At 42.7% G+C, this 122,756-nt stretch overlaps 2 protein-coding genes across 2 annotated transcripts; both read right to left on the bottom strand.

Moving 5' to 3' along the window:
• Positions 1–6,705: 6,705 nt before the first annotated feature.
• LOC104689614 lies at positions 6,706–20,401 on the bottom strand. Its single transcript, XM_019286103.2, has 5 exons — positions 19,767–20,401; positions 18,159–18,300; positions 8,968–9,027; positions 8,450–8,682; positions 6,706–8,215 (listed from the first exon to the last, which is right to left on the bottom strand). The coding sequence occupies exons 1-5, from the start codon at positions 19,910–19,912 to the stop codon at positions 8,128–8,130; spliced, it is 669 nt and encodes a 222-aa protein (XP_019141648.2). The 5' UTR covers positions 19,913–20,401; the 3' UTR covers positions 6,706–8,127.
• Positions 20,402–40,775: 20,374 nt separating this feature from the next.
• Positions 40,776–116,893, bottom strand: TRPC7 (transient receptor potential cation channel subfamily C member 7). The gene is given in 13 exon segments (XM_010399836.3): positions 40,776–41,800; positions 41,803–41,934; positions 42,672–42,747; positions 45,812–45,892; positions 48,874–49,095; positions 52,081–52,276; positions 59,178–59,442; positions 61,230–61,463; positions 66,623–66,839; positions 72,655–72,819; positions 87,516–87,698; positions 108,578–109,355; positions 116,825–116,893. Coding segments are annotated over 13 exon segments (2,691 nt in total). The 5' UTR covers positions 116,827–116,893; the 3' UTR covers positions 40,776–41,660.
• Positions 116,894–122,756: the final 5,863 nt, after the last annotated feature.

Genomic DNA, 122,756 nt, shown 5'->3' with positions numbered 1-122,756 from the left:
TCTGTGTGCATAACTGTAATCTTCTCTACACCTACTCTATGTATGCTCAAGTGTCAAAATCCAGCCTCAATCATTCCTGTCATCAGTCTCTTGTTCCTGGTGGGATAGTGGGTAAGACATTACTGCTCCTCAGGCTTCTTTGGGAGATTTCTGGGCTCACTTGGCAGAGTTTACATGAGCTATCAGAAATATGGTGTGACAGAGCTTTGCTTTGCTTTTTGTCACTTGAAATTTTCCACTTATGGAACAACAGGGTATTTTCATTGCTGTGTGTGTCTTGTTTCCATCATGACTGATGCTGCAGCGAAGAATAACTTCAGGAGATATCCACATTACCCAAATCCGGTGAAAGTTGACTTGCTGTTTCTTATTGAGTAATTCTAAGTGACTCATCCTTTGTTCTCTGATACAATTTTTTTCACTCGTTTGCAGAATATTGTTCAGACAATTGAGCTTACTTACCCAAATCACCATCTTTTCTGGTGAGGCAGCGCAATCACTTTCCTCTTTCACAAAGCCCTTGTGAGGGAATGAGGTGACCCATAAGTTACCACCATCTTGTTTGCCTTAAAATACAGATTATACTCGGCTAAACGAAACAACTGCAGGAAAAAAGAAACCCTTTGGAAGCTGTGCATCGTCGTAGTTTGACGTGACAACGTGCCTCTCCCGCTGAGCCATGACCTACTTTGCTCACAAAATGCTCTCATTACCTTCCCCCAAACACGAGGCTGCGGGAGCCTCAGGAATTCTGCACCTCGGGATCCGAAGTGTCAGTCACCAACAGTCCTGCAATGGTGAATTTCCTTGTGAATCAGTGTGTCAGGGGCCGTGCTGCTTATCTCATGTAAATAAAATAACCCCTCTTCTCCTGCTGTTTGTATCATTTCCTGTCTCTGCTCCAGATTCCAGGCTGCCCTCAGCATCCACTCTTCAAACTCACAGCTGGATAAATTTTGCCATCTCATGAAAGATTTTGATACTTTTTGGACTGATTTATTTATCAGCCTGATTAAAATGTTTTGCTCTAGTAGTTCAAAGTTTTCCTTTTTTTTTTTTTTTTCCCTCCTCCTTTTCCTCTTTCATTATTGGAAAGGAATCCTTTCTCTTTACCCAGTCTATTGTGTGCATCAAAACTTGGTAGGATCCCTGCTCATGGAGAAACAAGAGGCAAGAGTTTAAGCATCAACAGCTGTAGGAATGACCTACAACACATGGGACATTTGGTAATTATCCAGTCTGTATTATGTAAGACATAAAATCATGTAGTTCTGCTAAAACTTGAAAGTGGAGAGAAGGAAAATGATGGCAAATGACTGATTGCAAAGATAAAGATTCTTAACTGTACATTCATATTGTTTGGATCTAAAAAAAAATGCCTAAAGTTTGCTTGTTGAATTCAAGTTTGTCACAGAGCAAAGGCTCGGCTTTGAAGGATGTTTATTGGTAAAAGAAGAGATGTTTGAATCATAAATATCCACAGCTGAGAATGATTTACAAATGTATGACTGCAGGGACTGGCTGTAAAAGAAAGTTTGTGCTGGGATTTTTCTGCTCCAGTTGGAGTAGGGAAAATCTCTGATGCATGTCAGAAGACAGAAGGGTAAGCTGTGGACTTTCGAAACCCTCCCACCCCCAGTGCGTGGTATTTGATGTCCAAATGAGGCAGGCATTTATACTTCCAGAGGGTGAAGTCATCAGAGCAGAACCAACTTACAGCAGGGGGAACTGTGAAGTTATGTGCTGAATAGATCTCAGTAACGAAAAATTAAGTCAGTCTGTCCTGCCAATTATGGATGTTGAGTTGGACACTACAGGGAAAGACTGTGTTGGAAAGGCTATCCACTCCTGTGATTTCTACAGGGAATTTTCCCCCCCACACACACATTATTCAATGTTATTGAGCCTAGTAACATACTGGAAAACCAGCTCACACGCAGAGTGTTTAAGGACCCAAAATGAATTTACAAACTCTCTCCAGGAACTGGTCCAGTATGTGATTTCCTCCCTGACACTGGAACTTCAAGTAACATTAAGGAGTCTCACTGCATATTTATCAGCTTGAAATTTGGATACCACCATAATGTTGGGAAGTAGAACTGGTTTATAATAATATATACCATTATTTTTGAAAATATGTTTCTTTGTAATTAAGATGTGTGCAGAAGTGGCAGAGTGAAGGCCATGGTATTTAGAGGTCCTGTGTTTGACACTACAGCCCAAATGATGAGTCCTGGAAATTCTGTTCCAGTAAGAAACACCTTCCATGTTTTTAATGCTCAGAAGTTGCCATTTGCAGTAGTTCTCAAACTCTTCACTTATTACTTACAAATTCATTTTGTATTGTGTTTTGCCTGCTTATGGTATTGCTTTACTTGGATTTACAGAGCCCACCCGTGCATATAGAAAGAAGCTGTTTGTGCTGTATCTTGCAGGAATAAATGCTGTAATCTGTGTATTTGGGTTAATACATCTATTATTCACAATTCCAGACATTCTCCTGGTGAAGCTCAGCAGCTGTGCTTTCTGAAAGCAATGCCTGAATCAAGGATGAAAATTGTCCTCTGAGTTATGAGAAACACACACAGCCCAGCACTGCCCCTCCTCAAGAAACTCCCAAAGAGCTGTTGAACCGTGGCTGTGCTGTCCCCCTACCCTGTGCCACACACTGTGTTGAGAGAACTTTATAGGAAATAAGTGGCATAGAAAATAACTCCTCTCTGAGCTTGTAGGGGCCTCAGCAACTTCCATGGCAGCAGAGTCAAGGTGATGTCCTGTGCTGTTCTTACCAGCTGGCTGAGGTAAAAAATCTGCTGTGATACGCAAAAATAAAAGAAGGGGAGGACTCTGGTTTATAGCTGAAACCACAGTCTGCCACTGGAGGACATTTATCAGAAGTGGCTCAGACTCTGCTTGCCCTCCTTATTTTGAGTTGTCCCTTACTCTGGAGTGCATTGATTTCATCAGGGCTACTTGCACTCTTAAGTACAAACAGTTCGAAGTGAGGGTGAGAGAACTGTACCCTAATCCCCACACTGTATTTCAGACCTCTTTGTCTACCCACTAAAATTTTTATGCCACCAGAGTGTAAAAAAATGATTTGCATCAAAAATCTTCATCTTAGATAAAAGATCTGAGTAGCTGTTTAAAAAAAATAAGTGACACTACCTCTCAAAATGCTGCAGATTCACCTTTCAGATATGCAATTTTCATTCTATTGAATTTTTTGACATATGGTTATGTAAAACATCTAATAGCAAACTCCATCCGTTTACACCTTCCAGAAGGCAGCGACTTCAGGAGTTAATGTGGGATTATTTTTAGCATGTATTCAAGTTTATTCATGCTGAAAGGTAGTACTTATCTTTTGTAATTTTAGAGTAGTTATTTGAATAAAAACATGAGTATAGTTCTATTTTAACTGTCATGTGACATCTGGGAACTGGTTCAAACCTCCCTCTCTTGGAGAGGTGGAAATCTCAGCAGTTTTTCTTTCCAGCATCTCAGTGGTACACACAATACCTGTGTATGTGTTGAGACCTATGTCTGTAAATAATATGAGTAACAAAATATGAGTAATCTTCTATACACTGAGAGAACATTATACCAGAAACAATGAAAGCACCCATCGACCAGAGAAAGTGCAATTTTCAGTGTTCTTTGTAGGAAAAGCTTGTTGAAGTTAAATTACCCCCTTGAATACAAATTCCATGTTAAACTGTCACTAGAGACACTGTTAGATAAAAATCTGTGGCTGAGTATTTTCCCTCGAGCTGGGTAAATATTTCTGTTAGCCAGCTAAGTGAGCCCTTTTTCAAGTTCAGAGATGGTCTGTGCAGAGGTTGCAAGTTTCTCAGGTTTTGGGGTCACTCTTTATATAAATCTTATACTGTTTCTACTCTCCAATGGAATAGTGAAAAACAAGGGGTCTGCAAATTCAGTGTGTAATTTTGGTGGAAGGAGTTGAACTGTTTGTCTGAGAGGACACACAGGGATTTGGCTGGGGCAGGCTGATGCAAAGGCAACAGCAGGAGGTCAGCAAAATTTTGCAAAGTTTTATTTGTTCCAAGTTTGATTTACAGGAAGGGGAATATAAACCTCTTACTTAGAGACGACTGTGGGTCCAACAGTGGGAAAAGCTTTGCAATAAAAATAATAATTAAGTCACAATGATAATGAGGCTGTAGTTACTCAATGCCAAGTGATCTCTTTGCCTTTGCAGGCAATTCGTGATTGTACATTTTGATATTCGAGATAATCTGGGTTGCTCCTGCCTTGGGGCCTGCATTGGTAGGTCTGTGCTTTATCATCCTGCAGAAGAAAATATACCAATATTCACAGAATAATGCCTTTCACAGTCTCTTTCACAAGGAAACAGGCCATAAAAGTATTAGTGACACTGGGTCTGTTGACAGTGATGTTTGAAGAGGCATTTTACAATGTAGTTCTTCTCCTGATCTGTATTTCTATTCAGTGCATTTTGAAAGCATTTTCCAGCTCTGAGTCTCAGTGAACCAGCCCTGAATATGCCACTTCCCTTGATGACAAACTCTGAACCCTCAGGCAGTGTTTGGGAGTTGATGTCACGTAGAGCAGGTTCATGGCAGTGCTTCATGATGTGACCAAGTCACAGGAACAAGAGAGTGTGCTCGACTTTCCCCTAACAGCAGCAGAGAAGTACAACAGACCCATTACTGTGGGACCCCACTGTTTTCTTAGACCATGAGCTGTGTGTGGGGTTGGGGCAGGCCCAGCAGAACTGTGCTCTGACAGGGGAGGTTGGACCCCAGCTCTGCCCAGCTCTTTCCCAAGGGCTGTACCCACCTCCCGCTGGGATCCCAGCCCCCACATGTGCCTTGAGATCTTCTCAGCATCTGGTCTGACCCCCCACAGATGGGCAGAGTGTGTGCCTCCTTCAGCTCCCATAAAACTTGAAACAGCCCTTAATTTCAGCTGGTTGAACCCCCTGCTGGCTGCAGCTTTGGTGGTAGGGTGGAGAAGAGATCATAATTTCGTTCCTGTGTGCTGCTAATTTTCACACCAAGTGTGTGTATCTTCTCCTAATCCTTTGCCTGAATGGAACATTTCTATCACTTGTTATTGCAACTGATTCCAGAAGACTGTAAAGAGGTCCCGAGCTGAGTGATCTATTGTAATTCACTGAGAAAAGACTCAGCAACCTACATGGATACAAAAAGAACTGAAGTAAATCCCCTTTGTCTCAGTTACAGGCCTCTTCTCTTGAGTTTGGAATTCCTTAGTGAGAAGAAGCTCCAGGAGATGTTCCCTCTCTCTTAGCACTGCTGCTGCATAAGAAATAAACTTCAGTAAAAGAGTTATTTAAATGAAGGAACCGTTTTGCATGGATCCCGTCAGCTTTGTTACCATTTTGATCAAACTGGTCTAGTGGAAGGTGTCCCTGCCCATGACAGGGGGTTGGAACAGGATGATCTTTAAGATCCCTTCCAACCCCAACCATTCTATGATTCTGTGTTCTTTAACACTCCTCTGACCTGCATCTCATTTGGAGAGTGGCCACTTGGGCAGGTTGTTCATGGGAGTGTCAGTATTCAGCCCTCCAAGTTTGGCAGGGATGTGATTTGCCAAGGAGCCTTGGGCAAACAGAAGAAACACCTCTGTGCCCCGCTGTCTCATCCCTGCTGCCAAGTCAGGACAAGTACTCCCCTGGCTATGGAGAGAAATCAGACCGTATTTCTTCACCTGCTTTGGAAACACTAGTACAAAAAGATTGTGGAGTCTAGAAATTCCTTGATGTGAGAAACAGTTGTTTTGTGTTGTGTCTGTCTTCCTTGGGAAGGTGTCAGTGCCATTACTCCTGCCCCTTCAGTGTCCAAAAATGCCCTTTCATCCTCAGACTGAAAGCATAAACAAGAGGGTCTGTCACTGGTCCACCCTCACCCCAGTGGCTTGGATAAACCAAGAGCCAGAGAAACATCCCAGTTTTTTGAAGAGCTGCACTTTTGATTCCTCCTTGATGGCACCTCTTCTCCTCTTCAGCCACCCCTCCCCAGCACCCACCTGTGCCTTGCTGAGAGCCCAGCAGCCCTGCTGGACCCGCCAGGGCTGCCACTTGATCCCAGCAGGAACAGCAGAGCTCACCAACAGCCAGAGCATTATTTCTTTACCCCTGAGCCTTCCTCATCTTGTTAATCCATTCACTGCATTAGTAATTGATTAATTGAGGCAATCTCCTTTCTTCTCTTTCCACCTGCATCCTTCTTTTCCCTCAAGGGCTGCATCACTGCTCTTGCATCACTACTCACAGAAGCTGCTCTGCTCCTACTGCTGGTCTCTCTGTTCAGTTTTTCTGCATTTCTGAAGCAGAGTTTTGAGTGGAATTGCCTAAATCTGGAGAAACACCCCCACGAATCAGACCCATTCGTTCCCTGATGTTTCATTCTTTTGTTTGACTTCTCTTTAAATATATTTGGTGGGAAGTGACATTGACAGATCCAAAAAGCCAGTATTGACATGTCCCCAGGTGAAGCCCTGCTGCAGCATGTGGCTTACACACACACTGGGCTCTGTCAACCCCTCCACTCCTTCCTGCTGACACTTTTAAGACTGTCAGTAGTGAAAGCAAGGCAGGAGCTTGCTCCTGACCCTGCTACAAAAGTCTTAATACAAAAATTCCTCCTGGGTGGGCTCCAAGCACACGGCGATTGGCAGGAGCTGCTGGCAGCAGATGGATGGCAGTCTCTTCTGGGGACCTGTGTTACACATTGCTTTGGGTTTTAGCTGCAAGCAAGCAAGAGAACAGCCCAACATCTGCTTTGGCAGGGAAAACGGTAGGAAGCTCCCGGCAGTGCCAGGATGTTTCTAAATTGATTCTTACTCCCTCTGCCTTCTTGTGTGAAATAAATTGGTATATTTTGTTTGTGAATTAACATAAGGTGGCTTTAGAGATACAAAAGGTCTTTGCCAGGCTTAATCCGTTTACAGCTTGTGAGAAAATTATTTAATTAGTGGGAAATATTTATACTAAGGCTTTAGCCAGGATCTTATTCCAAGCTATGTGGCAGCCCTGGAGAGCCCAGAGTGAGCTGGTACAGGATGAAGGGCCATGATGGGTGATGGCTCAGATCCTTCCTTGGACATTTTCACTCCAAATGAGACCTGGTGTCTGGTATGCCTGACATAGCTCCATATTTCAAAGGTCAAGGTGAAAAGTGATTTTTATCCATCTTTATGGCAGTGTCTGTCCTGCCCTGCAGGAATGACCCGTGAGGCCAGGCTGAGGGCCAGACTGCCTGTGTTGGCTTGTCCAAGGATGGGCAGAGCTGCTCAAGGGATGGCCCTGGCTGGAAGGAACAGGGGCTCTGTGGTTTGGACTGGCCTCAGTGGATCCCAGTCCAGTTTCCCAGGGGCCCTCGGAGCCTGGGCCATACTGGGACATGGAGTGGGCTGGTCCCAGTGCCCTGGGACACCCCAGCTCCATCCCCTCCAGCCTCTTGGCAAGACGGAACACAGCAGGATGTGGTAGGAGAGACCCAAAAGCAGCAAAGCAGATCTGCAGTGATCTTGCAGGTAGTGTCCTTTCTTATGTCTACAAAAGACTCAAAAACCTGAGAAGTTTTAGGGAAAATAGAGCTGTTTTCTTTATTCACTTGCTTCTTTGGTAAACTAAAAAAAAGGAGGAAAAAAACTAGCTCTTGTTTTTTTTAATCTCTGTATCTGGCTTTATTTATACAATCCATCAAGAGGCATCTCATGAACAACATTATTTAAGCTGAAATAGAAGACTCACTATTAGTCTTAAAAATTCATAAAATAAACAGGTTTTGACATTTAATTTGTTGTAGCCAGTGAAAGAATAAATCACCGAGCAAACATTATGCAGAAAATATTTAAGCAAAGAAGAAATCAGTATTCTTTATATGGGAACTTAAACCAGAACCATATATTTTGCGTGTTCTGTTTATTTTTGTGTTGGGTAAGATGAAGTGTGCAGTTTGCATTGTTTGCTTAGGGAATAATTTAAGCATGGCTAAGAATGGAGCATCTGTCGAACAACTCTTGGTCAGTAAACAGTATAAGATATTTTTTATTAAACATAGCCCAGCCCTCCCCCTTTCCAGGGATGGATGAGAACAGCAGGCACATGAATTATCTCCAGCAGAAGGACCAGGCTGAGCAGTGGAGGTAGAAATGGCTGCTTTGTTTCAGAGCTATGCAGGCATCGAAATGATTTGCACTGTGAAGAAAAGAAATGAGGGGTAGAGCCAACACAGCTGGGCTCCAGAAAAAGTAATGAATGTCAAATAAGTGAATGCCTGAGGTATCATCCTCCAAAAGAAAGCAAAAGTGAGATTATGCTGCTGGATGATAGGTTTTCCATTCGTTTACCCAGGCTCATCATTTCACTGAGTTGATTTTGTTATAAAAAGGACAATCATGTCTCGTTTAGAGATCTGCTGTGCACCACTACCTGCTGAAATCCATGAATGGCCAATGCAGACAGAGACCCTGCAGAACAAGATATTCCTCAGGGGGAAACACATGGACAAAACCCAGGCGTGGTATCAAAGGGCAGTTTGGGGCTGTTGGGACTTCACCCTCTTCATCAGACAGGGCTTGGAACGGCCTGACTCCAGTGCTGCCTCCTCCTGCCCTGGCCTCCTGCACTGGCTCTTGTGCCAGAAAACACCCTGGCCTCAGTATCTGTGATAAAACAAACATCGTGGTTATGATTTTAAAGGCATCTTCTTTAAAATTTACAAACTGTTAAGAAATTCTGTTATAAAAAACAGGTGAGGATGGAGGTAAACACACTGCTCTGATTATTTACTTCTGTTTAAATTTCAATAGCTTTTAAAAATGTTAATAATGAAAACCACACTCATATAAGTGTTATTCAAAGGAGCACATGGCATAAAACATGGAATTTTGCCTATCTTTCCCTGTTTTGCTTTCCCATCCCTCCATTTATTCAGCTGCATCTCTCACCTTCTCCTGACCTGCAGAGATGAGCTCCCAGGGTGAGCTGGGGCTCCTGGCTTTGCTGCCCTGCAAATAATGAGAAGATAGAGTTAAAAGGTGTTTCCACACAGAGCAGAGCTATTTTGATTATTTCTAACAAAGCATGTGAGACTTCCAAGTTCGGTACAAATTAATTAATACGTTCTGCGTTTGATCTAATGGGAGCTGTGGTACAAACAAGAGAGATGAGGATGGGACTGAGCAGCCTGTGCTGGGACCCCAGTATGGAACAGCAGATGCTGGAGCTTGTGCTGAGAGATTGGATTCAATTTGCTCTTCTGCATCAAGTGCTATAAAATTGGGAGTGGGGTGAGCCAGATCAAAGCAAAGAGGTGGCAGATGGGATGAGGCCAAGATGATTAATAGAAATATACCAAGCAGCCTTGTATTAGCTCCTGCTGCGTGTTTATGTGATATGTGTGAAATATTGTCTCCTGAAATGTGTGATTGTGAGGATCATCTCTGCTTTAGGGGTAAATCTGCTTCTCTGTGGTAGCAGTCCCATTTTGGCCTTCAGAAGCACTTGACTGTCCACACTGCTTACCAAGCTGGGAAGTGAAACAGGAAGAGAGAGGAAAAGAAAGGAAAAGAAGAAAAGGTTACACAGGAACAGAGTCTCCAATTCCCTGAAGCAGGCTGAAAAAGAGGGACAAGAAATGAGGAGCTGCAGCAGGAAAGCATTAAATAGAGAATCAGACAGGCATAATGATAGAGACAAACTTTTAGATCAGTAGGAAACTGTGAAGACAAGTCAGTTCAATAAAAAATCTGCCAACAGGGAACCACAGGGAGAGTATCCACTAAATGACATCATTTACCACTCTGCTTGTTATCACTCATTATGCTGTAGATCCTATTATGTGCTGCTTAATGGGAATCTGGCCCCTGCTGTGTCAGGCACAACACACAAAAAGAGGGGAAAAAATAATTTCTTGCCCCAAGGAGTTCATGGTGGAGAGTAAGGAGTATTTCTATGAAAGGTTGCATTATCAGTTCAGTGCTGGAGGTTCTGGAAGACAGTGACTGGTGGACAGTGTTTTTCTCAGAGTTCAGAGTTTTATAACAAAAGCAAATTATATAAATGTAAAGTAGAAATTACAGTTGGCTGAGTGCACTACAAGAAAACCTTGGAGGTATGGCGTTTCATTTTGTTGAAGGGAAATGATTCATTTTAGTGGCATAAGGATGCTGGAGATTTCATTAAATCTTAGAAGGCTACAATTTTCACTGTTCTAACTCCTGTGGGATTTGGGCTTTCATCTGGGACTCGACAATCCTTGGTAACAGCTCTTGCTTTGATGTTGGTTGCTGCTTCTAATAAAGAACCCAAAAGTTCAGCAAGTGATAAGTGCCAGCAAAGAGAAGAATTCAGGCAAAGTCTTGTAATCCAAAGTGATCTCTTTTTAAACAGCTCCAGGAAGTCTTTATAGCACCATGGCAGCCTGAGTATAAGGGAGGAGCAGGAGTGAGCAAGAAGGATTGGCCAGGAGGAGGCTGTAGTCAGCCCAGCCCAGCAGTACCCACAGGTTGGCTGAACTTAGGATAAATAAGAAACTTGACTTGCCCTTGGTAGGGGGGAGCTTGAAGGTATGCTGTTGGTTTTAAGCAAAAATTGTTTGGCTTTCTTTTGGCAGGGAGCATAATTTTCAGTTATTAGAGGTGTATTTGGTGATAGCTGGGAATTTGGTGTGAATTTGTGAAGGAATGATTGCTGGCAGATGGCTTGTAGCTACAGAAGGACACATCCCAAGCCTGAGGTGTCCTTAACTACCCCAAATGAAAAAATTATCCTGAGACCCAAGAGAAATGAGCTTTTTTTCTAAATTCATCTACTGTGGTAAGTGGGGTTGGGTGTTCTTTGCAAGAATGGCAGGGTAAGAGATAATGTTCAACAAATTTCAGGGTATAAATTAAACTCCACAAAGCCTCACCAGGCTTCTTCATATGTAAATGTATGTTTAATTCATACATTTAATTGAACAAATTCAGGAATGTCTAACAGCACAGGACTAGGCCACCCTGGACTCTGCTACAAACTCCTGAAAGAAAATCCAAGCCTTAGGCTTTGCCATTTGCATGTTAAAATGCATGCTGGAGTCAACCACTGAATGCGTGTGAAAAGGGTGTAAATATTTCAGAGCAAAGGACTTCCATGGGAAATTCATGTCAGCACCCTCGGGCCTAGCCAGAAGAAAACACCTGCTCAGGAGACAGAGGCTGAGGCCAGACTAAGCCCCAGTGCTTAGCTTAGTCACAGGGACGTAGCTCTGACTCAGTTTCTTCAATTTAGGGTTAATTGGATTTATTTTGAAGAACACGCCTTATTCCACAGAACTTACCATATTTCATTTATTTCCACAAGTCCCCATCAGCTGCAGAAATTTCCTCCTTTGTTTCACTGCATTTGACAATAGAAGAGAATTTTCCTCTCAACTGGCAGATTAACCATTATAGTTAGTGAAAAACACTGTCCAACAGGGTTAAGTCATCCCACTTAGATGGCTTTGACTTTGCCATGCCAATTACTAATTTCCATTAAATTCAAAATATGTTTTATGCTGATAAAGCTTCTTAAAGCATTTTCTCTAAAGCTGTATTAAAGAAAGTGATGCTTACATAAGTCCTTTGGAATACTTAATGTGCTGTGACTTTTGCTATAAATATGTGCCAGTTCATTATTTTCACTAAAGTTCACAAGTGAGTAGGTATTGATTACTTTACAATTAAAAGGGAAAAATCTTGGATAATTGCACATGGTCTGGATAAGCTTGCAAAGCAATCTGCTGCCTTCAGTCTGGCCATGTGGGTGATTATTTTCCTAGATTTCCTACCTTCTGTTTCCTCCTGGGTTTTCATATTTTTATGCTGGACAGTAATTTGCTGCCTGTTAAAGGCACTTTACCGATAGGATTCAACTAGAAAACTCTCTCCCCCAAGTCCAAATAGGTTTTTCACACCAGGGAAGAACCTTAAAAAAAACGAGGATGGGAAGAGCTTTAGAAAAAATGTGAAGATAGGGTGGTGAGGGAATGTGAATCCTGGCAGCTGGCTGTGGGTAGAGCCGCCTAATCAAAGAGAGGGTAGAGCAAATCCCTCCTCTATGGGATAGACAGGATTTAATGGATCTATCTGCACAATGGAGCAGCATCTCACACAATTTGCCCAAATTGGTCCTTGTTTGTCTCTGACTTCTACCTTAAAGCTCCTGTGGCCTCAGGGTGATGGGTTCCTGGTCCAGCACCCACAGCGGGCTGAGAGTCACTTTGGGATGTTTGTCCACACTGTTACACACAATTTAATTAGCCTGTCTGCCAGTTGATTGCCTGCTCCTCTCACTAACAGGCCCAATAAAGCAAGTGAAGGGCTGTCAGTCTGGTGTGTTTTAGGCACCTTGGAGCAAAAGCAGCGTGCCTGGCTGCTGATGAAACTGCTGTCAGCTGAAGGACATTGTGCACAGTGCTCTGGGGACGAGCCATCAGCTCTGGGGCACTTTGGTTTGCTGCTTTGCTTTTCCCTGTCATTTTCTCACACAGAAATAATTTCCAAGGTCTTGTGTTCTATTATAAAAGTCTATAAAATCATCTTTCTCTGACAAAAATAATTCAACACTGTCCACGGTCTTCTCACCTCTTCCGTGGTTCAGGAGATTCACAGCCATGCTGGATGTGACCTCCAGTTAATCCTGAAATTTCAGAGTGTAACATGTCCTTTATTTCTGAATATCAGAAAGGAATTTGCTAATTAGGGGGAAACCAAGGTCTCTCACATGGGGAACATTCTGAGAAATCAGAAGTGTCATTCTTCTGTGACAAATGACACTTAACAATGATAAAATAACACTTCATAGCAGCAGAGGTTATTTGCTGCTGATATTGCAGAAGTCAGAAACTTTGAAGGACTTGAAAAACTTGATCTGTGCTTCCAGCTTCATAAGACAGAAATAGAGAAAAGTAAAACATGATTCCTTACTTAAAATAAGAGAGGGGGTAGGAACAGAAGGAAGATGACTCTCCTACCTCCAAAGGGAAAGATGTCCAAAGACCCATCTGGAACGTCTGAAGGAGCAGGCAGAGCTCATACTGCCACGTTGCAGCTTTTTACACTAACTTCTATCATCACACCTTCCCTCCACTCTGAAATTACCTTCAGGTCACTGAGCCCAGTTTGCTGTGGGAACTGGGTTAGGCTGAACTGGGGGTTATTAATTTTAGGGGGCAGAAGGAGGACTTAAGGCAAATGCTTGTGGCACTGATAACTCCCATCCTGGTAATTCCCATCCTGGCTGTTTCACATTGGTTTCTCAGTGGAGGCAAGCCCTGAGGATGTGACTTTGATTATCTGAATCAGGCAGCTCCAGATTACCGTGATGTGGTGCTGACCTCATCTCACCTGGAGCGCTCGTGCTGAAAGGGTGATTAACCACGCAGCCATTAACCGAGCACAGCCGAGGGCAGCCGCGACCGGATCAGCTCCAGGGGCTTGGTGAAATCCTGTGAAATTGCCTGGTCTGGTTTGACACTGCACCAGAGCAGACTGGAACAGCAGCATCTGCTCTTGATGGATGAGCCCTAATTTATTTCCACTGCACGAGGTTTTGGTGACAAAGTTACCCTATAAATAATGTTTAAATTGTAATTTTGTTAAATACCCTTCTGCTGTAGGAAAAAAAGAAAAATTGTTGCCTTCTTTGATTATTCCAGATATTCAGTAACCCATCCTCATGTCCAATGCTGTCAGTTATTTTATACAATATGTCTGTATTTTTGTATAATGTGTGAATCTATGTGTACGTGTATTTATATATATATATATACACATATATGTATATGTATATAGATGTGTTATCAGGAGAAAGATAATTCATGGAGTGATGCTTGATCCACCTAAGATCTGCACAGGTCCATCAGAGCCATGGGCAGCCATCACAGCTGTACCTGCTGCAAGGTGACACATGGCACCATCCCCGTGGGACAGCATGTGCCATCTTCAGGAATGTGTCATCACAGCATTTGCTTCTAAGAGGATTTCCTCTGGCTCACAAGAAATGAGGAGATGCTTTCTTCCTGACAAGCCATGGACAGCAAGTGACTGAAATCAGACATCAGAGACACCAGTGTGGGGAAGGGGAGGCACAGCCCCGGGTGTGTGTCCCAGTTTCCAGGGCAGGGTGGAAGCTCAGTGGCACTGTGATCCCTGTCTGAACCCTTTCCTAGAAAGCCTCAAATATGGTTCTGGTTTGCTGTGGAACAGAAGAAACATGGACAGATGACTTCCCATCCTGACTCCCTGATTTATTCTGATTCTCTTCACTGGGGCATGGGGCAAATTAAAAACTGGAGCTGCTGCTGACAGGTCCAGAGCATGTGCAGCACAGCGGCCGCTGTTTCCCAGCACTGTCTGTCATTTGTGTTCTCTCGGTGCTGGTGCTGGCTATGGCTTCATTAATAAGGAACTCACCTTTTCCGAGCAGCTTGTTAGCAGGAGAGGTTTCAGCTTGACAGCTTCTGGCTCCCAAACGTTACCTGGTGCCTGGCTGGGAGAAAGGCAAGCTGCAAACACAGCCTTGGAAAACCTCCTTCCCTGAGGGCATGTGGCAGAGCGGCTGCAAACTTTTCTCGGTTGATGCTTGATCGTGATAGTTTCCCCTGCAAGCAGCTGGGACCTGACTGGTGTTTGGTTTAAAGGTTTAATTTTTAATAGAAATTTGGCACTTGATTTTGAGAACAGCTCACTCTAAAAAAACTGCATATATTTTAAAATAATTTTTCTACTATAGACCTTTGTTCTTTTTCTGTAGCCTTATTAGGGATGTGTCAGCCAGCAAAAGGCCGGCTGATGTCTCAGGTCCAGGCGTTTTGTCTTTAAAAAATGAGAAATATTAACATAAAACCGGGATGTAACAGGTGTGTAATTTAAACAAACTTTGGGGGAAACAAACGGGTATTTGTTTAAGTCTGTCTTCAACGCTTTAGCGGACAGCTTAGAAACTTTTCTGCCTGTGAGCAGGTTTGCTGGAGCATGATGTGAGCTTGCAGCAATCCTGCCAAAAGCAGCATTGCCTGTTTTACGAGTGGGTGTATTGCAAACACTGTCTGGAAAAACTGTTTCGAGGGGTGTCATTGAAGGTGTTTCAGCCAGGATGACACCTGGGGCAGCACGAGCAGGTTTAGTGACACAACCCGGCTCATCCTGGACGCATCCCAGCCATGGCCGCAAGGAACAGCCCAGCCCCCGCTGCCCAGGGGGGTTGGCCCCATTACCAGCGCTCACACAGCACCTCCCCACGTTCGGGCTCCGGCAGGATGGAAGATAAATCTCCGGGGGTCATCTCCCCTCAGGGATTTTGGCAGCTGCAGCACATGGTGCCTTGCAGTGAAGCAAGTCTGTCTGCTTTTCCCAGCTCAGGGCTGTGTCTCCTCTTGGGTCAGATTCAGTCAATGAATCCTGTTTCCCCATCCCCTCAGAGACAAACACGAAGGGCTGGATGGAGATTGCCTGAGGAACACCAGGAACTGGCAGCAGCAATTGCTCAGCATCTCCTCTAGAAGCCTTACCCACTGCTTGGAGGATGTGGAGATGCATGTGGCATGACAAAGGTCACCAGTGGGTATGTGACATGGGGATGGTAAAAGTGAGGCACTCCAGATACCTACCCACCACTGGGAACTTACAATGGTGTGTTTATCCAGGCAGAGGGGGAAGGAGTGTGCTGATATTCACAGCCAATAACTCAATTCTCAATGCAAAATATTATTTACGTATTTACCTCAAAAAATCCCCTTCCAAACAATCTAAAAACCTTCATAGGGGAACCAAGGAATTTATAAGGGCATGTAGTGATAGGACAATGGGGAGTGGCTTCAAACAGAAAGGGAATAGGTCTAGATTAGGTATTAAGAAGAAATTCTTGCTTGTGAAGATGATGAGGCCCTGGCACAGGTTGCCCAGAGAAGCTGTGACTGCCCCGTCCCTGGAAGTGTTCAAGGCCAGTTTGGATGGGGCTCTGAGCAACCTGGGATAGTGGAAGGTGTCCCTGCCCATGGAATGAGCATGGAATGAGATGATCTTTCAGGTTCTTTCCAACCCAAACCCCTCTGTGATTCCACAATCCTGTGAAATAATCAAACTAAGAGAAGATGTTTGCAAAGGTCAAACAAGTGAGTTGTTCTGCCCTAGAGTCAGAGAAATTTCACTTGAGTCATAATTGATTTTTGTCCATGGAAGAAGTCTGAGACAGACCCTGACACAGACATTCTGTCTACCCAGACATCAGGGAAGGACTTCTTTCCGTCCCAGGGATGTGACTGCACAGGACTCAGGACTGAGGGCTTGAGCTCCCTGATTCGCTGCAGTTATCTAATGGGAAGACTAATGTGAAAGGTGAGAAGGGTTCTCAATTATCAATTTATGTAGCTTTAAACTGCATTCCTGCCTCTCTGGAGCACTGCTGCAATGAGACACTCACCGAGGAGCAAAGTGCAGAAGTCTTGGTTCAGCAGGTCCCATCACTGCCAGGTTAGAAGCCTGAAAAATCACAGGTTGCAGAAGCAGACTGCCTTAACCTTAACTACAGATGTGCTCCATAATTACAGTGCTGTTTATGTGCAGAGCCAAGTCTGCTGTGGGACACTGTTCTCAGCTGGAATTAATGAAAGAATCCAGCAGCCCCATTGACTGAGCAAATCAGGAGTCAGTTAAGTGCATTCTGTCAGCAGAAGGTGATTTTAATACTAGGCTGTGGTCTATCATTAATTAAAATAAACATCTATTATTTGGTTTTGAGATTTTTCCAAGAAGGAAAATACAGTTTGGAAAGGTTTTCAAAGCTGATTACTTTGCACAGCTAGGGCTGTGCTTGAGACAGGCACGAAGAGGATCTGGGAAAGGAAGACAAGGATCAGGAGGAACAAAAGGTGTTGAAATCAATGTCAGAAATTAGAGAAAGAACAGGCAGGGAGGGAACAGAAAAAGCAGCAGAATAAAACCAAAGAAGACAGATAAATGTGATTGATTGGGAGGGAGGGTGGCAAAAGACGGCTGAGTGACTGGTGGGGGTGACAGCATAGATATGAAGCTGGAGAGGTGGGTCTGGAGACATTGTCCCTGGGGTCTCTAAGGACAGGCTGGGGAAGCATTTGCCAGGCATGATGTTGGCATGGTCATTGCTCTCTGAGGTGGAGGTGGATGAGAGGACCCCAGAGGTCTCCTCCAGCTCTGGTTGTCCTCAGGCATCCCATGGAACCCTGTGCCCATCCCCTCACCCAGAGGGACTGCAGGTGGAGGCTTTACCTGTCAGATCTTCTCCCAGGTCTCTTGCCAGCCCACACAGCAGGTAGCCAGATGCAGGAAAGGCTTGGAGACTCCTGCCTGTCCAACATCATCTCCATCCTGAGCACACACACAGAGCCCAGGGCCAGCTGCAGCACGTGCTGCTCTTGTCCTGCTGTGATTAACCGGCAGCAGACACCAGGTAAGCACAGCTTTCCTCTGGGAGTGGGGTAGAAATTCCTGGTACCTCCATAAAACATGTCCACAAAACATCTGTGTGTGCAGGGGGTGTCAGGGGAGTGCTCCAACCCCAAACCCACATTCCTCAGAGGCTTCCTTCACTGAGCAGACGAGCTTTTGTGGTGGCTGCTTGTCCTGCAGGGACCTTGAGTCCTCTGTCATGTGGCTACAGGAGAGGCAAGCCTGCACTTAGCCATCGTTTATGCTCTCTGTTTAGTTCCCAGCAGAACAGGGCGCTGTTATTTTATGGGAGGCGTGAGGCAGATCTAAGGGCAGAAGGAGGAAAATGTAATAGAGCTTCACACCGTCTCTGTAGACAAAAAAAAAAAAAATAACAGCAACTCCCTAAAATCAGAGGTTTTTTTATTGCTTGATGCTACACCTATAGAAATCAGAGGAGAATCTACCATTGAAACCAGATTAAATGCTGATATTGTCATTTTGGGTTTTATATTGACCAATAATGTTGACTGTCATTGAGAGTAGACAATATGCAGAGACTGCAAGGTCTGTAGGCAGAGAGAAATTTTTTTTAATTGATCTAGTGTTACTGGAAAGTTAGGAGGGCTTTTCACAATCCAACTGCTTGTAAGTAGGAATAGCAGCCTTCGAAATGAAATAGGAATTGAGAACAGCTGTTAAGAGCTTACCTGGATGTCTGTCCCTCCCATGATAGGAGGGAAAGAAGCAGGTGCAGTACGGATCAGCAGTGAGAGCAGCATCTCCTCATCAAGGGCTCCATGTCTTGTGTGCTTTTCTGAAGGTGTCTCAGGCTCCTCTGCCTGCTGCTGCCTGGGAGAGACAGGCAAGGAGAGAAATGGGAAATTCAGGCTCAACCTCAGCCGCCTCTGGACAGTTGAGATAACGCAGAGGGGGATATTCCAGTTAATGGGATGGGCATGGGATGGTGCATTGCATGACTCAGTGGGCACAGGCTGCAGCCTGGACAGTTGCCTCCCCCCTGGAGCTGGGTACAAGGTGTCCTGAGAGAGTGCAGGGCTTGGGATGCTCAGATGCTTGGGAGTCTGGAGATCCTGTAGCCAGCTGCAGATTTCAAGGACCCACAACCCCAAAACATCAGGATATTTCATGCCTTTCAATTTCCACCTGCTCGTTCTCATTCCTGAACCCCCATGGACCTTCATGTCCGGGGAATCCCATGTTGTGCACGCATCCATGTCACAACTGAGCACGTTTCCATCATTTTCCACTGCTGCAGAAAAGCCCTCAGGGATGCCTTGGGATTCCCGGGTGAGTATAGACACAGACGCAGCCTGAGCTGTGTGGCCCACATGCCATTTGATAAATTCTTAGATGAACTCCTTAATAGTATTTAACTCCCATGGGGTTTTTAGTCTTTAATGTTAAAGCTAATGGTCAACAGTAGCAAAGAGTTGCCACAATATCAAATGTGAGATCAGAGATGTGGCATTGCTTATGTGCTCTACACTAGTGACTACTTTCAGAGCATTTGCTCAGACATCCTGTTGATGGGGGAATGTTTTCCTTCTTCCTGTAACTATTTCACACTTTAGAGAAATCAAAACCTGCTTTCCAAACAGCTACAGACACTGCCTGTTTTCAAGAAGGTATTTATGGAAAGATGCTCAGCACCTCCTACGTGGTTCTCTGCTCCCCTTGAGCAACAGCACCGTGCAGGATGAGGCCCCGTGTTGGTATCAATTCCTGAGTAAACTGCCTCTACAGAAATGGAGCATCTGTTTCTATTAGCAACAGCTGCTTCTGCATGTAAGAGTGTGCTAGTGCATTTAAACACCTCATTATTAAATTGTGTTTGTTTGTGGGTTTGGGAAGTTTGGGGGCTAGATGGTGAGGAAGGGGCTGCTACAGGAGAGCAGGTTACTGTCAGTGGGGGAGATGGGAGAGCACAATTCCTACATTCACCTGCGCAAGAGCCAGGCATCCCTCCAAACCCCCTATAAAACCTCCTGTAAAACAGGGTGTTTTGTCAGCCAGGGATGTGCCTGATGGCCAGAGAGGAGCAGAGGTGAGTGTGGCTGAGCCCCGTGCCCAGGGCCTTGCTGTGTGTCCTGCTCCTCCCAGCCAGCCAGGACAGACGGACACGGCAGATAGCAAAGGGGTGAGGTAACATGGGAAAGAACTTGCGGGGCAGTTCTCGTTCAGAATAACAGGATGCTGCCAGCATGTTCCTGTAGCTATTCCCGGTAGGTACAGGGAGACGGAAATGCCTTCTGCTGTGATGACTAAAGCAGCACGAGAAGAGCCGTCGGCCTTACCTTTCCCTGTCACAAGTGCCGGGTTCAGCATCGGCGGGCGGGGTGGGATGGGACCGAAGCCAAGCTGCTCGTTCGCTCAGTGGGCTGGGGGATGAAGCCCAGCATCTGCTGCACCTTCCCGGTATCCGCACGTCTGCAGCCTGCATCCACAGCAGGAAAAGAAATAAACACTACGGAGAGGCTGGATGTGGGAGGGTGGGACGCTGCAAAGCAGGAGCAGCTTCAGCTAAGAGCAACTCTTGTTCACAGTGCGACCAGCCCAGCTAAAGGAAAGGCTGGAGAGCAGCCACAAAGCAGCCGTGAAAGTTTTTTCCTATTTAGCTGCAGGGATTTTGTTGCACGTCTGAAGGAGACTTTTTCATTTCCTTTGGAAAATAGGCTGCAATCACCCAGAGAAATGGCGTGTGACAAGATTAGGGCAGGAATCACCAGTGAGATGAGCATCCAAAATGAGCCACAGGCTACATGAGCATGTTTCACTAAAGGTGTGAATATTTTGTTCTGCTGCGCTAAAGCTTCTATCTATTGAAGTATCGGCATTTCCGCATCGAAGAAAACAAACCCATGAAACTCGGGGTGCACAAGGTGAAAATTACATTGAAGTTCCTCTCAGGCTCTGACTTCCTTTCATACAAGCTTTGTCCAAGTGGAACTTACCGTTTTCTGCCATGGAAACGCTAAATTCTTCTGACTCAAAAAGTTGTGCTGGAATGACTAAACAAATCAGACAGGCTTGTTTGGAAGGTTAATGCAAACCTTAAAAGCTGGGCCAAGCTTATAGCAAATTCAGCTAAGCAGATTAACATGTATGAATCTTGCAAGCTGCCAATCCCTTGCACAGGATTTGTATTGGGCACTTTGGACACTCTTGGCGAGTCCCTCCCGGCTGACACCGCTTGCTCACTCCAGATTCACTGAGCAGGCAAACTTTTCTGTTCTTCTTGGGCTTTTGTCCTTCAGCTAGTTTCCCTGAGAAGGGGGAAGGGAAACACATTTACGTATTGCCATGGTTGCAAAACCTGGCATTCCAATGGCAAATCAGCTCCCTTTGTGTGTTATTGGGTCAGCTGTGATGAAATGAGGGGCAAAGAATGTGTCTAAGCCCTTCAGCTTTTGAATGTTCAATGAGAGAAGCATTTTAAAGGGCACCAGCAGGTCGGCTGTGATCTTGCTGCAGCAGCTGCAGAAAACATCTCCACTTGATGCTCACAACTCCTCAGCTGATAATAACCACTGTCACAGCCAAAGTTGACAAAAATTGCATAAAGGCTACTGTTTCTGCACGAAATCAGCTGGTTTATCTTAACAACCTTCATTGGTACAATTAGTGACCAACCCCTGTGAGCTGAGCTAGGATGCTAGGATGGGGGAGTGGGAGGGGGAAGGTGTGCAGGCAGCGTCTGCATCTCCAGGTAACAGCAAACAGCCCGAGGGTTGGGGTGGAAGGAGGGCATGCATACAACTTCTTAAATGCCTCCAGGCAAGTTTCCTGGCACAACACGGATGCTTTTAATGTGTTTTAGTCATCTTTTAAAAACAGCACAATGGTGAATACCTGAAAAGAGCAGCACCTCTGCTGTTTGGGAAGCAGGTGGCAGCTGACTCCTGTGGGTTTCCTGGATCTCCGAGGTTTGCTCAGCAGACAGCTTAGGGAATACTTTCTAGTAGGGCTGCTGAAAGACCTTGCTTTTGCATGATATTAAAAAAAAAAAAAAAAAAAAGAAAAATAGGAAATGGTGCTGAGACTGCTCATTGCACCTCTCACTTACTCTGGCCTCATTGCTGTTTAAAACTGAGTATTTGCTGGTTTTCTCCTCCAGTGCTAATCCTGTGCCTTATTGCTGCCAGTACGTGATTTTTATCAACCCTCTGATGGATACCGTTGATGCTCTGCCCAGTACAGCAGACGGTAGCCAGGAAAACACATTCCTGTGAGACCCTGCTCCAGAAAAATACATGCCGGGGCTGTACGAGCTCCCTGGGTCAGCAGTGGAGGTGCTGCCGTCTCTGCTGGCTGTCCACAACCTCCACTGAGGTTGGAAGACAGGGGTTCAGGCTGGGATCATTCCTCCCAGGTATCCATCTCTAATCACCCTCACCTTCCGCAGTAGGAAGGAACTAATGTTGAAACCTATTTGCCTGGAAATGAGCTTTTCCTGAGCAGGCTCATGATTGGCTTCCTAGGTGAATTCCTATAAATGTGTTTATAATTATTTACCTAATTGCAAGTACTTTCACCAGTGCTGTTGTTAGCGCTTACTGGGACTAAAGTAACCTCTGAAGTTATAGTAATGAAACATAATGCTACATGAGAGCATGATAACACCACCAAAAGGACTGGTCTGAGTGGGAGTAACATCTCAAGATCCCAGCTGTGGGTGGGTAGTTAGGAGCTCTCAGTGCAAGGAGCTGCTCTAAAGTGTGGACAGGCAAGGGGCATGGGGAGAAGGGAGATGGTAGGGATGTAGAAAAGAGGAGAATGTAGGACACCAGGAGACAAGGACCCTTTTTTAGAAGCATTGTCAGGCTATAGGGGTCATGGGCACCAACAGAAAGAAATAATTTTTTTTTTCAATTGAAAAGTTTGGTTGGTTTGGTTTGGTTTGGATTTTTTGTTTGTTTTTTTAAAAGTGACTGAGGCTCTGAATATGGCATCCTGGTTTTCATTGTCTTTTTCTTCTACAGTGATGTGAGAATTGCAGGGTGGTCTTTATTGCTGAAAAAAGACAGTCTAGAATACAGAGCCCACAGAGGGGAGTTCTGTGGAGAAGGTACAAGGAACCTGTACTGAGTGTGTGCTGAGTATTCAGCACCACTGGTGCAGGGCACAGCCCTTTGCCGACGCCCCTCCCCCGCAGGTAAGACTGGAGGTTTATCCTCTGTGGGATGGATCCAGAGGGACCCCGCAAGGTGCAGAGGTGACATTACCCAGGCCATGAGGACACTTGGCCTCTGCCCGGGAGTACTTTTGTTTATAAATCAGTATCCACTTCCCAGGAAAATATTTTTGATGTTGACTTCAGACATCCTCTCTGGGAGACTGCCCAGCCTCCTGGCTTGCCCAAGAGACAATAGAAGGAAAACAAGCACAATAGGTGCATGTGCTAAACACTTTAATGAGCACTTCCACACCATTCTCCTGCATTTCCCCACATCCCCATGAGTCAATAAGCACCTCATGCAGCTTTCTAGATAGTGTGCAATAAACCGATGCAGCCACAGACCAGCCCGAACATCAGCTCTCATTCACTGAATAATTGATGGAGATGTGAACTGATTTTATGCCGTGTGTATTGTCTCAGTGACTATTCCCAGTAATCTCTGTGCCTGTGTAGGCCTCCTACAATGAGATTATGCTTAAAATATTTCAGATACAATTATACTCATTTGTGCAAGAGGGACTGAGACAATTTTTGCACATGCACAAATGCCCAGTTGATTGATCTGCACCTGCAAACAGAAAAGGGCCCTTGAATTTGTTGCCCTGTGGCTCTGGAGGATGTGTGTCTCTTGTTTTCTCTGGTTCATTTTGAATGGTAAGTTAATGATAGAGCACAAATCCCCAGTGATTATGCTCTGGTCTCCATTGTTACCCAACATAATGTCCTCCTCCTGTGGCTCTTTGTGATGATGCTCTGTGATGCACAGAACAGTCAATAAGTGCTGTAAGTTCAGTATTAGAAACTCAGCATTTATAGTAGTTAGCTGGGGCAATTTTATCTCCTGGAGACAGGGCTTTTAAATTATGACTAATACATGGTATCTGGGAGTCTTTCATCTCCAGCTCTCTCTCAGATATTTAGCCCAGATATACTTACATTACTCCCAAACCACTCAGCCTTTCTCTTCCAATGCACACAAGAGAAATTTTTATGATTTATGTAAATGGGAAATTATCAGGCTTCAGAAAATTTATTTATTTTTTAATATTGTTTACATACAACCAGTAAGAGGATCTGGACTGAGGGATGTGGATAACCGAGCTTTGCAAAGAGAAAAGAGATGTGAGCAGAGAGGACTTAATTCTCATTCATTTAGACATAAATTAATAATAAATATGCTGGTTTGGGATGAAATTCTGCCTTCATGTCCACCAAGACCAGCTATTTTAATAAAGTTGGTTTGGCTCTGAGCTCTATGTTGGTTGCACCAGCTCAGGACCTGTTCTGATCATTCCTGCCTCTCTGCTGACTCTCTTTGAAAGTTTACCAACAGCTTTTCAATTATCTGAGCCTGTGAAAGCTCATATAAGTATCTGATTTCATTTAGTGTTTTTCCATCATGCTCTCGGCTACACTCAGTGCTCATTATCTTTGCACATTTAGTAGGTGTGTGACTACAAATATAACTTAGTGTGAGTATTCAGAATTGGGGACTGTTGGGAACTTTTCAATGAAATATCTTTGCAGAAGAAAAAGAGTTCTCAAACTGGCAGTGCAGCACTAAACCCAACTACTGTACTAGGAAAGGTGATTGCTCAGGGTATTGGAGAACGGGATCCATTTTTCATGCTGCCTTCAGTAAATGCTGTAACTCGACCTTCGCACATCTGGGTTGGTATCTGAATCAGCTGAACTTATTGGAACAATTTTATTATCGAAACAGGGATTTTAGCCTTAATCTCTCAGACTATACCCACACTAATATAATCAGCACCCCACTCCAGCAATATACTTTCTCCTCTCCTCTGAGTGTTTGTCTTCTTGCAAAGGCAACCCAAGACTGAGGCAAGAGTTCTTCTGCCCTCAGTGAGTGCATATCACTGAGGGAGTGATGTATGTGCACTCTCAGCCATGTCCCACAGCCTGCTGGCCCGGCCTTGTTCCTCCTGACACAGAGACCTTCCATTAATTTTGGTTGGGGAAAAAGAAAAAAACCCCACATTTTTAGGAAGTTCTTCATTTCATCCCTCTGCCAAATCAGACCTTTCTGAGTTCTTTTGATGGCCAGAAGACTTTGGCAGAATGAGGCTGTTCCTCACTGCCCTTTATAGCTTTAATCACTGTTTTCCCTTGTTGGGGTCCCTCCCCCGCCGTGTAGCCCTGGGAGAGGGGCCCTGAGGGCACAGACACGGGGTTTCCCTGCCCCTGCTCAGCCTCGTTCCCATTGGTTGGTTTGTGTTCCCTGCGCGGGCAGAAGGACCCTTGGTCCCGTGACTGAACAGTTCCTCAGCAGAGCTCCGGCCATGCGGCTGGAGAAATAAACATCTCTGAAACAGCTATCAAGAATCTGTCTGTCCATATATATTTCCTTTCCACGGGACTCCTGGTTTGATATATGCGTGTTGCAGTATCCCCACTGCAACATAATGGTGGAGAATTGTGAGCAGAACGATCCCCGATCCCTAAGCGACTGATTTGTGTGAGTAAACCCTGGAAACTTTGGATTCCTCTTCTTGGTTTTGCTTTGCTATTCCGTATCTAAACTATGGAGGAACCATGGGAAGACTCTTGGCTCTCAGAGCCGCATATGGACATTTATCTTAAAATGATTCTTGAACAACGATTTGTAAATTTTAGCTTGATTCAAGCTCAAAAAGAACTGAAACACTTCCTGGCATGGTTGTTTAAGTACTTTTTCTATGTTTCTTGGGATTTAATTCTTACGAAGGGCTTTTGGAAAACCGTTTGGACACAGTTAATACTGGAGTCAAAATATATGCCGATGGAAGAATATTTTCGTGAATATTATTTAGTTACCGAGACTGTTGAGCAATGTCAGCTGTGTCTTGGCGAAGGGAAGCCTGGCACAGGGACCGTGCGGCCCAGGCCACGTGCACCGAGCGCTCTCCGAGCAGCAGCGAGGCAGTTCCCACGCGCGGGCGGAGCCACGCGAGCCGCAGTGTCGGTGGCGGAGCGAGGAGCGGCGGGAGCGGCGGGACCTGGCGGTGCCCACCCGGCCCCGCGCAGCGCGTGGTGGAGCGAGCCCCGTGAACGCCCGACCGAGAGGGGCGGCGCGCGGGTGGTGGCTGGCGGCGGTGGAACGGAGCCGCGCTGAACCGAAACACGCGCTGGAGCAGGGCGCGGGGGAGTCATCGCTCGGGGGCCCGGCCGAGATGCAGCGCCCGGCATCGGCAGCGAAGCTGCGACCAGAGGAGGCGACGCACGGAGAACTGAGCGGCCCGGCCCGGCCCACGCAGCCTCGAACGCGACCCCGGGAAGAGCGCGCAGGCACCAGCAGCCCCGACAATTCCAACACGGGAGTGACCGAAAGAGACAGCAAAGACGCAGCGAGACAGAAAACAGCAGCCACTCGGAAAAAGGAAAAGATCATAGTAACTAAGACCTTAGGGATAGTAAAATGGTATAATGTTAAGCAAAATTATGGTTTTATAACAAGGTGTGACAACCAGCAAGACATATTCGTGCATAGAACTGCTATTAAAAAGAATAACCCTGAAAAACGCATCCCAAGCTTGGGAGATGGAGAGGTAGTGGAATTCAAAATTATACGAGGTAGAAAAGGGTTACAAGCATCGCAGGTCACTGGGCCTGATGGTGTTTCTGTGAAAGGCAGTATATATGCAAAAAATCGTAGTCATGTTAGACAATATCTCCATTGTAAACCCCCCTACAGTCTCCCTTTCCTAATCCTACCTTTCCCTTTTACCCTATGTCCTATTACCCCCAGTGTATTCCCAATCCGTTTTTTCACCCATGGTTTCCCTCACAAAACCATGCTTTTGCCAATTGTTTCCCCAAAAATCCCTTTCCAATGCCGAGTGGGGGATGAAAAGGGGGAGGGAAGAAGTTAAACCCTCTCCTGCCTCAGTTTCCCCACAAAGCATGCTCAGAGAGTCCTGTCTCCCTTCTGTCAGCCCTAAGATGTTCCACAGAATCTGTTTGGACATTTAAAGACTCAGGAGGGTGGCTTGTTTTGTTTTGAAACTGTTCTTGTTATGTTTATCCAGTTGTTTTCATTCTCCTTTTATTAAAATAAAACGGGTGAGGTGTTGGGGTCCCTCCCCCGCCGTGTAGCCCTGGGAGAGGGGCCCTGAGGGCACAGACACGGGGTTTCCCTGCCCCTGCTCAGCCTCGTTCCCATGGGTTGGTTTGTGTTCCCTGCGCGGGCAGAAGGACCCTTGGTCCCGTGACTGGAACAGTTCCTCGGCAGAGCCCCGGCCATGTGGCTGGAGAAATAAACATCTCTGAAACAGCTAGCAAGAATCTGTCTGTCCATATATATTTCCTTTCCACGGGACTCCTGGTTTGATATATGCATGTTGCAGTATCCCCACTGCAACATTCCCTGTTGTTCATATGATGAACTCCAAACCATAGCTTGGTTGGCAGCTCAGTATCTCTTTAAATCACTACTGGTTTCTCCTATGTCATTAATATTTTATTTATGTTGTATTAAATTTCGCATCAGTCTCCATGCCAACAGTTCATGCCAGCAGCAATGTCTGACAGAATAATTTAAATCCTCAGAGATACGAGCAATTTCTTTTTGAAAAGCATCACAAAGTTGGATTCATTTTGTCCTTGTTTTGCAGTGTCAAGAGTTAGGCCTGGACACAGAGGGGTTTGGGTTGGAAGGGACCTTAAAGCTCATCTCGTTCCAACCCCCTGCCATGGGCAGGGACACCTTCCACTACCCCAGGTTGCTCCAAGCCCCATCGAACCTGGCCTTGAACACTTCCAGGGACACTTCCAGGGACAGGGCAGCCACAGCTTCTCTGGGCAACCTGTGCCAGGGCCTCCCCACCCTCACAGGGAAGAATTTATTCGTAATATCCGATCTAAACCTGCTCTTTTTCAGTTTGAAGCCGTTCCCCCTAGTCCTAGCACTACAAGCCCTTGTAAACAGCCTCTCTCCAGATTTCCTATAGCCCCTTCAGATGCTCAAAGGCCACAGAAAGGCCACCCCAGAGCCTTCTCTCTCCACACTGAACAATCCCAATTCCCTCAGCCCTACGTGTTCCTCCTCTGGCCTGTGTCTGTGGGGACACCAACAGGGGCACCTCTTCACACAGAGAGAGCTGATGACTAACACTCAACCTGGCATCAAATGTCATCTATGACTGACACCAAATCCTTAGGGAAAGGCAGAGCCTTTTGCTAGACCAGATGATAATTCTGGGAAAACAGAAGGTTTTGAATAGAAAGTCCCTTCCTCAGGACACTTACAAACTCTTGCTTGTGGAGTTGCATCATTCTGGCTACACCCCTGTTACTGCTCTCATTCCCATGGTAAGTGCAATCCATGTAATTATTTTATTGTTTCCCTGTTTATATCGTTTATCTGAACTGTAGGTTCCTATCTGCTTGGCTGCTGTCAAGCAAATCTCTTTGACACTGGTCTGGAGATAAAGACACTGAGAGGGAAAACCAGCAGCCAGCTTAACTCCCCCTTAACCACATACGGTATGGTCTTAATTTGAATTTATTCATTTATTTATTGTTATTTCAGCCCTTAGTAGATTTCCAGTAAAGAACAAGGAATGGTACTTTGTCCCAGAGGTTCAGCAAGAAGGGACAGCTCTATTGGGACTGCATGGCATCCATCCTGTCATCTCTGGGATGTCACACCAGCACCAGAGAAATGCAAAAACCAATAATAAAACAGTGAAAAGTTGAGTAGAAGTAAAAAAGGAGAGTAAACTCTTCAGATTTAAATAAGAGAAGAATACGCAAGAGAGTACGGCCAAAAATGGATGGAGTCTCAGGGGAAAGAGCAGCAAAAAAAGCTTGAGTGTGTTTCTTCATATTTAACAAAAAATGCGTTCAAGGGACCCCTAAAGAATCGCTATTTGAATGTGAAGTCTGGATAAAATAATGTGTAAATGGGGATAATCTAATGCCACACAGGGAAGATTCGACACTCAAAACACTTTAGTCTCCTGGGGCCCAACAAATTCAAATTTTCTCCCACCATATTCTCAAAATCCCAAATCTGCAAGACTTGGGGAATGCCATTAATCACAGGTGTAGCCAGAGGCAGAGATCCAGGAATCACAACTGCCTTCATAAGCCTCTGCAGCAGAGGGGATTAGGGAGAAATGAGTTTACTCGAGGAACTGTGCAGTTAGCACATATCATCCCGAGGAGCAATTTGTCAATATACAGCAACTCTGAGTGGAGGGGAAGGAAAGAAAGATCCAGGCAACAACTGCAGCTTATCCACATGGCTGTATTGATTTTCCATGCCAATTAATGCCAGCAAAGAATACATCCCTGGAGACCACACAGCACGAACTGTAGGTAAAATTGCCTCTCTTGAGACTGCAACTGCCTTTGCAGCCTCATGGTATCAACCCTCCTTGTTTGCTTCTGCTTCTTTTATTAAAAATCCACAGTGGGAAAGAGGCTGGCGCACCTTCCTGCCCTTGAAATGTAGTTGAGGGAATATCCATCTGTTTCAACGAGCCAAATCTATCCTCTATCTTGTTATTGTTGTGTTTTGCTTTGTTCTTTGTGAAATATAATGAATGGTCTTGCTTCTTTCTCCCAACTAGCAATTACTTTAGAGATCAAATCACAAGCAGCCCTACAGCCTTCTGACCAGGCAGGATTGTGAAAGACCGGCAGAAGTGTCATGCAGACTCTGCTGTGAAATCTGACAGTTTAAGAGGTTCCATCTTGGTCTAGGCAGTGATGATTTTTGATACCCTTTTAAAACATCCTGCCTTTTTTTTCTGCTCTGACAGGTATTGGAGAAATAAATGAAATCTGCAATCCTTTCTGCAGATGGGAGGGTATTTGACGATTCACTGGCCTGGAGGGTGCTAACAGCCATCCCTTACATATCTTGTCTTGGTTTAATAGGTAGTTTGCAGCTGTGGGATCATTGCTATATTTCACACTTTTGTTCTATTATTAGGTATTGGGGGAATATGAGACCATGGACAGTGTTGTGTTAAACTACTGGTTCCTGTATTTATTGGCACCACCTGGGGATTAAAACAGCTGCTGTCACTCTGCAGAGTTATCTTCAAAGCAGGGGAGATATCATGAATACATGATCAAAGCACCCTCACTTTGTCCCATTGTGCAGTAATTACAGATGGAAATGTTCTCTAAAAAGGCAGCGTTGGCTCAGGGGAAACAGCAGACAGAAGCTTTGCCCTGACATGGGAAAGCAAAGCCAATCATGGAATCATGGAATATCCTGAGCTGGGAAGGACCCACATCGAGTCCATCTCCTGGCCGTGCACAGGACAGCCCCAAAGATCTGTGCCTGGCAGGGTTGTCCAAGCACCCACTGAGCTCTGTCAGGCTTGGTGCTGTGACCACTGCCCTGAGGAGCCTGTTCCAGTGCCCAGCCACCCTCTGGGTGAAGATACCCAACCAAAACCTTCCCTGACACAGCTTCATGCCAGTCCATGAGAGCTTCAGTGGTTCAAACACAGGAAATGCTCAATGGTTGTTTTGGGTCCCTTCGAAGAGGAAGCCACAGCAGGAGAGTCCAGCGGTGCCCTCCAGGGCATGTGAATACCCGGAGGTAGCAAGATGGCTCCTTATTCACAGTGACCAGAACCACATTTATAACAAAAACTCTTTCCATGGCCTTTTGTGATAATTTCAGCTCATTCTGCCATGGTTCCTGGGCAAGATCCTGCCTCTCCAGAGGCTGGTTGGAATCTTTTCACCCAAGGAGAACTCTGCACCCATGGGAAAACATATTTAACTTGAAAATAGCCTGGTAATCTGCCCTTTAGAGGAGAATAGGAAAGAAATCTTGGAGCTGGGATGGTGTATGAAACCTGTGGCAGAGCCACTGGCATGTTCCTTGCATGGGCAAAAGGAACTCAATAAATAATGCAGCAAATGCACAATAAATAATTTAGGTACCATGAGGCTTGGATGAGATACACAAGAACCCCTCTTAAATTTAAAGTGGCTCTCCCTTTCTGCATGGCCAGGATGGCATCAGCCTCTGGGACCCGTGTTGGTGGCATCCTGAGTGTGCCACTGCCCATCACGGCTCCAGTTCAGCAAGTGACACACACTGAAAGGCAGCAGTTCCAGCAAAGGCCTGAGTGAGTAATTTGAACATTAATTTGCATTTATGTAAAGTGCAGCTCTGTCACATGACTGCAGCCCTGTGCCAGGTGATGTGCTGGAGGTGTGTGGTGGCTCTGGGTCAGTGAGTTTGTGGTGAGTCCTTTCTGGGACCTGCACGGTGTTGCAGTTCAAAGTTTGGTGATAAGGGGGTGTTGTGGTTAATGATAAATGTGATCTTCCTCCTTCAAAAACTGTGGGAACTACTGAGGGGAATGTGAAGCTGGAGGCCAGTGAGAGAAAGGCAGGAGCTGGATCCCGACAGCCCTGTGTTCTAATGGAGCCCTCGGAATAATTATGAATAAAGCACTGTTCTTCCAAATCACTTTCTAAAATAAACCATCCAGATGGCTGTAGGGGAAGACCTAGTCATCAGTCTGAGTAATGCTTATTTTGAGTACATTAACCATGAAATGTGTACAGTTGTGCTGGATTGTGCATAATGAGGCTCAAACGGATGCAGAAGCCGGAATATCCCAAGTGCCAAACAGTGGTGGCCCACGCTGTCATTCTGGGCTTGGTCTGTGGGACAATCCTGAGAGCTGTTTCAGAGTGTCTCACATGCAATGTGTAGAGAGGAATGTCTTTTCTTTCCTACAGCTTTATTGGCTCTCGGATCACTCAGAAATATATATATGAGGAGATACTCAGTGCTAAGAAAAGGTAAATGTTCTCTCTTTCCTTTTTGGGAGAGGTGGAGAGGATAGAGACATTTTCTGATAGTCTGTATGAACAAGGTTATTTGGCTTTTCAGTCAGTGCTGGGATTCTTGCCCCTCCTTGCCCCCAGAGTGTCCAATTCAAACTTGATAAAAATGAAATCTGAAAAGCAACAGTCCCACAGAAAGGCAAAACCCCGGTGCTCTGATAGGGTTGCCTGTGTCTGCTGCAGCATAGTAGAGTGAACTAGAAATTCACAGAGGTGTTTTCCAGCTGCTGAGCCCAAGCTAACACCTTGTTTAGTGCTTGTACTGCACTTCCTGGTACGTGCAGAGCCGTGCTTGACTGCTTTTTATGGGGGCACTCAGCAGGATGGCTTCCAGCAGCATTCGTGCATAAGTGGTGAGGTATTGTCACTAGGTCAGCTGGAATTGTCACCAGGCTGAGGAATATTGGAAGGGTCTTGTTGGCTTCTGCCATTCCTCAAACCTTGAGTGAAAAGCTCTCCACAGGGAACACCTCCATCTGGCTGCTGGAAAGTGCTCCCCCAGTGCCAGGACAGGTGGAGGGGCCTTGCAGAGCCCCCACCCCACTGGGTCCCTTTCATTGGGCCCACCTGCACATGGCAGAGCTTCAGCTGAGAAAAATACCTCCTGAAACTCAGTTTGGCCACCACACACTAATTTGCATCACCAGACTTTGTGCTAAAATACAGCCTTAGTAATAGCAACTGCTTTATCTATTTAATTTTCCTGAATGCAATTTTTATTAGCTGTGAAATCAAGCCCTTTCTGGAAGTATGTGAGCAGCCTTCATGTATAGGAAGATTATAATGGTATAGCAAAAAAATCAAACCACTGGAAGCTCCTGAGGCATAAATTCAAACCCTCATTAATCTCTGTGGGCTGCATCTCAAATCTGAATTTTTATAGAACGTGGGTGGTGTTTTCAAAGTGAGTTGCTGGAATTGGTTGGCTGAGAGGATTGACTTAGATAACAATACGTTTCTGAACTGCAGCCTGCTGCCTGAACAAGATGCAGGCTGTGGTTCAGGCTGAGCATGTCATGTACAGGGGGGTGCCTGTGGCGTGGGGGTGGCTCCAGGTCCCCACAGTTCAGGGCTGTGGGAAGCACGGGGAGCAGTGGGACTGACACACAGAGCTGTTGATAGACTCGTTTTGATGTTTCTGATGTTCACTAATTCAGTTACAGCACGCTTTTATGTCTGCTTTATTCTTTTTTACAAGAAACAGTTGAACTTCTTTATCTGGGCCAGCTCAGCTTTTTTACTGTGAATACCCAATTTAAAGTGAGGTGTGGTGGATGTGTCATCCCCATAATTCTGTATCACTCCTGCCTTTCACCCCACCCCCACAGGAGTCCCTTACTACTGACAGAGCATCTCAGGTACTGCTGGAGACCTGAACACCAGGAATGAGTTAATGCTGGCTTTGGAGAGCTGCACTTGGCTCCTGAGCTTTCACCTGTCTCTTGTGCTTCCGGGAGCACCAAGGTCGTTGGTTTAAGCTGTTATAACATGAAGATTTCTGGCTCACTTCTGCAAGAAGACTAGCAAGAAATAAACTAGTGCACTTATGGAACTTTAGGTTATGGCTGAAGTGCTGTCTTTAATCAAGGACAGGCTTTGTGCCTAGAAAGGGGAACAAGAAAGAGGCTTAAGGCTCAATTCCAGCTCCAAGAAGGATGAATGTCGGAGGGAATCCCCATCAAATTTTGGAAAAAACTGTCAGTCATTCTGCTATCACAAACATCTTGGTACCTCAGATGTAAGAATTGTCCACATTTTGTTAGAAATACTCCTAAAATTGGAAGAATGGATTAAGGAAACCCTGCATGTGAGATGATAGCAGAAACATGATTTTATTTTCTAATTTAAAGCAGTGTGGTGTTGGCTTATGTAGGTACAGATTGGAAGAGAACCTAACCTTTATATTTTTAAATAAGTTTAAATAGTAGAATCTCTTATTTAGGGAAGCAGCAGTTCTGGCCACAGTGGGTCCTACACACAAAATTCAGCGGAAGAGGGAATTTTCTTCTGGAGCTCTATGTCTATATTTTGTGTAGGTATGAATGAGAGAGAGATATTGAAAGGTGTTGTCCCCTGGGAGCCAGCAGACACTTAAAAAAAAAAAAAAAGAGTAACACAGCAAAAAGCAGAAGACTTCTTTGAGTTCATCAGAGTCAGCTGAAGAAGTATTGACTTTCTAACAAGAAAGCATCAGCTCAACATTTCTTTTTTTTAGTAACAGAGTTTAATAAGTGCCAGATCCTTGTGGCTTTATGGGCTGTTAAAACATGCAGGCAGGCTGCTGTAATGAGCTGGAGAAAAACCCTGCAGAAAGAGGAATGTTTTTTTCCTGTAGCTTTGCTTTTACTCCGGAGCATCCCAGAGGCAGAGCTGTGGATTTCTTGTTCATGAGCACAACCTGCTGGCTTCCACCGCAATCAGCAGCGAGAGGCACGGGTCCATCTCCCTCCTCTCCCATCCACAGCAGTTTGTGTTTGGGAATGCTCTGGACTGTGTTTTCCCCTCGTGAATGCCCACTGAAATCCCTATGAGACATCCACAGCTTATTCTAAATCATGGAGGAAATATTAAAAAGCCAGGAAAAAGCGCCTGAAAAAACCCCAATCAAACAAACAACAAACAGTTTCTCTCCTCTCAGAACACCAGGTACTTGGGGGTCTTGGGCACTGAGGGCTTACTGCAGGCTGGGGCGTCAGCTGACATTACCATGCAGAATTATCCCTTACGATGCTCTCTCTGAGCCACAGCCAGTGTCACAGAATCACAGAATGAACTGGGCTGGAAGAGACCTTTGAGATCATCAAGTCCAACCTATGACCTAACACCTCCTCATCAACTAAACCATGGCACTGGGGGCCATGTCCAGTCTTTTTCTAAGCATGTCCAGGGATGGTGACTCCACCTCCTCCCTGGGCAGACGATTCCAGTGCCCAATCACTCTTTCAGTGAAGAATTTTTTCCTGATGTCGAACCTAAACTTCCTCTGGCACAGCTTAAGACTGTGTCCTCTCATTTTGTCAGTTGTTACCTGGGAGAAGAGACCAACCCCCACCTGGCTACAACCACCTTTCAGGGAGTTGTAGAGAGTGATAAGGTCTCCCCTGAGCCTCCTTTTTCCCAGGCTGAACAACCCCAGCTCCCTCAGCCATTCTTCACAGGGCTTGTGTTCCAGGCCCTTCACCAGCTTTGTTGCCCTCCTCTGGACACGTCTGAGCATCTCAATAGCCTTCCTAAACTGAGGGGCCCAGGATTGGCTTTTGGCAGACTCTGTAGGTGTATCCATGCTCTGTTTATCCCCAGGGGTTAGCTCTGAGCCAGCACAGCTTGGGTAAAGGTGTTCACAAGCAGCAGTTAGTGCTGGTGGCTGTAACTCCAGTTGAGAAAGGGCTATTATTTTCTCTTATGCCTGCTGGCACCCACTTTCTTTCCTCACTTAATTATACTTTTAGTTGCACCTTTCCTTCCTCATCATTTTCACTTTAGGCTGGGTGCAGAACATGAGCCCCCACCTTCCCCAATATTCTTCTAAACATTTAAAGAAACCCAGCAGTAAAACTCAGAGACCATGGCCTGTAATTCACCCCAAAGGGTGATGAGGCACAGGCAGGTGATGCACAGCTCAGCCTCCATGCCACAGCTCAGTTGCCACAAGTGCAAATTTCCTCCTTCATTCCCATGCCTCTCCTGCCTGCAGACACCTGCTCCCACTCTGTTCTGCTCTGAAAGCAAAACCTGCTGTAAGTTTGTGGCTCAAGTCTGCAATATCATTGCTTCCCTCCTGCCCTGGAGGAAAGTGGTAGCAGTTTTACCCCCAGACCCTGTTGCTCTCTGCAGCTTCTGTGCCTGTGCCATCACACCCCTCCACTGTATTTCCCACACTGATTCCTGTCACAGCAGGAATGCTGGCTCGGGAGCATCACGACAAAGGTGGCTCTGGTGCGATGCCTAGATGGCAGTAGGGACCAAGCCAGGTGTTATCAGGTACATAATATACACTTAAGAGTGTTTAATAAGCACAAAAGTCTCCCTCTAGTTGTGTCTTTTCACTCTGCAGTGAATGCAGAGTGTCTGATGAGGTGTCTGTTATTCATTCCCTGTCGTACTTCCATCTCACTAATGCTTTGCCTGAAAGTTGGGAGCTCTCAGGTGTGCTTAGAGGCTGCCCCTTGAACAAGCCTGCTGGCCTCTTGTCACCTGAAGGCTTGCCTGAAATCTGTGACAAAAATAAAAATCCCTAAGCTGTGGGCTCACTTGGCTGGCTGCAAATGCACAGTTGGGAGGAGGAGTGTGGTCTTCTGAGTACCTTGCTGAAGCCCTGTCTGTCTGTCCCGGCTGGCTGCAGGAATGACTGACAAAACCAGTCAGCGCTTATTCTAAACACATGAGCCCAACAAGCTTCTTTTCAGGATGAGCTCAATTTTTTAATTGCGTTTGGGAATCATGAGGAAGATTTGGCCCAAAGCATATTATTGTACAGAGAACACTTTTGCATCAAACCAGCTTTTTAATTTCATGGAAGCTTTCATCTTCAAATGAAAACCTTGGAGTGAGTTATTGCAATCCCTGCTGCAGAGCCCTTGCCATCAGAAGGGATGCTGGGTACCAGAGCAATGGGACTGGGAGCCCTGCTCCAAGGGGAGAGCAGGACAGCAGTGCAGGATGCTCTCAGCTGACAGGGGACAGGGACAGGTTTCTATCAGCTTGTTTTCGAAAGCAAATTGTTATGGAGTCTGTGTGCCACGCACTTGGATGTGGGAACAACCTTCATCCTACAGAAGATCTCAGCCATCAATCTGCTCCCTCACCACATGGACGTGCTGTGGTGTCAAAGCTGTGCTCACCACAGGGGCAGCTACTGGAGAAGAGCCTGGAGTCAGGGCAGTGACTCTGCACAGAAATTCATCTCCGCACCAGATCCCCCATGCTCCTGCTGTGTAAGCCTAATTAAAACTTTGCAGCACAATAATTAATCATTAGTAAGGGAATTAAATATTAGTCTGTATTATTGTAAACATTAGCTGTATATTAACGGGATCATTAGCTATTCATTAACTCTTTAAGCTCTTCAAAATCCCCTCTGTCACACTGCAGGTTTGTGTTAAATGTCTGTCTCAAATGACCTGAAGCAAGTGCCCTTTTACCTGCTGTTAGAGGCATCACAAATTCCAGAAGCAGTTGAGTTATTTTGCTCCTTTCATTATAATCTATTTGAATTTATTTAAATTCAACTATAGTGAAGACATATCATTGATATAGAGCCACTAAAACCTCCCAGAGATCAAAGGGAACGACTTCCCAAAATTATATATGGCCACTGAGGCAATCATTCTTGTTTTCTTCCCGTTGCTCTTGCGCTGCTGGCATCAGGCATTGGCAGATCTTATCCCTCACTGAGGAGTATATGCCCTATAAAGATGCAGAACAGGGACTAAGAGAGGGCAAAGCTAATGATTATATTTTCATTCTAATAAGATTCAGAACCACAGTCCCATTTTTGGCCCCTTCCTTTCAGGTCATTAAGGCAAATCACTGAATTTCTCTGCACCTGCCTTCCTTCACTGGAAGCTAAGGTTATTTCATTTCCCCTGTGCAATCTCTATCCTTTCTCAATAAAAATGTAAGTTTTTAAGGCTGTAGTTTGTGCAGGCTGCTGTCCAGCACCAGGTGTGGTACCTGCGGGGTTTACAGCCCAGTCACAGCCAAGGTGAAATGGGAGTAATGGGACCTGCTGCCTGTAGCATCTAACATGGAGTGCGGAGGGATTTGTGGCCAAAGCAAGGGCAGCACTGTTTTGCAGGTCATAAGGAAAGTATTTATAGTGTCTGGATAGAGGAAACACCTACCCTTCCCATCTGAAAGCCACCAGCCTTGGCTATGAAGTCATGGCTTTCATTCCCCTGCCAGTTGGTTAGCTGGGGAAGCAAACACAAGCCAACTGAGGAATGAAATTCCCTGTTTGTCAGGTTCTTGTTTGCCAGGCTCCTGCTTGTGCCTGGGAGGCAGCAGAGCTGTTCTGTGGCAGGGTGCTGCCCACCATGCAGGACTGGTCCTGTCTCATCCCTCCCATCTGCAGCCCAGGGCTGCAGCCCAGACCTGGCCATGGCTCAGCAGAGATCTGCTCTCAGCTGGAGATGTGTTTGGAACCCCGTCCACACTGCTCAAGTCTCCTGCCTTTGTGGCGATGGACTGTGTCCTGGCTTGTCCTTACTGAGTGATCATTCATTTCTTGCATCTTTTAATCAGGGCAATTTCTTTTGGCCTGCTGCAAATGCTTTCCTCATGTAGATTAATTAAAAATAAAGCCTAGCTCTGACAATTTAATATGAGCCCTGGTCAGGATGCAGGCAGCCTTTTAAGCCATTATTCATTACACCATTCATATTCTTATTCATATATACTTTTAAACCATATTTTTGGGAGCTGAGGACAGTATTTGTTAGTCATTCTCCATAAAGTTTCAGGCAGAATTAGTCCAGCTGGAGAGCAAAGATGTGCACGAAGCATCACATCTGCCTTGTGGCTGCACAGCCCATCTCTTGCTGCTGAAAGCAGGGGCATGATGCCAGCTGTACTTGGACAGCTCCTTTGGTTTGGGGCTTGCACGTCTGGGCAACAGGGCTTAAAACCAGGCTTAAAAACAGGCAGCTCAGCCCCATGAAATATCAAGTGCTGTTAATGCTTACTGCTGTTTGTTCCTCTCTGTTAGCAGCAGCTGACTGGTTTGGCCTTTGCAAGGTGTGAAACAACTGTCTAGAGACTTGGGCAGTCAATAAATCAATACTGGCTAGTGAATGATTTTGTTCTGATTTCCTCAGGGTGTCTATTTAAGTTCTAGTTTGATGGGCCTGGGGGATTTGCAGAATTATGACGATCCCTTGGAGAATATTCACCTTTCTGTGAACGACTTCAGATTAGTTTCATTTTTGTATGACCTCTCTTATTTCCCATAAAAAGATATAATTCTATCTCTACAAATAATTGGGGTAAAGTTCCATCCCTTCACAGTATGAATTTGTCCAAGGAACATTAAAACCTGTATTACAAAGCCAAAGGTAAGAGGTGTTACAGACTGGACCAAATGCTTCTCAGTGGGTGGTTGATGTGTCACTGCACTGCCAGGAGGTCCCCCTGGTGATGGGAAATGGGACAGGGGACCCACATGTCTCAGGTCTAATCTAATCCGGGAATCACCTACCTTGATTCTTCCTCTTCAAACTCTTTAAGTTCTCCAAGGGATCTTTCAGTGAAGCTTCTTAATTTTAACTTCTTATAAACTGACCTTGGAGAATCAACTTTGCTCCTGCTGGCAGCCCAGTAATACACAGGGAGCAGCTCCTTTGGGTGTGCTATTGGGACCAGATGAGGAAAGTGCTCTGTGGAAGTGGGATTTTGCTTGTCATGAATATTTATATAGAGTCTCCATACTTTGATACTTTCAAAAATGTAAATGCAAAAGGGGAGGAAGAAGATTTTTTTAAATAGTATTTTTAATACATCTTTTAGTCTACTTTTGAAGTCCTAGAGAATATTGTGCTCTTCCATGGCAGATTCCTGAGTGAGAGCAGCATGCCAACTACCTGTTGCTGGATTGCATTGCTTCACCTGTACAGATGCTGGAAGGACAGGAGCTGATGGGCACAGCTGTACCTCCACCTGGGACCCAAAAATTCAGCAAAGTTATTCACAGTACAGTGTTATTTGTGCTGACCAGACCATGCATTGATTGCAATATTTAGCAGCAGAAGAATATTCCCATAGGTGTTGCTGTACTGTACATCAGGCATTTTGCTGAGCTGCATTTAAATATACAAAATATAAGTGCATCATAGCATTTCCACTAATCCTTTTTGCAGGACTTGCATTCAATGTCATGAGAAATTTAAATTATGGTGGTTGTTGTAAGTTCTACCAAGAACAATTTTCCTTAAATCCCTAAAACACTAAATGGGAAGGGTAAAGCAATACTTCGATCAGGAGCCATGTGTAGAGCTGTAATCCGATTAAATTTTAAGACAGTGCCATGACAACAGGGCCGTTTTTTCAAATGGAAAAAAAGTTTTACACAGTGGCTGGAAAGGTGGGGAGGGGGAAAACAGTATTGCCATAAAATATATTCCCTCTTCTTATGGGGAAAACCGAACATATATTGGCAGTACTTACTGCGGGAGACAGCCCAAAGTGATGAGTAAATGCTGTTACCTGCAATGTCTGATTTCTCACACTGATGCTGGGTGTTTCATGCCAACACCACATTGCAGGAACTGTCACACAACAGGACAGATTTCCCACAGCTGCAACAAGCGGTTTCGGGGAGCAAAGCCCCCCTCACCCAGATGGGGTGAACAGGGCAGATGCCCCTTCACTTGTCCTGCCAGCTAAAGTCTATAAAACCTTTGTGACTTGCTTGACTTTGGTTTGCGCACTCAGTACCACCACTATGTTTGCTGAAGCCAGCAGAGCTGAATTTCTCTTTTTAGATGTTGATTTTACAAATGATACAATAATTTCAAATTAAGCACAAATGAGGAGTCATTTTTGTGGACTGTAGTTGGTCACACAGCCTTTAATTCCCTAGTTTTGTTCATTTTAAATGTATTTTAGTTTAAGTGTTGCATTTTGGCTCTTTCAGGCTTCTTATGCCAGAATTCTTATGGCAAATATGCTTCATATAATGATTTTATTGTTAACAAACACAAAAAAGCAAAAAAAAAAAAAAAGGCCATGTAATAGGTAGTCAAAAGATCAAGCAAATATTTCACTCAGTGTACAACAAAATATTATGAGGTAATTTTATTTTTTTTCCATTTTTAGGTAAAAATATTACAGTATACAAGATAATCTTATTAAAGGTAAAAATACAGTATTTTTTTGTCTAAACAGATCTACGTACAGTACACTTTTTTATTTTGTTTTCTTTTATTTTTGTACAAATATAACTATTATTCTATTAGGCTATATGTATTCTCATCTGGCACTTAAGAACTGATCACAGGTCACCTTCTGGCTCTGCTTGTCTCAGCTGAAACCTAAATGTCATCTTCATTTTATAGGTGTCTCTTGTAAACAAACAGTCCAGTTCCATGGTTCCCAAGTAGTAAGGTGTGCTTTAAGAAGTTGAGATCATGTACCCAACCATGAAAACCCAAGCCATCCACTTCTGCAGTTGTGTTGCACAGACTCACAACTTTCCTGTTGTAAAAGTGTGATCCTTGTATTACCACAGCCTTAGAACAGTTTGAATCCCTTTCTCACCCTCTGTAAGAGCCAAAAACATTACAATTTCTACAATGATTTTTCCTTTTTTTTTTTTTTTTTTTTTTTTTTTTTTTTGGTCACAATGTTCGATTGAAGCCTTTTTGTATTAATTTCAAGGTTGGAAACTACTGGGCAATGTTCTTCGTGATTGATCTCTCCTTATGGCTTGCGGTTTGACCTCTGGAATCTGAAAGCTGAGCTCAGTTGCATCGCTGTCTCTGGATTAATGCTGTTCTTTGAACTGAACACTTCAGCACAAGGTGTTTTACCTCTGGGTATTCCTGGGAAGTGAGCTTCACATCATTATGAATATTTCAGTACACTGTTGTCGGAGATGGGATTGACTAAGGATAAAAGAGAGGCTAAGTGCATATAAAGAGACCATATCCATCAGCAGACTAGCTAATACAGCTGGAAAAGGTGGAGAGGAGTGTTTGGCTGGAAATCCTTTCATCAGGTTAAAGGATAATTTACCCCACAAGCTTGATTACATTTTTCCAGTGCTGCCAGTGTCTACTTGTTATTCACTGCCTTGGTCACTTCAACAGATGATTTCTCATTAGTTTTTCACTAGCCACAGTGCTGTTCAAAGTCAGGGTTGCCAATGTAAACATAAAAGGAGCGTACACACCCAAGAATAGGAATTTTAAAAATTTTGCAGGGAATATGCTTGGCACATTATTTCTTCAGACTTCACCCAATTCTGGTAAGTACAGACTCTGTTGGTATTAATGACCACAGTTACATTGTCTTCTCTGGCGTCAGATGAATGAAGATCTGGCTTTTTTTGCCTTTAATTGGAGGTGCCTTCTCTGTGGTGCATCTATTTCTGATGTCAAGGGGCATAGATTTTTACCATTAAGTCACTTTTGTATTAGAAAAGATTTAACTGGTCTCTCACCAAGTGCAGGAGTAACGCAAAGTGCTCCTACCAACACTTGCTTGTCAGCAAAAGCTGAGTGTGCAGTACCCATCTTTCCCATGGTTTTTGCCCTCCTAAGATGCTGGTTGAGAATGAGCAATGTCTCAAGAACAAGTTGTCTTTCTCTGTATTCACCATCAAATGTCCTTATTTAAGGTCTTCCCAAACTTGTCACTCAGCTGCTGTATCAGTTTTGCCAGCTCACCGGTAGCTTGGGACTTTTCCTCTAAGAGTTCATAGCGGAGACTGGAAATGTCTTGTTTGATTTCTTTAAGTTCTCCTGAAAGAGGAAAATGTTCTTGTTAGCAGTACTGAACCAAGTCAGTAATCCCTATGATTTCAAGACCCGAGAGAGCAGTAATTCCAGTGTGTTTGGTCAGGAATGTGTGTGGAGCTGCATTTGATCTCCCTGCACTATGCGCTTGATATCTGCAGTTATAAGGAATAACCTGTACTCGCAGTAGTGGTACCAATAGCAACAGCAAATATGTGTGGAGAGTTCATGATTTTTCCTCAAGTTTGTTCTCTCTCCACATGTTGATCTCCACCTGCACAGGGTATTTGCAGGAGGGTAGCAGTTAAGAGGTGTTGGAGCTTCTTTTCCATCTGCACACAAATGCCACATGCCAGCATGGCAATATGGATCTGGATCCCGCTCAAAGCAGTGTCCTTGGGGCAGGCCTGGGCAGCACAGTCAGAAAATGCTTTACTTAGACACCAAGGTCAGGTTGGGTGTTGGCAATACCCTGGCTGTTGTAAGGGAAGGAGAGTTAGAGCTACAGGGGTTAGAAGGCCTGTGGAAGATCCTGTGACATGTGTGTTCCACTAAGGAAAAACAAGGACCTGGAGTTTCAAGGTTACAAGGGTGGCTCAGAGTCAGCACTGCTCACCTGAGTGTGAGCACGGGCAAGCTCTCTCTACAGAGGATCTTAACTGAGCTCAACCCTCGTACTGGCCAGGTCAGCAGCAATAACGGCACATGCTCATTAGGTGTATCAATTATAAAATTCCACTTGCCTTCATTGACCTCGTCATTTTCTCGGTCAACCTGAGCCTTCAGCACATAGCGCTTAATCAGACGCTTCATTATCTTCTGAAAGGAGAACAGAACCACTCCTTTAGTGGGAGACTGTCCACATTGCCTTCATTCCAGACTTACTATGAGCAATTCAAACATCTGTCTTCACTAGGGGTATTATTATTATTACTATTATTATTATTATTTCTCATTTATTTTATATTTTATATTGTGGACATTGTACTACAGTAGTTGATTGACAGCCATTCGATCATGACCCCACATATGAAGCACTTTGGGGTATTTTGTGGGATGTGTGTGAATGTAGAGCATGTCCCACAGACAGAACGAAAACACAGCTGATCCAATAGAGAGCTAAGGAATGGGTTCCAAAGCCTTCTTTTGGCATGTCGCTGTCTAATAGTAATTTACAGGAAAAAATAAGTGGTTAATTACTAATGTTAGCAAACTCACGCACGATGCAGCTGACCTGAGGTTCACAGAAAGACTGTCAGCCTTGTGACTGGGTTTTTAAGAGAAAATAAATTTAGAGGAGGACAGAGAAAAGAGAGTTTGAACAGAGGTGGGGAACTTGGCTTAAGAGAGAAAAGTTCCTTAGGGAAATGGCAGATTTTAAGAGACATATACAGTGAAAAATACAGAGCCACGTAGACTTACAAAATGGAAGATGATTGTTAGTGAGGAAGGGTATATATGGAAATAGATTATGGTTATGGATATGAGCTTGCAATGTGCTATTGTTCCAAAAATGTCTAAGTTCTTTTTATCTAGAAGGAAAGTAACTTTGGCAGTCTTGGGCTGCACACTGGGGTACCGGTGATAGCCTCGTCTTCAATGCAGAAAAGACACTCAGTGGGGAAAAAAATCTCATAATAAAAAGCTATAAGGGAAAAAAAGGAATAAAAACATCTAAACATAAAAAGAATTGCTCTCTAAGAGACAGAGATTTAGGTACATTCTCTGCAAACATAGGAGAGCTCAGTGTCTTTGATTGACCAGATGTCCAGTGTTAAGGGAGAAGCCTCTCCCAGCATGGACTCACTTCTCCACACAGCAATCACATCTCTGCTTGGAACATCACTGATGTGATTGATGTGATGGATTGATGTCCAAATTCTGCAAAGGGTCTGAAATACAGATTAAGGAAACAGTACACCTGCTCTTTTTTCTGAGCAGCCGAATAAGGCTTATAGCAGTGCAAAAGGCTTGTGAAGATCAAAGAAGGATCCAGTCATTTGTATATGCCATGCAGCCATGGAATATGGGATGTCTAAGACTGTCCTTGTATGTCAGAGGCATCTGGCTAAGCAGGTGAGTCACTAAGGCAACAGAGATGAGGCACAGTGCACGTACGCTGTGTTGGAGATGGCCAAGGTAGAGGAATCCAGAGGGAGGTAGGGTTGTCACCTGAGAAAACATAAATGAAGTAATGTTTGGGGAAAGTAGGGAAAACCTGGATACAAAAATAAGTATTTTTTTCCAGAGCAGAAGTCAGAGGAAATTTATACTAAAACAAGGAGTCAGAACACAGGCTCTTATTACGTGGGGAAAAAAAAAAGATAACATACCCTCTCTCTACTCCAGTTCCCATATCCTCTTTGATAAAGGTATCATTTTTCCTAGACTAGTTTATTCCCAGATCATGGCAGCTGCGTTGACTTGTTCCTCATGCTTTTCAAATTATTGCATGTTCAAATTCTGTATATTTTTGTTATCCCTCCAGAGCACTGTCCATATGTAGTCTTAAGTACACAGACTGCAGGGACTGCAGATACATCACTCAATAAACACTGCTAAAGAAAACAGTTCAGCAAAAAGCATCTGCTTCAAAGGTTTTCCCAGTTGTAGAAGAAAAGCTTGCCAGCCAGATTATCACACTGTTCCTTCTTCTTTATTTTTAGATAATGAAGACTATTACACTCTCCTTATATTATTTGGGCAATTTCTTCCTGCAGCAACTGAAATGTTCTAAGATAATTTGAAGACAAACCTAGCATTATTAAAACAAAATAACAGGTACTTATCCTTTTCTATCTATTTTTCACAGTCACCTCTGGCTTTTTCAATATTGGAAATAAGGGTCTAATTTACCACAACTGTTAGGTGGTCTCATTGAGAAATAATAGCTACAGGAAGAGAACCAGTCCAGCAGAGGCTGACACATCACCTGTGGGTTTGGATGGGAGGGAAAGTGTCAAAAGTGCTGAAATGCCACTTTGAGCAGGACACAATCTCTCATCCCTTTTCCTTTGATGGAATCAAGCCAACTAACTCCAGGTGCCCGAGTGAATGTATCCCATTTCTAACTTAAATTTTAGATACCCCTCCTATTGTGGTAGAAAAGCCTGAAAAGTTTTTGAAACCAGTAGAAATTTCTTACTGGTCAGCTGAACAGCTTGGGAGCCCATTGCGCTGGATGCTGTACCAACACAAGACAAACCACTTCTAGAGTGGGCATTGCACATTTTAGCCAATTTAACTATTATTTTCCTCATCTGTCTTCAATGTCAGTCCCTTCAGACATATCACTTGCCATCAGATTCCTTTTCACTATATGTTAAAGAAGAAGGCAAAAATCCTGTGGGGCACATTCTGTTTATTGTATTGCCTTAGGGACACACTTGCACGAGAAATAACACTTCTGCTGGCACAACACTCTTGCTGGACAGACAGCTGTGGTACCCTGTGCCACCTCTGCAACCACAAGGAGGTCTCTGAACCATAGCACATTGCAGGTTTAGCTTGCCAGGATGAGCCACTGCCAGAGGAAGCACATGCAAATGTTAATGCAGCAGCCGGAGAGATGACTCTGTGCCGTGGGAAATGAAATGCTGTCAATACAAGATGGGAGGAGCAAAGGTTGGATGACATCTCGTGTATTAAGTTAAACACCCTCGAGTGGAATTAATCAGCATGACAAATGCTAACACCATGCGTATTTCCATGGGTGACAGGCTGCCTTTGTCTCCAAAACACCCCAGCCCAGCCCTGTGCCAGTGCCCCAGCCTGGCACATCCCAGGATGGCATCGACTGGGAGAATGCAAACATCACCCCTGCAGGTAAGAGCTGTCCACCGGCAGACCTCTCCCCTGGCTCTTGCTTTCATGCTGTGATTACCTGGTATCTTGTGGGCTTGTTATAAGCGTTCTTCCCAGAAAAACTCTCAGTGTTTTGAATGCTAGAGTGAAAACGAACTTTCTGAAATTATAAAACATCATGATATGATTAAATCAATGATAGCTTCTCATATCCAGACAGCCCCAAACTAAGCAGAGCTTTAGAAAAACAGTAGGAAACGTACAGTAGAGCAAAAGCCAGAACATTCAGGGCAAACAAGTAAATTTTTGGAAGACAGAAAAGAGAAAAAAAATATAAATTAATGGAAAAATCTGGATTCTAAATTATCTAGACAGAAATGGTATTCACACAAGTTTTAGACAATAAGGTGTTAAGAGGCACAAAATACTTTTATCTTAATGAGGCTGATGCTTATCAATTTAGAACACAACTTAAGAAAGATAACTACTTGTATCTGGAAAGAACAAGACTGTGGTATAAAACCTAATTCTGAAACACAATTGATTTTCACTGGTCCTTTTAAAACAGCAGCACATTTTGCCACTTCTTTTGGCTCAAGAAAAATATATATTTTTTAAATAAACCATTTTATTTTTATCAGAGGCATCGCAACTCTAGAAGCTTCCAAGGAGAATTTTCTGGACTCCACACACAGTATTTGTTAGAGATTTCTCTGACTGTAATCCACCTCTGAGGTTTTTGGTCCAAGTACTAACAAAAAAAAAAAAATCACTTATTCAGAGGAATAAATATCATAGACTTCTGCACCTATGTGCAATTGCAGGTAGAGGGAAGGCCCTGGATAAAGGTTTTTCTTCCCTGGTTGAACCAGAGATCCTGATTATTATTATTATTTGTTTTTCAAATCAGGATGCTTATAATGATTAGATTAAAAATCTGAAGTAATAATGTAATTTTTAAAAAAATTCTTTCTTATTCATCAGGTGTGTCATGAGGTTACAGAGACTCTTGAAGATGTTATGTGAACAAAATCAATAGGCAAGCAAGAAATGACTGATACGCTTAATTGTTTATGCTAAAGCCATGGAAAATATGAATTTTGCATGAGTTCCATGAAAAAGGGCAAGCCAGACACTTTCACCCATGTGGCCTGGGGAAGAAGAGGCTTAGAGAAAATTGTATTACTTTGTTTTAGGCTTTGAAGCAGAAATTAAATTTCAAACAAAGTGAGCTTAATGGGGTTTGATTCAAATAACATTTTAAAAACATTGTATTTTTAAATCATTATTTGAGGTAGTTGAAGGAGAAACACTTCTTTCATTTTGATACTCCACTGTTCTAGTGGTTCTTTCAGTAACAAACAGCAGTGTTAAATGAATTTGTAGACATGCTTGTCTATCTTTGCAATGCTCACTATGTTGGTAGTTAAATTATTTGGTAATATGGACTAAACCCCATGGATAGACTTCCCGCTTTAATTTAGGGGCTGGCAGAGACTGGATGAACACCAGACCCGAGCAGTTCTCTCAAACTCTGGAGGGAACCATCCTTTTTGGAGGCTGTGGGCTTTGCCTGGAGCTGGATGGCTCACCATGGACTGGATGGCTCACCATGAGCTGGATGGCTCACCATGGGCTGGATGGCTCACCATGGGCTGGATGGCTCACCCTGGGCTGGATGGCTCACCACGAGCTGGATGGCTCACCATGGGCTGGATGGCTCACCATGAGCTGGATGGCTCACCACGAGCTGGATGGCTCACCATGGGCTGGATGGCTCACCCTGGGCTGGATGGCTCACCCTGGGCTGGATGGCTCACCATGGACTGGATGGCTCACCCCGAGCTGGATGGCTCACCATGGGCTGGATGGCTCACCATGGACTGGATGGCTCACCCTGGGCTGGATGGCTCACCATGGGCTGGATGGCTCACCATGGGCTGGATGGCTCACCCTGAGCTGGATGGCTCACCATGGGCTGGATGGCTCACCCTGAGCTGGATGGCTCACCATGGACTGGATGGCTCACCTGAGCTGGATGGCTCACCATGGACTGGATGGCTCACCCTGAGCTGGATGGCTCACCATGGGCTGGATGGCTCACCCCGAGCTGGATGGCTCACCATGGGCTGGATGGCTCACCATGGGCTGGATGGCTCACCCCGAGCTGGATGGCTCACCATGGGCTGGATGGCTCACCATGGACTGGATGGCTCACCCTGAGCTGGATGGCTCACCATGGACTGGATGGCTCACCCCGAGCTGGATGGCTCACCCTGAGCTGGATGGCTCACCATGAGCTGGATGGCTCACCATGGGCTGGATGGCTCACCATGGACTGGATGGCTCACCATGAGCTGGATGGCTCACCATGGGCTGGATGGCTCACCCCGAGCTGGATGGCTCACCATGGGCTGGATGGCTCACCATGGACTGGATGGCTCACCCCGAGCTGGATGGCTCACCATGAGCTGGATGGCTCACCCATGGCTGGATGGCTCACCATGGACTGGATGGCTCACCCCGAGCTGGATGGCTCACCCTGAGCTGGATGGCTTGGCTGTTTGCGCCTCCAAGGAGAGCCAAGAGATCCAGGTAGACCTAAAGCAGTCTACATATCCCAAAGGCAAATTCTGCAAAGCCTTCTCCAACTTCCCTTTCCTTCTCCTCAGTCTCTCTTTCAAGGTTACAGCTGAGGGCGGGCTGCACACGTCTCAGCTGGAGAGTCCCAGTGTCACTCTGTTCTCCCCTCCCTGGGCAGAGTCACAGAGCTCAGCTGGGAGAGCCTGGACCAATGGGCCTGAGCCAGACAAGCTGTGAGCCTGTTTGTGCCTCTGCTTCTGCCCCTCTCTTTGACCTTGTTTATTTGGCCTCGGAGTGCCTGCTTTTACAAAAGTTATAAAAGTGCCTGTTCTTATAAAGGTTGCCCTTTCCCTGGTGTGAGGATGGTGCCTAGGACAATGAGGCCACACCTCTGGGAGGACCCTCTGCTTGCAATGTGATACAAACAACATGCAGTGATGAGGTCCTGTGAGAGGCTGTGCTGTCCCTGATGTCCCCGTGTACCATGCAAGCCCCTCCAGAAGGTCCCTGGCAGGAATCCTTTCCACAAAGAAGCTGAAAAGGGAAGATAAAACATACCCGTTTTTTGGAATTCAGCATCCCCATCTCAAGGTCATTTTCACAGTTTTTGGCCTTAGATTTGCAGAGTTTTATGAGGCACATTTTTATTCTCAGTATGAGATAATAAAATGATTTAGGGCTTGGCACTAGATTAAAAGGAGCAGGTAAAGTCCTTCCTTCATCAAAGTAGGATAGCCAGAGCTTGGCACGTGCAAACTTCCACTCCACATCCGCATCCTCCTTGGGAAGGGAAGAAGGAAAAACAAATCAACACCCAAATTAATAAATAGGAAGGAGTTTAGCTATGACTAGGGCAAACATACAGGTAGGAGTTAACTAGAACCAGATTCTGCCTGCCAGAACAAGGCCCCTGCACAAAATGTGTATTTGTAGGCTTCTCTGTGGTAATCTCAAAACAAGGAAAATTTAAACAAAGTGGTGCATAAACAGAACATATGTGTCTTCCAAATATTAGACTATTTCCCTGTATATCAAAGGGGTTGTCTCAGTAACAATCTGGTGGTTTTGCTATGATGATGAATGAATGTGTCAGAACGTAGAGACATGGAAAGCAGGAGAAACTTTTATGAGCATAACAGCAGCAAAGACTGTTGCGATGAACTGCAGTGCTCTGTGTCATCTGTTACCACTGCACTGGCCAGGAATCCCCCATCGGGAGGCTCAGACACTGCGTTCTTCTGTCATCCGCTGATTTCCTCATGGATCCTGTCTGCATTCACCACCATGTATCCCTATACACCTTAATCCTCCTACTATTCACCTCCTGCCACTGATGAAGGTGGAGAAAAACTCCATCCTTCAGTGTCTGTGGATCTCCTTTATAAATTGCCAAGGTGGGCCATGATCGCTTCCAAGTAACAAGGGCACGGTTAGCAAATATTTTATGCAGGAAACCGTTCACTTGGCATTGATACACGAGGATGGTCAGGGCCATGTATCAGAACCATTTATCAGGCAGAAGAAAGGATGAGATACAGCTGCTGTACAGCTGTGTTCATTGTGGTGTACATGGAGGGCAGAAGCAGCAGTAGAGGTGTGGATCTGCCAGCTCCCCGTACTCGTGTACATCTGTGTTCTGCTGCAATTCATAACCTCTGATTACCCTGTACCTCTGAAACCTGGTCAGGAACTGGGCATGACACAATGGAGATTAATTCTGCCACAGTTACAGCAATGTGTCTTCACCAGAGCAGCAGCATTCACTTTTGCCATTTGCTCTTCTCATGGTTTGGGGTTGCACCTCACAGAATCCTTAAGGTGAATTACAGAATAAACCACTAGTGAGCAGTTCTAATGCCTTTCTGTTAAAGCAGTTAAAAGTACTACTGATGGGAGTAGCTCTGTTTTATGGCTGGAAAAAGGATTTCTTTCCATAAATGCAAATTTGTCAGGAAGCACCAATACTTGAGGCATAAACAGAAGAAAACCTGAAGCAGATGAAGAGGGATATTAAATGGAAGGCAGGAGAACATGGTCTTGTCACTCCAGCTTATGGTAAACCACCTGCCCACTGACCAGAATGGAATTTAATTCCTCAGTAATGTCCATCCTAGGACACTACTGACGTTGCTCTCATCAGACAAACACTTTGGCAGTAGGGACTTTTGCTGCAGTCAGTCACCATCCCTGGGGATATTGAAAGATGTGCAGATGTGGCACTTGGGGACATGGTTTGGCACAGCCTTGGCAATGCTGAATGAATGGTTGGAGTCCATGATCTCACAGGTTTTTTCCAACCTACGTGACTCTGATTTTACAACTATCTTTAATCTCAGTGCTAGTGAGGACTGAAATTAATTAGTATGAGAAGAACTAGTTTTTCCTCAATTAGGAGGATCTGGGCCAAACAGTTCACACTTGTTTTGCTTGCTGATACTTAAAAGTAATCTTTAACAAAATTTTGAAAATTTCCATACAATCAAGAAGAATGACAAAGCATTTTGCCAAGAAAATGGGCCATCAGAAAGTTTAGACTGCAAAGTTAATATAGGGCACCTCTTCAGATAGTTTCAGAGATCTTTTTTCTCTCAAAAACTTTCAAGAGCATCTCTGTCTACTACAATAAACTAGAAAATGCAGTAAGAGGCTGAGACCCCTTCTGAAGCAGAGCTTGTTTCAGGTGAATAGAATTCAGGAAATTGCTTGATCTTAAGTGATTAGAAACCTTTGGAGAAATGACTCCGCTTTCTGCAAGCCTGGAAGATTCTGGGACAGAGAGCATATGTAAGGTCTCTCTGACATTTAGACTCAGTTACAGCATGCACAGGATAGAGTTATACTTGTACTACAGCACATGGATGAATCAGACATTACAGTGAGAAAATATTTTCAGCCCTGGCCATTTTCAATGTCAGGTTCTGAGTGGAGATTAGGACAAGTAATTAATACAAACCCAACTGCAGAAGTTTGACATTTAACAAATCAGAAGTAAGAGGTGACTCAACATTAACATTATCCAAATAATGTATTTTTTTTTCTGCCTTTATTTAGATTAGCAGGGAGTTGTTTATGTCCAAAGCATTTAGCAAATCCACTCTGTAACAGCCATACTACTGAGCAGGGCTGGGTAAACCCTGCAAATTCCTTTCTGCAGAAACCTATTCATATTCCTTGAGGGCTCTGTTTATATGCTTTAAAAGATGGTTTTTGTAAATGTCCACAAAGTCTTGTTTTGCACACCCTAGAGACTCCTCAAAAAAAAAAAAAAGTATCAAATTTTATGCCTGGTGATTGGAAAATATGGAATTTCTGAATATTTTCATGAATGCACATGAGCTTCAGATCTACATGGGCTGGAATGTTTAAGCAGTAGAGAACAGGGCAAAAAGTCAGAAGAAATATTACTCTGTCATAAGCAAACAATGAAACTAAGGCAACACACATTGATAAATTATCATAACCAACACAGGGAATAAAAAATATCACAAGCCACTTTCATTAAATATATGTAAAGGAAATTGGGTTTACTCACAGAGGGTCATTAAAGACAAGGAATCCAAAATTGTTCTAGAAATGATTCACTGTTGATTATTAATTCAGTCATAATCCGGGAACAGACTCAGCCTTAACTCATAATGTGTAAGATCTGTTTTCAGCATTCTAACCTTGGATGTGGAATAAGATACACTCTCTTTGGGTTTTTACCATTTGCATTATCAGTTACAATTAAGTGCATTGAGTTTATAATCTGATTTCTTATCTTACCTCAATTTCCTGATAGGAGTTGTTGATCATGGCTATTAGCATATTAAGCAGCACAACCACCATAGTCACGTTATATACTCCATAGAGTACATATCCAATATTCTCAATGAATTTATGGTCGTACTTCAGCACCACAGATATCACTTCAGATAAGCCAAATATTGACCAGAATAAGGTTTTAAAACTTTCTTCTACCCTAAAAATAAAACAAACAATCACTTTATAGAGTTGACACCAGGTTAGCCAGGCCACATCCTACTAATAAAAGCAGCAACACACAAATATAAATATGTCTTGGCACAGTTGTTGTAAACCATTATCCATCACCCAGGGAGGTGCCAGATCATATTTCCTAATTTGATAAAGAAATATGATTTCTGGTTAATAGTACAAAGTTCCAGTGTGCCCTGATTTGCTCCATCTGTTATCAGGTGCATTACTTGTCACTTGGATTTTGTGTCCCTAATAGGGATGACAAATCCATGGGCAACTTGCAGTTTGAAACTTTTTATGTAGTGCTTTTTGCTTCTACTCACTCACTCTTTTTTCATCCTGAGAAGATAGAACCAGGTCTGACCTCATTCTATGCAGTTTCCAGGGCAGAAGAGAAGCCTTTTACCCAGGAGAAGGGATTGAAAAGTTCTGCTTTGTGGCATTAAGATAAAGAACACAGAGTGCAAATATAGTCACACCATAGTCTGATTCTCTTCCCATACTGCTTTGGGACTGCAAACATGTCAGACACCCAAGCATTTGCAGGAAAAAACTGGGCTTAAGGAGGGGTAGAAGATGTTGCAGAGAGGCATTTTGATTTGTTTATTATCTTTGCTTAAAAGTAGAAAGGAACAAGAGGAAAATTAAAAGGTTAAAAGATGGGAAAAAGGGGAATAAGCCAATGACAAAGAGAAGTGGGGCTGGAAAGAATGTGGCTGGACTAACATGTCAAAAGGAGAGACTGATCCAAGGAGTCGGGGCTGTAACAGGCGGAAGGGGAGCAGCCACAAGCCACAGCTGAAAAGGATGGAAGGAGGAGGAGGAGGGATGCTGGCACATTTTTAAAGCATTTTGCCTAATAATTAATTTAGAAGGCATTTTGCCTTTGCCGAGCAATCCTTAGCCATTAACAGTTAATTTCCTCCTTTCTCCTCTTGCCTGCCAGGAGGTGAACACCTTCAAATGAAACAATGCCATAGACAAAATTATTTTGATGAAATGTTTTTTACTAGGGTGGCAGACTAATCCTGCTAAATCTGTTAAAAACAACTTATAGACACAAACCACAGCATATTCTACAAGAAAAATAAGCTTTACATCAACTCTGGTGTCAATTACACCATTCACAAAAGCAAGAGAAATTAATTTCAACCCTTTGAAAGGCTGGTGCAGCTTGCTGGGCAGTTCCTTTCTGCTGCAGCAAACTGGGTTTTAATTCCCATCATAATTTGTGTTACACCATGTTTCATTTACAAGTAAAACTGCAGTAAATAGAATAGTTACAACGTACTCTTGTGGGGAGTAACCTTGAGCGATGTTTCAAATAAATGTTGCACAGCTTTATTGATCCGTAGAGCCCCTGATACCACAATCACTGACCCCTGTTGCTCTGCACAACTGCAAAGATACCCTTGTGGGATGATCTCTGCCTGTGCTACACTCAGGTACCAGCACTTTTCCACTTGCTGCACGTTTCACGTCCTGTAACACTCTGCTCTTTTCTCCTGCCCTCATCTGCAGCTGAGCTGACCTAGCATTAATGTGTCAGATTCCCTCCACTGTACAGTAGCAATCTGGCCACTGCTTCTTCCATAAATGTTGTACTTTCCAGTTAAGGAACACATATTACACCAACGATCTCTGGCATTGAAACCCACCACCTAAGTGATTTCACAAACTAATAAAATCCATAAACCCCAGCCTTGAGCCCAGCTGCACCCTGCTATTAACTTCTCTTTTAATTTGGAAAGGTTCCCTAAGTTTTCCACCCTGCTGGCAGATTTTAATACAATGTGTCAGCTCTGCTCCTTTTCTGCAGCTTAAACATTAACCTCTACACTTGAGCAGTGCCGAATCTCCTTGAAAAGTAAATTGAGAGCTGCAAGCAGCCTTGACCACCCTGAGCCCCAGAGGTAAGGGCAGGGGTGCCGGGCTCTTCTGTACTGTCCATAAACCTTATTTCCAGTGTTAGGTAAGGCACCAATGCCCGTGGTGGTGGGACTGGGAGGGTGGTGGAGATGTTGACCTAACCTGTAGCGCCAAAGTGATGCTTAGCAGTGTCCCCAGGCAGATACAGTTCTCCCTCTGTCAGAGGAAATGGTTTAAGGAGACCTTGTACTAGTCCATCCCTACCCTTCAAAAAGGCTGGATGACCCTTTCCTTCTCCCTTTTAGATTACTGCCAAACTGCACGAGATCTGGCACAGGTTGCAGGGAACATCAGTTGGGCTTTTTTTTTAAGAATATCTCACTAAAACGTGAGAGGAGGACCTCAGGAGCCAAGTTCTAAAATACTCCACGATGCCAGTGTGTCTCCTTGTTGCCAGCTAAGCAATTTACCCCCTTCCTGCAAGGTCAGCAGGTGTTTTATCCTTCTCAAAGGCAAACAAGTGAAGGCATGGAGGAAGTCAGGAGTCCTGCACAGACTGACAGCTCCTGGCAGCAGGAGGGTCTGGCAGTGACAGATTGGCTGATGCTCCTTGCGGAGGTGGGTACGCAGCAATCACCTTCTTTACTGACTGTTGCAGTGGGGAGACCACAGAGATTTTTTTGGTTTTTGTTTCATTACACATATTACAGATTATTATTATATTATAATCTGTATATTATGTTAAAGATTTTGCATCAAGGAAGATGATGCTTCCTAACAGACCATAGCCAATCATCTAGTTGCAGATTTTCCTCGCTTTTGTAAAGAGCAGTGTGCTGTTCATCAAAAAGGATCATGGCAAGTGTTATAATTGAACTGACTTAAGTTGGTTTTCATAGCTGAGAGAATAGTTAAGGGTTCTCTGTTAATTGTTAATTAGTTAACCACTTAGTATTGGCTTTGCCAGTTGATTGTTAATTGTTAGGAAATTTGCTGATTAACAATTGTTATGGGGAGGTAGTGTTAGGAGCATTTTCTGTATTAGTGTTAGGATGGTGGGGAGTGTTGCAAGTTGGTAAAGAGGGAAAGTTCTAGAAGCTGTGAGGGTCTGTGCCAGTCATGTCTCCTTAGCATAAGGGGATCAATACCACCTGCTGATAGGACCGAGACCAGCGAATCGCTCGATGCCCAAGAATCACCCCACAGATGAGAACCTATGTCCTAGAGGTGACATCTAAACGAGCCAATCGGACTATGGAAGGTGCAGGGGCCTGGGGTGTAAGAGGGTGGTGCCTCTCTGGGGAATAAAAGGCAGCGTCCCTCAGGGGACGGGGATTTCTCTGCCCACACACGGCCATGAGTGGAGCTTCCCGTGCGCATCCTTTCCCTCTGACTGTTGTGCTGATTTGCCAAAGAGATTCTTAATCGTCTCAACTTAAACAGTGAACTCTAAAAAAGAACAACTGGCTGCTGTGGTCATTTCTCTCAGCAAGGCTATGATTTCATATCAGTCTTGTGCCCTCTTCAAGAAAGCTCAAGGCATCCGTTCAGATTTATCTCCTTAAATGTGTTTGAGAACTAACTCTGCCAAAAAAGTAATGCAGTCAATACAATTACAAAATGATCACATTTTGACAAAACAAGTAGAAAAAAGCCTTCAAGCCTCAAAGTAGCTGTGGCACTGAAGAGTGAGTCACATTTCCCTTTGGGAGAGTGAGACAGAAAAGCTTCCCTTGTAGCCTTCAGCCTGATTTCTGATGCAGAAAGCAAGATGAACACAATCAGCCTTGCCTCCATTTCGATTTTGTTTGCATAGCATGTTCTTAATTACAGGCTGTTTCAAGAGCTGTGTGCTGTACACAGCATATGATAAACAGATAAACATAGCTGGCGTAGTGGCAACTGCTGAGGAAATGATCTGCTCTTCAGCATTGAAGAACTTCCAAAAAATTTTAAAAGTATCCCATGGTTAGTTAAATAATCTCTATATTTAACTGTGTGGAGTAAAAACAACTGCATCTTTATTTCCTTTGCTTCCAGAACATCAAAATGAAAGAAATGTCACAAACTTCATATAATAACTCAAATCAGAGGCCACTGGGGTACTATGTGCTTGCTTTGTAGATGACAACAGAGGAGAAATTGAGCACACACTTTCAAAAGTACAGTAGCAAGGGAGGGTGAAAGTTAAACCAAACATTCACTAACCATTATCATTAGAACAAAGCAAGCAATTCCCTCAGCATACACTCTTTTTTTCTGCTTACATACTGCCCTGGAAAGGTGTGCTTTTCTTAAATGTGTAATTTGGAGTTGTTTTAGTGAGCAGCTGTTTGTCTAAGGGCTCCCACTGAGGTATCCAGGGAGCTGTCAATGCTCTTTGGAACTGGCCACAGTCAATTAAGTGCACAAATCCAATGGGTCTTTTTCTGTCACAACTGTCCAAGTGACCTCTGAGAATCAGGTCCCACAGTTAAATAGTCATATTTTGGACTACAAAACAGTGTAAAATTTCACCCATTCTCATTAGAATTCACAAACATGTCCCCCAGGAAATGCCTTCTGTGATGTTGCTGAAGTCACAGAAGGGTTAGGAGGACACCAAAGTAAGCATTACCCCTTTTTGGCCCAATGATTTTTCAGTGAAGGAACAGCTGAGTTCCTTGTTCAGCTCTAATACTGAAATCTTCCTTCTTTCCATGAGTAAGTTAATGGCAGCAGGAGACCACCACCTACAGCAAGGCCAACAAGCAGCCACAAAAAATAGAGCAGGAAGCATTGCTAGAACTGGTGACTGCCCATCTGCCAAAATAACCTTGTCATTAGCTTATTAAAATTGTTTGAGACTGTCTACCTCAAGGCTTCTAGTTTGTTGAAAGGAATGTCTAAGAAGGATTTTTTGGAATGAATGTAAATCTATTCTCTTTGTTTCACATGATGAAAGGGCTTTTTTTCCCTGATCATCATTTGCCACTCTTGTGTGTTTAAATAATCAGAAGAAAGTAAGTATTTTAAAAGTCTTTTCTGAATTCTTAAAAGGAAAATTTATGCTCTTGCAAAATTTGCTTTATAACAACATGAAGTCCCTCCAGGATAAGTAATCAGCAGTCTGAAGTTAAGGAGGATCTCTCCCCAGTCCAAATATACCTGGGGCATTTAAACAATTTTTACTCCAGTGAGCAGTCATCATTTTAGTGAATGTTTGATCATTATTTCAATCAAAGGACAGTAACTGCTGGAAGATCCACTTAGATAATGAGTGCTAATAAGAGAGTTACTGCGCTGAATTGCACCAGCAACTGGAATTTGTCAATGACGTTCTCCAGGGATGTGCCTGGGGGATGCTGTAAGTGAGGGCTGCTGTGCCACCAGGCAGTCAGGGATGGTACTGACTTGATTCTCATTACGTCTTGTGCTTCAAGGGCATCTTCTTTTCAAATATGAAGCAAGTCACATCCCACATACTCAGTTCTCTTCTCCCTGACTACTGAGCACAGATAGATGTAAATGCATCTGGTCTCACAAATCCTTCCATTAAAATGCACCCTGAGGCTACAGGAGAGGTTTAGAAGGCACATTTGGCTCAACAAGGGAAAGTAAACATTATGTTACAGGTTACATGTCACACAAGAGGGTGTGTGGTAAAACTGGAAGGCAACAGCCCCTTGCAGGACAGAAATGATGCTGAAAAGGTCATTTCTCCAAGAGGAGCGATGAGCTAAGCCCCAGGCTCGCTGTGTAACACGTTCCAGAATTGACACATCAAATGCAGCATCAAGTGTCTGCTGTGCACACTGTAACCACTGTGGGCTCAGGCACTGTGGCTGTGGAGTGGTTTTCTGGAAGTCAGCTCACAGCAAGGGGAAAACACCATGCCAAGCTTCCCACACACACAGGTGTGTGGGAAGGAAAGCCCCCCCTGTGTCCCTAAGGCAGTCAAGGTGGATTTGTGAGACTCAAAACTGACTGTCCCAGTGGTGTGCTGGTGCCACATTGCAGTGCAAGGGAGGAGGCTTTCTCCTGGATGCATGGGACACATCCCTCATAGTCAGCAGGACTATACCCTGCTCTGAAACCTCCTTTAGGACCTCAGCTGTCCCTCACAGGATTGGGACTTGTGCTCCTGGGGTCCTGCAGAATTGAGACTGCATTTTGTCCTGCCACCAAAGGGCTGTAAGTTCAAAAGCAGCCTCACTCTGAACCGCATTCCATTGGCGTTTTTCAACCTCTTTCTCTTCCCAACGTCCCTGACAAGGTGAGGGAGGGGGACACCTAGCACAGACAGCTGTGCAGGGCTGTGGGTGCTGGCAGGTGAGCATGGCCCAGGCAGACCCACTGTGGAGAAGAGCCTGGTGTGATGCTCTGTGCAGCTTTCAGATGGCTTCTGCTGGAAAGTTCCCAGTCAGGACTTAAACCCCACATCCCAGGCACCCTGGTTGGTCTTGCTCTGTTTTGAGCACTATGACCAGCAGTTGGCTCTGCAGAAGGGCACCCAGTAATCACACCTGCACTCAGATGATGTCCTAAAACAGATCACACAATCAGAATATTCTGAGTTGGAAGGAACCCACAAGGATCATCAAAATGAATGATGGCCCCTAATCTTAAATGAATGGCCCCTATTTGTTGGGTTCAGTTCCCCCAGCGTTGGCTCTCAGAGAAGCAGAATCCTTTCTTATTTTACATACATTTCATCCTACAGGTTTAGGAACAATAATCTTAGGTTTAACTTATTCTCCACTGCTTCTCTTCACACACTGAACTGAACATCTCACAAAACCTGTCCCTGATCTGCTGTTTTGATTTCCAGAGATAACCATTTCTGAACTGCTCCTCTCCCTACCCTCAGGCCTAGAGCTGGCTGCCAGGGCTGCAGGCTGTGGTACAGGTTTCCCTGTCAAAACCTGGGTGTGATTTGCCCACACAGCTGCAGCAGAAGGTACCTGAGCAGACCTTGCATCAGCAGCAGGCTGGAAGGGGCTGACGAGAGCAGCCTCTTTCCCCCAGGTACTCACGTTGTAAACGCGGGGTTGTACTTTGCACCAAGGTAGTAGGAGTAAAGGTTGAACATCCCAATCATGAAGGCTAGGAACACCATGATGAAGATGACCATGAACTTGAAGATATCCTTCACAGTCCTCCCCAGAGAGATCTGCAGGGGGCCGAAGCTTTCGTTGGCTGGAAGAATGTAAGCAATGCGGGAGAAGCTGAGTACCACAGCTATGGCATACAGGCCTTCTGAAATGATCTGAGGATCCGAGGGGAGCCACTTGTTCCTGGCTAAAACAATACATGTACACTAGGTGTTAGTAACAGAAAGGGTTAGATGGAAGCTACTATGATAAATGACCCTTTTCCAGACTCAGCCTTGCATTTGGCTAGGAGTTAAAGAGAAAAAACAGCTTTGGGGCAATTGTTCACTGGACCTCAGCATGCTGTACAAATAGGGGTGAATTAGTTGTATTTTTCACATGGTAAAGATGGGAAATGACCAAGTCACTGGGATTTACTGAAGCCAGACAGTGAAAACAACCAGCATGGGTTTAAACAAACTCAGTATTTTCTGTTTCCTAGTTGAATATCAACTGGGTTATGCCTTTTCCATTTGAAGCTCTTAAGATGGAGAACCACAACCACAACCACAACACAGTGGAATGTAGCTGTAGATTTGCATACAGGGCACTGTGTCAGTATTTGGAACGGAAGCATTATGGAGACCAAGATCTCTCTCCTCACCATTAGAGAAGAAAGTTAGGATTTGTTCGAATAAAGCAAGTATAAACATTAAGTATACCATTTTCATGTTAACTCTAAATTAAAACCAGTTTCTGAAGTCTAGTAACTGTAATATTTTTACTTTAGAAAACTCCAGATATGCATCATTTACCTAATATTCTGAAAATTTAAACATTTATATTAATATGGCTTATAAGTGTCCTTGCATCAACTGAGGTTCTTGGTGGAAAGATTGTGATTCACAGCTAAAACATGCGACATCTTCAGGGCCACAGCAGTAAACTTAGGCATTATTTGCAGTAATGTGAACCAAAGGAAAAGCAGCAGATGGAGGGATTCACAGGATCTCATTGGGATATTCTGTTCTGGACCCTTTGCACCTTTGTATCATGAACTCACTTTAAATGGGTGAGCAGCAAGCCAGAGAGGGAAAAGCCACATTTTCTGTGGCCTCTTGCTTGCGTGGGCAGAGAGGGATGCAAGAGACTGAGCTGGTGGGGCCACGCAGATCCTGTGGCTCTGTACCCTGCTGTGGGTCAGGCACGTGGCTCTGGGGCTGTGTGGGGTATGTCTGCAGGGCAGGAGGTGCTGCCTCAGCTCTCCGCTGCAGCCCAGCACTACAACAACCACCTCACAGCTCTACGGAGCAAGTGGTGTTCTTGGTGCCCAGCTCTGGAGCTCCTGCAGCCCCTCTGTGAGCAGAAATCCCCATGGATTTTGCCCAGGGTGACATCTAGAGTTTGCAGAGGTGTGCAGTGGATCCAGTCCCCACACGGGTGTGAAGCTCTATTCATTTCCGTAAGCAAAGGAAAACCATTTCAGCCATCCAAAATAACAATTTCAAGGCACTGCTGCTCCTTGCATTTCCCAGTATCAGCACTTATAGGTGATACAGGATTTACAAAAATGCAGGTTTTGAGGAGCAGCAGCTATTTTTATTTATTTTTATAGAGGTGTTGGATGTAGCAGAAGTACAGACTTACTGCAGCCTCAGTTTACACGTCTCCCTCCTCTCACATCTGGAAAATGAAGCAGATTAATTCATCTGTAATTTAAATTATATTCTGCTCACTCCCAGTTCCTGATTATCTGTTGCTCAAGCTACTTTTTCAGGATGTGATTGACCTGAATGGCACAAGAGCAGAGGCTGCATGAGGCTTGGATCCTCTCTTACTGGCTGGGAAGATGGCTGGAATGGGTAGATCTAGGGAAAATAATTCGGTTTAATTAGGAAAAAACCTATATAAATTCACAAGAAAAAATCTGCTTTCAGTACTCCCACACATTAACCTAAAAGAACAGGAAGTATTAGATAGCAAAAAGCATCTTACCGTAGGTAAAGTAAGCAACTTCAGGGGGAAGGGTGACATTATTGAGGTCATCATCTTGAACGTACTGGTCTACGTACTGTTGTGCCTCAGAGGCTTTGAGAAAAGCCATGAACCTGGCAGTGAATGATGCCACGAAGATGGACAGCATCCCGAAGTCCAGCAGGTTCCAGAGATGCACCACGTATTCACGTGGACCCTCTTCCCAGATCTCCTTGCACTCTGACCATATCATACCTGTGGAGGGATCAGAGCATCTTTAACTGGCAAACACAGAAGGTGTTTTTGTATCCAGACAGATCTGTTTCCTGTTTTCAGTGGCTTCTAAGACCAAAGCAAAAGACTCTTTAATTAAATGACTTTATGGGGAATGGGTCATGTAATCTTTTCTTAAGAATTAATTCAACCTTGTAGTTTGTATGTCCTTTTGTGCTTACAAAGTAGAAATCTCAAAATGTCACTGTTTAAGTCAATGGTAAAGCTGATTTCTGATGACGACAGAAAAAGCACAGTTCAAAAATTCTGATGACATGACAAAATCCTACTGCTGATGTGTTTGGAAAAAATGTAGATTTCCTTTCTTGTCCCCAAAATGACCTTCCTACACTGTGCCACTGAAAATGGCACTGCTTGCTCTGCTGCTCTTTTCCTCCTTCCCTAAGATAGTGGGTGTGTCCATTTTGAGAATGCAAACAGAGCTGTTCAAGAGTAAGTTTAGTATGATTAAAAAAGGGTAGGGTAGAAGTTCTGTCCTTCCAATTTCATAAAGCTTTCTGTATTAAATAATGAATTTCCATATATCAAAGGCTGATCTGTCACTTTGAAAACACTGAGTTTAGCCCAAATTTAGGATTTCTGAAAACAGACTTAAAAATAAACCTTAATGCCAAACCCAGTGAATTCAAATATTTAACATCCGTGTCCTACTGGGAAGGACTGGGGTGGACAAGTGAATTCAGTGGGCAAAGAGCTCCGGTCAGATTCACTAATTTGCCCAACTTTCAATCCCAGCAGGGCTCCAGGGCCGAAATCTTGGTCCTGAATAGCTAAAGTGTTGGAATATTTAACCCACTGATAAATATTTCCTGCACTCTACCCAGTCCTGTTTCCATAGCAGCAGCAAAATTCACATTTAATCAAGAAGGAGAGGTGCCTGCCAATTTCCATGTGACCTCCTGCAATCTTCTCCTTTCTGTGAACTCCTTTCATTCTCTCTGCTGGAAGCTCTCGTCGTGTGGCATGTAAATGCATTTGCTTGGCTACTTCTGAGACTCCTAGAAGCACAGGGTGTCCCCAGAGCTGCACTCAGAAGATGGGTTACTGGGAGGGAAACAGGTCAGTGGGAATGTAGCCTGGGGGTAGAGGAGTGGAGAACTGCTGCTGTCAGTCCATGTGCATGGAGAAGGATTTAAAGAGAAAAAGGAAAGCTGAGCTATCCATAGCACCATCAGCCAAGGTCACAGCGAGCCCATGAGCTCCACATCCCTTGAATCTCCCTGGAGATGTACCCTGATATAGGTTATGCCCTGTGTAGATCTGTCTTGGGAGAGAGCCTGAGATCTGCAGAGCACTGAGCAGAGGCAGAGGGAGGGCAGGAGAGGAGCCTCCCAGCTCTCCTCCTCCAGTCTGCAGGTGCTTGGCTGAGTTAAAAGCAGGAGCTTCATCCTGCACTGGCACTCACCGTGAGTGAGATTTAATAATAAATAGCCTAAGGGAGAAGGTGGAAGAATTGGTTTCTCAGGACTTTTCCTGGAGCGAGGATGAAATATTAAAGAAACATTTCTACCTTGAAAAAAAAGCATCCCAGAAGTGATGGATAGGAGCCATTAGCCCTGTGCATTACACATGTGTGCTGTATAAAGGTGCTAAAGCACTCAAGGAAATACCACATGCGTGGTAGCATTGCCCAACAAAGCACTTGTTCATTGATGACCAGAAATGACTCCCATCCAAATTTATTTCTAATCTTGCTCACTTAATATACCTAAGTCACAGATTAATGAACAAAGAAATGTCTAAAACTGAGGAGTCTGACCAAAATTAGAATCGTTATGTGAAAGTAATGTGCCTATAATTTGCACTGTTTTTTTCCCCAACTTTGTGGCAATCATTTTTAAAAAATGTCTATTCAGGACAAGTAGAAAAGTTCCAGTAATTACTTGGTCAGCACTGCTGGGTAATTGTAGATACATTGTGAGATAGTAATTCAAAGCTTCTCCTTAGTAAAAGTATTGAGAAGAGAAAAATCAGCTAAAATTCAGGGGATGGGACATAAGAGGAGGTGTAAGAAATAAGGAGAAGCAAATAGGCAAAGCAGCTCTGCCAGGATGTAATCACATTTCCATGTGGTGTTTCTGAGATCCCCAATGGCTCTGGCAGGGGGCATTTCCCTGAGTTTGATGTTCAGAGATGTGGGATATGAGCAGCTCCTATGCTCCAGCTTCTGCATGTCTCGTGTTCCCACAGCAGGGATGATCAGAAATGTCACCTTGATGGGCAATTCTGGTTTCAGCAGGGGAAGGAGAGTCAAGATATAGGCACAGCCCATCTGGAAGAAAAATGGGAGTGTGAAAGAAGTGCTGTTCACCACCTGTGCACACAAAGGAACAGTTTGTCAGATTTTTATATCCTCTGGCCTGGTACATAAATCAAGAGCATCAGCAGATGTTGCAGAGCTGCCTTTGAGCCTTTCTGGGTCCACCAAAGGCTGTTGGACTAAGAGATTAAGACTGCTCAGATTGCATCCACCCAGAGTTTAACTGCTACCCTGGTTGCTCTTGCAGTGGGGATTTTGAAATAAACCCCCCCTGCTTTCAGTGCACACTTCTGTCCATACTGATCACAAGGAAAATCCCAGCCTTCCTCATTTGAAGGCAAGAGATAGGAAGATCTGGCCACAGGGAAGAGGCATGCAATGAGCCCTGGATGCATGAGCCAAAATTGCTGTGCCCAATGTACAAGGGGATGTTGGTCTTGTTTAACCTCATGAGATCCCCATGGTTCCATTTCTTAAACTTGTCTGGATGGTGCATGCCATCCTTCAGGTGTGTCAGCCTTGGCACTCACCATCTGCTGGCTTGCTGAGGGTGCTCTCGAGCCTCCGTCTATGTCATTAATGGTGGTATTAAATAACACTGGTATTAAAAAAAAAATATGCCCTAGGGTATATTACCATGTCCTGCAGCTGTAGGGAGGAGGAGAGAAGATCCAGCAGGCAGGAATTGTGCAGCAAGATTGATTTATTTAATTATTTTACAAACTCTTTTATAGACTTTTTTCTTCATAGTCTAATTGGACAAAGGACCAGCCACCCCTTGGGGGTGATTGGCTAAAATCCTAAAACATCCATTGTCAAAATATTTGTCTACTATACTATAAACAAGACTTCTCCAGGTTGCAGGTATTTCATTGTTTACAGAACTCTGCTACCTCTTCTGTGAGAGAGAAAAGTCTCTCAGGGGCTTAGAAAATAGCAAGAAGATCCTTGCTAGCAGCATTTTTGTATCCACACACTGGTCCCAGTACAGACCCCTGGGGGACACCACTTGTCACTGATGTCCATCACTGGACTCTGAGCCTCTGACCAAGCAACCCTCCAACAGCTTTCTTATCCATCTATCAGTCCACCCATCAAATCTGTCTGTGCTTTAGAGAGAAGGATGTTGTGGGGGTCCATGTCAAAGGCTTTACAGAAGTCTGGTTAAGTGACATCTGCAGCCCGTCCCTTGTGCACTTACACAGTCACTCCATCAGAGAAGGCCACTAGGTAGGTCTATGTTAGCCACTTTAACTATATTTGTACTTAAAGATACATATTTATAATACCTATAAGATTTTAGCACCAAAAGTTGCCACCCTTGGTGCTTTCAGAGTCCTTAAAGTTCAGGGTCACACATGGGGCTCAAGAAGTGCAGGTGTCTGCAGGCCATGTGCACCAAACTTTCACCTCAGTATTGCTGAAACATTATTTGAAGCTTTATGGAGGCAGGCAGGTAAAATGGCCAGAGAAGATTGTCAGTGCAGATGTAGGCAATCATTAGAAAATCTCATTATATTCAGGAGTCTGTACAATGAATCACCTTTCTTATCCCAGAAAAGTGAAAACCTTCAGTTTAAATGAAATGTTTTCTTCTTCATCTCTCAGGAACTCAACAAGCAGACAGATACCTACTGCCTACAAGAAAAGAATGCCTAGTTTAAAATCTAATCATCTTGTCCAACTGCTTTAATATAATTTTAAAAATATATCTTACAGTCTTACTCTATCCAGTCTGGCATCTATTCAGTATTTTCTAGCTTAATATCCTGTATGGGATTCTGATTATCATGGGAACAGGGAACAAAGAAACATTGGACAGGAAGTCATCAGATAGAGCAGCCATATCCTATTTTTTAGGGGAATTTAATGCCATCAGTACTTCTGGAACAGTGGAATTATTTGCTGCAAGAAAAGAATCAAAATCATGGTGGTGAGCAAAAATAGATACAGAAGAAGTAGACAAAGATTCTACAGAGTTGATAAGCTCAATTTCCCAATAAATCTTCCCAAGCTTGTTTAGATTAGTGGTTCAAGCTAAGTGACCTGCCAGGAGTAAATGATGCCTGTAGGAAAAGTGAGACATCTGATTTTGTCTAAAATTCCTTAGAAATTTAACTTGTGCATGTGGCACACTTCTGCACTCAAAGGGTTCACCCACATGAATCTTTACTTTGTAATTGTTGAATAACTTAAATTCCTTTAAAAGATTTGAGCACTGCACTGTCCTCTCACCAGTAAAAATTTCATACTACGAATTTCATAAAATCCAGTGCTTACTTGCCTAGCAGGTTTCATCACTAGATCTTGGAGTGCATTACAAAAAAAGCACATGACATTATACTCATTTTGCAGACAAAGAAACTGACGTTCAGTGAATTATAGTAGGATCCCATGGCAGGGTAATAAATCAGGCAGACTCACCACACTTCTTTCTGCTCACTTTGTCCTAGAGTGAAGCCACAAGACCTTCTTTAAGATGCAGTGATCAAACCAAGAGAAGTAAATAGGCAACATCTATAGCATTTACCATGGAAAGTGGAAAATCAGGTAAGTGAGAATTTGCTAAGCATCATTCAATGTTTTCAAAAGTGGTGACCATGATCAAAGTCTTCTTTGCTCGTCTTTTAATTAAAACTCTTGACATCAACGTCTAGACTCATAGTGAATTGTTTAAGTTTCGGGGAGTTGTCTTGGTTTGCGTTTTTTGTTTGTTTAGCTTGGTTTTGGTTTTTTTTGGTTAGTTAGTTGGGTTTTGGGTTTTTTTAAATTTTTCCTTTGTCTTGTCACTGGGTATGATGCTATTCCTAATGAGGTTGAGTTCCCACGGAGAACTTGTAGACATTTTGGTTTTACTTACCCAATACCCACTTCATGATCAGTAATTCTGTCCATGAGAACTGAGTTGTTTTGACTCTGAATATTTGTTTTGGATGATCCGTGATGGTCTCGTTGGGGAGATTTTTGACTCCTTCAAAGCGGTCTGAAGCGTTCACTACTAACAGTCCAAGGAAGATTGTGAAAGAAACTGCATGAGCCACAAACTTCATGAAAGGACTTCGAAGGGTACGTCCCAGCTGCAATGGAACATACACAATCATAAAGTTTTTATTTACCCACCTCCTAGAAGTTTTTTTCACTATAAAAAAACCTTTTGAAAGCTTTTGCCCATGGTAAAAAGGATTCAATAATTGATTCTGGATCATTAGCTAAATAGGGTTTAGATTTGTTCAAGTTGTTATTTGCTATTACGAGACATTATACATTGGGTAATTTTTATGCGTGCCAATGTCTTACAATGCCCCTTTAAACCCACATGTAATATCTAATTGTCCTGGCCATATGGTGAGTGGAAAATGAAGAGACAGGACATTTAGATGAAAGACATGTTTGTTTGTGTATGTGTTATATGAGTGCACTCTTGTGTCAATATAAATCCTAGTGATGGACACAATTGTCATCCTTAAATCATTGTTATATGTCAGAATCTTTTACTAATGGTGAATTCTTAGTTTGTTATCAATGTGTAAGAAAGAGCCTTCTGTTTAAATATTCTGTGGCAATGCTTTTCATATGCTTTGCTATGATAGTCTTCTCTCATAATTAGTACAAAAGCTGGAGAATCACTCCCTGAACACAAGGATTTATTTGAAGACATTAAGCCAAGAACCAGAGCAGCAGGTCTCTTCACTACAGATAATATTTGTTCTGCTCTTCTTGAAAAGCTTTCTTTGTTAATGAATTTAAATATCACTCTTTTAATTTTACATTTTCTGTGAACCAAGAAAACATTACTCCAGAAAGATAGAAAGAGTAGAAGCATTTTCAGGAGCACTAGGGCTGAAGCCTGTAGTGTTGGACACAACAGGGAGCAATGGAAGAGCTGGCCTGGATGGGGCCTTTCCAAACCCCCCACAAAGCAAATTATATATATATTTTTTTTTTGGTATATTACTCATTGATTCATTCCCCTTGATGCCAAGGTATCATCCATTTTTTTTTAATATCTACTGATTTGATCATAAAACTTCATAGGAAAAAGGACATTAAAAGGAAACTCCTTGTTTCTTATTTATCTCCAATAGCAGATTAATTCCAAGGAGCCCTGGTCTCTGCTCATGGCAGAACAGGAAATATTTCAAAAGTGGAGGTCTCTAGGTCTAGCAGAAATTCAAAGGAAGTCCTAGGATTCTGGGTTTTATTTCTTTTTCTTAACAGAGTTTTTAAAATGTCAATTAAATCTTTTATAAAGTTGACAGAATAGGAAATCCTACTGGAAAATTTGCATGTTTCTAAATATGGAGAGACTTTCCATTAAAGAAAATGAAAATGTCTGCTCTTTCCCCGGTCCTGGCTAACATTCCCTGAGGTCAATAAGGACATGTTTAATTGGGTAGATATTGCACTGACTTGAAAGCCAAGTTTCTTTAATCTTGTCTAGGAATAATATGGCAGATGTAGGAGTGGATGAAGTGTGTTAAAAATAGTCTCAACACTTGCAGTTCTGGTTCACCCCCAGTGCTGTCACCCTTGGTGTAGTGCTAGTTCTCAACAGTTTTTATGGTTGGTGTTGTGTATATTTATGCTTTGTAGTAGAAATTACAATTCCAGTACTGATGGGATGATGGGATAGGCCTGAAAAATGTCCCACACAGTAATAATCTCGGACGTTTTCCTCCTATGACCTGAGAGAGTTCAGATTGCAAGAGTAAAGTGGAAAAACAGCCATGGATCCTTAACAAGAAGTTTTTAAGAAAGTGGATTTGCAATCTGTATGAGATTCATTTCTACCCTGAATTCACTGAAAGAGAAAAATTGAATCTACCTATTGAATCACGAATCCTCTCCAGATAATGAGAATTTTTCTGCTGTCTATAGAAATGCAAAAAAAGAAAGACCTTAGATTAAAGCAGCATAGTCTCAGTTATGAGAGAAATAATCCCGTGTATTACAGAACGAAATGAATTCTATGGGTAATTTCATTTACTTCTCTCATGATTAAACAGAAATTTGTATTTAGTTAGTGTTACATCAGCCTTTCGTCCCATTTATTACTGCAGAAAGTTTACAATTATTTTCTTGAGCTGAAGCTTTTTCATCTCTTCTCAGAAATCTGATTTTAAGTAAGAGCTACAGAAGATGTTGACTAAAATATCCTGTAAAAAATTAATGAAGTGTCAATTCCTCCAGCCAGTCTAACACTTTATGACTAAAAGATTTTTCAAACAACATGATACCGTTAAACTCAAGGTGTGTAACTGCATGAGGGTATCAATTTCTCAATTTTTTAGAAAATAAAAATACCACTTTCATCAAGCCAGGATTGCAGGGTAGTGTCTGGCTGTACTGCTAAGATAGAAACACTAACAGTGAATGAATACAAAGGTTCATTCTGAAGAGAATAGATCAGTGCATGACTTTAGTATCCTGTCTCTATGATAGGAAAATAATGAAGCATACAGACATGTCAGAACAAAAATATATAGTGTGATATCATTACAAAATTTTGCGAATGCTCAGGCAGGAACAAAAAAGGATAGAAACATCATAAAGAAAAAATCCATTACTGTGCTCTGTGCTACGCTCCCAGCAGAAGCATGAAAGATACTGTTGTAGTGATTTCATGTATTTCAGGATAAAAAGGTACAGATACAGCTTAGGCAGAGTGAGCCATTAAAGTTCCAGTGCTTAAACAATGCAGAGTCCGTTTCGGTGGGAGCTGCAGTCCACAATCCCCAGCATGGTTACAGGAAAATGAGACAACAGCCATTGAGGGCTGTGTATGAATGATCTCTCAGTGTTGCAAAGTTTGGCCGTGCACGTCAACCAACCCGAGGAGAAAGAGAACACATCTTGAAGCTCTAGAGACAATCCAAACAGTCCCTCGTGCTCTTGTCATTACATTTTTGGGCAACAGACTGTGCAATTTTTCTATCCAATCTCTTTTCTCTTTTGATCACCAATGAAAAAAAATTCAGAGACCAACATATAAAGCAATAGTTTATTGCAGATTCGTGGCCTCCAGGAGATGGATGAGTGAGCATGGATATTTCAGGATAGGATAGGCTTAAACTTCATGGGTCGTGTCAACAGTCTGTGCATCCAGAAATGAATGAATGAATGACTGACAGTAAAACTGCTTCTAATAAAGGCAGCTCTGTGCAACTGAGTGGAAAAGAATACATAAGGTTGAGGTGCAAACTCCAGGCAATACTATGTACCAAATTTTTGTGGGTAGTATTTGGTATGGTACATTCTAACCTCACAGAGCTTTATTAAAGAAAATTTTCTCTTGGGGAGGATAGGCTCCAAAGTATGTTCCTAGCTAAAATACATCAGTATCTTTGAAGTAATTTTGAATATGAATTCCTTTACTATCCTATGTGAAACTGCAGAATGTGAGCAGCATAAGAATATGATACACAGTAGTGTTGATTGGACAGCTCCTATTGCAATATTTCACATTAGAAATTTCCTCCATTTTTATCACTGCCTTGGTAAAGAAATGAGTCCCTGACTCATTCCTGGGCACCTGTGTGTCTTGTAAGACAGGCCTGATTTAAGTTAAATATCATAACTGGTTGTTCCTATGGAAAAAATATTTCATTGCCCAGTTGTGTAATATCAATATTGCTTCCATCAGTAAAAACCAAATAAAACATTTATAAAGTTGACCAGGACAAAACTGGACTGCTCAGAGTGGAAACGCTGCCTATGTAGAATTTTCTGCAGTAACACTGTGAGAGGACACAAGACTCTTGGATCAACCTGCAGCCCTTGAAACTGAGGCCAATGATTTTGGGTAAGGTACAAATTTGTGGGGGAAAAATGCATTTGTTATTCAGTTATTTCTATCACAGGCCCCAATCAAAAATCAAGACTACATTGTTCTGATCAAGGCAAATCCATGCATTAAAAGACAATGCCTGCCTGAAAGAAATTTCAATTGGACTTTGTGCTAGAGGATTACATGTGGTTTTTCACAGTCTAAAGTGGGGTGAAAAGAAAGGACATTGAAAAATGAGAATGCATGAAAGGTTTAGTGTAATGAAATCAAAGCTGATGAAAAGTTAAGTATCTCCCCCCTCCCCCCTTTTTAAATTTTAATATATCAACTTCAAGAAATTAAAACCAAGTAACTTTCTCAATAGTTTCTTACTTCTGCTGTAAAACTGTTTTAGTTTTAGGGGGGTTTTGCCTCAGTTTCTTTCCCCTTAGTTTTTATGCTTTTCTTTTAAATTGTCCGCTTATTTCTAGTCTAATTGTTCTCCCTACCTATTGCTATATTCAAATGTGGCTTCTCTAATTCTGAGACTGCACCACAAACGTTGCTGTTGGATGGTGTGCCAACTCCCAACACGTTCAACAGAGGTGAAGGAAATTAAACAGCTTCATAAATCCCTGCTAGACTGGGGTCTGACATGAGGGAATCGAGGTGGTAATTCCACACTAATTCCCTCTATGATCCAGCCAAAACCACCTGCAGCACAGCCTGGCTTTCACATGCACTTCTCTGTGAGCACCTCTGGAGTCCTGTCTGGTACCCATGGAAGATGAGGGGCTCTGTGTTGATACAGACCTCGAGGAGATGAAGTTACATCCTCATATACTCTAACACCAAGTACTCCTCTTGGAGCTATTTTGGAGGAGACCAAGGCTCGAGTGTGTTTTATTATCTCAGACATACTGAAGGACTGTTTTTCTGATTCTATTAATGTACGTTTCAAATTATAATCTCTCCTCAATACTAATTGATGGATCTATAACTACTTGGGTTTGATAAATTTAGAAGGGATTCCTCACTGGTTTTTAGAGGAAATGGGAGAAGATACTGTCAAGACTGAATACTGTACAAAATCACCGGGGTGATTTTGATCAAATTTAAGTACCTGTGATATGCCTCCTGCAGAAGACATCTACCTTGGAAGGGATGATGTTGCTGGCTGTTGCTGAATGTGAAATGATCTTTTCCCCTGCCACCCGTTTTTCTGTGGCAAGAGCAGTGAGAAACTGTTTGTCACTCAGCCACACACCTATTTATCTCCCCTTGTTTGAGCAGACTCTTTCAGGATGAACCCTCTACAATTTCATACCACAAACAACTCGAGATTTTACCCAGGCTAATGGTTGGCTCTGGTCCTTTGCCCTTTAGGTCTCAACAAATTCTCCTCCTCCATCTGATCTATATTTAGGTATACAGCAGTATTCTAAGTTTCATCATCTTTTCCCTCAAAACCATAAATATTTTATGATTAAGTCTAGTCTTTGCTGCAACTCTAAGAAGTTTCCTGGGGCTTGCCAGAGTATCAGGCCCACGTGTCATAATAATGCTCCACTAACTAAAACCACAATAATGCTCCACTAACTGAAACCACAATAATGCTCCACTAATTAAAACCACAATAATGCTCCACTAACTAAAACCACAATAAAGCTCCACTAATTAAAACCACAAGCTCAGAAAGAAGGAGGAGAGGTAACAAAGGAGCCATGAAGAAGGGAGGAACCCACAATAAAAAGTGCATGAAAGGAACAAGAGTTTAACTAAAGAATCTTGTCTTTAGTTATTTCCAGTTTTGGTGGCTCTTCTGTTCTTGCTTCACTCCACTCCCATGTTGTTATCTCCTATAAATTTCTTGTTCCTTTCTTGTCACCCACTCTTCACCATCTTTCCCCACCACCCCACTTTTTTCCCTGTCAAGATGAATCTCAAACCATGCCAGTTTGTTCCGTTTGTTCTGTCAAGCGACACCTCCAGCTTGCTCTCCCCCGGGGCAATACTAGAGGGTGCCATTAATCATTTCCCAACAGCATTATGGAAAAATCTGGGGCTTCATTCCAGGCCCTGGGTAGAAATGCCCATAGACCCCACGCACCGTCAGGAGTTTGTACCTTGCTGCAGGGAGCGATCCAGTAGGCTATTGCAAGGAAGGGCAGGCCGATGGAGACTCCAAAGACAGCCAAGAACTTCACAGCTATGGATTGCTGCCTTAAGCCTGAGAGGTTTTCATACCACATGGTGAGCAATTGCTGCTGGCAGTTGGGGTGAGCAACAAACTGTGAGAAAAGCAGAAATAGAGACATCAGTAGCATTGTCTAAGGAGGATGAGATTTCAGGGAATAACCTTCTGAGCTTGCCCATGGAACGTGACAGGTCGTGCCTTTGTTGTCTGACAAACAAACAGAAAACTGCAAAGCAGGCACACAAGACCCTCAGGTACTGGCAGAATGTGCATCACTTCTACTCCTTGTCTTCCCTAGGGTCGAGCTACCTTTATGTGATTAAAAAGCAGAATGTCAGAGCCAAACCCCAAAATCCATGTGGTCAGCACTGACAAAATGCCTCTGAGCAAGTTACCTCTTGGGGTAAGACAGTCTACCTGGGATTCAGAAAAGACACAGATGTACTTGGAAGTCAAGCTGAAAAACACCATCATGACTTTGCTAGAGACAGAGGCCCTTGACCCAGCAGCTTAACATGGCACTAATATTATAGTGTTCTATTCACTGTGTAAAGACCAAAAGGGAGCCATTCTGCAGGGCTCTCCTGCAAATTATGAGATCTGGCTGGTATTTTGCTACTTTAAATGCTTTATCTCAGAGTACCTTTCAAAATATGACAGCTCATTCTTTACTGATCAGACAAAAAGACAAATTCAAAAGCAGAAGGAAAAGCTGTGGTGCTCTGGTACAGAAAGTACCTGTTTTGTACCCTGTAACTGAGACTCTTCTGCAGTTTACTGTTCAGAGGTAAAAAAAAAGAGATAAAAGGAAAGGCGAGCAGCAGAAAAGTGAAAAGGACAATTTCTTAATGGCAAAATTACAGCACCACCAGATCCCACCTAACGGTTTTATAATAAAAGATTAAACTTCTTTATTTCATATTGTTCTTTGAGGTGATTGAATTTAGAATGTGGCTACCTTTAATCACAAAGAAGGATAATTAAAAGGCAAAATAACAGAAAGAAAACATGAAAAATAAATATGTTGCTGATGCAGTTAATTGCATTAGCAGAACTGAGGGTTTCATTTATTAGTTCAGTGGCTGAATGAATGTTCCTAGGAGGGAAATATAAAATGCTCTACTATTTCAATGAGCAGAACTTTCTGGAGGTGAAGGGGAGGATGAAGGGGGTCAAGAAAAAAAGAGAGGAGGAAAGCAGAGGCTGCTGGAGCTTGGTGGCCACTGCTGCCCTGCCTGCCTGGACATGGACCAGGTCTGGCAGCCACTCCTTGCCCTGGATCAGCCCTTTAAGCTGAAAGATTTCAGCCGTTGTCTGTAGTTTTCTTGGGACTGAAAAGCAGAGAAAATGCTAACTCTGCTTTCATCTTCACTATCTGTGAACCATGATCGAATTGGGAACTTAATGGACTCTTTTTGAGATGTTTGCATAACAAAACTGTTACTGTTCAGAAGGAAATACAGTTGCACAGTAATTAGGATTGCTGTGGAATAGCACTTTTCCTTCATTAAAAGCACATTAGCAGATGTTTAAAATGCGCTCTTGAGATGAATTTGGCTTTTCTCAAAAAGAAAAATAAAGAAAATGAGACTTTACCCCTTCCACTGAATAAATCAATCAGAACAAAGTAATTTGTAGGTACTTTTAACCTCCTTTGTCTTTAGAATTTTTTCCTGGAAATATTAGCGTTTTAATATGCTTTCTTTTAATCTGCTTTCAAAAAAAAGCAAGCTTTTAAAAAAGATAATTATAAATCATGAGTCCTAGTCCTTCTGAGCATTTAAAGTTCGAGGTGATGACAGCAGTATTACAAGGAGGCATTTCCTAATGCCCAGCGTTTATGTCTGCACTAATGCTGCTTGGGCTTGTTATCTTTCTGGCAAATTGACAGAAAAATCAAGTGGAAGGAAGCTCGGTAGAGAATTGATCCCTTTTCCAAATTTTATTTTCAGATATCATGAATTCGACAACAATTGTAGAGGCTCATGGAAAGGGAAATTACACTGGTGAATGTGCAGACTTCTGGGATGAAGGGCCCAAGCAACATCCAGACTTCCTCCTCCTCTTGCAATTGCTCACTGCATTATGAGAATTGATTCAAACAAAGAAATTCAGTTGTCCTTGGCAATGAGACAGTCAAAGACTTCTGGTTGGCATTTCAGAGACTTCATCAGACATTTTAATCTGTCCATTTTTTCACTTTGTCTGGGAACAGCTACAATGAAAATACAAATATAGGAAAATTGAGAAGGAATTGCCATAAAACCCAGTTCAGTGGAACAGTTTATTTTGTACAAGGCAATAAAGACAGGTGGAGTGGCATAGAGCCTTGATGGTGTTCATCTTACTCTGATTATTACAAAAATGAGGGAAAAATAGGTTTAGGATCAGAAAGATCAGTGCATGAATGAGTTTTGATCTGTTATTTGCTTATAGCAAGCAGTACAGTTTTCATTGTTTTCTCTATCAGACATTAATGAAACACACAGTGACCCCTGGGCACTGCCAGCCCTCTCTCTATCAACATTTCAGAAACTCATCTTAGATCTCCTCAGAGATGTTACAGAGCCATTTAACTTTCTCTGTCCCCTGGGAATGGGCACTAACACCAAGTTAAAGATTACACTAATGCTTTGCTTAGTGACTTAGGCACGGAGAAGAACAGAGCTTGAGACAAAAGCTTCAAGGCAGAATGCTTCAAAGCATTATGACAAATGGTGATGTGTGATATTGAATTTCAGAGGACTGAATGCTGCAGTGCTTTTTCAATGTTCCCATTAAATGCTATTTTCCTTTCTTCAGTGCCGGAAAATGAGGCGAGGAGGCTTTTAGGGACAAACTGTGGATGCTCCTGTGCTGCAGACAAGAAAGAGTGGTGTGACCAGGGCTGTGCAGAAGGGCAGGATATCTCTGATTGAAATGGAAGCACTGGCAGTGGAGGGGATTGCCTGGCTCCAAAACCAGCCACTTAAAAGCATTGAGTGCTTTATCTCCTGGGCAGAGGCAGTAAGGTAATGCATCAGGACCTGCGAGCTAAAGCAAAATGTTTTCCAGTGCTTGTGCATTCAGAAACCACGGTGGAAGCTTTTCTGGTCCCATGGCCCTGGGATCCCAGTAGATGGCAGTGCTTTTTGCTGGTACCGTGCATACCTTTTGATATAGGAAGGAAACTGTACTTCCCTCCAGCCTATCAGTCACCCAGCTTTTTAAGTTAAAAAAAGGCTAAAATAATTATAATAAAATCACACATCAATCAGCTCAAATAATGAAGCTGCCAAAGCAGCATTTTTGAGAGGCAGTGAAAGACTCAGGAAAGTATTGACAGCTCCAAAAGCCCCTGTCCTGTGCTACAGGGGATTAAATGAGAGAGATTAGTATTTGTCTGGAATATGGAAAAAAGTTCCTCAGAGACTTCAGTGGGAATTGAAAGGACCTAAAGAAACAGTTTTACATATAGGAATAAAGAGGGTGTTTCAGAGATCACTGTGGATACCACATTGAGTGATAACTTCTCCACATTTCTATCTAATTCGATGTGTGGCAGCTCTTTCTGCTAGCTCAGCGTGTATATGCATTGTGGGGAAACACTTTCCAGCCCTTACGACAGAATGAGAGTCTTTTCCTCAGCATAGCTGTTCAAAACAGGAGTTTCAGCCCACAGATAATAAAGTACCTTTATATTTCTGTGAACATATAGAAAGTTACTTCTGATAGAAAACACTGTAATAGAGAGACTTTTTTTTTTTATTTTCTACTATATTGAACAGAGAAAGAGCCTGTAAGAGGAGAGGAGAGAGAGGAGAGGAGAGGAGAGGAGAGGAGAGAGAGGAGAGGAGAGGAGAGGGAGGAGAGGAGAGGAGAGGAGAGGAGAGGAGAGGAGAGGAGGGAGAGGAGAGGAGAGGAGAGGAGAGGAGAGGAGAGGAGAGGAGAGGAGAGGAGAGAGAGGAGAGGAGAGGAGAGGAGAGGAGAGAGGAGAGGAGAGGAGAGGAGAGGAGAGGAGAGGAGAGGAGAGGAGAGGAGAGGAGAGAGAGGAGAGAGGAGAGGAGAGGAGAGGAGAGGAGAGGAGAGGAGAGGAGAGGAGAGGAGAGGAGAGGAGAGGAGAGGAGAGGAGAGGAGAGGAGAGGAGAGGAGAGGAGAGGAGAGGAGAGGAGAGGAGAAGAGAGGAGAGGAGAGGAGAGGAGAGGAGAGGAGAGGAGAGGAGAGGAGAGGAGAGGAGAGGAGAAGGAGAGGGAGGAGAGGAGAGGAGAGGAGAGGAGAGGAGAGGAGAGGAGAGGAGAGGAGAGGAGAGGAGAAAAATCTCTGTCTTGGACAGAAAAATGGTGTCAGCAGAAATAAGGAAACTTATGGCAAGACAGCTAAAAGACAGAGGTCAGCCTCAGATCATTGGAATTAATCATGCAGAAAAAAACCAGTCTCTCTTTTATTACTGAAATAATTCTATTCCCCTTAAAAGTACAGGCAAAAGAATTAACCACCCAGACAGGATCATCTCACTTTTCTAATGTACCCTACACAGAATAGCCAGGAGCTGTGGTAGGAAGGAAAAACTCATCAGTGAAGCAGTGGAAGCAGTTTAAAACCCTGCATATCAGAACTAACAACGTGAACCTGTGACTGTAGAGTCCTGAGGTGCTCCTGTCATGTTCTCTCAGCTTGTCCCTTCTTGTCAGCCTTATGGCAAACCTCAGTGTGTTTAATCACTGAGTGTGAGCTAAAATGGAGCTGCATAAATAGACTTTCAGTAGAACACTGGGGATGTCAAGAGACACTGGCAGGGGCAGGGATGAGCAATTTCTCTTTCCATCATGTAGCTGCATTCATGTCCTTGGAACAACCTTTCTGGGTTCATTATTAAGCATTTATCTTTTGATGTAGCTCTTTGCTTCTGCAAACCTACATTTATTAACACATTTTAGGCTGCAGCACCTGCTCACAGGAACCCTGGGCTGGGTGTGTAAGGCATCAAATGCCAGAGATCTGAGGGAAAATGCTGACTCAAATGAGTCATCCAAAGGGTTTCAATTGTCACCTCGTGCCTCTAAATTACAAGTGAAAAAGAAGGGGACAGCAAATGGGTTGCATACATGGCTTTTCCCATTTTGCCAGCATCCCTGCCCATGGCAGGAGGGTTGGACCTGGGTGATCTTTAAGGTCCCTTCCAACCCAAACCATTCTGTGATTCTGTGTTGCCAGGAACAGAGGAGCAGTGCTCCTTCCGGGATCCACACATTGGAAAAATCAGGTGGGATCTGAACCCCACACATTGTGTGCTCTGCAAAGTTAAAAGTACGTCAGAATTATCACGAAGATTTCCTGACACCTCACAGACAAACACAGCCTGAACTGACTGAGCTTGCTGTGCTTGTGTTCCCAGCAGGACCAAAGCCAGTGCTGGTCTGGAAAGGTGAGTTGGGGTTTCCTTGGCAGCTTGCTGTGCTTGAGCAAAACCAGAGGGAGGGAGGGAGGGAAAGCTGAGCTTGCTGCATAGGCAGTGCCGTGTTTCTCCCAGTGAAGCATTCACCAAAGGAGAAATGAAATCATCCTTTTTCAGCAGGTTGCTGAAGGCTGTGGGAGTATCAGCAAACATTGGCAGGGGTGGAAGAAACTCAGGGAAAGGTCAAAGCAGGATATTACTGCTCTTCCCCTGAAGGGTGAAAAATACACTGCCATTTCACCAAAGAGGATCAGATGAATTAAGGGGTATACATATGCCCACATGCAAATGACAGGGGAAAAAAACCAATGAATGTATTAAAACAAAACATAATTTCTTTGCTTTTATAACACTTTTCCCTTTTGAAGATTCTTTTGATATTTTAAGCATTTTTAAGGCTTGAAGCCTAAATAAAGGGTCTGCATTTATACTGAATAAAATACTTTTCTTTGACTGAAAGATACATTTTTGGAGGCTGGAGAAAAGGTGGAAAATGTGTCAAAACATTTTTTTTATCCAGTAAAAGACCCATTGCAGAGTCATTTCACCTGATGCAGAGCAGAAGATGACAGAGCTCAGGGGGAATTACTGAAGTTTGCTGGAAAACACACAGTGCAGGGAAAGACCAGCACAAGCAGAAGCCTTTTCTTATCTCCACGTTGTACTCTGCTCTGTGAACCTCCAAGTGAACAAAGAGCCCTTTGTTTTGTAGAAACTATTCTGAGACCTTAGCAGAAGCAGGTGGGGTATTCTGTATGATACTATGGATTTATTTCATGCTCTGGAGTGCGAAAAAAATTTGCCTTTAGCAAATGCTTGTGCTGTTAAATTCTGATAGGTGAAGTTGTCAGAGGGTAAATATGGCTGGAACTTGGTTCCCTCTTTGCTGTTGTGGCTGCAAGAGAGGCAAATAAAACTGCAGAAAGTTTAAGAAATAAATAGAAAAGTACATGCCCTACTGTTAATGAATTAAAAATAACAAGTGAAGTTCAATTCCAAAGACCCATGCTGTGACACCAGGACCTTTTCACAAAAGAGACTTGCTCTAATTATATTTAAATTCTATCCATGGCCACAGGCCCAGTTTTAAAAACACTTTGCACCAGACTAACCTTATAAGAGAGAGTAAAAGCAGGTCCAAATTCCTTTGTCCAGATGCAAAAGTAAGATTTTCATGGACGAAAGAAAATTCAACTGATCAAGACTCATTTCAATGGGATCTGACCACGGCACAAAAGGAAACACTACGTGACAAAAGATATATATCTGAGATATTGCTGCAGACACCCAGACAATAAGGAAATGTCCCTGCCCTGAGGATTGCTGCAGCTTTCCCTCTGTCCCTGGGGTTCATTTGACTGTCTAATAGCAGCACACAAATATTCATGAAGATCTTGCTCATCCTGCAGATGAGCTTTGTGACAGGCTTGGTGAATAGTCAGACCTGCTGTCTGGAGTCTAACTACAGTGGTTTTAAACCTGCAGCAAAGGGAAGAGGTTTATATTTGTAAGCAGGGCCCAGATGAGCCAGAATTATCAGGAAAAAAAGCCCCAACTAATTGTGCAACTTCACACTCTGAATTACTTTTAAGGTGTAAGCCCACAAGTATTTAGTATTAGTAATTAATTGCACCTTTCACAAAACCTTTCACATTGTTTCCTTCTGAACCAAAATCTTTCTTGTTAGAGCCATTTGGCAGAGGGCAAGTACATAAAATCCCAGGATACTCACACATTCCCCAGTTTTATTGAAATCCAATACCTGGATCCACTTGCTGGTTGACCTGAGTTATCCAGTACAAAATCATAATTTTGAACAGTTGAAACCTTCACCTAGCTCCAGCTTACAAGCACATCTCCTTCCTGTGACTCATTCTGCTCTATAAAAACAAGAGTGTTTGGGGCAGATCTGCTCCCTGCTAAACCAGTGAGTACGTTAGCAGGACTGGGATCTCACTTTGCAAAGGTGACAAAGGACAGAAGCAGGGCAGTGAAGATCATCCCGGTGCTTGTGTGATTGTCCCAAAGCCCCCGTGTGGCTCAGCTCCGTAAAGGCCATGGCACGATCCTGGCAGGATGAGCAACGTGGGTAGAAACAGGCTTTGACCAGACACCATTTAAAACCCAATAAAAACAAATTAGTCTAATAGAAGACAAAAATGATGGGGTAAATAAAACTGCCAAGACCATTGCAAATGCAATTTGCCCATTGACACTAATGCTTTTCAGTGCTGACTGGAAAAGCAAAATTAATAATAATAGTGGAAGGGACTTTTGTTGTTCTCCTGTTAATTTTATACCATATGAAATGAAAAGGTAAGCCTGATATATTTGAGATGTGTAACTAGAAAATGTAGAGTTTACACAAATTCTTTGGTTCAGTTTAAGCCTTGTTTTGCCTTCAGTTTCTTTATAATTTGACTTTCCTGAGACAAAAATAGGGCTTTTTTGGGCTCAGCATTCTTCTCTAGGGTAGGGAATAAGGCGGTTGGCTCTTTGGAAAACGTCAGTTTCTTGTTCTAGTGGGCTGCATGTTTGCTGAAGAGATTTATTGTTACTGTCTGATTTCTCCTCTTTTTACATATATGAATAAATATTATCATTGAATTATTTATCTGAAAACAAGAAACTGAATTGCAAGTCCCAGCCTTTAACATTCCAGGATTTTCATATCTGTGCAAAATCAAAACCACTTGAAAATCCTTATTATTGAATTATTCATCTGAAAACATGCCATAGTAAAAAACTACCAAGCAACAGTGTCCCTTTGGTATCTCAAAAAACAGCCACAGAGGGCACAGAAGAAGAGATTTAAAACGCCATAGCCTCTTCCTCCCCCAGGAGAGCCAGGAACTATTTTCCCTTGGTCACATGGTGAAGAAACTGGGCTGGTGCTCAAGCTCAGCTGCCTCTAGTGTAGATGGATTTATTCCCAGCAGGGCTGGTGGGGAGACAGACTCGCTCATAGGATGAGACTCCTCTCTCCACCAGGTATAGAGTCCCAAAAATATGCTCAAATGCAGACATCTACAGGAGTGTGACAAGAAGCTCATGCAGGAGAGCCTCACCCTGGGACAGTATCCATGCAGATCCACATTTAAATATCACTTGGGAAAAGACCCTCAAGAACTTGAAATATTGGTTTATTTATATTTATTTTAAGGGTTCTATTAATCCATATCTGACTTTTCATCCCAAATGCACCTTTACAGGTCTATTGCCTGTGGGGAAATAGGCAAAGTCAAAATTGAAGTCATGTAAGGTCAGATTTGTAGCAAACCATATCAATTGCTCTTTCCTGTGGGAATTTTATTTATTTATTAAAGGTAATTTAAGTCCTTTCATATGTGAGGTACATCCATGCAATGGTTTTGATGTGTTCCTCTGCTCACTTGTCTGTATCTTGATGGACATTTAAGACCCTGACACTTTGCAAATGAAAATAATTAAGTCTGCATATTACAGTAAATTTGGAATATTGCAAACAATATTCAGGATGGAGAAATGATTCATTGAAACCTTAAGAGGATGGATGTATGGGCAGGAAATAACAAAATGAGATTTGTCAAAGAAAAGAAATTAAAACATCTGGGAAAAAGGAAATAATCAGAGTCACAGATTTCAGTGGGAGGAAGGAACCTTGCTAATGAAATACTCAGATATAGAAATGCATTCTGTGGGGAAGGGAAGTAACTCCTTCCCTTTCCAATCTCTGTCAAAACATCTGCAACATGCAATTAAAAGTGTAAAAAGAAAAATTACATGGATAAGCTTTAGAGTCCAGAATGACCACAGTGTTTCTACTGTTCACTTAGATATTAAATTACATTTTACAGTATTCACTGGCTCTCCCCTGATGGAAACAAGAGATACTTCTCTTCCCACCACCACTGTCCAAGACATCAATGACTTCCCAAGGCCTCAGTTAAATATTCCTGAAACTAAAAAGTGGGAAAAAAAATTAACAAGGGATTGCACGAACAAAAGTACAACTTCCTGAAAGTCCTTTTGACTGAGGAGTTCTCCTCCTTGAGGCTTCTCATTTGGTGGTAAAACATAGCGCTGTCCTGTTCCAAGCTGTATCTGTGCATGTTATAACCACTGGGGCACTGAAAGATCAATGTTCATCCTATGAGAAATTCCTAAACTAAAGTTGTGCATCTGAATAATTTCATTTGTGTTACCAAAATGTAGTTTTCCATTGGTGTTAAGGCTGGTGTGCAGGCTGTGGGCAGTGCCCTGGTGTGCCCTCTCCCCTTTCCCCTGCAGCAGTCCCTCCCCAGGGCACTCCCCACAGGATTCTGCAGGATAACTGCAAATTGAGAGCGCTCAGATGTCACCCACCATGGCACGTGGCACAGATACACTCCTTGCTCTCCAAGGGGAGAAGTGTCAGAACTTCTTGTCAGTTTTGGGTTTCTCCTGCCCTCTGTTCTCCACCTTATTTTCCTGTGCTTCCCATGCAAAACCCAAGCTTTCCCAGGTAACCTTCCTAAGGATGCTCTACAGGAGCTGTCCCCCAGCCTGTGGCTGGGACAGTGTCTGTTACTGCATGTTTTGGGGTCAAAACTCTCTCTTCAGCACAGGCAGGGCTGGTTCTTTTGCCCATTCAGGCACTAACCTTCTCCAGCTCCCACTCAGGCTGTGGCAGCAGTTAATGAGAGCTGGGACATCTTATGCCCTCAAGCATCGGAGTCGCGTGACCAACGCAGTGCAAAGTTATAATCTAATGCAGCCACGAGTATTCTGTTCAGAGCATCCTCCATATGTTAATTATTAATAATATAGTTATGAAAAAAGTTCCTGTTCCAGCTCTCTCTTAAATAGGATTTACACAGCCATCTGGTGTTCTGTTTAATTTTTTTTTTCCCAACCCAATTTGTGTGTCTTACTGTTAATTAAATTAAAACTCATGAAAGAGAAAGGTGCTCTGGCTTTATGGTGGTTATGAACGGAGCTGCTGAGAAGACAGAGGTGGGCACTCAACATTTGCAATTAAAAGAATAGAGCAATGATAATTCTGCCATTGGGAAAGAAGGAAAATGAATGTCACCTCCTACAGAAGAGCAACAGCTTTACACCTACAGAGAAGCAACAGCTTTACACCTAAAGGTAAATGTCAACACAAGTCCCCTGCCAACATTAAAGAGAGGCAAGAAAGGATCATATTGGTACAGACTAAAATGAGAATATAAAATATGAAGGCATCTGTGCAGCTGATATACAGCAGCAAAATGGTTTTGTTGCGAGACATCAAAACTTTAATTTTCTCATCATTGGCTGTCCAAAGGTATTTCCAACCTCTGCTTCTCAAAAGCAGAAATCATGTGCTGGCTTAACTAGAAATGAGTTCACACACAGAAAAAATGTGTGCTACTCTTACGCTTCAAGTATCTGAGTGAAAACAAATTTGTTTGAATGTTTCAAGAAAAGAAAAAAAAGCCTTACTATAAAAATTTCAGTCAAGAACACAGTAAGCTTTCAGATGTTGTAAACCTGCCTGAGGAGCAGCTGAGGGTATCCATGGCCCACAGAGCTCATCGTCCTCGGGATCAGAACTTCCACTAGGCAACTGAAGCCACTTCTGGTTATAATCCACCAAAACCACCTGTTCCACCTTAATGCTGCTTTTTATTTTGCCACTTCTATGAGCAGCTGCTGGACTCCACAGTTTGCTCTCACCATGAGACTTCCCAGCCTGTGCTCCAGTGTTCAGGTTAACACCTGCACAGCCTAGCTGCAGCATCATCAGAGTGCTTGGCTGCTCTTCCTGCACCCAACCTCCCTGTCCCTGAGACCCTGCATGGCTGGAGGAGCAAGAAATCTCTTATTGGCTGAAGTGTGCAAGTGCAAAGCATCACTAAATAAACCAGGGGAGACAATGGTAAATTTGCAGCCATCCCATAACATGGGCTGAAAGTCTAGTTCTTGGAAAGAATCCAGGACTCAGTAAATGCTTAAGTGTTTGAAAATTGTTTGTTTTGCTCTTGACAAACTGTTCCCATTTTAATAATTTTCCGGGAATCATTAAGACAGCTGGTCTAAACAGAAAAATGCCTCTGAAAAACTTGAGCAGAGGACATTTGAGTAAATTTTTTCCAAAAATCCTGGGGTACAGAGTGATTATTTAGTTCTTTCAAAAAGTGGTAAGAATAACAGCAATACAGCATTTTTATAAACAACTTTGTAAACTACTGTAATTTTGGGTTACTCTTTGGTGCAAAATATGAAAAAGCAGAATTTCCTAATTCTTCAAATATCTTTTATGGAGAGTCCTTTAATTAGAGCCTTAAGCTTCTCACCATTATCTCATATGTGCTAGTAGCATGCTTTGCAAAAGAAAAAAAAGGAAAAAAAGGAAAAAAAGACCAACAAGTGAAGCCTGTAATTTCTGATGCTTTCTTGAATGACTTTACAAGATTCATCTCAAACTTTGTAAATTAGGAAGAAAGATACTGATCAATAAAGCTGTGTCCTTTCACTTGACCAGAGAATTGCTTTTCTGAAGTTGAAAATGAACGAAGTAACAGGGGACTTTAATGGGAAGCAAAGAAGGAAAAATGCAGAGACAGATCATTTAGGGCATGGACAAAAACCTGCTATAGGTACCAGTTACAGGTTTCCTGAGCAGGGGAGGTGTGAAGGCTTCAGCCCTGGTGTGAACACAAGATTTTCCTTAGGCACTGTGGCTGCAGTGACTGCACTGTATGAGGACAGTGAAGGAACAAAGAAATTTAAAAGAACAAGGGAGATTTTAAAAGACCTGATGAAACCCTGATGAACAATTGCTCTTCTGTCTGAGGGTGGGAGTCCTTGACATCTTTCCCAGACTCTGGAAATAAAAGCGTGATGAAATACAGACTGCATCAGCAGCTGTAAAAGTAAAATAATGGATATTAAATAATAATTTTCAATGTGTTTCATTGTTCTCTGCAATTTTTCATCAAAGAAAGCCTATTGTAGGCACTGAGTGTTAATATGGAAATGTGAATTAGGAAGCTAATGGTAGAAATAGATTTTTTAAACATCAAATATTTCTTAAAATTTCACATGCAAATGCAAATATTTAGTCTGCATATGAACTTAATGAAAAAATAACTCATAACCTCTAACTCCTTTTTTTGGATTTTTTTTTTTTCAGACCATTCTGAAGTCCCTAAAGTTGTCTTGTATAAAACTCCTGTGCAAGCAGGGTCATCCCAGAGCACACGGCACAGGATTATGTTTGGACAGTTCTTGAATGTCCTCAGTGAGGGAGACTCCACACGCTCTGGGCAATCTGTTCCAGTACTCGGTCACACGAACAGTAAAGAAATTCTTCCCATATCCAGGTGGAACTTCCTGGGCATCAGTTTCTGTCCGATGCCTCTTGTCCTGTTACCTGGAGCACTGAGCAGAGCCTGGTCCATCCTCTCGACACCTTCCCTGCAGACACTGACAGACACTGATGAGCTCTCCTCTCAGTTTTCTTTTCTCAGCTCTGAGCAGGCCCAGCTCCCTCAGCCTTTCCTCATAAGAGAGATGCTCTGGTCCCCTAATTACCTTTGTTCTCTGCTGGACCCATTACAGGAGCTGCACATCTCAGACTCAGGAGCCCAGGACTGGACATGGTTTAGTCATGATGAGTCATTAGCTTTGAAAAAGTGACTTGAAATTTACAGAATCTGTCCAAAAATTGGTCTGTTAAATACCCGTAATACTTCACCCTCCCTCTCACCTCTCTCTATTACAGGATTTCCTTAAAATGGAAATGGATTTCAAAGCACTGGATTTGTACACATAAACCTAAATATCTCTCAACTGAATAAAAAGCTTGCACCTGAAATGCATTGCCTCTTAAGGAAATAATTACTGTGTTACCATAACACAATGTCTTTGTTCAGCAAGTGTGACCAAAACCAGTCTATTATCATGTCACTGCCAAAGCCCAAAACCATTTATCTAAATGTGTCTGTCTCCCACAGATTCAAGATAGCTGCTAAGTACTCATCTTACACATAGACACACACTAGCTGCTGAAAAGATTGTGCTGACCTGAGAGTCATCACCAGACTGCTGAATGCTCAAGGTCATATCCTGCAATTAGTTTAATGGTTTTTATCAGTGTGCAACAAGTTGCTGTGATCCAGAAAGGATGCTCAGCTTTCCTAGGTATAGGAAGATATTTATACGTGAAAAGATCAAGTGTACATGACCTCCCACAGGTGCTTTAGGTCAGCATTCATGCACTGGGAAAAGTTCTATGTATAGAGAGGGTAAGAAATGGGGGAATGTCCCTCTGGAACCAGGCAAGCCAGGATGGAAGTGCTCAGAGCAGCACAGCAGCTTCAGCTCATGGTCTTGGTATCGAGAGGAGGACACAAATATTTAGAAGGATAAGTGAGCAAAGTAGCACAGGAGAATTCACACACTGAAAAGGCTCGAGGTTCTGACCAAGTCCTTTGCAACTCAGAATGTTCCCTGATTCTGTGACTGATTATTCTCAGGCCATGGATCACTGGGCACTGTTCCTTGATGAGGTACTATCTGTGTTGTTTAGATTAGTTCATTTTCTGAAAGACCATCAGAGCAAGTTTGGCCGCCTGTTACCAAAGCAACAGCTTCAACAACTAAACTTGACCCAGCTTGTTGAACATCTGACTAAGAGTGAAGTGGGATGTTCCACTTGGTTTTGGTGATGGAACAAAGCAGAGACACAACATTCTAGGAGAAAATATTTGGCTCCATACTACATGCTCGTGCATGAAAGCATTTAATTTCAAATATGTTTTAAGATTCTCTTTAATTAATGGCTTTCGTAGCAGGAAAGGACTTTCTCCAGCCAGCACAGCAGCACAGTCAAGAGGCAGAAGGAAGCAGGTGGTGGGTTTGGGAGGGGAAAGAGAGAGCAGATGTTAGCTTGAAAATTTGGAACGCTCTTCGAGTCCTGTAGCAGGAGCCCAGTTTCCATCAATGCATATTGTAGGAGCAATTAGTTGGGACCACCCAGGCCTAGAATTTGCCAGAATAACATTTTCCATTCACACAACACCCTTCTGTAAGGCTGAATCATTGTTTTAAATACTTGTAGAAGAATTTATTTTTCACTTTGCAAATAACCTTGTTCATATTAAAAGATGTGAGAAAATGCAAATCAAGCCACAAGCTGCTAAAGTTCTAGGGATAGTCCTGGTCCCACTGAAATCTATCTTTTGTTTATTTTTCAGGTGACATCAACGAAGCATAATTAAATGCGACGACATATTCACCAGGGACCCAAAGGGACTTCACATGTACAGGAAACTTATTTTAAGTTTCAAATAGTAAAGAAAATCAATAGAAGTAATAAAAAAGGTTGAGAGTGGACTGATTCTTACCTTTTTGACCTCATATTTAATAGCAAGTTTAATCCTGCTCAGACTTGGCCGGTGGTGCTCAGGGCACAAATGGATGTTCACATCTCCATTCAGAATAGCCTCCACTTCTTCAGTGTCTCTGCACAGGTCCAGCACCCCCACGACAAAGTCCTTGCATTGCATAGATAACTTCCGATAGTCGTTCTGAGGGAGAGCAGAAACAAAGGTCTTTATTTGTGCTGCAAACAGGCAAACGAAAAAAGAAGAGACAGCAATTGTGAGCAAGGTTACTTCTGCAAAACTACTGCCTGGAAGACTAAGAAAGCATTTGATTCCACACAGCATGTTGATGGCTTTTCATGAAAGTACAGGAACTCGTCCAGACTTAATTAGCAATGTCTATATCAGCAGCATAGTTTGCATGACAATAGAACAAGTTTTACAGAACAAGTAAATAATTTCTAGAGAAATTTTGATTTTAAGCAATTAGTTGACCTCTCCTCTCTGTGTGGCATATTTCTAGGAATGTAAAAATATGTCCAAAAAAAGGTCCTGCTAACTGTATTATAATAGTACAGCAAATTTTTCAGTTTAGGTTCTTTCCTAGTAATTCTTTCTTTAATAACTTTCAAGAAGTTTCAGACTGGTACAACAAGCTGGAGCATCACGCACAGATGTGTTCAAATGAATTATATAGTTGTAATACCAACTTCAGCCTCAAACCTTAGAATTTAGTTAACCATTCCCAAAAGAGCATCCAGATGATCATTGTCATAACACCTCTCCAAGAAATGGGACTTCAGAAACTCAACATGACTTCCTGTGAAATAATTGCACTTTGCAAACCCAAATTACACTTACAGGAAAAGAGATAGCCTATAGCTGACTTGACAGAGGGGTAGAAGAGCAATTTCCCTGCCTTAAATTAAATTGTGATTGATTTTCACATGCTGACACTTAAAAAACAAGGAAAGTGCCACCTGAGTAAATGTTATAATTTAGAACACAATTAAGGCTACCATTAATATCATAACAAAATGGTGATATTAAAGGCTCAATGCAACAAATAGAATAATAACCGTAAGACAAGCTCTTACTGACTTGAGAGATCTTTTCAAATTAGGTTTGATGAGTTAATTAAATTCAGTACCTTATCTAATTAAGCCAGCAGCCAAAAGAAGAAGATAGTTAAACCTGGCTTTGCAGAAATGATAAGGGCAACCTGACTTTGTGCTTCTATATTTTCTAAATTATCGATTCTATCATTTACTCATAGCAACATATTAGCCTTCCTTGTTAGACAAAGATCTCAAAGCGCTGTGCAAACATTCATTAATTAAGTAGAACGGAACTGTCTAAAATATGATGTCATTAGAGGTGGCTTAACTTCTTTGGTCAGTTTTTACCCTTCAGGACTGAGATGATAAGGAGTTTCTAACATCAGAGGGTTTAATGACTTCGTTATAGGTTTGAGGTTGTTTTTACTGTGCATGTGTGTGTGTGTGTCCCAACTTTGCTTTCCATGCATGGAAGAGCTGGGAAGAGCACAGAATAATTGAAGAATCACAGGGAACTAGAAAGCCCCTCAGGAGTGGAAGTGGGGCATTCTCACAGGAAAGGGAAGAAGCAGTTTCTGATCCGTGTTTAGGAGAAAGGGCTGAAGACAGCTGGGGAATAGCAGGGATTTTACTGCTGACACCTTCTGCAAGGTGAAACTTGTATGGTTACATCCTCTTAGCTATCAAAAAGGTTTAAATCGGAGTTCCTCTTTTTGTCCTTGAGTGCTGTAATCAGACCGGATGTTCTCATTGTGTTGTTAATGGAGAGGAGCAAGAACTTCAAATCTTCATTAAGAGGAGACATAAGAGTCCAACAAGCAGATCTTTATCTGGGTGAATGCCCCATTGCAGAAGCTGGGGCACCAAGACTTCCACAAATGTGCCAAGCTGGAGCACTAAGATTTAAGATGTCCTCATGGCTCAGGCAGAAAACGATGGTCCATTTATATCTAAATCTAGTACCTGAGCATTTTGTGGAGATAGATAGGATCTGTGGAGTAAATGTTTTCGAATACAGGGTGAGGTAAGGTCTGAAATGTAAATGAAAGACAGATTGTTCTTTATGGCTTCAAAGTGCTCCTCTCAAATCAGTTCTGTGCTTTTATCTTCCCCACACCAAGATGAATTTCAATAAACAGAAAGCTTGCCTCTTCACTGAGAGAATAGATGGCCAAACAAAAATATCAGCCTCAAAATAACTACAGAAACAGTGAAGGACAGCAAATATAGATAGATTTGAAAGTAGATGTAGAGTGGGAATGAAATGCCTTGCTGCCACAGGTAATGGAGATACTTTATTAGCTCTGCAGCTTTAAAATAACAAGAGTGAGAACTCTGCTGAGCTTCAATATCATTCTCTATGTACCGTTTGCAAAGTTCACAAGGTTATCTCTTAACCAGCACATTTTAGGAAATTCTCATCAACACTTCCACATCGTCTGAGCAACTAGCTTGTATTAGATTAGGTTTTCTCCCCTCTTCTCTTTTCTTTAAGGAAAGAGTTTAGTTAGCAACTAGAAAAGTGCTTCCAAAACATCTGCAAATGGCAGGTTCCCAGCTGGAAAACGCTATCACGACCCAACTTTATTCACATCTCCAAGCTTAATGTTTTTACTGGTTCTGTACATTTGTAGAGACTATGGACGATTTCCCCATTCAAAGTTTTTTACTCTGATTTTTAAGCAGACACAAGCAGCCATACACCCTATCCAAGATACAGACTGTAGAAAGAACATATAACATAACATAACATAACATAACATAACATAACATAACATAACATGAAGTAAAGTGCCCTCCAGCAATTCTGCAGCCAGGCAGGAGAGCAGATTACATCTCTCAGGAGACTGCTCATCTGTTAAGACATGTCTCAAAGATAACTGAACCTGCTGTGTCTTCTGATGATCCCTTTTCTAAACCATTTGTCATCTTTGTTCTGGCTTCCTTAATGCTCACAGTCTTCACAGAAAATCCTGATCACCCTGATGGCGAGAACACACTCAATGACTCTCCTGTCAGTGTATTTCTCTCAAGCACACATTATTCTTTACTTAAAAACTGAGATTAACAGAGGTCTGACAGCCAAGCTTCTCCTGATCCTGGCTTGCAAAGCACAGTTCTGGTGATGCAAGTAGAAATTCTGTACCTGCATCTAAAATCCTGAATTGAGAGTTCTGACGCACAGGAAAAATCCCAAGGAAGCCAAGAAGATTTATTTACAAGCAGCATCCAAGCTCTATCGGTGTTTGTGCCAGCACTGGGTATTTCACACATTTGCCTATATTTCACACATTTGGAAGCATCCAAGATCCTGCTTTCCCTGCAGGAAGGAGTGTGGGACAGTGGATGGAAAGCTGCACCCCAGGGCAAGGATCAGTGAGAGGCGGGAGGAAGAGGTGAAGGAGAGCAAGCACACATTTCCAGATACTCCCAGACACTGGTGACCAGTGACAGGACCTGAGGGAATGGCCTGAAGTTGTGTCAGGGGAGGTTCAGGTTGGATATTAGAAGAAGGTTCTTCACCCAGAGGGTGGTTGGGCACTGGAAAAAGCTCCCCAGGGCAGTGGTCACAGCACCAATCTGACAGAGCTAAACAAGTGTTTGGACAAGGCTCTCTGGAATATGGTGGGATTCTTGGGGCTGTTCTGTGCAGGGTCAGGAGCTGGACTCTGATGATCCTTGGGGCTCCTTTCGAACTCAGAGTATTCTGTGATTCTCTGTGATACTTGTTACACCAAGTTTTAGAAGATCATAGCCCTGAGGACACCCGTGACTCTGCCAGAACACTGAGGGGCACATGGCCACTGTGTCTTGGGGTGCAAAAGGACAGTTACCACTTCACCACTGCCCTGCCAGCGAGGTTCAACCCCTAAACCAGGCACCTCATGGCCCTCCTGTCTAAATAAGTTTTGTGGAGAACTATCCTGGCTGCAAGCCTGGGCAGGCAGTGGGCGGCAATTGGGGTCAGACTTGTACCACAACAAGAAACTCAGGGCTGGAGACACAAAATCCAGCTCAGTCCTCCTGGCAGTGCAGCAAAAGCAGACACAGGCAATGAAAATAACCCAAACCTTCCCAAGCATCCCAATCAGGTGCCATATTATAGAAGTCTGAGGATTATGAGGTTCATAAACCAGATGGATTTTTACAGTAATGAAAACTGCAAATCACACATGAGAGATGCAGGGGCCTCATCCTGACAGGCTGAGAGCTGTCAAGCCTCAGGGAAGAAGATGAGGGATACAAGTAGGCAACAGAGCCAGTCTGTTTCAAATAACACATGTAACAGAATTTTATTTCCAATAGAGGCAGTGAGCAGAGAAGGGTCAGGATAATGCCTGAGAATGTTACAATATCATTTTTTAAAAACTAGAATGTAATAAAAGGATTCCAAATTAGTCATTTCCTGCTTCTTGTAACACTGTTGTGCATGTGGAGTTAAAAATGTCTAATTTTGCTGTTTTGAAAAGGCTGATGGTACTTGTCATTCACTGCAATTTCTCCAAGTACCCTATTATTATCTGTTGATTATGTTCTAAATGAACTCTGTCATGTCTCCACATCTGTTCAAAAACAACCAGATTTTTTCAGAAAGGAGCTGTTTCAGGTCAGAGGGATGGAGTTTGAGTAAAAAGTTAAGTGAAATGAGAAAAACTAAAACCAAGAACCTATCTGGAATTACTGGGTAGCATTAAATTTGCTGTGCAAATGAAAGCTGTAGGCGCATTGCACAGAGCCTCTTTTCATGTTTCCATGAGCTCTTGGCTCTTTGTATTTAATCTACATCACACATGCACATATATCAAGGGGAGAAATATTGCATTGCTTAGATTAGCATTTTGAGAAGAGGCAGCAGAAAAAAACATGGAGAGGTAATTCTGTAAATATGAACAGAAAACTCCCCCAAGTAAAAATTATTGTGGAAAGAAAACAAAGCTGAGAGAAAGGAGGGGGACAAAAAGCAGAAATATTTCATGCAATATTTGAAATGAAATTGTTAAATAAGCCATCATATCAAATATTCAAAATGCTTATAAATATTTACTGATTAGATATCATATGAAATATGCACAAGCCGGTACAGAAAAGCTGTGGGACAGATTTCCTTCTGGGTATTTACAGTGTTGTTGACTGGCCATACATTTGGGAATGAAAAGAAGCACAAGGCCTGTGGGAGAGAAGGCAATGAGAGAAGATGCTAAGGAAGGGCTCTGCACTGATCCTGACCATGTAACCTCGTTATCCTCTGAAATGCACTGAGCACCCCTCCCAAAGAGCTTTGCCAGCTGCTGACACTTTTGAATACAGTTGAGTGCATTCCTATTGTTTCCAGACTAAATGCCTACATGCACAGTCTATGTATGCCAAGGCTGTACAGTTAATTTTCCAGAAAGCACATCCAGTTGGTCTATGTTCTCTTGCTTCTTAAGTGGCAGCAGAGAATTATTGGTGCTCTGGGCATACTGTGCCATACCCAGTGGGCATGTCTCTGAGTTTAAAGCCAAGTGCTCATTTAAAACATTTCACTACTCAGGTGCAGGTTACTAAATGTTTCTAGAGGTAGGAACAGATGCTCTGGTTCATTTTTAAAATCATCCAGACCTTGACTTCTTAATCTCCAGCGAGCATAATATAATCAACAATCTGTTCATATACAAGAGTTTGACATTTCAGAAGTGTGACTCTGTTGCTTTCCAAGCAATTTGGACCCTTCTAAATGGATCCAAGAGAAACATGGCCATGGTTTGTCCTCTGAACAGTGCTGCAGCATGGCAGAGCAGAGGGGCCTCCAGGCAAAGGGGGATTAGATCTGTCATGAGACACAAAGAGGTGCAGCCAATATAAGAGCCCAAGGACAAACCACAGTGCTGTCTGTGTTGACATTATTCTTCTCCAAAGAAGCCCAGAAAACAACAGGATGATTTGATAGAGACAAAAAATTTTCTGACTTCCAACAAGCCATGGAAATAACATCCCTTGCATCACTACAGGGATTTCAATGGCAGTTGCACTGGCTGATTTACCATAAGACTATTTTTTTGTGTGTGTCTTTATTCTCCTCAGCATTCTAGCTGCAATTCATCTCTTCACATGCACTGCAGAAACTCATCTCTAAGAGAGCATATCCCTCCACCAAGGGGATAGAGCAGTAAGGAATCAATCAAACCACTGACTTTGGATTTCACCTTATACCTATTTTCTGGTAGATATATCAAATCCTTAAAGAAGCTTGAGAAGATGGTGGTAGTGATTCCAGATGTGGAGTTGAAAAGCCTTTAAAATTTGTCGCCGTGCTTTTGCAGCATCATTTGCAGGTGCAGGTATATGTTTAATCTTCAGCAATAACATTCCAAGAACTTTAAAGTGCAAACTGTCAAAGGCAGCAGAAAGGACAGGTTTGCACCTCCCTGTTTTATTTCTACTCTTTTGCACTTTAGCTCTTTTCTGCTCTAGCTCTTATGAATCTACCAACTCTACCAATAATTTCTTCTGGGAAATTATTCATGTTTTTGATAAATGTAGCTTCTGTGCCACCAAAACTAATGAATAAATTTTGGAAGCTATTTTTCCATCAATAAAAACATTAGAAAATGAAAAATACTTTGACTTGCCCTTGGAACAATTCCTTTAAAAGGTGTTTGGTTGTTTTGTTTTTTTCAAATCTAAAATTAATGGATGGATTATTTGGGGAAGCAAAGGCAGGAACTGAATATAATCCTTGAAGAAAATTAAGGATTGAGACTGAGCAGAATTCCTAACTCTTCAACCAAAGTTTTAGATTCCCTAGCATAAGAAATTTCAGAATCAGTCCACTCTCAACCTTTTTTATTACTTCTATTGATTTTCTTTACTATTTGAAACTTAAAATAAGTTTCCTGTACATGTGAACTCCCTCTACACTGAAATTAAAGGATGACTTGACTTATCCAAAGTTCTCACCCTGAACAGAATACAATCTTTCTTTTTCATACTTAAGGAGTTGCCGGAAAAGCACCTCCATCTCCTCTACTCCTTTCTCCCAAAGTCACCTTCAGCCTGACAGGTGCCATTACTGAGCATCCCTGTGCATGAGTATCAGTGCTATTCAGCAGAGAACTAACAGTACATTCCAAGTCTCTGAAAATATTTATTTAACCTAGAACAGAAATTATGCTGGTTGACAATTTTTTTAAAATGAGAGAATTTAAAGTCCCAAGGTTGGCATAGCAGCTTTTCAACATAAGATGGCATTTGATGCTTGATGTACTTCTCTTTCATATCACCACAGCTCATTTTCAAGCACACATCACAAATAAGCCACACGCTTTTGATTCCTCAAGTAAGTGAAAGGTGTTTTTTTTCTTGCAGATTTTCCCGAGCTCATTTGAATGTTTACGCTGAAACACCTGTTTTCTGAAGATAAACTACCAAGTCCCTGGACGTCACAAAAACAGGACAGGCTGTACAGAGGTATTAGTGAAATGTGCATGCCAAATGTAGGGAACACACAAATTCGGCCAAGGAGAGGGTCTGTCTCCTGTGCCCTGTCAACAGCTTCTCTTTAAATTAAATCTATGCATTTCAAAGGAATACTCTGATAATTTTCTTGTTGAAAAAGAGTTTAGGATCTGTTCACATTAACAGTAAAGTCAAGCTCATGCTGATGCAGTGCCATGCTCCAAATCCCTCTCCATGACATTCAAATACTTGTTTGCTCCTTGTGTGGGGATATGACACTGAGAATCACTGGTTACCTGGGAGAAAAGGCCAACCCCCCACCCCACCACAACCTCCTTTCAGGTCATTCTGCAGCTCTGACGTGAGAGACTGTCATAGGTTAGCAAGCATAGTCCCGGAAGGGATGTCCTTGCTAAGGGGTGCTTACAGTTTCCTCTGGGAACTGACAGAACCTATCAGCTGGCCAGTTTGAATATGGACAATTCTCTAAGCCACTTAAAGCTGTGACTGCCTCTGTGATCCACATTTAAGAATAGGCAAACTCCCCCTCCAAGCTCTCTCTCGTTTCTGGTGCTGGGACAGGTGGCTGCGGGGCCCGTGTGGGGCCAGCGGGCCCGGCCAGGCCCTGCTTGGGCCAGGCTGGGCTGGGCCACGGCCATCCTGGAGTCGATGGACCTGTTCCAGCCGTGGAAACCCCCCCCACTGCCTTGCCGTGGGCAGCCGGAGCGGCTCGGCTCTCCCCCCCTCCACTGTGATAAGAAAGATTCAACATTCCAGCTGCAAAGCTGCAAGGCCGAGGTGAGATTAACCCTTTCTATTGCTGTGAAGAGCTGAAAACCTGAGGGAAGAGAGAGAGGACATGCTTAAAGCTGAAATTCTGTTGTGAAGCTATGATATATCAGAGTATCCCGTTGTAATTTCATGAAGATCTGGGGGGTGGAGTGTTCAACTCGTAAGCAAAAGCACCTGCGCTGAGATAGGCAGATGCTGACGCAGCTGTAATTTCATGAGAAGTTTGGACAGGGAGAGATGAACCAGATGAGGACTTTTGCTCCAAACGGGAAAGGAGAAAACCTCAGTCCCTAGAGATGCTCCCAGAGATAGTCCTAACGATGAAAACAATGAAGACCCTTTGCTCCCAGGGAAGGAGAAGGGCCTCTGTTTTTGTTTCTGAACGGCTCAACCTTAAAATTGTACCCCAAAAAACTTCAAGAGTGGACCCTCGAAGGCAGTTGCGGGAAAAGCTGCAAGTCGGGGGAAGGGACTCACATGCGATCAGAGAGACTCCTCTTCCTAAATGGACTGAACAATATTTGGAAGTGGGCGGCTGTCTCGTTGTGATAATGTTTTCATAGCATGAGCAAAAAGAGACTTCTCTTTCTAAATGGCCTGAACAAGGTTATTATGGAAGTGGTAAACAGACTGAACATCTTAAGGGTTGTCTTTTTACATTGTCAGTGGGAGAAGGGAGGAAGGTGGGGGGAGGAGGAGAGTTCTGAAGGTGGTATAATTTTTTTTTCCCTCTTTTAGGTCTGTTAATAAACTTCTTTATATTCTTTCAAGTTTGGTGCCTGCTTTGCATTTCTCTCACAGCAGATAAACAGTAATGAGTATTTTGGACCAAACCACTACAGAGACGTAATCAAAGTACAAAGTTATCTCTGGACCAAGCTTCTCATTCCTCATGCCATGCATACCTGTTCTCTCTCACATTTTCCCATGTTTATTACATTCCTGATCTCTCTGTGGCAAGCTTCACTGGGGAAGATTTCTATTTTCTATACAATTTGAGAGGAAATAGTTTCCTTGCACTAAAAGAATTAGCTGCTCTCTCTCCCTCAATTGTGTGGCTCTTTTCAGCTCAGCTGCTTGAAATCTCTGTTTCCTGAAAATCAGATGGGAAAAAACTAGGAGAAAATGATGGATTTAAATTCAAAGCAACTATTTGCTCAACACAGCTTCATTTATCCCTTAGGCTGAGGTAAGTGTGGCAGCTTCAACTTGCTTAAGGAACACACTTATATGTTCAAAGGTGCTATGAGTCCCTCCTCTCATGGGAATTTTGGCTACAAGCAGCACATGCATATCAGGACAAAGACTCCTCCTAAATGCATCCTGCAAGTGAATGTTGGTTTAACTGCGAGCCACGGTGCAAATAATGTCAATAATTAAAATAACCATATGTCTTCCAGGTCTCAAACAGCCAGCTACCACAGTTCTCAATGTCCGGGAAGAACAACTCCTTATAAAACTGGTCACAAGCATCAATGTGGGTGAAATTCTGGTTCCCACAGCACATAAGCAGCAACCAAGCACTTTGGAAAAATGTGATCCTAGCTGCAGAGTCCTGGCACAGAGCACTCTTGACCATATGGAAATTGTCCTCTCTGTAAGAAGAGCAGACTTAGAAGTCATGCTGCAGAACCTTCTTGAGCAGAAATATGAATATAAAAAGTGCATAATTACATCTCTTTGTTCTGAAATGAGTTCAGATCCTGGGGTTTGGACAGTGAGAATGAAATGACACTCAGTGGGCAATGAGCTCTTTCCATGCTGCACTGGTGACAATTTCCCTGCAACAAATTATATTCCAGAAAAATTCCATTTTTGATCATGTAAATGCCAAACCCCCATAGATACTATAGTACCTAGCACCATTTTAAAGCAATATAAAATTGTTTGTATACCATTACTGTTTATCCACAATTGTCTGAATAGTCTGCCTGGGCTCAGTGAGGATAAGTTCATCATAATTATCTACAATAACAACAATTAACAACATAATGAGGGATAAACTAAATCACTTCCCATCTGCATCCTATTTAATGTCAGACTTGAGATCCTCAGAATGTGTTACTTCGTTTACATTCATTAATATGATATTGATTCCCTACTGTGCCTTGGATAAATGTACCTGGCTCCATTCTCCCATCTGCTGATCTAACATCATTATTCTATTCGGAGCAATCGTCCTAATTATGCTCATTTGTAGTTCCAGTAGATATCCCTTCCCAACGTGAACAATGAGCAGCACTCTTTGGAAACCAGTCATCTTGCTCATAATAAACCTCCCGGCTCCTAACTATCCCCAAACCCCCAGTGCTGATACCAGCGGAATGGTTGGCCATTTGGTGTTACTGATTAAATGCAAAGCTTACCAATGGTGTATTGGACTGATATTACAGTAGTGATCACAGCCTTTTCTGTCTGTTTTCCTCAACAAGAATTGGATTTTGGCTTTCTGAAAAACATCTTTGGTGGTCTAAGGTGGACCCCTCTTGGTTCCACTCATTGCTGATGGGAGGAGGACAATAATTGACAATAAATGCCCTTGCTGTGTCATTTTATATCAGTAAATGCACTGAGAAAATTCTCTTAGATGAATGGTGAGTGTGTAAGGGCAAGGTGAAAGTCAGAGGAGCTCTGTACTCACTGCAGAGGATCCAGTGACTGGCAGGGAAAGAGCCAATAAGTCTTTCCTTTCAAACAGTCAGCTCTGGGCAGCAGGAACCCTCCTTGCTGCACTGCCATCGAGTGCATGCACCAGTTTGATTACCAGGACTCATTTTGTCTTCCACGCTCAGTGGGCAAGAAAGGAAAACACTCTGTCACTGTTAACTAAACACAGGCAACTGGCCAAATCATTCTCCCTACTGATTGGAGCTCTCTGAGCAGCTGGCAGCAGACCTGGCAGGGAAATGCAGGATGCTCTGCTCTGGAGCAGCAGCGAGGGCTCTGGCTGAGCACCACAGCAAGGGCCTGGCACTTGGGCCAGGCAGCCAAAGGAAGAGCAGGAGGTGGCACAGAGGAGTTTGTCTCACCTTTACTGCTTAGAGACTGGAGAGACCAAGGTACATTCTATGGGAGAATCCAGATCATTGGGAGAGGTTGTGGTAGACATAGATCCCACCTACTGATACACCAGCCTATCACACCTTGCTGTGATAGATGGCTTGATCCGAGATGTGATACATTATTCCTCATTTGTATAAAGAGAGGAATCCATGAGCAGGGGGCAGCCTCGGATCAGACCCACTGGTCACCCCACTGCTTCACTGCACGATTCTTTCAAAGGGTGAGGATGAAATCATGGCTTCAACAAATCTGAAGGTGACTCAATGGTCAAATGGGTCATGATTTTGCCAGCTACTGAGCTTTTCTCCCATGTTAAAGCTGTTATAACGATCAAAATGTGACAATAATAAGATTGTAGTAAGCTGAACTTTTTACACTTAAATTTTGAAAGTATCTCTAAACTATTTGTTGCTTCTCTGCTGGGTTTGTGACAGTCATTGTATCTGTTAGATTCAACCTTCTAAGCATCTGTACTCAAAAAGTTGTTTCAGAGTAGTGCCTGCACACAAAAGACACAATGCAGGCAGGTCATCTTCATTCCTAAACTCAAAATAATCTCTAAATCCAAAGAACTTTCTTAACACCTTGTCTCTGAGGAGCAGAAACAGGCTGAGGAGCAGGTATTAGCCTCACTTCTGCTACAAGAGCTCCCATTAGCCAGTTAAATGCCACTTAAATCTTCGCAGCAGTTACCTTACTCTCCCTTGCTCAGCCATGTGTGGTGTATATGACTCCACAACACATGTGGACATTATATTCATTTAATTTGACCTTATTTCACTTGCTTTATATCATAGTAGCACTAATTAATATAACTGTATTTAACCTTGCCTTCCCACAAATCCCCTTAAACACAACAAATTATCTCAAAATGTCAGGTGTTTATTTTCCTTCTGTTTAGTCAAAACACTTTACATTCCTGATTAACATTACAAGCTTTATTGTACTTCACCCTGGCTACAAAACATTCAGCAACTGCTTGTATCAAAGGTAAATGACTCTTGTATTCACTAACAGAAGTTTAGGTTTAAGAAGGATGAAAAGGAGATCCCTCAGCTCTAAACTCCTTCTAAACATATTCAATATGCTCCATGTTATGTATATAAGATGGCACATACACAAATATATTTCCTGAAAATAATGGTTCAGTAAAATTACTTGCCACAAGGCCATGGTGCCTCAGAAGGGTTTACAGAAATCATGTCACATAACAAAAATTAATTTCCAAATTGCTCATCACATCCAGAATTTTAAGAACTATGTGGAAAACCTGGACTTAATATAATCATTACAGCAGGCTACAAAAGGAAAAAGTAGAAGTCACCAGCCATGTATACAGAGAGAAGCATGCTGACAGTCCCAGTCCAACCCATTTTCTGGGAGGTTGAAGCTTCAGATTCAGAAATTTAATATCAGATATTTCTGGCAGGGGAGAAAAAAAAATGCAGTGCTGGATTTCCCCCCTTTTTTTTGTTACACTTTCATCCCAGGATTATTTATGTGTAAGAGAGTTCACTCTGCTCACCACCCTTAGCAGCTGCTGCCTTTCAGGTCCCTTAAAAATGTATCTGTTAATAGGGGTTTTCCAACTCCACAGAAATGTGCTCTTGTTGGAGGATGGGCTGCTTATTTGTAAGGAAACATTGAAATCCCAGGAGGAAAATTACCTTAAAGCAATTTCAACTGGTTCCAGATTTTACATTTATTTCTCTACCTGGCTAAAGCATCACAGTGATTGGCTTAAAAGTTTTATGCATGAAAATGCTTCTAAATTGCTCTTCAGTGGTGAGACAACTGCTGTGCTGCTTCCTTATGTGACACTTTTCTATTGCTCTCTACTTTCCACCTAGCTGGTGAACCCACCTGTTGTCTCCTATTAAAGATTTAAGAGGATTCCATGTTATTTTATATTTTTATGATAATGCCTGTTGCTCACCTAAACTAGAATCCTGCTCCAGGGACGTGTTCAGTCAAGCTGGGAGCAGTAAGCTGTAAGTGCTGCAGTTGCAATGTTGCTCATCCTTAACTGAGTAGGACTAAAAATGACTTCCCAGGGAGCTGTAAAGGGTAATAAACATTGCAGTGATGGCGTGCACACTGGCATTGCCAAGAATCTCACTTGCAGTAGCATCACAGGAAACAAAAGTACACCAGCTATACTCTGGGAGAGTCAAATATTTCCAGGGTTGCAGCTGTCTTGCCATCCTCAAATGTTGAAAGTTTCCTTCAATTTTTAGGGTTTTTTTTTTTAGGGGAGCAGAACCCCTGAGGCATTAATTCAAACACTACATTTTCTTGCACTAATGCAAGATTATGGTCTGTGATTTGATGTGTAGAAAGAGTCTTTTTTCCCCTTTCACTCTTTCAAAAGAGAGAATGGACTGGTTCCCCAGGAAAGTGAAGAAAACATTTTCCTGCATAAAGTGTTTTGGCAACATTTAAAGAGGTTTTCTTTTAGCTGGGACGTTTTAACAATGTCACTCATAAAGTAGGTGAAATACCCTCGTGGGCAGTGGACATTATCCAATTTTATGTGACTGCTCAGTGGCTTGTGCTGCCAACAGAGTTACAACTTCCATAAATAATGGTCTTAATTTTTCCAGGTACAGGTGTGGGTTGTAGATGACTGAGTGTTACCCTTCACTATGAATCACAGCATCCACTACTCTGCTTGACTGTGAACAGACATAGACAGATGCTAACACACCTTCACACAGATACAAATCTGGATTTCTCAACACAGCTCCAGACATCACAGCTTTGGCATCAGTTCTACACCCCTCTGAAAAGCTTTGAATTTTCTTCTCATGCAACATTTTAAAACCATTTTTCTTGGGCAATGTGCCAGGCACAAAATGATTTAATCACAGAACCTAAAAAGAGCACTTACAATAACAACTCTCAACATATAAAGGATATTTCCTAATTTATAAATATTTAAAGCGAGCAACACGAGTCACAAATTTGGTGGGTTTTAAGGGCAGAAAGACTATATATATCCTTTTTCCACAGTCTTTGCTACATACCCATGGAAAAATGTAACTGCAATTAATTAATTTAGCTCTCAAGACAAAGCTGGTGTAGCATCTATTATTAGTGAATTTGTCTCTGAAAAAGAACAGCATAGAGAATGAGTTCCTTCTGCACAGAGCAAGTCCCACTCAGAGAGCCAAACACTAATTTCACTACAAGGCTTAAATATATTCTCCTTCTCCCAGGCTATTTCCATTATAGTTTGTAATTTCCTCTCTTATTTTAATACCTCATTTGTTCCAACAAGAAGTTAAACTTCTAACAATAGGAAATTTGTTTCCCTGCTTTACTGGGACTTGATTCTTTCCTGTATTATGAGTTGGATAATTGGTTGTACCTGCTTATGCATTTGCTTTGCACAAGTGAAAATTGAAATAAAAAAATCATAGGTTCTAAATGTGCATGTTCTCATGGCAGTGGGGAAAATTGGCTTATAGGTGAGAGGGGAAAAAAAGATCACTTCTTTTTAAAGGTTAAAAACCACCAAACCACATCCCTGACTCCATCCCTAAGAAAAAAAATAATATTCTCACTAAACACTGACCTGGAAAAGTTCATATCAAAAAAAAAATCACTTGGGAGTAGTGACTGTTCATATACTCATAAGTATATTGGTGATGCTTGATTTTCAAAACAGGCACTAGGTTAGACTGAGAGCTGTGCAGCAGAAAATAAAAACAGAAGAAAAAGGCAATGAATACATTCTGCATACCAGACCAAATTTCTGAAGTTCCCTTCTGCCTTCTCTTCTTAAAACCCAGCAAAGTGAAACATGAGAAAAAAAATGAAAGCTGCTTGAGTAAAAATACATCTCTTTAAAATACGTAAATCCTGTCTGGAAGAAAAATACAGAAAAGAACAGAATTTCTGAAAAATTAAGTGAAAACCTAAACAAATGCCATATAAACACACTAAAGCCTGTAAGAGCAGCTTGCTGAAATATTAAACATGAGTCATAAAAAGCATTCCCAAACATAACAGAAGCAGGATGTCTACCAAAGAATATGCTGAGGCCAGAAATTAAGAAAAGATTAAAGGATCACTCAAGGAAGAACGGGTCAGAGCAGAAATATTAAGTGAGAGATTTACAAGAATGTTCATGAGGCTAATTAGGGAGGTTCCCATGCCAGTTTCTGGTTTCAGTGGGAGAGGAGTTGCCGGCACCTGCTCCCATCAGTCAGTCCTGAGAGCAAACAAATCCAAGAGTCTGTGCAGCCTGGGTAGGAAGCAGAGTTTAAAATTGCAGCCTTGCTGGTTTACAGTCTGATGGTTTTCAAGTATTCTCTTTCCAAGTTCACTGCTATCCTCCATTCTCACAAGCCCACTTCCTACTATTTTACTCTTCAGTGTTTTCTGCCATTTTCTGGTTTTTATCACTCATTTCAAAAAACCAAGAGTCCAATAATGATTTTCTTAACACCATGCAGCATGGAGCCAGAAATACCAAGAAAATTGTCAAAGTAATTTCCCTTAAGATGTTTAAGTTAAGCGTATCCTGTGAAGTTAACAATTTGTAGTTAGGCAGAAGAAAAGTTGGAGTTGACTTACTGAGGCAAGAGGAATGCCAGCCAGATCATCCCTAACAGCTACAAGCCATTGAGTCTCAAGGGCTGTTTTGTTCTTCTTTGAACACCATGAGAATGCAGGGATTTGAGCCTCAGCTGCTTTGCATCACTGCAGCCCCCAATGGAACAAGAGGCAGCTCCCAGCAGGCACATCCCTGCGGGCATCCACACGCTTGACTTGCTGCCTTGCCAGCCACCCATCCCACAGCCACTTGCAGTCCCTCAGCCAGCTGAGCCTGGACGTGATGCTCACCTGCACATGAGAGCAGGTTCACTGCCAGGACCTGCTTTTGGATCCCAGCAGCTTTTAGAGAAAAGACAACAGTGAGCGGAAAAGCGACAGCAAAGAAGCATGGGAATGAGAAACAAAACATTACACTGTAGTAAATACCCTGACAATGTTGGTGGGAGCAGTAAACAAAGACCACACACCATATGTCTTCCAGGTGGTGATTTTGATCTTGCTTTTAGTAACATTTTAATCAAGAGGAGCTGAGATCTGATTTACCGCTTATGGTTGGTGAGATCTTTCCTAAGCCTCCTTTGCAAGTCTCTAATTTGATTTGTCCGGATTGCCTGATTTACTTCATCACAAGGATGTTTCCTGACATACACAAGTATGTGGTCTAATTTGAGAGCATGCAATGCTGTAAAACAGTCCTGGCTGTGGAGGGGGATCTCGCCAGAGAAAGGAGTACACAGCCAGGAGTACACTGCTTTAGGAAAAATAAACAGAACTATTATTGTGCGTTTCACTCAGTTTCCTAAATGTGGACAGTAATATTAAGCCTGATGCTGCTATTAAAGACACTTTCAAGGGCATTTCCTGCAGGCTGGTTGCTAGAAATTCAATCTCCTAAGGCTTTTGATGGACATATAAAAACGATTCTGTTGACTCTGCTTTTAATATTCCAGTCTTCGAAATGAGTCACCTGGCTGTGAACAGCTGGCAACTGTGCAGACATCTGCATATGCTTTCACACCAGGCTGACATGAGGGAGATTGATTTCTCTGGACCAAGGAGGAGAGCAATTCTCATCAGCCTGGCTCAGGGGTGATCACTGGTTCAGATGGACAAATCCTGGCTGTGTTATTCATACTACAAGTGACATAAGGGTTATTTATATGAGCAGAACAAACAGAATCCTCTGGTAGATGGCAGAAGGATTCTTTGCTTTATGACTGAGGTCCAAGATCTGCAAGCTTTTAAAGAAATTGGAATGTACAGCAATGGGGTTTTTGAGTAAAAAAGGGAGAATGAGAGAGGAGAATTCTTCCGGTGTGGACTAGAGGGATCCTAGCTCTGCTAGGCTGACAATAAATGCTTTTCCCTCAAAACAGATTCACATATTAATCACTAGCCTAATGTCTGTTTTTCACCCTTTGTGGAAAACTACGAACCACATTAACTTTGTTCTATATTTCTGTCTTAATTGTACTTTTGATTTTTTAATTGATGTGCCCCTCAGTTTCCCACCCAGTTGTTCGTACACTCTGCAGAAGCATGGTCACTTGGAACCCTTCAGTCCACACAGGATCCTCTCTTTCTGTGTTTTTCCAAGAGCAATACAGATGAAGGGACCCATCCTGTGGACTAAATGAAGCCCCTGATCTCTACTGCCTTTGCTCCAGTGGATGCTTTTTTGGTTTTTTAAAACACAAAATGAAAACTAGAAACAGAGAGACAGTCATGAACTGGTTCTTAATTCTCAGCTTTCAAGTGGGATATACAAAACTGAAAAAGTGCTTCATTAAGGTTATTTTTTCAACTTGGGCTGCCTCCACTACAGGAGAATATCCTTGCATAAAGATCTGCAAACATACACAGGGACTCTGATGTTCACTTCTCTCTTTTCTGAAGTCCATCTCCTAGGGGTGTCCCACCCACCCCATTCCTACATGTATTTTCATAGAAACAATTGGTTCCTTATTTTTCATTTTACTTTGGGGAAAGGGCCTTACTTATGTCTGGATTAATGGACTACATATTTCACAGCATTTTTTTTTCTCCAATTAATATGAAAACTTTTCTGGGGAATGTTTTGCAAAGCTGTTTCATCAGATCTGCAGCATATTACTGAATCTTAGCAATTTAGAGTGAGAAAAAATCTATTCAGCTTCTGCCATTGTAAAAAACCAAAAGAATGGATAAACTGGCCAACCACAGGTAACACAAGTTTTCTCCTTTAAAGTGGTTCATGTGGCTGTTTTGTTTCACATTTCTCTGTACAAAGAGGCAACTTGCTTAAAAAAATTCATGTTCTCTAAAAACATAGCACATGTATTGGCTTCTCATTTTGAGGTGCTGAAAGGTGCTATTGCATAAGAGATTTGGGGCAGCAAGCAGCAGGCAAGAGGCACTGCATTTATATTTTAATTAGCTCATGGTAGGAGTTTCTTTAGAGGTTACTAAATTACTATTTGTCCACCTACATTATTAAAATTTTGTGTCTTTCCGTTTCAAGGACTCTTTGTACCTCCTGAAAACTGTATTGCTGCAATTGCATATCATTTTTAAATAATGTTCTTAAATAATCCAAAGTGATCATTTTATAAATCTGTTGAGCCAATTTTAATTATAGGACTTTAGGAATCAAACAAGTTAAGATTCTGGGAAAGTACTATTTTAGTCACAAAGAAAGCCCTCTACAACTTGCCTAATTTCATAAATCTTCTTCATTTGTGGGCTTCTTAAATACATTTTCAGCAATTGTGTTCTTTCCTCAAAATAAATTCTTAAATTGTCATGTTCTGTGAAAAAACCCCCACTGTTTTATTAATACCCTATTTCACATCACACTGATTATGTTAATAAGAATAAATATTTTTACATAAATACATACCTCTGGGGTTTTTTTGCTACAGTGAGAATACATTGGAATCCTGAGAAATTTCTAATTTCTGGAAGAATTAATACACTAAAGGAATGTGAAATCTTTGAAGTAAACTAATGGTAGGGGTAGGTACTTCACTAACATGTATGGATGTGTTGCACAGAACCTTCCAATAAGACAATGAACATGGAAAACCTGGAAATGCAGTCATTTTGCAAATGATTTCTAATGTGCTGGGGTTTTTTCTGGTATTGATTTATTCCCATCCATTTGCCAGTGCAGAGATATAACCACCATGAAACTCTTCAGCATTTGATTGCTGGTTTGCTCCTGGAGGATTTGTGTACCTGCCAGTGCCAGTATTGATGCTGCTGGCAGCTCCAGGAACAAAAGGAAGGATTCTGGTAGAAACATTTACTCTTCTGTGGCAAGACACTTACCAGGACTGACAGGCATGCAATGCTGAGGCTGCTCATGCTCCACTCAATACATAGTTTTCTATGAGAAGAAGCTGGAGCATTAATGAGATATTAATGTTGTTAAGTGTGGGCATGAGCCTAATGGCTTCACACTGGAGCAAGCAGTTGGATTCACTGAGCCCAGTGAGGTTGCTTCACTGAGACTGAATCCAAATGAAACTTCCCCTTCAAGTTATTGTGTCCTTGCATTCTGATAGAAATGAGGAAAAAGAGTTTGCAAAATCTTACCCTGATTTTATTGCCCAGAGATCTCAGTGGTTTGGGAATTTTTTCCTGTTTGAGGGTTACTAAAGTGTTTTAAAGCCCGAGAATATGTTTTCTTCTTACTTTTCAATTGGAGAGCATAGATTCATAGAACCATTTAGGTTGGAAAAGCCCTCTAAGATCCAGCTGTAAACCCAGCACTGCCAAGGGCACCACTAAGCCATGTCCCCAAGTGACACATCTACACATCTCTTAAATCCCTTCAGGATTGGTGACTCAGCCACTTCTGTGGGGAACCTCTCCCAGGGCTTGACCCCCTTCTCTGTGAAGAGATTTTTCCTAATATCCCGTCTAAACCTCCCCTGGGAACAACTTGAGGCTGTTTCTCCTGTTGCTTGTTACCTGGGAGAAAAGACCAACCCCCACCTGGCTCCCCTCAGGGAGCTGTAGAGAGTGAGAAGGTGCCCCCTGAGCCTCCTTTTCTCAAGGCTCAGCCCCCTCAGTTGCTCCTCATCAGACTTCTGTTCCAGACCCTTCCCCAGCTCCCTTGCCCTTCTCTGGACCTGCTGTAGAACCTCAATGTCTTTCCTGGAGTGAGGGGCCCAAAACCAACCCAGGATTCAAGGCGGCCTCCCCAGTGCCCAGTGCAGGGGGATGGTCTCCTCCCTAGGCCTTCGTAGTATAGAGCCACAAATCCTGAAATAGATGCTTTAACACATGAATAGTTTTCCAAATTGGAAATCATGGATTCCTGGTGAGCATCCTACCCCAGTGTACTCACAACGTGGACTTTATTACCCCAGAGTCACTGATCATGATTGTAGCTGCACAATAGCCATAAGTCAGAGAACAGCCTTATGTTGATGGCTGAGCCACTGAAAATGATGGGTTTAATGACTAGTTTATTTTAGAAAGGAAGAAAATGCCCTTTATGTCATGTAAATGACTTAGAGAAATACTGCAAATGGCATTGGACATTTACAAACTCATTATGATAATGGAAATCTCAAATAACTTGTAAGAGAGTTCCACAAGCCACACTGCTGTATTTGGCATGATGATAAACTTCATAACAATTTATTGATTGTTTCTCTTTTCCTGTTTTTCGTGAAATTCATCATGTATAGTTGCAGCAGCAAAACATTAAGAGGCAATGCAGTTTAAATTATTTTACAGAGGACCAAAATGTCTTGATTTATACCTTTTATCATTGTAGCAGAACTAGATGTACTGGATTCTTAAAACAGCCTCTAGAACTCTGCCTCTGAAATAGATTGCTCAATTAAAAAGACTTACCTTTTTTACAAAAAATGAGTCTCCATTTTTGGAATAATCTAATTTTTATTCCTGCTGCCAGCTAGAGATTCTCAGCAATCCCAGTGTGCAACACAGAAACTTAAGCTTCTGCTGTAATATGCAATGTTCAGTTCCAAGCATTTATGAACTGGAGAATGACAGTGGTCTGACTCTGTGCATAGCTAACACACCTGTCAGTCTCTGCCAGTCTCTCTTACTCCCCCACCCCTCAAACAGCAACCCAAAATTTGATCAAACATGTAAACCACACAATAGCCTGAACACTCTCAGCCCAAGGAAAAAGGCACAGTGGTGAGTTACCTTAAATTCAGTTTCAATGTTGGCTAGTCTGGCCAATTCATTGCTAAGCTCTAGAGCAGTAAGGACAGGGTCTTCACTGGACAGAGACAAATAAGCAGCACTGGCTAGTCCTTTGTAGGCATTCATTCTTGAGCGAGAGTGACTAAAGGAGTCTTTCTTCTGCTTTTCCATACATTCATTGCACTTGCAAAAATAGTCATGTGGCCTTTCAATCCGTGCGCCTTTTAGAAGTAAGATGTGAACAATTTCATACTCCTGGCAGTGGGCAGCAAGTATGATGGGGGTAATGTCATGGGAGAACCGAGTTCCATCTTCATCGTAAGCATAAAAATCATCATCCCTCAGTTCCTGCTCGAGAGGGCTGAGTGTGAGACGCTGTCCTTGTGCGAAGGCTGGGTGGTTCAATATTGCTTCGACAATGCGCACGTATCCTTTGCTGATGGCTAACAAAAGTGCGTCCCCGACTCGAGCGAGATTCTCCTTCTTGAGGAGCAGCTCTGTCACTTCCAGATGCTCATTCCCTACCGCTAACTGGAGGGCATTTTGTCCCATGTAATCGACACAATTGAAGTTCAAGGTTTTGGATTCCTCCAGCATTTTTCGCACAACAGGAATGTTGCCATATTCTGCAGAATCGAGGAAATGTTCCTCCTCTGCAGTGAGGCTGGTGCCTTTCTCGTTGAACATGTAGGCAGGGCCACGGATGGCCTGGCGCCGGCCCTTCTCCCGAAGGGTCGCGTGCCTCCGATGCATGTCTTTAGAATTGCTGTGTCTCAACCTGCAGAAAACCAGAAAGGAATGTTGGTTATACTCTGGCAGAGTCATAATTTCACAGAACCTGAAATAAGGTTGGAAATGTGTCATTGTGACCAGATCTGGCCTGAGCCAGTTACTAATAATTGTTTAGGACACATGTGGAATGAAGATTAGCTTCTGAACAAAAGACAAGCTCTCCTGTGATTTGTTCACCCTTTCCGATTGCAACAAGGATACTCAGCATATTCTTGACTTGATAAATAGAAAAAGAAATGCTTGAACACATAATTTTCCATTTGTATTGTTTAGAATTTCATTACATCATATTTAGGATTCATATACACAGGACATTATTTCTCTGAATTACTCTTCTTGAATTTTGTCCTTGAGGGCAAAAGCCCTAAAGAAAGTTAGCCGGACTCTCTCCTGTCAATAGACCTTGGATCAGGCCAATAAACTATGTTCCATAAAGTTAAAAACCATGTTTCTAATTTTAAACATGTGATAACAAGGATAATTATATTGCATATTCTGCTAAGATTCAGCTGGTACAAGCAAGCCACTTATTCATTCCCTGCTTTTTTTCATGGTACATAATACCATGTTTCTGTTTCCTGATCTAGAGCAGTTTAATAATGATCTATCTAATTTCTTAGTGAAATACAGTTGGCAGCTACGCCAAATACAAGTACCCAGATTCAGGGGAGAGTCTAGAAAAACACAGGAATAACTCTTGATGTAGTGTCACATCAGTCCCCAAGTAAGCACCTTTTAGAGAGCTACTGCAGAAAGACAAGATACAGATCTCTCACCACAAACAGAGGGCAGGAGAAAAGCGTCATTAATTTCCCCACTGATTACGTGGCTGAAATGCCCTTCACTTGGAGCTGGTGAGATGAAGACAAACTATTCTTATTCCACCTTCTCTGGAAGTCCCAAAGAAAGCTATGCTATGTGCAATTGGGCTCATGGGTGAGAAAACACACTGTTGTATGAAATTAACTGAGATCCTAAATGTATTTGTGCCTTTAAAACATTCACACTTTGCATTCAGTGCTCTCAATGTTGCTCTTCTTTAAAATTTTATTGCAGCAGAATTTCAGCAAATTCATAGTGTCTTTTAGAGTCTAAGCATGCAGAGTTAATTGCCATCCAAAGCCCATAGAATGTGCAGCCTGAGTAAAAATGTAAAAACACCTCTTTCACAGACAGCATTTGCACTCAGGCCAATAGCAAGTCCTAAATCACTTGGGTAAAATCTTCAGGAGCCTCTGAGCTGCAGTGGACAGATGTAACAAATAAGCAGGTGTTAATGCTCAGTGGGTGGCAAAGGTTCATCCTTCCACACTCCATCTGTTCTCCAAGTCGGTTATGACCTTCAGTCAATGAAAAGTTCATGTGTTGCTCTGAAGAAATACTACAGAAGTTGGAAAATGCTGCAGTGAGTGATGAGAGGGAACTGTGCCAGGAGACAAAGTGGAGTAGATGCATTGCCTTCAAGAACAGGTAACAAAGGAGTAAAGGAAGCAGCAAGAACCTGGTAAAACACAGGGTTATCAGAAACCCAAAATACCTAAAGATCTGAGACACAGAAATTCTCAAGGTAGCTGTTCTTATGGAACTAACATATACACAGGTATCTATCATTTTAATTCATTGCTTTTGTACTGATGTGGAACAGAAAGCTAGTACTGAAGAGTTTCAAACAAATTTTACAGCAATTTTTTAGAAGTTACATTAAAATGTAAACAAATCCTAAGAAATCAAATTTGTGACCACACAAGGTTGAAAAAGAGGTTCGTAATTGAGAATCTCTCCTCCTAAGCTTTGATGCATCAGTGTAACAACTTAATAAAAGCTAGTAGGAACTGAACATCTCAGGCTCCACAGAGAGGTAAAGTGCTGTATGAATCTTAAAACTATTTCCTTCCAACATGGTTTGAAGTTGAAGAAGCACACAGAAATGAGGGATACAAGAATAATGAAGGAGATACGGTTAAGTGAATTAATTCCCTAGACTGCATGAAGTTCATTATAAGAGAAAACAATAACATCTAAATAAATAAAGTATGCAATTAACATCTGACAGAGATACAGAGTTTCCTAAAGCAGAAAAATGCCTGGGGTAAATTTGGGGACCCTTTGAAGTCAAAATTTTAAGTTTCATTGGTTTCAGTGGAGTCCAAATTTTGGAAACATATATGCATACATACATATATTTTCCTCAGCAATTAGCTTTCATCTCAGAAGCAGTTCCAGTGATGCCAGGAGGAGCAACATGTGGTTAAAATGAAGTTTTTAACCATATGCACAAGTGCTTCTTTAAACTGGAGCTCCTGTCCTTAGCTATTCAGGACAGCATTTAAGTTTTAAACATGTAGTGAAACCTTGCTGAGTTCAAGCAAGGACTATACATGCAAATAAACACTTCTCAGCTGTGACTTTGTTAAATGGGGAGTTACAGAACCAGAAAGCACTTTGCACATTTACAGCCTTGGGAGCTCCTGAATGTTGAATTAAATCTTTTAAAATGTTAAGCAACTTGAAAGGATGAGCTGGTGATGACTTAAGCCATCATTTCTGGGATCACGTGGAAACCAGTTCAGCTCTGGTAGGTGCTCAGTGATCACCCTTGAGTGCAGGAGCATTGCACATGCATGAATATTTTAGGACAATTAATTTTATTAGCTGCTTCAAGCTGGAGGAATTCCACTGGGCTTTTCTGATATCCAAACCCATGCACAGTAAGATATTTGGCAACCTTATGTTTGTTGTTATACTTAAGTGTCAATACTGGAAGAAACTCAGAAATATCTATAATTTTCAACAGTGACAAATCTATTAGATATTTTCCCTGATGTAGAAGAACAGTTCTTGATACTTTATTCTTTTTTTTGTTAGAAAAACTTTTCTCTTTAGGTATGTTATTACCTCTGAAGGACAACCCAGATTGATTGGACAGATAACCTTATAATCACACCCAAAGTAAACATAAACCCACATAAAATTTTGCTGTTGGCCTAGTTCTAAGATTTTTGCCTGCAAAAGAGGTTAGAGTTTGGCCTAGAGCTAATTCACACCTGTTTGTTGTATATGTAATAACGTGCCAAAAACAAAGGACCTTCATTTCACTTTCTTCAATTCAGAGAGAACACTGGTTTCATACACAGTTTCTAAAAACAGAAATTGCATCAGAAAAAGAGGAAACAGGAAAGCACACCTGCTCTTCAAAGAGATAATGACTATCCAATATTTATCCTGAAATAAATGTTCTGCAGGGATTTCCCTACAGCACAGAGTTGATCTACACTCCCTGCAGGTAAGGGCAAGAGCACCATCATTCAGAGGGCTTCACCTCAGATGAATTATGACCCCCCCCATCTTGGCCATCAGCAGAGGAGATCAATATCTCAGCTATTATACTTTACCATCTTTATAGAGATGTAGAGATGAATAAAAAATTACACTTTTAACTTTGAATAATTTCATTAGAAATGCTCAGCTATCAAACCCTGTTCTGAAAAAAAAGTTACAATTATGCTTGACCTGAGCACTGAATCATGACAAGAGAAGCAGTAGTGCAAAGAGTGAAGTATGCAGCAGCTGAAGCTCTTGGAAACTGAACCCTACTGCAATGTCACAACTGCACTCAGCACCTTGTTCTGTTCTGCTTTTCAGTTACACACAGGCAGATTTAGAACTAATCATATTTACTGAGCGTGTGTAATGTGCTTTCTTACTAAAAGTAATTGTAACTTGATTGCATTTATCTTACCATTTTTCTTCAAAGGTGCTTTGGATTGAAATGACTGTATTTGCATATTTTATTGAGACAACTAGTGATCAAACTCATCAGGCACTGCAGTTAAATACTGTGTTTTCTAGGAAAGGATGCCAATGCATGCAGTGCTGTTGGAGAGAAAATGGTCTGGGAAATGAAAATAAAAAATTTCAGGGCCTGAGTACCGCTTGCAGCAAAGCACATCCAGCTTTCCATGGCTGTGGGAGCCACAAGATGTCTGGACTCCTGTGGGGAGTGGAGAAGAACAGCTCTTTCTGAAAGGTGATTTAGCTCATAACAAATCTTCCTGTGGGAGTGTTTCAGTTTCTAATTAAAGTGACTAAGAGCAGGTCCTTGCAATTGGCTCTGACAGTACTTGGTGCTGAGACACTCAGTGTCTGAGAGGGGAACATGGCATAACATGACATTTGTTCTTAACGTGGTGGCATTGGAAACACACTGAAGCTGAAACTCTGCTTTTTTTTCCTCAACCACACTCTCTTAACTGGTCTGAGTGCTGATGTGTAGGACAGGGTGGACATAGGAAAGAAGTTGAACTGCTTCATTTCGAGCTTATTCCAGCAAATGGCCTCTCCCTGACCCTCCTTTCCACAGTGCTCCCGACTCTGCCATTCAAGACCTTCTGCTGCCTCTCTAGTCCCACACAAAAACCTATGGAAGGGCAGGGCTACCACCTGGAGCTGGGGCTTGGAGAAAATATTCAAAGGCCCAAGTGCCTTAAAAGGCTGAATTGGAGCTCTTACAGATGACTTTGAACCAGAGTTTTAAAAGTGTATAGGAGAGGCTGAATAGTACCTGCTTGAGTTTTTAAAACATCTGAAGTCTATAAAAGATACTGAAATCAATAGGTATTAGGAACTGCAGCAATTCTGGAATTCTCAAGTGATGTCAACCTTTACTTGTCTTTAAGCCTAAAAATTGAGCAGGACATTTACAAAGGCAGCTTTAGGAACTTATGGGCTCTGACTACACTTTGGGTTTGCTTTCCCTAAGTGGAGAGAGGTTGGCAGGAGTCTCCCTGTGCCCTTTCAATGGCCCTCTTTGTCCAGAAACTACAGAAGAGTCTTCAGATATGTAACCATTACTATGCTCTATAAGCTCTGTAAGCACCCATCAGAGCAGGCTTTGATGAGACATTGCCTCTGCCTTGTTGAAAAGAAAATTTCAGTTTCTGAAAGCCATTTTGAAAGCACTGCCCTCGGTTCCTGCAGAGCCTCAGAAACTGTCAAATTGACACTTTACTTATTATTTTTCTTTCTACTTACATCAATACTTCTGAAAAGAATCAGGGCACATAAAGGCTGCAGACTCCCTGAGGCCTCTTTGGAATTGACACAGCTCTTATACATCAAATGGACCATTTTTCTCTGTTAACCCTTAGTTCCACACAGAAAACCTGGCCAGCCAAGACATGCTATAAACACGAACAAAAACCAAGGAAGTTGGGTTCTAAAAGCAAACACAAATTGATATAGAAATCAATCCATTTAAAAGAGTAATTCAAATTGTTCGGAGTAAAAACAGTAGGATGTTTAATCTTTTAATTAAAAATTGCAACTTATTTTGAAGTATACTCCAGACTTCAGAGGAGTGCAGACTGAACACAACTGCATACATTTATTATCCTGTATGCAATAGGCTACTCTGGCTATTCCAAATGCTGCACGGACTTGTATTACCAGAGTCCTCTGATATCCCCTTTTTCTCCAATATCTTGATCAGCCTTCTAAATCTTACCTTAAATCAAGGTTTTTTTCCTGTAAGACAAGACTTTTAAGTATCCTTTTTCCCATATTGCTGATTTACTATGTAAACAGACTCAGTATAATTTGGGATGGCTGCCTTGATGGACAGCAGCTTTTTCTGAAGTTTTCTATGCTTTGAAAAGCTGAAGTGCCACTTCATTTATTCTTGGATTGTGGCCAACATTGAAAACCCCAATTCAATACTGTCAGCAATGTGACCATTCTCCTACATGAAAAGTTGAGTACATGTCTAGGATGTACTATTAGATTTTTTTAATAATAGATTTTTAGATGTAATTAATAGAATTTTTTAGCCTATGCAGGTAGATATCCATTCATTTGCAGCATAGCCCTACAAACCAGTAGCAGGAAGCAATATCCCCTCCCCATCATTCCCACTGCTCATACAGATAAAACAAAAATTTGGAAACAGATCTTTCTCCTTGTAGAATTACAGGAGCAGTCAGCAAAACCACACCTTTTCAAATCCCTTTAGGGCATGGCAGCATGAGAATGTTCAGGAAGACAAACCAGACCTCTCATGCCATTAAAAAATGCTGATCAATGACACACACAAACACTTTCAACATCTTCATGTCATGAAGCACAAGGTCTGAGGACAACAGCCAAGAAACATTTAGGACAGACCACCAAATCTTTACCAGTATCTACATTTTCAAATCCTCCCTGATCTCTTTTAGAAAGGAGGCTCTGTCTTGTGGTTTGAAAAAAAAGGAAGTGGAATTTGGCTTTCTACCAGCTATCTTGCAGAAAAAAACATCCACTGCTTTTCAGCTGTCTCGCCCTCCTCTTTCTTATACACTAATCATCAGCATTTTCTTTCCCATCCCAAAGCAATGTCATGGACCAACAGAAGACTTTTACAGCAGGAGCGACTGAAAAATAGTCACCTTTGTTCTTTTATTCAAGTTCTTCTTGTGTTATAAAATAAATACTAGGTTACTTTTTTTTCCTTCCATCCCTCCTTGTTTCCCTTTAATCTATAGTTGTGAAGTTGGCTAGTTATTGCAAATTTATCACAGAACACATAAAATAGGTGTACCAAAAATAAGGCTATTTTTACATTCTCTCCCATTGTTCATTCATTAATATGTTTGACCACCAAATGAACTGTCATGAAAAGAATGAGTTCTACTTTTCCTTTATTTCAATCTGGCTTTGGGAACTAGGAATAATTCAGTCTCACTGTTGAAGTGCTTCAAAACTCAGGCTCAGATCATAGTGAGAACACAACAGAGAAATACCTGTTCATTCATAAATTTTTACTAGTGATGAGAGCAACGAAAAATCTGTAATTTTTCAAGCAGGGGGCAGTGTAACGCTGATTTTCAACAAGCAGTTCTATTAAAAAGAGAAAGAAAAGCTTTGAAAAGAACTAGTAATCTCTGTTCTCGCTGTATTTCGTTTTTCCCTACTGATGCACCCTTTTCAATGCTCACTTCATAGGTATCTCTCGACAGGAAACAACGTGGACAGAAGGACTCCTGACAACCATTAGACCCTGCAAGCTGCAACAGGCATGATACAGTGTCCCCGTTCACTTTTTTTTTTGTAAATTTTTTTCACCTTGACCACACTACTTTCACGAAAAGAAACCCCTTACAGATCTCACCCAACTACAAAGAAGACAACAGCGTGGCTCCAAACCATGTGGCTGGTAACAACAAGCCCTTTGCGTTACACTGAAACCAAGCACAGATTCCAAGAGTAAAAAGCCAAACCACTGCCACACGCAGCCAACCCGCCTCACTCTCACCAGCCCATCCTCAGGCTCTCAGGACACCGAGTCGCCCCGACACGTCTCTAACCCCCACAAAACTTCCCAGCGCCTAAGTAAGGAGCGGCATCAGAGCCAGGGCGCTTCTTAAAGGAGCTGAGAGGAGAACGGCTCGGGCAGGGCACCACCCCCGGTCAGCATCTTACATGTGCGCGTCGGGGCCGGCTCCGCTTCAGTGCCGGGGCGCGGGGCGGGCGCGGCCGCCCATGTCCGCGGGGCCGCTGTCCGCGTGCTGAAGCGCTCAGCGCGGCCGCACGGGCCGGCCGCTGTCCGCGGTGCTGAAGCGCTCAGCGCGGCCGCACGGGCCGGCCGCTGTCCGCGGTGCTGCAGCCGCCGCTGGCTCGGGCGAGGAGGCGTCTCATCCTTATCCCCTCGGCGCTGCTGGGGCAGAGCTCCCCGGGAGCTCCCGGGATTCGCTTCCTGCAGGAAGAGCCGGCTGCGAGGTTGGCATGAGAGTTGCGTTGTTCTCCCCGTCTTCCCTCCCCCTCTTCCCACGCCGTTGTCCTCCTGTAGGTGTGGATTCGATTCTGTTTTGGGAGCGCCCCCTTCTCAGCCGGAGGTGGACGAGTACCCAAGGGCTGCCCCAGAGCAGGCGTGGCGAGAGAACCTTCCTGGAGAGGGCAGGGCTGCCTGCAGGCTGCCCAACGGGTGGGGGGCTCCGTCGGGGGTTTTCCCCTCACATGCCACACTCCTGCCTCATCCGGCTGTGCCACCCCTCTGCTGGGAGTGGTTGGAGCCGCTTCTCCCCATCTGCCGTGCCCAGGCTGAGATTGTCTGGTCCCTTACCTAGGAGATTTTGTCTTTTAGGAGGTAGCAGAGAAGGCGTGTGTGTATGTGTGTGCCAGGAGTGGAAGGAAAGGGAGAGTGAAACCGACATGCAAAATAATCAGTCAATTCAATGAATCCCCTCCCTTCCGTGGCAGAGGAGAGCTGCCAGAACAACTTCAAGCTGCATCCAGGAGCACTGGGGCATCATTCTGCACCCCATTCCAAGTGGTAAGAGCAGGTGTTCTTCTCCTGATCACCCCCCAGGATGCTCCCACTGCCTCCCATGAAGCTCCAGTCACACAGGCCTCTACAAGTCCATGACCTTCTGTGTCCTTCCCCACTGGTGCAACTCCCCTGCCCACCTGCTTTACCTTACCTGTGTGCAGGGATCCCCACCTCATCATACACCCCATTTCAATTACCATATAATGCCACCCTGTCTCACCTGCTGTGCCTCTGGGAGTTTAAGCCCAGAGGAAACCCTTTGCCTGGAGAGATGATGGTGGGAGATGGCCCAGAGGTCTCTGAACAGCACACATGGGAGGATGGCACAATGATGATTTGCACCAAGTTCGCCTTCTGCCATCCCCTCACAGCACTTCACGAAGTGAGAACACTGATTAAGAGGAGATTTTTCACATCTTTCAGTCTCAGATCTGTGTAATCAGCTGAGGATGTTATTTGATTGAAGCACCTGAGGGTGCTGACCATTTTGGCAAGGGCCACGGAGAGCTTGGTGTGGCTTCTGCAGTGGCACTAGAAAAGCATCCCAGGTGATGCCTTTCAGAAACCTTTACAGGTGGCTGATGCAGGACTTTCATCCCACATCCTTGGGCAATGAAGTTAGTTTCACCAGCCTGAGCTGTACTCACAGCTGTGAGGAGGGTACTGAGGGTGCCTTTCCCACTGAGAGGTTTCGTCTTGAATAAGGGGGAGAGAGTATTAACCTCTAATGATCACGGGCAGCAGCCAGACCTGCAGGGCTCACTGCACTCTGCTTTGACACTGTCAGTACCTCCTGTTCTGTAAAACACAGCGATTACTTTGGTCTTGCCCTATTTAGGGCTTCTTGAAGTTCACTTAGATATTAATGAGGGCCCGTATCGGCCGACATATGAGAAGGATGTGGATGTTACCAGGCTCAGGGGAGAACAGCACTATGTGGGAAGAGACAACCTGTGCAGACTGGAAAATAAAATATAATAAAACAAAAGAAAAACTCCACAGCAACATACTCACTTATGCTGTTGAGATAATTTTGAAATGATATGATGATGCAAAGACACAAATGTCTGCTTTGGGTAGCAAACACAGCTTGGGGTAAGATCTATATCTCTCTTGCTTTTGGACAAATCTTTCCCAAAGCAAAAAAAATAGCCCTCATAGTATCTTGGTACTCATCTGGGTTCTGGTTTTTGCTGGGGTAGAGTTAATTTTCTTCACAGTACAAGTATGAGGGTGTGTTTTGTGTTTGGGCTGGAAACTGTCAATAATTAGGGGATGGTTTTTGTTACTGCTGAGCAGTGCTTACGGAGTCCAGCCCTTTCCAGCTTCCCGCTGTGCACCCCTAGTGAGGGGGCTGGGGGTGCATAAGAAACTGGGATGGGGCACAATCAGGACAGGTGACCCAAGGGACATTCCATACTGTGTGACATCATTCTCAGCATAGAAAACTGGAGGAAGAAGGAGGAAGTGGGAGATGTTTGGAGTGGAGTTTGTCCTCCCGAGCCATGGTAATGTGGGATGGAGCTCTTCTTTCATGGACATGGCTGAACAGCTACCTGCCTATGGGAAGTGGTAAATAAATTCCTGGTTTTGGGGGTTGTTTTCATGTGTGGTTCTTGCTTTACCTATTGAACTGTCTTTTTCTGCACCCATGAATTTTCTCTGTTTTACCCTCCTGATTCTCTCCCCCATCCCCCTGGACAGGAGTGAATGAGCAGCTGTGTGGGGATGAGTTGTCACCCAGGGTTAAACCATGACAGTGAAACTCTTCTTCAGGGTTCCTTTTTCTGCCATTGACTTGTCTGTCACCATAACAAACTAATTAAGAATCAGATGTGTTTATAGGCTCTTACATTAAAACTGTTCATTTATATTTCATTTCTAAGGCTTGGGAATACTTGCAAAAGGTCAATTTTTTCACTTCTTTGGGTTTTTAACAGGGTAGATGGAAAATGGAGGTTAGACAAAAGCAGCCTTTTTTTCATTTATCTTAGTCATACACAGTTTTGCCAGGTCATCTGAAAAATATTAATTTTAGGATTGAGCATGGAATTGATTTGACCAAATATATGTAATCTTTCTCCTGCATATATCCTGGAAAATATTAAGGTATGGAATCGATGTACTGTATCGCTGCACCATGTGTCTGCACAGTTGCAATTACATGTCCTGATCCTTTAGAGCTGTAGCTTCACTGGAAAACATTCACCATTTCTATTTTTGTGCTCATATCTTTTTTTCCCCCTTTACTAAAAAAACCAAACAGCAAGAACCAATCGTAAACCCCTAAAGCCCCAGCAATGTCTAGCACTCAGTTATCAGGAGGACCTTCTTAATAATCTTAATAATCAACAGCTTACCCACTCCATAAATCTGCAGCTGATAAAATACTGACAGCACTCCCAATTGCAATTAATTATGCCAGATTAACATGCGAAGCAAACAAAGTGAGAGGGAAAAAGGGGACTGAGAAGTCCATAGTTTGTTATTATCAAGGCACATTAAAAGTGTACAAAGTACTCTTGTAGGTTTCTGGTATGCACAGCTCAGAATCAGTGGAAACCCACAGCTTCAGAATCATGAGATCTTACACTTGGTTCTTTTAAAAGGCATTTAGCAGAAGGTTCTGAACTTCTGCAAGTTGCCTTTCATCGTGATTAACTTTGCATTTTGCTATTGCAACGCTTTCCTATGAAAAGAGTGTGCTGAGAAATCTATTTCTAATATTATACAAAACTCTTCTGACTACAGTCATATTGACTAAAAAATTATAGAGAATTTGTGGGCTTTTTCCTTGAAATCATCAAATATTTGCACTCTTGTAGAGTATACCAAAAATGTTCTTGCCTCACTGGGGGCAAGAACAATTATTGTATGAAAGAATCAAGTTGTTATTTTCTTCATCTCACCCGTGCCTTTGACCAAAGAAAACACATGGTAACTGTTGCATCCTAGGAAAACCAAGCAAGTGCATATTTCTCTGCAGAATGAAAAACATGGAAACAATTAAGCAATTTTAGAAGTCATGGAATTGTATAGTTATGTCATGACATTGAATGAATATTGAGACTTCAAACTTTCTCTCAAGGTTTGTAGTTTTGAAAGTTTTTCAGTTCTTCTTGGGCTCAGTATTCTTTATCCTCAAATATTACTGTATTCCCAGACATATTGAAGGAAGAGAATTGCAACATATTCATCTTAAACAAAAGTCTACTTTTGTTTGCTTATGTGTGGTGTTTCAGTTACACGTGCATCACCACAAAAAGTCTGAAGAAAGATTATTGGGGAGAAAGCTTAAATTAAATGGGAAAAAAAAGTTAGAAATCGTGATAGTAAAGATTTTATTGATTTAGGAGTAGTTAATTGCCCAGTTACTCATCAGAGTAATTTCTCCTGTCGCTTAATCATTTCCACCCCTTAACTGCTGTCCCAACCAGCTCAAACAAGAAGACAAAAGGAAGTTCAATGATTTGTTGGAAGAATTTTTGCTTCTCTTGATAAACGTTTTGTCATTACCATTGATAAATCATTTTGTCCAGACACTACTGTATTGTTTAGTCACTGATAAACTTGATTTGGTCCTTCCTTCAAAAATATGCATGTGTTAAGCCCCAACATTTCAACCCACTTCAGCTAAAATATAAACAATAAAGAAAAAAGCATTAAGAGTACGAACAAGCTTGGTAGGATTCCATCTCTTTTTTCCCAGTTTTTTGCACTGCTCCCTGCTCCTGTTCCCCAGACCTGAAACAACAACCAAAGGACCAGGAAAGAAGCAGCAGAGTTCTGCTGTGCTTTTGGAGAAGCCAATGAAGAAAGGTGGGGAAGGAGGAAGGGCTCAAACTCGTCATGGGCAACCAAAAGCACATTGAATTTTCTACCAAGCCCACACAGAACCAGTTGTACCAACATCCCACTACTACTATCCCTCTAGATGTTTGTACATAGCCTCATCCTGTGTAAGCTTTGACAATTCAAGAAGGTAATTCCAATATCTATGATATGTATTCCTAATTACTTCTGGAATGGTACCCACCTGAACCAGCTTTGAACCGGGGATGAAGGGCAAAATATTGCTTGGCATCTTTATATTATTTCCACCATCTCATGAATTTTCCACTCTCCAGAGCTATTGGCTGTGATGACTGGCAGCTTACAACGGTATCTATGAATAGTAACCCTGTTGGCTGTACAATCTCATCTAATATCTTTCCACATAAAAATGTGAAATAAATGCCAAAGTCTCCTCACATTAGAAAACATAATAAGCAGAATACATTTTTATTACTCACTCTCTGTCTAGCTGTGAACCTTTATATTGAAGACAGTTTTATTCACTTCAGTGCCTTTTTTTTTCTCTTGAAACTTCTTTTACTGACCTAACTGCTTCAGGATAACTTTACTAAGACTAGCAGCAGTCTACCCCCAACAAAGAAAAAAGTGATCATGAAGAGTGATAACCCTCAGATAAAAGGAGCAGCAGGGGAATAAAATGATGGGTTCATTTAAGATACTAACAGCAATATGATTGGTCTGACAAGAACTTATTTCTTTTAATCCACTTTATTTCAAGAACAATTTATATGGTAATCAGATCTGATGCAATTTTTTCTCATTATAAGGGCATGATCCTTACATGTGAAAAAAATGGGTTTCTGTTAATAAATTGGACAGTTAACTCCTGAATCAGAAGAAACTCTAGAATACAAGTAAACATGTTTCATTTCTCATAGAACCGCATTGCCATTATAAAGTTACAAATACAGAAAAAAAAAAGGATTTACAGTTTATAAAGCTGGAGTTTAAACTGGAAATATAGAAATTCTGTTATTTTCTTTTAATAAATGTAACAGTTCCCTTCCTTATATTAAAGACTGCTTTCCTTCTAAAAGTTATGAGTAGGTTTTGTCAAGGCCAAAGACAGTGATGTTTCTAATCATGTCTTCTGTACATATCTCGGCTGCAGAGTACTGTATGTAAATACTGTAAATGTATTTTTTAATGCTCATTTTAACAGCAGTGTCAGTTCTTTATTCTCTGTGTGAGACTTTACTGGCTGTGTACTCTTTGCTGTTTATAGAAGTG

Source organism: Corvus cornix, chromosome 13, assembly GCF_000738735.6.
Source record: "Corvus cornix cornix isolate S_Up_H32 chromosome 13, ASM73873v5, whole genome shotgun sequence".
Lineage (NCBI taxonomy): Eukaryota > Metazoa > Chordata > Aves > Passeriformes > Corvidae > Corvus > Corvus cornix.
The sequence above is the reverse complement of the archived record's forward strand: the minus strand, read 5'-3'. Positions and strand labels throughout refer to the sequence as shown.

What these genes read in the sequence shown, in the direction of transcription:
- LOC104689614 (XM_019286103.2), bottom strand. Translation starts at nt 19,912, where the DNA reads ATGCAGGCTGCAGACGTGCGGATACCGGGAAGGTGCAGCAGATGCTGG. An exon ending in GGCACTTGTGACAGGGAAAG is followed by an intron (nt 18,301 to 19,766) that starts GTAAGGCCGACG and finishes TGTCTCTCCCAG; the next exon opens with GCAGCAGCAGGCAGAGGAGC. An exon ending in CCATTCATGGATTTCAGCAG is followed by an intron (nt 8,216 to 8,449) that starts GTAGTGGTGCAC and finishes TTTTCTTCACAG; the next exon opens with TGCAAATCATTTCGATGCCT.